This window comes from Hemicordylus capensis, chromosome 14, assembly GCF_027244095.1.
Source record: "Hemicordylus capensis ecotype Gifberg chromosome 14, rHemCap1.1.pri, whole genome shotgun sequence".
NCBI lineage: Eukaryota > Metazoa > Chordata > Lepidosauria > Squamata > Cordylidae > Hemicordylus > Hemicordylus capensis.
In genome coordinates, this window is record NC_069670.1 from 4,639,245 (window position 1) to 4,762,582 (window position 123,338).

A 123,338-nucleotide genomic window follows, 5' to 3' on the forward strand; every position below is an offset into this window, starting at 1 on the left:
GCATGAATGGTCCCCTTAGCTAAGCAGGGTCTGTCCTGGTTGCAGTTGAATGGGAGACGATGTGTGAGCACAGCAAGATATTCCCCTCAGGGGATGGAGCTGCTCTGGGAGGAGAATCTAGGTTCCCAGTTCCCTCCCTGGCAGCATCTCCAAGAGAGGGCTGAGAGAGACTCCTGCCTGCAACCTTGGAGAAGCCGCTGCCAGTCTGTGAAGACAATACTGAGCTAGATGGACCAAGGGTCTGACTCAGTATATGGCAGTTGCCTATGTGAAGCTTCCTGCCCTCCGTGTCAAAAAGTCTAAAGCTCTCTATGGGTCATCCAGGGCCCTGGATTGGGAGGACAAGAACTAATCACAAAATGCAAAGAGAGTCAATTCTGTAGCTGGATGTGATGGCCAAGTCACGAAAAGCTACAAAGCAGGAAGTGTTAGATTGGAGGGGAGGCGGGAGGGTTTTTTTTCCTGTTAAGTTTCACATCTCTAGGAAATTTTTTGACTCTGGCCTCCACCATGAACTCAGCTGGTTCAGCGCAGCAGTGGTAGATGTTGATGGGTCGACATTACAGGGCCTAGGTCCATAAGCTGTAAGCTCGTGCCTATTTACACCTCGTTGAGCATTGTGGAAGAAAAGTCAGCTTAATAGGGGACCTAGGCTTTGCTAAAAGTCCACCTTAATAAAGTGGTGCAGCAGGGAAATGCTGCACCAGTACAGGTGTTTCCCACAATCTGGGAAACATCCCAGCAAGGATTCGAACCAGCAACCTTCTCCTTGTTAGTCAAGCATTTCCCCGCCACGCCACTTAAGGTGACAAGCATGAATTGTCCTCTCTGCTAAGCAGGGTCTGCCCTGATTTACATTTGGATGGGAGACTACATGTGAGCACTTTTAAGATATTCCCCTCGGGGTGGGGTCGCTCTGAGAGCACCTGCCTGCTTGCCTGCAGAAGGTTCCAAGTTCCCTTCTTGGCAGCATCTCCAAGATAGGGCTGAAAAAGACTCCTGCCTGCAGCCTTGAAGAAGCCGCTGCCAGTCTGGGTAGGCAATACAGAGCTAGATAGACCAAGCGTCTGACTCCATAGCCATGGGAGGAGAGGGGCATGCCCTCACCTCTTGCCTGCGGGCTTCCCAGAGGCATCTGGTGGGACACTGTTGGAAATAGGATGCTGGACTAGATAGTCCTTGGGCCTGATCCATCAAGGCTGTCCATTGGTAGCTATATGAGACGAGCTCAAAAGTGATAGGAGTGGGACCAGTTCAAAACCAGCCTGCATACATAGGAAGCTGCCATATACAAGTCATGCTTGTTATCACAAGACCAGCTCTCCTCTCATGGGGTGGGGGGGGCTGATAGTTAGACTCCCACAAGTTGAAGGTTTCCCCCACAGGGTATACCCTGAAAGTCCTGTTCAGGGTATTTGATCCCTGCAATTTGAATGTAGGCTTGCAGATGGAAGCTGCCACATACTGAGTCAGACCACTGGTCCATCTAGCTCAGTTTTGTCTTCACAGACTGGCAGCAGCTTCTCCAAGGTTGCAGGCAGGAGTCTCTCTCTCAGCCCTGTCTTGGAGATGCTGCCAGGGAGGGAACTTGGAACCTAGATGCTCTTCCCAGAGCGGCTCCATCCCCTGAGGGGAATATCTTGCAGTGCTCACACTTCTAGTCTCCCATTCAAATGCAACCAGGGTGGACCCTGCTTAGCTAAGAGGACAAGTCATGCTTGCTACCACGAGACCAGCTCTCCTCACATGTTTCCCCCAGGATCGTCTCAAACCTCCTCTTCCAGGCTGGAGTTCTGGAACATTTCCATGCCGAGAAAAGAAAACTCTACTGGCTGAAGGTTTGTTTTATTGGGAACTGCATATAGGAAGAAAGGCAAGAATAACCCCTTTATATACAACTGGCTTTTTTTGGGGGGGGGGGGGCGTAATAGTAACATTTAACTGGGTAATTTATCTTCACACAGAAACGCGAACATTGCAGCGAAGAGTATAAAACAAGGCACAGGAGAGTGATCAGGAGGGAGAGAGGAACGCACAGATAAGGCACCTTCTGGTCTCGGCCAACCCACTGCCTCCCACCCAAGGCCCGGGAGACCCCACCAGCCTGTGGCATCTTCCTAGAAAAGGCCGACGGGTTTCCACCCCCTTTGTAGCAACGCTCTAGGGCTGCGAGCTGCATCCATTGGGCGATGTGGAGTGTGTTTAGCCAGAACACTTCTCTATCTCATGCTCCCTCCGTATCTTTTTGGGGGTGGTGTGTGTGTGGGGGGGGTGTCAAACCCCCCACCAACCTGCAAAATAAGTTTAACAAAAATTAAAAAACTAGAAGGCACTGATTTGAGTTTTACCGGTTCACACCAATTCGGAAAGCTCCGTCCCTTCTCGGCTGCCCAGATCCAAGTTGTGTGTGTGTGGGGGGGGGGGCAGGAGAAGACGAGACCCCCCTCCCTCCCAAGAAGCCCACCCGCCCGCCCGCCTGCCTCTCCCCCCTTGCTGTACGGCCCTGATCCGAGAGACCAACACCACCCCCCAAGCAGAGAGAGCAAGTAGCAAATCCAGTAGGCGGCTGGGGGGTGGGTGGGTGGGTGGGTGGGGGAAGCCCTCGAAGCCCAGGAGAGGGGCTGGTGGTCCCAAAACCGCCCCCCCCCTTATGAGTTCAGCTGGTTCAGGAGGGAGTTGAAGTCCAGGTCGACCATGGACGTAAAACTGTCCTCGCCCGAGAGGGGCCCCAAAAGGCCGTTGACGAAACTGTGGGCCGAACCGCCGGCCGGCTCGCCGCCGCCGGGCTCGCCTTCGGCCCGCCGCTGGCTCACCAGGCGAGTGATGGATTCTGGGTACGTGAGCAGAGTGCTGTGGCCCTCCGGGAGGGCCGAGGCGCCGCCGGGGCCTTCCGTGAGGAGCTGGCGGAACTCGGCCGTGTTGATCCCCTCCAGGCTGGTGTAGGGGGCGTCGTCGTCCAGGATGCCCCCCAGCTCCATGGCGCCGGCGTCCGCGCCCTCAAAGTGGAGGTGGAGGATGGCGTCGGCGATGCTGGATTCCGCGTCCGGCTCGGAGGGCGGGACCCTCTGGGCCACCCCCAGGCCGGAGAGGTCTTCCAGGTTCACCGTGCTGAAGCCGGGTTGGCCCGCCGCCGCCGCGGTGGCGGCCGGCGGGCCGTGACTGGGCCCAGGGAAAGAGAAGCCCGGAGAGGGCTGGTGCACGGGCTGAGGCTTGGGGGCCGGGAGTTGCCCTGGGGCTCCCAGAAGCCCGGAGACGCCTGCAGAGAAACAGCAGAGAGATTCAGGGCAAGGAGAAGGGATGGCCGTCTACCTCCACAACGAGGAGGAGAGCTGGTCCGGTGGTAGCAAGCATGACTTGTCCCCATAGCTAAGCAGGGTCTGCCCTGGTTGCATCTGAATGGGAGACTAGAAGTGTGAGCCCTGCAAGATATTCCCCTTAGGGGATGGAGCCGCTCTGGAAAGAGCAGAAGCTTCCAAGTTCCCTCCCTGGCAGCATCTCCAAGATAGGACTAGAGATTCCTGCCTGCAAGCTTGGAGAAGCCGCTGCCAGTCTGTGAAGACAATCCTGAGCTCGACAGACCAATGGTCTGACTCAGTATATGGCAGTTTCCTATGTGGGCCCCAAGCCAAAAGTGGGGTGGTGCTACACACACGCACGCACGCACACACACAGACACACACAGACACACAGACACACACACACAGACACAGACACAGACACACACACACTCCAACAGGAACAATCCGTCCATGAGGGGAGATGGTGACCACAGCAAAACTGAAGGTGCCCCCCACCCCGGGACAACAGCTCCAGCTAAGGCGAAACGATGATGTGGTAGTAAGCATGAATCTGTGAAGCAGGAGCCACCCTGGTTTGCATTTGAATGGGAGACTATGTGTAAGATCTTCCCCTCAGGGGATGGGGCCGCTCTGGGAAGAGCATCAGAAGGTTCCAAGTCCCCTCCCTGGCAGCATCTCCAAGAGAGGGCTGAGACATTCCTTCCTGCAGCCTTGGAGAAGCCGCTGCCAGTCTGTACAGACAATACTGAACTAGATGGACCAAACGTCTGACTCCGGTATATGGCAGCTTCCGATGTTCCTAAATCAACACACATGGATTTATGGAGGAGAGCTGGTCTTGTGGGAGCAAGCACAAATTGTCCCCTGTGCTAAGGAGGGTCTGCCCTGGTTTATATTTGAATGGGAGACCACATGGGAGCACTGTAAGGCATTCCCTTCAGGGGATGGGGCCGCTCGGGGAAGAGCACCTGCCTGCTTGTGTGCAGAAAGTCCCTGAGACAGAGAAAGAGCTGAGAGCGACTCTTGCCTGCCACCTTGGAAAAGCTGCTGCCAACCTGTGCAGGTGATACAGAGCTAGATGGGCCAAAGCCCTGACTCAGTAGAAGGCAGCTTCCAACGTTCCTAACTGCTTACCGCTGTTCATGGGCCGGATCGGGCCAAGCTTCGGGACAGCAATACGGCGCGGGGGACGCGATTCTGGAGCCCCGACTGTTGAGGGGGAGAGAGAGAGGGAGGGAGAGGAAAGAGCACATCACAACCTGGAAACGTCCACTGCATCCACACACCCCAAGGCTAGAGTATTTCCCAGCCGCTCTCCCACCCCAGATCGCCCTTGCTCCCCTGGGCCCACCTCCCCTCACGGCACAATCCCTACCTGCAAACGGAGTTTTCTGCACGAAGCTCTTGAAGGTGCCCAGCGTCCGCTTGCGTTTCTCTTCGATGCGGTGGAAGTCACCTGTTAAGACAGCAACGGTCAAAAACCTTGCAGGATGGTCTAAAACAAACAAACAAACAAACAAAAAACCCCGCAAGAAAACCATGTCGTGACAACGGGGTGCCTCTCTACAATCCTCCCTTTGAATACGTGTGTTAGCTTACTGTGATGCTTTGATTTTTATTTATTTACTTTTATTTACCAAACTTCTGTACTGCCCAAACTTTCAACTCTGGGCAGTTAATATAAAACAATTGAGACACATAAAAAGTTAAAACAATCTAACAATTTAAAATCAACCATGAAACTAAAAGAATTTTAAAAAGCTGGGAAAGCTTGGGTGAAAAGATGGGTTTTCAGATTTTTTTTAAAAAATTGCCAGCAATAAAAAAATTGACAGATTTTAACCTTTACTGCACTGTGCTTGCAGCAGCAAAGTCTCCAGTACCAATGGGCTAAGCTAGTGCGAGGTCACAGAATGTTCAAAACATTCCACCTGCTCAGAAGATCAAGGTGCAAGTGCATCTTCTGCGAACGAAAGGGACGTCACCACTTCGGCTAGGACGAAAGCCTCACACAGACCCCTTTATGAGGCTGACTGAGCACTGGCCTCAAGAGATGGGGAAATTCAAGGGTGATGACTGGGCGCATACTCAGTGGGCTGAGACAGGGGTACCAGAGAAGGGCAGATGGAAAAGACGTACGTTTGAATTGCAAAATTCTATCAGTTGTAGCTTCTGATGACATTTCAGCATTGTGCCTGGGCGACAGTGTCCCCTCTAACAGGAATTCCCAGATGTTGTGGACTACAACTCCCAGAATCCCCAAGCAAAAGCCACTGCAGCTCCCTGCGTGAGCACCGGAAGATATTCCCCTTCAGGGGATGGAGCCGCTCTGGGAAGAGCATCTAGGTTCCAAATTCCCTCCCTGGCAGCAACTCCAAGATAGGGCTGAGAGAGATTCCTGCCTGCAACCTCGGAGAAGCCGCTGCCAGTCTGGGAAGACAATACTGAGCTAGATAGACCCAGGGTCTGACTAAGGGTGTGCACGGAACCGCCAAACTGCGGTCTGGCACTGGGGTGGGGGGTTGCCTTACCCCTCCCGCCGCTTTCCCGCCCTGGCGCCCGTAATTTCAGTAGTAATTGGGGCGGCAGGATACCTATGCTCCTGTGTATTTGTTTTGTAAATAACGGATCTGACCCTTCTTCAGCAAGCCTTTAGTGCTCGCCTGGAAGAATCAGTAGTAACACGGTGCCGTTTCCCTGGGGGACCTTGAGAGAGAGAAAATTCTAGAGGTAAAGAAAGGGAAAAAGACGGACAAGGACACCCCTCCTGGGCAGAGAGAATTGCCTAGAGCAGAGAGTCTCAACTTTGGGTCCCCAGATGTTATTGGACTTCAACTCCCATAATCCCCAACCAAAGGCCGCTGGGGCTGCGGGTGATGGGAGTTGAAGTCCAACAACATCTGGGGACCCAACGTCGAGAATCGTTGGCTAGAGTGTCCTTCTCATGGAGGCAGTATCCTCTATCACTCTAAGAAAGGAATATGGGATTGCCATATGGGAGAGCCAGCAGAGAGTAGTGGTTAGAGCAGGCCTGCTCAACTTCGGCCCTCCTGCAGATGTTGGCCTACAATTCCCATAATTCCTGGCTATTGGCTGCTGTGGCTGAGAATTATGGGAGTTGTAGTCCAAAAACAGCTGGGGGGGCCTGAGTTGAGCAGGCCTGGGTTAGTGTGTTGGACTAGGGCCGGGAAGACCCGAGTTCAAATCCCCACTCAACCATGAAACTCACTGGGTGACTCTGGGCCAGTCGTGTCTCTCTCTGCCTAACCTACTTCACAGGGTTGTTGTGAGGAGAAACAGAACCACGTACTCCGTTCTGAGTTCCCCAGAGGGAAAAATGGGATAGAAATGTAAAAATAAAAATAAATAAAAATCAATACATTGGTGCTACTTTTCAGCCTAGGAGGGGAGGGGGCTAGAAAAAAGCACTCCATGAAGCAGTCACGTTATCCTCACAGAACCTGTGAAGGGTGGAGAGGTGAAGTCCTTGAATCCCCTTTGGCCGCAGAACGGCCACCGTCTGAAACAGAAGTCGCAAAGACCCCCATAAAGTGGGGGGCAGATACCTTCATCCGGCAGGTAGCGGAACTCCATGGGCCCACTGACTTCCTTGTCGGACGGGCGACGCAGCTGCATCTGGACCGTCACAGGCTCCCGGAGGGTCTGGTCCAGGTACGGCGGGGTCTTGAAGACGATGGCCACCTGGCGGTGGACGTCCGCCTGGGAGAAGGAGCCCTTGGCCTCCCAGGAGTCCTTGAAGAAGCGGACTTCAATGTCCTCTGGAGACGGGGGGCGGGAGGGGGAGTTAAGATGCACAGTCTCATCATTAAGAAAAAGCAGCAAACAGCAACATCTTCCTTCCCTTCTTCCAAGTTGCGGAGGAATCCTCTCCTCCCCGCAAACTGAGAGAGCGAAGAACGTCGTTCTAAGCTCACATAGAAGCCATTTTCCCAGCAGAGGTTCTCAAAGTGGTTTACACAGCAAAAGGAAACTGAAGGTGGTTCCCAGTCCCCAAAGGGCTCACAATTACACACACACACACACACACACACACACACACGCGCGCCACTGGAGACACACGATGATAGCTTGAAGAGGAATAGTTGCTCTCCCCTGGCAAATGTAAGAGAACCGCCACTTTTATTATTATTTAAAATATTTATACCCCGCCCCTCTAGTACACGACTGCTCGGGGCAGCTCACAACAACAAAATAGATACAATATAGTTACAATCAAATTAACCAAATTAAGCCAACAAGTGAAGTCAGGTTAAAAACCGCAATCAGTATTAAATTGCAAATTTAACAATTTTAAAGGTAAAAACTGAGAATTATAAAAACTAAAGAACCTACCAGATAGGCACCTTTGAACATGGTGATTCTCTTTATTTAGCAGGGGAGAGTAACTGGCCCTCTCCACCCCCAGCACAGCATCCCTCCAGGGACGGTTGCTGGCGTCTATCTTGTGTTTCTTTTTAGATTGCGAGCCCTTTGGGGACAGGGAGCCATCTTATTTATTTATTATTTCTCTGTGTAAACCGCCCTGAGCCATTTTTGGAACAGCGGTATAGAAATCAAACAAAAACAGATAGAACCACAGAAGGGGCATTAAAAGCCTCTTTAAAAAGATGTGGTTTTAGTTTTTAAAAACACTGAGGGAGGGAGCATGGCCAAGTTCTTCAGGGAGGGTGTTCCAGAGACGAGGGGCCACAACCGAAAAGGCCCCATCTCTAGTCCCCACCAACCAGCTCTGTGTTAGTGGTGGGGCCATGAGCAGGGCCTGAGAAGATGAATGAAGGGCCCTGGAAGGTTCGTATGGGTGAATGTGTACCCTGGCCCCAAGGGGTACACATGTCTTTGGTTGTAGTTGTCTTTGGTAGAATACAGGAGGGGTTTACCATTGCCTCCTCCCATGCAGTATGAAATGATGCCTTTCAGCACCTTCCTATACCACTGCTGCCCAATATAGGGGTTTCCCACAGTCTGAGAAACATTCCAACGGGGCTTCGAACCACCAACCTCTGGCTTGCTAATCAAGTCATTTCCCCGCTGTGCCATTATCCAAAGTTAAATCAAAAGAGACTGTGTCTACTCTGGGGGTTTTTTTTGCCAAGAGTAAACCCTTCAAGCCCCTTTGAAGTCTTCACAACTTGGTATCCTTCAACTCTTCAAATACTGATCCTCCACTTTCCTTACACACAAAATTAACAACCAAGAGTTAACCTTTTTAAAAAAACAAAACAAAAAACAGGCCATCCAGAGATTGACCAAACTCACGTATCCATGGGTCGGGGGCGGCCGGAAATGACCATGGAGGTCATTTCCAGACGCCATTTTGTGTTTTGGAGCATCAAAACAGCCCCGTTTTTTGAAAAAGAAGAAAATGGCAATTTTCGGTCAACTTGGGGGCATTTCAGGGCACAATGCTACTCAGGGGAAGCAGCTAAGTATATTTGTTGCTTCCCTGTCCACGGCTGAGCCCCACAAATATCGAGGTCCTCCTGTATAAGTATTCATAGTAGTAAGATCTGTCATTTTGCCAAGTGTCCATTGTCTGGCTCCTAGATCCAAAGGAAACTGGCCAAGGCCGGATTCAGGGCCCAGTTTCCACAATGCAATGGTACCTTTTTGCACTTTGTCACAGAGAAGGAAGATCTCGTCTCCGCCCAGACAGCTCCCGGAATTACGGTTCACCCGGCAAATCTTCAGCTCAGCGGTGTTGGGAGCGCCTGGAGGAGAAGGAAGTTGAAAATACGCAGAACCACACGAATGAGTGGCAGGAAGGGAAAACAGCACTACAGAGTTCCAACTTCCAGTGCCCAAGACCCATCCAGTCCATCATTCTGTTCCCTGCAGTGGCCCAACAGATGCCTCTGGGAAGCCCACAGATAAAAGTAGAGGGCATGTACTTTCTCTCTCTCCTGCAACTGGTATTCAGAGGCATCCTGCCTCTGAGGCTAGAGGGGCCCTGTAGACACTAGGGATATGCAAACCGGTTTGACGTAGAACCGGTTCGACATCGAACTAACCCCCACCCCGATCAGTCTGTTATCAGACCAAATGCCCACGTTTGGTGGGCGGGGTTAAAATTAAAAAATATATATATTTTGCCATTCGGTCCGGGGGCTTAGATTTGGCTGCCGCAGACAGGGGGTCTCCAGAACCCCATCTCCACCCGCCAGCCTCCATTTATGTCCCAAATTGCCCGGTTCAAGCAGTCTTCGGCCCCGTTCCGGACCTCCCCTCCATTGCGGTGGCCATTTCGGAAGCCACATGCCCAATGGGCCTCCGCATGGCCGGTCAGGGGCGACATCCGGAGACCCCCACCCATGGCCAAACCGAACTGGGCAACCCCGTTTTGTTCACACCCCTAACAGACACCAATTACTAGTAGCCACCGAAAGACCCGTCCTCCATGAATTTGCTGAAGCCCCTTTGAAAGACATCCAAGCTGGTGGCCATCGCCACATCCTGTGGCAAGGAATTCCATCGATTAATTCTGCAAGGTGTGAAAAAAGCATTTCGTCTTGCTGGCCCTAAATGTCCTGGCCTTCAATTTCATGGGGTGACCCCTGGTTCTAGTGTTGTGAGAGAGAGAGAGAAAAATTTCTCCCTGTCCACGCTCTCCACTCCATGCATAATTTTATACACCTTGATCATGTCTCCCCTTAGTCGCCTTTTCCCCCAAACTAAAGAGCCCCAGATGCTGTAGCCTTGCCTCACAAGGACGGTGCTCCAGGGTCCTGATCATCTGGGTTGCCCTGGGTCTGTTCCACCCCGCCCTGGGTGTGTCTCTCTCAATGGATCGGCCTTTGAGCCTCGACCTCCCCCCTCCCTGCCCCATTTCCCAAAATCACACTCACGGTTGTCATAGATGGGCTGCGAAATCACCAGGGGCAGCTGGACCAAGTGCCCGCTGCCCGTTTCCCGAATCCACACCTGGAAGCAGAGCCGAACCGCATTCAGGTCGTAGTCTGCTTTGAGCTCTTCCATGGGCACTGGGGAAGGTGGCGGGGGGGGGGAGAGGAAGAGGAGAGAAAGTAAAACAACCGGCCTGGGGTCAGACAGGCCCCGCCCTCCGCTCCACCACGACTCGCAGTCCCCCCGGCCCGCCCCGTAAAGGGGAACTCCCGCCTCACCGTTGAACGGGTTGTTGCTTGTTTCGATCCGCTTCGAAACGGCTTTGTCGAGGTCTCGTTTCCGCACACACTGGATCCCCAGGTTCTGGAAGCTGGAAAGGGTAGACCAGAGGACAGGGTCGGCGGGCGGAAAGAGAGAGAGGGAGGAAGCCATCCAAGAGGGAGAGAATGGGAGGGGAAGGAAACGACGGCGAAAGTCGATATTCCGCTTTTCAACAGAAGTTCCCAAAGCCTTTCGAGCTCAGTTCTGGTCGAGGCCAGAAGTATTATTATTATTATTTCTTCTTGTTTACACAGTCAGACAGATGTTATTGACTGGTTTGTTTCATCCAGACATCGAGTCCTATTATTATTATTATTATTATTATTAGTAGTAGTAGTAGTAGTAGTACATTTATATCCCGCTCTTCCTCCAAGGAGCCCAGAGCGGTGTACTACATACTTGAGTTTCTCCTCACAACAACCCTGTGAAGTAGGTTAGGCTGAGAGAGAAGTGACTGGCCCAGAGTCACCCAGCAAGTGTCATGGCTGAATGGGGATTTGAACTCGGGTCTCCCTGGTCCTAGTCCAGCACTCTAACCACTACACCACGCTGCGAAGCTGTGGTTGTCTTTGGCAGAACACAGGAGAGGTTGACCATGGCCTCCTCCCGCGCAGTATGAGATGACGCCTTTCAGCATCTTCCTAGATCGCTGCTGCCCGATATAGATGTTTCCCATAGTCTGGCGAACATCCCAGCGGGGATTCGAACCGGCAACCTCTAGCTTGCTAAGCCAAGCCATTTCCCCGCCGCGCCATTAGGTGGCTACCAGCATATGTACCACTGTTTTAAGGTCTTTCGTCTCCAGAAATGGCCGTATCTGGCCTACGAGCCGAAGCCGATAAAAAGCACTCCCGGCCACGGCATCAACCTGAGGGGTCAGGGAGAGTTGAAAGATGTAAACAGAGAAATCAATAAGAGTCGCCAAAGGGCTCACAACCTTTAAAAGAAACATAAAGACAGACACCAGCAACAGCCACGGGAGGGATGCGGGGCTGGGGGCGGATAGGGCCAGTTGCTCTCCGCCTGCTAAACGCAAGCAAACTGCCCCCTTTTGAAACATGCCTCTTTGCTCAGTTAGAAGGGGGGGGGAGAGCAAGAGACTCCGCGGACCCCAGCAGGGCAGACCTCCTCCTGTGAACTCACCCTGCCCTCCAGAACCCCCGGAGGGCCAAAGAAACTGGCCCACCCACTCACCTGTGGATGGAGCGCTCTGGGGCCAGCTCGGCCTCATAGTAGCCCTCTCGGCAGTCTTTCCCCACGAGGTCATGAGGGTGGGGCCGGTGAGGGACCTCCTTGGTCACCAACGAGATGCGGACCTTGCCGGGACCCACATAGTTATGGATCTGGGGGGGGGGAAGGCGGGAGAGGGAGAAAGAGAGAGAGTTTCCTGCGGGGCCGAGCTGACAGGCCTCCGGGAGGAGAGGCAGTGTGGCAGAGTGGTTAGATCAGTGCTTCGTTCCCTCCCGATGTTGCTGAACTCCAACTCTTGAAAGCCCTAAGGCTCTTACAACTATTTTAAAAAAATAATCCATCTTATTTATTTGTTACTTCTCTGTGTAAACCGCCCAGAGCTATTTTTGGAAGGGGTGCATAGAAATCGAAGGAATGAATGAAAAAGACAACCAAGACCCATTGGTTCAGCCAGGCTTTTGATGAGTTTATCTTTATTTATTTATTACATTTTATATCCCGCTCTTCTTCCAAGGAGCCCAGAGCAGTGTACTACATACTTGAGTTTCTCTTTCACAACAACCCTGTGATGTAGGCGAGGCTGAGAGAGAAGTGACTGGCCCAGAGTCACCCAGCTAGTCTCAGGGCTGAAGGGGGATTTAAACTCGGGTCTCCCTGGTCCTACTCCAGCAGTCTAACCACTACACCACGCTGGCTGGTGTATTGATTAGATACTGTTGTAATAGTTTAAAAGTTGTTTGACAATTTTAGATTATTGTAATGTTTTAACTTTTTTTATTTGTTGTTTGCATTTTGTTGTCGAGCGCCCAGAGACTTGTGTTTTGGGCGGTATTATGGTAAATAAAAATAAAAAGTTAGTTGTTTATTTACGATCTTAGATCAAACAATAAAAATAAAAACAAACAAATAAATGGCTTGAAACCAGGTCACCTGAAAGAGTGTTAAGATTCTTTTAATGGCATTTAAACAACAAGAACTATTGAGAATAGGCTGATAGTGGTTGAAAGACCTTGGAGATTATGCAGACCAGCAATAATTACCTGGCTTGGTATTGATGTTTAGAGATCATTAAAAGAATCACAAGGATTCATTGGGCGAATGCCACTGTTAAGGCCAAAATGCATCTGGCATTATAAGAAAAGCAAGGGTGGTGCATAGTGTTCTAATTTTTTTTTCATCTGTGTGTGGAATGAATTTTGTTCTGGGTGGCATAGGAACCTGCCATATACTGAGTCAGACCCTTGGTCTATCTAGCTCAGTATGGTCGCTCTGGGAAGAGCAGAAGGTTCCAAGTTCCCTCCCTGGCAGCATCTCCAAGACAGAGTGGAGGGAGATTCCTGCCTGCAACCTTGGAGAAGCCGCTGCCAGTCTGTGAAGACAATACTGAGCTAGGTGGACTAAGGTTCTGACTCAGTATTCCTCTGTTCCCATGACCCTATCCCAGGCTGTTTCACTCCACAAAAAACAGCACCAATGAAAATGATGTTTCTTTTAAGGTTAATCCAGAAAAAAGTGTCCCATACCTTCAAAACTTCCAGAAATCTTGAAGGCTTCTCTCTGCTCCCACCTTCACACGCCTTAGGCACACTCAAGAATCCACCCCCCCCCCCGCCCCGCACATCCTCCCCGGATGGACCCAAAGGCTTCTGGGTAATGCTTCTTTCAGAGAACCCATATCCTCCACAAATGCAGTCATTGGCCGTAATAAACATTCATTCATTCAATCAATCATTCATGCATGTATGCATGCAGCGAGGCTGACCTTGATGGTGGGGTGTGTCTTGGTGGTGTCTGTGCTCCGCTCTCCAGGAATGGATCCAGCCAGGCGTCCCTCGCACTGGTAACGGAATCGCATGCCGCGCTGCTTAGGCTGTTCAATTATCTCCACGAAAGGCGTGTTGCTGGTGGCCGAATCTTGGGGGGGGGGCAGGGAGGAAAGGAAGAAGAAGAAGAAGAAGAAGAAGAAGAAGAAGAAGAAGAAGAAGAAGAAGAAGAAAAAGGGTCAGCCAGAGACTTGAAATAACCCGGCCTTCCCAACTCTCAACGCGAGTAATTCATTTCTTATCCACCCATGCGGGAGCCCACCAGATGTTGTGGACTACAACTCCCAGCATGCCCAGCGGCAATGGCCTTTGGCTGGGGATTCTGGGAGTTGTAGTCAACAACACCTGGGAATCCTCATTAGAGGGAACACTGAAGGGGGCCCTGGAGATCGGGGGTGGGAAGGAGGAGGGGGAAACTACACAGCACCAGCAATCAGAAAGAGAAAAGGGGAGGGAAGAATTCCCAAAGCTGAAGATGAATTTCTCTGGATTTATTCCCCTGCTAGTTGCTCATTTAAAAGGGAGTGTGCGCCATCAGGTAGATTTCGACTCCTGGTGCCCACAGAGCCCTGCGGCTGTCTTTGGTAGAATACAGGAGGGGTTGACCATTGCCTCCTCCCATGCAGTATGAGACGACGCCTTTCAGCATCTTCCTAGATCGCTGCTGCCCGATAGAGGTGTTTCCTATAGTTTGGGAAGCATACCAGCAGGGATTCGAACCGGCAACCTCCTGCTTGCTAGGCAAGCAATTTCCCCACTGTGCCACTTTAGGTGACTAATTGCTCAATTAGGCACCAATTAAAAGTGGTGATTTTTAAAGCGGCGCCTTTTAAAAGTGGCGATTCTCTTGTATTTAGCAGGGGGAGAGCAACTGGCCCTCTCCATCCCCAGCACAGCATCCCTGCAGTGGCATCTATTTTAGGTTTCTTTTTAAGATGGTGAGCCCTTTGGGGACAGGGAGCCATTTTATTTATTTCTATCTATGTAAACTGCTTTGGGAACTTCCCATAATTCCTGAACTTTCGGGGTATGAGAGTGAGAGAGTGTTATTCAGTAGATTTTTCCCAAAACGTTTATCCAGTATTGCCTTTGGATATTTTACCTATTTGGATAGCTCATCATCATACATCATCAAACATCATCATCATCATCATCAAACATATTTTTATACTGCCCAAAACTTACGTCTCTGGTAGGTTTACAACAAAATAAAGAGGGAAAGTAAAACATTAGTTAAAACAAAAACAACAAGTTTAAAACCAACTGTGGTTGGTTTTACTTAGATCGGGCTGAGAGAGATTCCTGCCTGCAACCTTGGAGAAGCCGCTGCCAGTCTGTGAAGATAGTACTGAGCTAGACAGTCCAATGGTCTGACTCAGTATATGGCAGCTTCCTATGCTTATATTCTGACAATTGTAACTTTTATATCATCCTATTACATATACACAAACTCCTTGTAATATTCCGTGTATCGCTTTTTTTAGCATCTTGTCCAAGGAAGAGCATTTCTGGCTCGAAACGCACAAGGCAATACTGAATAAACCCTATTGAAATTGTACTAATAAAAAGACATCCGGAATAAATCCATCGACATTCATCAGCGCCATCTGAGGTCAAACACACAAATATCATAGACCAGGGGTTCTCAACGTTGGGTCCCCAGATGTTTTTGGACTTCAACTCCCATAATCCCCAGCCCCAGTGGCCTTTGGTTGGGGATTAAGGGAGTTGAAGTCCAATAACATCTGGGGACCCAACCTTGAGAATCCCTGCGATAGACAATCAAGAGATGTAAACTGGAGTTTTGTGGATGTGGACATATCCTCCGAGGAGCAAAATATCAAATATCCCAACTTGCGCTAGAAGGAAAAAGACCAAGAGGAAGGGATGGATGGATGGCCTGAAAGAATGGCTAGAAATGGACACAGAATATATAATCCATGATTCTAGGGACTTTTCTAGGGACATGATTCTAGGGCCTTGAATATACAATCCATGGTCTATGGCTTTTGCTGGCTGCCTCAGTGGTCCCCCTAATTTTTTCCATCTCTGTGCGGAACACGTTTTGTTCTGGGCGGCAGCATCAAGGCAGTGTGTACACACCTGCATTCAGAATGGGGCCTTCCCGATTCAACCTGAGCGGGACCTAAAATGAACGGAGTGGACATCCAAAAACTTGTGAGCGCGCGCGCATGTGCGCACACCTTCGAGGGAACAGTGCCGCCAACCTCCCAGTCGGAGAAGGCACATGGAGAGTCGACGGCTACAAAGACATATTGAATTAACCCACTGAGATGCATCAGCCAATGTCTAGAAAGACATACTGAATAAATCCACTGAAATCTGAAAAAGACACATTGAATTAACCCACTGAGGTGCATCAGCACCAGTTGATGTCTAAAAAGACATACTGAATAAATCCACTGAAATCTGAAAAAAGACATATCGAATTAACCCACTGAGATGCATCAGCCGATGTCTAGAAAGACATACTGAATAAATCCACTGAAACCTGAAAAAGACACATTGAATTAACCCACTGAGGTGCATCAGCACCAGTTGATGTCTAAAAAGACATACTGAATAAATCCACTGAAATCTGGAAAAAGACACATTGAATTAACCCACTGAGATGCATCAGCCGATGTCTAGAAAGACATACTGAATAAATCCATTGAAATCCACCAGATTCCTTCCCCCGCCCTGGAGATGCCACAGCGTCCCCTCCTCCTTCGGCAAAGCCGGGGATTTCCCCAATCCAAGCTTTGAAGCAATACTGGAATTTCACCACCCCTGCCGATTAAGTCACCGGCAGAGGCCAGGCAAAGCCCGCCAACAGCAACAGATGCAGCCACTCCGATCCACCTTCTTTGCTTTGCTCGGCCAAAACAGCCGCCTGCCTCAGCCGGACTCCTGAACACGCCAGAGCGGAAGAGAACCCAAGCAGAGGAACTCTCCCATGACGGGGGAATCCCCTCGACAGGGAGGAGCACACCCGTCGGAGGAGCCAGCAGGCACGCCCGCCCGGGACAGGGAACCGGACCCCGCGGAATGCAATAAAGCCTGCGGCCAGAAAGCAAGGGACATCGGGAGCAGCCGTGCGCTGAGTCAGAATTTGGATCTGTCTAGCTTGGTATCGTCTACACTGACTGGCAGCGGCTTCTCCAAGGTTCCAGGCAAGGGGGTCTCTTCCCAGCCCCAGCTGGAAATGCTGCCGGCGATTAAGAACATACAAACAGCCCTGCTGGATCGGGCCCAAGGAAGCCCATCTAGTCCAGCATCCTGTTTTTCACAGTGGCCCACCAGATGCCGCTGGAAGCCACAGGCAGGAGTTGAGGGCAGGCCCTTTCTCCTGCTGTGACTCCCCTGCAACTGGGACTCAGAGGCAGCCTGCCTTTGAGGCTGGAGGTGGCCTATAGCCCTCTGACTAGTAACCATTGATAGACCTCTCCTCCATGAAGTTATCCAAACCCCTCTTCAAGCCATCCAGGTTGTTGGCTGTCGCCACATCCTGAGGCAGAGAATTCCACAAGTGGATGACGCGTGGTGTGAAAAAGTACCTCCGTTTCCTGGTTCTAGTGTGATGGGAGAGGGAGAAGAATCCCTCTCTCTCCACTTTCTCCACACCATGCATGATTTTATAGCTCTCGATCATGTCTCCCCCCAGTCGTCTTTTTCCTAAACTAATAAGCCCCAGATGCTGTTCCACTTCCAACGGAATTTGTATTCACATATTTAGTGAATACGAACAGCATAGTAGATGCGGTTCTGCTATGGCCGTGGAATGCATGGAATTGGCCATTCAGCAATTCCATGCATCCCTGTGGCCACTGGGAAGGAACCAGTGGGCGTTTCAGTGGGCATTTCCGGCCATTCGTTTCAGGACGAGGCGGTAGCTCAGATGCTCTGCCCACTGAAACACCCACTGGTTCCTTCCCGATGGCCACAGGGATGCATGGAGTTGCCAAATGGCCAATTCCATGCCTTCCATGGCCATTTGGGCCACCTAACACCGCACGGTCTACAGGACCAGGAAACGGAGGTACTTTATCACACAACGCGTCATCCACTTGTGGAATTCTCTGCCTCAGGATGTGGCGACCTAATGACGCAGCAGGGAACGACTCGACGAGCAAGCCAGAGGTTGCCGGTTCGAATTCCCATTGGTATGTTCCCCAGACTAGGGGGAACACCTATATCAGGCAGCAGCGATACAGGAAGATGCTGGAAGGCATCATCATCTCATACTACACGGGAGGAGGCAATGGTCAACACCTCCTGTATTCTACCAAAGACAATCACAGGGCTCCGTGGGCGCCGGGAGTCGACATCGACACGACGGCATGCTTTACCATTAAATAAAGGGCACCCACAAAGCATGTGCCAGGATGCACAGGATTCCTCACGAGGAGGAAGGCTTCATGACCCATCTCTTCAGCCGGATTAAAATCTCATTAAAATTAAGGTGAAAACTAGATATTAAAAATCTAGCTTCAACCTTAATTTTAATGAGATTTCAATCCGGTTTAAATGTTGCTCGGTTTTAACGGTTTTACTCGGTGTTATTTTATTTTAACATAAACCACCATACCAGGAAGGGCAGTATATAAATCAAGCGCATAAAACCACAAACTTCAAGGGTCATACACCAGGGTAACGTCTGACTAAACTGTGTCGGATCAATCCGATACAAAAAAATTCTCATCCGTGAACCGAACTGCAGAACCGACTCAAGCTGGGTTCACATGTACAGCAGCACCTGTGGTTGGGCCTAGCTCTTTCCCATTCGACAGCTGAGCAAGATTCATTTGATGAAAAGTGAGAAACAATTTGTATGAATGGGTCCATAATCTAGAGCAACCATTACAGAACATCAGAGCTCTGCAGGGAGAGTTCTATTTGGGGCAGCCTAGAATTGGATTCCTTCTCCGTCGACAACTGCGACTCGCTAGATTTCGGCTTCTAATGGAGGACAGGCATGAGAAAGACAGAGGACCCAGCAACACGAAACGAGCCAACTTTGATTTCATTGGATCCTGTCTTGAGGGGCATTGTTGAGGTTGACAACCCATGCTGAGTGGAAGACAACCTACACCAGGGCTTCCCATCTTAGGTTCCTCCAGATATTGCTGAACTACAACTCCCAGCCACAACGTATCCCACTGACCAGGGATGTGCAAACCGGTTCGGAACCGAATCGGTTCGATTTCGAGCCGGTTCAGTACCGAACCGGTTTGCACATCCCTAGTCAACGTTCGATTCAGTTTGAGGGCTCGATATCAAGCTGCACCCCTTGACCTGTTTGGGGGGGTTCTAATTTTTTTTTTTTTAGTTAACTTACCTACTCTGGAGGACGCTGCTGCAACGGGTCTCTGGAAGCTCCCCCTCCCCCTGCCGGCCTCCATTACAGCCCCAAATCGCCTGGTTCGGGCAGTCTTTGGCCCGTTCCGGGCCTGTCCTCCATCGCGGCAGCCAGTTTGGAGGCCGCTGCACATGCCCAATGGGCCTCTGCGCGGCCGGGTCAATTTAAAAAAATAATAATTTCGTGAACCGGCCCAGTTCGGTGCAAAACCAAACTGGCCCGAACCGGACTCGAACCGAACGGGGCCAACCGGTTTGGTGCACCCCCCCTACCACTGACCGACACGGTGAGAAAACATGAAGACAACAGAGGACCAGGACATGCCACTTACCTTGAAGGCCCCAGTTTTGAGGAAAGATCAACGGCAGGAGATCTGGGGAGGAAGAGAGCGAGAGAGAGGGAGAGAGGCATTAGCATCTGTGCAGGGGAGGAAAAAGGAGCTGCTTCCTGCCCCATAGCAGGCCCCTGCAACGCCCCTCCTCCCTCACGAATATGCCAGGTGCTGAACGGCAGCGGCCTTACATGAAGGGTTCAGGTTCAACTAGAACTCCCTGAGTTCTCCAGAAGGGCTTACGAGTGTACGAAGCAAGCAGTGCACCCTCCAGAACCCGAGCACTCGAGGCACAACTCCTCTGGGCCGAGAGATCCCAAACCTGCGCTCTTGCTTACGTCGGAAGCTGCCTTCTGCCGAGTCCGAGCCTTGGTCCATCTAGCTCAGGACTGTCTACACAGACTGGCAGCGGCTTCTATTGGGCTGCAGGCAGGAGTCTCTCTCCGCTCTCGCTTGGAGATGCTGCCAGCTTGGGACCTTCTGCACGCAAGCATGAGAGCTGAGAGGGGAATAGCTTACGGTGCTCCCCTGTGGTCTCCCATTCAAACGCAAACCAGGGTGGACCCTGCTTAGCAACGGGGACAAGTCATGCTTGCTACTGCAAACATTTTCTCCTGCTCAAAAGGCATCAATGTGGCCTTGTAGGATCAGTGCAAGCTGCTGGTGCCACAGCCCTTGAAAGTCAAGGGAGCCAGCGTGGTGTCGTGGTTAGAGCACTGGACTAGGACCGGGGAGACCCGAATTCAAATCCCCCTTCAGCCATGAGACTTGCTGGGTGACTCTGGGCCAGTCACTTCTCTCTCAGCCTAGCCTACTTCACAGGGTTGTTGTGAGGAGAAACTCAAGAATGTAGTACTCTGGGCTCCTTGGAGGAAGAGCGGGATATAAATGTAGATAAACAAACAAATAAACAAACAGTCAGACAGACAAGGTCATAGCAGCCAACAGGCCCCCAGGGAATCTGCACCCATTCTGGTCGAACACCACAGTGTCCCTGACAAGAGTCAGCATTGCAGATGGCCAAGGACCACCACTGAGGTAGGCGGCATGGAGCTGGTCCAATCCATCCTGTGCAGCAACGGATACGACAAATATATTTATATACTGCTTTTCAACCAAAGCTCCCAAAGCAGTTTACAGAGATATAAACAAACCAAAGGGCTCACAATCTTTAAAAAAACAACACACAACCTAAGACAGACACGGCAGCAGCCGCTGGAGGGATGCTGTGCTGGCAATGTATGGGACCAGTTGCTCCTGCGGCCCCCCCCCACTCAATAAAGAGAATCACCACTTTTACAGGTGCCGCTCACCTTTTAAAAGGTGCTGGGAGTTGTAGTTCAGCAACATCTGGGAAGCACCCAGATTTGGAGCCATTGACTAGGGATATGTGAACCGGTTCAGAATCGAACCGGTTCAGAATCGAACCGATCTGGTTCGATGGCTTGATATTGAGCTGCACCCTGCAACCTGTTTTTTGGGGTGGGTTTCTCCGTGGTTTTTTAAAAATTAACTTAATCCCTCTGGGGTAAGTTAGCAGGAGTCAATTGCTGCAAGTCAAGGAGCGGGTAGTACCAACTGCATCTCAACTATCTTTTGGAGGAGAAAGAATACAGGAAAGGAAGACAGACAGACATGGTAGCCCGATTCAGAAGCCACTTCAAACCATGGCTGGGAGAACTAACCAGAGTTTAGGGTTCAAACTCATGGCTCGAGCATCCACACTATCAAGAAACAACAAGACCCCACCCACCCCAACCAACTAAACACAAACCATGTGATGCAAATCAAGCAACAACTCAATCCAGCAGATCTATAATTGGATCGAGGCAATCCAAGACAAGAACTTGGTGTTTTGAGTGAATATTCCAAGATCATTTGGAGCAGGTGGGTTCGTGTTACTTTCTGAAGAATTTCCACTTGACAAATTGAAATCAAATCTGAAATCAAAAACTGATTCTGGAATCAAAACTGAAATTGCACTTGAAAAAGGCCGACATCGGAATGGAGGTCACCGCCGTGCAGGGTGGATTTGATTTAAATCAAATGTCAGCAAGACTAGATTTAAATCATAGTTTTTTTACATAAAGACTCGTTCTTTCTGGCATAATCCTAATATTTACAATATAATCTTAATATTTACAATACCGCCCCCTTAGCTAAGCAGGTTCCACCCTGGTTGCATATGAATGGGAAACTAGACTAGAAGTGTGAGCACTGCAAGATCTTCCCCCTTAGGGGATAGAGCTGCTCTGGGAAGAGCAGAAGGTTCCAATTTCTCTCCCTGGCAGCATCTCCCAGATAGGGTGCTGAGAGATTCCTGGCTGCAGCCTTGGAGAAGTCACTGCCAGTCTGTGAAGACAATACTGAGCTAGATGGACCAAGGGTCTGACTCAGTATATGGCAGCCTGCTATGTTCTTAATAAAGAGAGTCACAATTAAAAATGGGCCTCTTTGCTCAATTTGCCTGGTTTACGGCCGTCATCAGCCAAGCCACTGGGTATCCAGAGCTGAAATTAAAAAGAAAACTCCACACCAAGGACGGCCAAGCAAAGAGACGTCAGACACATTTGTGTCTTTCCCCCCCTATTTGGCATCATTGATGTGGCTTCCGTTAGTCGAGGGGAGGGCCCGCCTCGCTCGCTTCTGAGACCTTGGCAGGCCCACACATTTTTCCAGTGCAGCCTCACAACAGTGAGGGCGAGAAACCTGCCAAGTGCCAGAATCACTTGGCAGACCGACCACCCTCCAGAGCACCCGTTTAAAGATCTTTAACACCGTGTGCCGTACCGTGCGGCTGCGATGATCAAATCAAGGCTTCACAAATCCCAGTTGCCCGGGCACCGAGAACTTAACTGCGGCACCCAGAATATTCAGAGAGGGAGTTATTTAATAAAATCTGTATTTGGCACAGGCAGCGCTTTTTCTGTTCTAAGTAGGTTACTTGTAAAACGGACAAAGAGGCCTATTTCACCTCCCTTCCTTCACAGTGTGCCTCCCTGGGGAGGAGAGCTGGTCTTGTGGTAGCAAGCACGCACTGTCCCCTTTGCTAAGCAGGGTCCACCCTGGTTTGCATTTGAATGGGAGACCACGGGTGAGCCCCCCAAGATTTCCTCCTTAGGGGATGGGGCCGCAATTCAGTGGGAAAGCATCTGTCTGCTTGCATGCAGATGGTTCCTAGTTCCCTCCCTGGCAGCATCTCCAAGATAGGGCTGCGAGAGACTCCTGCCTGCAACCTTGGCGAAGCCCCTGCCAGCCTGGGTAGACAATACTGAGCTAGACAGACCAATGGTCTGACTCAGTATATGGCGGCTTCCTATGTTGCTGCCAAGGCCGGTGATTCTGTCAAGCATCAAATCATTTGGCTCCTAAATTTCTGGTCTGGCTTCTAGATTCAAATACAACTGGCCATGGTGTGTATTAAGAATATTATTACTTTTCAGTTCTTAAAAAAAGGGGTGGGGGGAGGAAAAAGAGTTCCCAAAGCATTTACACAGAAAAAGGAGTTAGATCATTTCCCGGTTGAAAGAGGCCTCATAATCTAAGCAGCACCATAAATTAGCATAGGCGGAGGCAATACTTCAGACTGCAAGTATCCAAGGAGCTCAGGGGGCTGCCACTTTTAGGAGCCCTCAGCACCCTCAGCGCAGGATGAAAAAACCTGGCAAAAATTTGGGATCAAAGGTATTTGGGGAGAGTTGCTCTTGGGGAATGAATTGGAGAGCCAGGAAGGTGATCGGAAGGTGATCAGGTTCATTCATTGAGAGCCAGCGTGGTGTATTGGTTAGAGTGCTGGACTAGGACCAGGGAGACCCGAGTTCAAATCCCCATTCAGCCACATGAGACTTGCTGGGTGACTCTGGGCCAGTCACTTCTCTCTCAGCCTCACCTGCTTCACAGGGTTGTTGTGAAAGAGAAACTTAAGTATGTAGTACACCACTCTGGGCTCCTGGGAGGAAGAGTGGGATATAAATGTAAAATAAATAATAAATAAATAAATAAATAAATAAATAAATAAATAATAATAGCCAATTACAGAAAGCAGCTTTATTGGGAACAGCCTATATACTGCAACGATATCTATAACAACAGCAACAACATTGACAATAAAATCCAGCCATCCCAGGTCCTTGGGAAGGACTCGATGCCCGGATAAAACAAACCAGTCAATAACACCTGTCTGACCGTGTAAATAACTAATAATAATATTTATTTTATTTACATAAAATAAAATATGTTTATTTGATGTTTATTTACATCAAGTCAAATCAACCATCTGCTGTACATGGACGATCTGAAGTTGTATGGAAAGTCCCAGTCAGAAATCGAATCACTGCTAAACACTGTCCGTATATTCAGTAGCGATATAGCAACGGAGTTTGGACTAGACAAGTGGGCTGCTTTAATAAAGAACAGAGGGAAAATAAGAAAAACAGAAGGAATAGAACTGCCCAATGGAAGTTCAAGAACCTGGAAGAGAAAGAACATTACAAATACAAATGTCTGCCGTGCATTCACAGAGGGCCCCAAAGGCCCCGAACCGGGCCGAACCGGCCTGCAGAAGACTCCCTTGTGGTCGCAGGAGCTCCCCGCAAGGCCGCCAACACCTTCGGCGGCGGTAAGTCCACCTTTTGAAAAAAAACAAATTTTAACATTGACGGCCCCCGCGATCCGAGCCCGAACCGGCCCAGGAGGTTCGGCTCGATCTCGAGCCGATATCAATGTTATCAATCCCCAAGCAGGCCCGATTCAGCTCAGTTCGAGCTTGAGGCAGCTCACACATCCCTACCCCAGAGAGCGGATCGGATCGCCTGTGGGCCCCAAGAGCGGCACCCTCCTCCGTGCTCGTTTATTAACCAGGGGGGCGGTGTTACAGAAGGGACTGGATATTACGTGGGCCTCTGGTGTGTGGGGAGGGAGGGGAAACAGAAGCCGAAACGGCGCATGTGAAATAACGCCACGAACAGGGGGAAAAAGATCAAAAAGCTGGACCGCTTTGCTCAAGGCTGTGGTTACGCTGCGATTCTATGGGAGCGTAGCACACGCTCTGGTGGTGGGAAATCGGAGCTGAATTTGGCTTCCTGAGAGACCCGGCTTTCATTTAATCATTTTGTGGAAAGTGTGCAGCATACTAGCCCTGATGGCTTGCATGCAAGCAGGGGTCTCACTTGCAGAAATCTCAGAAACCAGAGGCGGGAGACTGAGGCAGATTCCCAGTGGGCAAAGGGTCGGCTTCAACAGGTCCTCCCCCCCATCACTAACAAAATCCGAATAACCGATGCAAAGCAGTAAAACTGGGGAGACGATCCACAATAGGAGAAATCACTCATTTTTGCATAGGGTGGTTTTTTATTTCGCCCAGTTACAACCTTTCCTGGTATGAAGCTCGAAGAACCGTGGCACAGTGTCTTCTCTTCTTAAAGCATGCACTGCCCCATAGGAACACTGCAAGCTGCCTTATACTGAGTCAGACCCTCTATCTGTCTAGCTCAGGGTTGTCTGCACGGACTGGCAGCAGCAACCCAAGGTTCCAGGCAGAGGTCTTCCTGAGCCCTGTTCGGAGACGCCAGGGATTGAAACCAGGTAGAGTTGCCCCCCCCCCGGAATTCTGAGTTTCACCTGGATTTCAAGCATCTCACCCCAGATTCTTAGCCCACTCGGATTCGCCCAGATTTCAGCTTTCTTTCTTTCTTTCTCTCTTTCAAAAAAAGCTAAGTTCTAGCCCTTGAAGAAGCAGAGTTATGGAGCAAAATGTGCAGTCACTAATTCTGCTCAACTGCTGGACTTGAGAGGATAGTTGAGAGGATAGTTTGCTTTTGACGGGAATCACTACCTGCCTACCAGGCTGTGTATTGCACTGTTTAAGGACTTCCTGGGCTTTACGTTCCAAGCATGCCTACTTAGAAGTCAGCACTGCTGGGTTCAATCAGATCTTCTCTCAAATAAGTGTGTACAGAATTGCAGCCTTCATTAAGAAGCGGTGCTCTTTCTGTTGTTTTTGTTCGATGGCTGCTTCTCTCCTAAGCCCTCTGCCCGTGTCCCTGGAAAGGATCTGAGCGAAGCAAGGGGATTGGTGGTGGTGGCCAACACAAATAATGCTTGGATTGTGAGCTAGGCCTAAATTTGTGGCTACCTGCCATGGGGGTCAAAGGACTTAACATAAGAACAGCCCTGCGGGATCAGGCCCAAGGCCCATTGGATCCTCCTGTCCTCCATGAATTTAACCAAGCCCCTTTTAAAGCTAACCAGACTGAATGATATCTTTGCATCTGTCTTCATAGCATAGGATACTGACCATATACCCACTCCAGAATGGAGTTTAAGAGCATAAGAACAGCCCTGCTGGATTTGCATCTGTCTTCACAGCATAGGATACCGACCATATACCCACTCCAGAATGGAGTTTAAGAGCATAAGAACAGCCCTGCTGGATTTGCATCTGTCTTCACAGCATAGGATACTGACCATATACCCACTCCAAAACTGAGTTTAAGAGCAGAAGAACAGCCCTGCTGGATCAGGCCCAAGGCCCATCTAGTCCAGCATCCTGTTTCACACAGTGGCTCACCAGATGCCTCTGGGGAACCCACAAGCAAGAGATGAAGGCGTGCCCTCTCTCCTGCTGTTACTCCATCAGAGTTACCCTCTCAGAGTGGGGCTTGTGCTGTTACCCTATCGCCTGGTCTGGTCAACGCTCAACCTGGCCCTAGATCAACCTAGATATTAGGGGTATTCGTATTGCAGCTGGGGATTCTGGGAGTTGTAGTCAACAATAAAGTAAAGTTGTGCCGTGTTGAGTCGGTTTCGACTCGTGGCAACCACAGAGCCCGGTGGTTGTCTTTGGTAGGATACAGGAGGGGTTGACCATTGCCATCTCCCGTGCAGTGTGAGATGATGCCTTTCAGCATCTTCCTATATCGCTGCTGCCTGATACAGGTGTTTCCCAGTCTGGGAAACATACCAGCAAGGATTCGAACCAGCAGCCTCTTGCTCCCTAGGCAAGTTCCTTCCCCGCTGCGCCATTAGAAGGTTTGTGATCAGCAAGAGCATGGCTCAGTTTCTAGGCGCCATGGTTCCTCGAAGCCTGGGAAAGCAATTCACGCAGTTGACAGCATGGATTCCTGCCAGAGCGACTGTGCGCACGAGGAAGGCGTCTGTTTCTGCTGCTATGCACCAACACAGCCTCAATAAGGGACAACAGTGAAACATGCCTCAAAGCTTTCACGCAATGGAGAACCTGAGGCCCCACAGAAGGGAGTTTCAAGCACAGAAGTTCAAATCAGACCCCGAAAGAGGAAGTTCGACCGAGACATACTTCCAACTTTTCAAATGTTGAAAAAGCCATCTCTTCCCCAAAGCTTGCACAGATGGGGGACAGCGCTTGGGTTTTTCCTGCCCATCTCGGGGACCAAGGAGGCAGATGAGAGACCCCATAAGTAATGAATCCTATGAGGATTCATTATACGCCTTCATTTCTTCTGTTCATTTTGACTATCATTGGACAGTGTCAACTGGCATGTGTCAACTACAACCTGACACCAACACCGACACACACACACACACGTACTCAGTTTATCTTTTAGGTATTTTTGAAATGTTTAGATTCTTTGGTGTCTTCATTACACACCTTCATTTCTTCTGTTAATTTTGACCCCACTGCTTTGCAGGTGGGGGTGGGGAATTAGTGGCATCCCATGCCCACAACTACCCCACAAGCCACTTGGTACTCCGTTTATATTTTATGAATTTTTGAGGTGTTTAGACTCTTTGGTGGGTAATGAATCCTCATAGGGATTCATTATGAGGAAAGGTTATTAGACACCAGAGAGCCTAAACACTTGGGGGAAAATCCTAGAACATAAACTGAGTAGTACAAGCAACAACTGGTCTGCTTAACTTCTCCTGACTCAAGAGTGCAATAATACCACTGAGCCACTAATTCTGCATTTTTGCCAACCTTCACCAGCTCAGGTCTCTTGGGGACAATTCCCCCGTGGCAACCCATCTCTCCTCCAGCCGCTGTCTAGCGCTTCCGCGTTTCATCACAAGCACTCACACATACCCCCAAAACAAACAAACCACCTGTATTTTTTTTATTTTTAATAAAAGCTGGGAATCTGGGGGAATTAATAGGAGGGATCCGAATCTTGAATCGAACCAGGGATCCGAATCTCGAATCGAACCGATCCGGAGATTAACGGTTTAATCTTTTATTGGCTGTTTTTATCGTTTGTAAACCGCCCAGAGATCTGGCGTTTCGGGCGGCATAGAAATGTATTAAATAAATATTACAGAACAGGATCAGTTACTACTCTGGACCCTGAAATGCCTGGACGCGCTGTGCCTGACGGAGGACAGCTAAGGTCAATTGCAGGCGGTCTGCTAAGGTTCTGCTCTGTGCTCCATCAGCCCAGGAGGATAGCTTGGTGGGCAGGGACTTTTTCTGTCGCCCCTCGATTGCCGAATGCCCGCGAGAGGCGTGCCCGTACCTAGTTTTCTTCTGAAAAGGGAGGAGGTGTGCCTGTTCCTGTGGGCCTTTGGGTGGCCTGGCTGCGAGATGGTGAACCCCGAAGCAAGGACGAGCCGTTGAGACGGCTGTTGACACCTTGCAGCGTCACTTGGTTCTGCTTAAAATAGACCCCGGCCCCAAGGCGCTTACAATCGCAATGCCAGGTGTATGGGAGACGGCAAAGGAAAGGGAGCAGCTGTGGCAGGCCTCATGGGGCCCAGCTGGGTGGAGAAGCAGGTTGCAAATAAAGGGTTCGAGAGGTTGCCAGACTGGTTGCCCTGTTTCTGCTTTGGGCAGAGCAGATGCCCTTCTGGTCGATCGAGTCTAGTACCATCTACTGCCTCACCTCAAGCTCATCAAACCCAGGACCGCTGAACTCTGGCCCTTCTGCAGATGTTGGCCTACAGTTCCCATAATCCCTGGCTACTGACTGCTCGTGGCTCGGGAATTATGGGCCTTGTCATCCAGAAACAGCTGGGCAGCCCAAGTCAAGAAGGCCTGGTGTAGACGTACGGAGCTAGAGGCTGTGGAACATAGGCAGCTGCTTCCTGCGGAGTCAGACCCCTAGTCCATCGAGCTCAGCATTGTCAACCCAGACTGGCAGTGGCTTCTCCAAGGTTGCAGGCTCTCTCAGCCCTATCTTGGAGATGCTGCCATGGAGGGAAGTCGGAACCTTCTGCAGGCAAATGCTTACTTACATTTACGTTTATATCCCGCTCTTCCTCCGAGGAGCTCAGCGCAATGTACACAGCTATCTCGATCCTCACAACAACCCTGTGAGGTAGGTTAGGCGGAAAGAAACGTGACTGGCCCAGAGTCACCCCATGGGTTTCATGGCTGAACGGGGATTCGAACTCGGGGGAAATGTCTTACAGCACTCATGCATGTCGTCTCCCTTTCAAATGCAAACCAGGGTGGACCCTGCTTAGCCAAGGGGACAATGCATGCTTGTGACCACAAGCAACAGCTGGAGAGCTGTTCTAGGGCCTCCAGCAGAGGGACCTTTTCATCGGAGCATAGGAAGCTGCCATATACCGAGTCAGACCATTGGTCCATCTCGCTCAGGATTGCCTACACTGGCTGGCAGCAGCTTCTCTGAGGTTGCAGGCAGGAATCTCTCCCAGCCCTACCTGGAGATGCTGCCAGGGAGGGAAGCGGGGACCTTCTGCTTGCTAACAAGATGCTCTGCTCCTTCGTTACAGCCCTATCCCCTCGCTGGAACATGGAGCTGTCTCTTCCGTCCCTCCCTTGCCTCCAGCCAGGAAGGCTTGCCAACGAATCCCAGACCAAATGTCTCTGTGTGCGCTCAGAGGCTGTCTGGGTTAGTGACCTGTCAAACAGGGATTCCCAGAAGTTGCTGACTACAACTCCCAGAATCCCCAGCGGCAGTGGCTTTTGCCTGAGGATGCTGGGAGTCGAGATCAACAACATCTGGGAACCCCAGTTAGAGGGAACAGTAGCAGGCAAGCTTGGCTTTCCAGCTGTTGCCTGTGGTAGCAGGCATGAATTGCCCCCTTTGCTAAGCAGGGTCTGCCCTGGTTTGCATTTGAATGGGAGACCACATGGGAACACTAAGATCTTCCCCTTCCGGGAGGGGGCTGCTCTGGGAAGAGCATCTGCCTGCTTGTATGCAGAAGGTTCCAAGTTCCCTCCCTGGCAGCATCTCCAAGAGAGGGCTGAGAGAGACTCCTGCCTGCAACCTTGGAGAAGCCGCTGCCAGTCTGTGAAGACAATACGGAGCTAGTTGGACCAAGGGTCTGACTCAGTATATGGCAGTTTCCGATGTCCTTGTATCGGGGATTAAAAGGGCATGAATGCTTTTTCTCTGCTCCATGCAACGCCCGTCTCCAAGTCTGGTGATTTTGTCTCGTGTCCACTGCCTGGTTCTAAAGTTTTTTACTGGCTCCTAGATCCAAATTTTAAAAAAATTCGAGGCCTGCACCCCCCACTCTACCCCCAAGGCACTCACAGAGGGCATCTTAGGAGAAATAGCAGGCATTCTGCTAAGGTGATGCTGTCTGTTCCGTCAGCCCAAGCAAGCATGAGGTTGCCGGTTCGAATTCCTGCTGGTATGTTTCCCACACTATGGGAAAAACCTCTATCGGGCAGCAGCGATCTAGGAAGATGCTGAAAGGCATCCTCTCATACTGTGCGGGAGGAGGCAATGGCAAACCCCTCCTGTATTCTACCGAAGACAACCACAGGGCTCTGTGGGTGCCAGAAGTCGACACCGACTTGACAGCACACTTTACCATCAAACAAAGTTCACAAAGCGGTTTACAAAGAAAAATACACAAATAAAATGGTCCCCTGTCCCCAAAGGGCTCACAATCTTAAAAGAAACATCAGGCAGAGACCAGCAACAGCCACTGCAGGGATGCTGTGCTGGGGCCGGATAGGGCCAGTTGCTCTCCCCCTGCTAAAGGTAAGAGAATCAGCACTTCAGAAGGTGTCTCTTTGCTCAGTTAGCAGGGGTTAACGCTTCTCCCTGTCTTCCCCAACTCATCAACATCTCAGCTCTGAGCCAAGGTCGATGGGTCCAAATCGTTGGATCCTTTCCTAGCTGAATCAGGTTAGAAATTTATAGGTATGCATTTGTTCTTGTCATCATAGATACAAGCCAGGGAGGGGGCAGAGGAGAACCTCTTGAACAGCCGATTCTGCTACACATTGTATTTTGTGGGCTGGGTGGAGATTTTAATTTCATGATAAAATACATTAACACACTATTTTTAAAATATATTAATATGAAATAATATTGTGTATTATAATGTGAAATATTTAAATTTAATATTATGAGATCATATATTTGCTTTAGATTTCTGGGAGCCGGAGTAAGCAGCACAACTATACTTAAACCAAAACACAAACGTCTTTTTAAAAAAGCCGTACACCGCCCAGAGCCTCTGGATGGGGCGATTTATAAATGTAATAAATAAATAAATAAGCGTTGCTACCAGGGCTGCAGAAATCCACTAGTCTACTAGTCTGACGAGTGAAAAATGATGCCTGACGAGTAAAAAAAAAGTCCTGATGAGGGATGTATCAACATAGCCTTACGAACTATCCGACAAGTAAAATATTTTGTCTTGCTGATAAACTGAGTCAACGTTTCCTCACCCCTGGTTACCAGGAATATCTGAAATGCAGCCACTGTTTACACAAACGTGACTTTCTCTCTCTCTCACACACACACACACACAAAGATCTTACAAACTCGAGCAAATGCTTTTCAGTGTCTTAACACTGAAACATGTTTGCTCGAGTTGGTAAGACCTTTGTGTTTGTTTTATGTACATGTTAAGAGGGGTCTTAAATCTTGTCTGGAGTAAGAGAGTATGTGTATACCCTCACCACTATGTCGTCTTATTTAGAGTTAATACACACACGCCCTGTTCACACATGATTATTTATTTATTCGATTTCTATACCGCCTTTCCAAAAATGCATGCACACTCTGTGTATAAAGCATGCACATACAGATCTTTATACACGTTAAGTTCAACACACATTCTTCCTATCTGGACTTAGCATCCCCAGTTCACTTTTTAAACGAACCGTCATTCACACAAACACATATACCGACACCTGTACAACGTAATGTCTGAATGAGGCTACACACACCCCAGATTCTGGAGACAAGTTTATATCCTCTCCTGCTCAAGTAGTTGCAGGAGTCATTAAGACTGCCAGCATTAAATGCAGCTGGGAAAAGGACACACACTTCTTCCAAATAAATTACATATGAACATAGGAAACTGCCATATACTGAGTCAGACCATTGGTCTGTCGAGCTCAGGATTGTCTTCACAGACTGGCAGCGGCTTCTCCAAGGTTGCAGTCAGGAATCTCGCTCAACCATATCTTGGAGATGATGCCAGGGAGGGAACTTGGAACCTAGATGCTCTTCCCAGAGCGTCTTTCCATCCCCCAAGGGGAAGATCTTACAGTGCTCACACATCAAGTCTCCCATTCATATGCAACCAGGACAGACCTTGCTTAGCTAAGCGGACAAGTCATGCTTGCTGCCACAAGACCAGTTCTCTCTATTACTGCATAGCAGTCTCCTAAAATCCACTTTTTCCATTTGCTTCTGCCAAAATCTATCATCACTCACATCGGTACCATAGCTTTTTATCAAGCTATTCAAAACAACAGCAATCAAATCAGGACTTGAAAAAGCCCAGGCGCCCGGGAGCCATGGTGCTAAGGCTAGAATATTCAGAGGCACTTAATCAAATCTGGATTTGTCCCAGGCAGCTCCGTTTGGGGACAAAGAGAAGCCCATTCTCCCGATCCCACAATGTCTGCCTCCAAGTCTGATAGGGAGGAGAGCTGGTCTTGTAGGAAAGTAAAGTGTGCCGTCAAGTCGATTTCGATTCCCTGCGCTCACAGAGGCCTGTGGTTTTCTTTGGTAGAATACAGGAGGGGTTTACCATTGCCTCCTCCCATGCAGTATGAGATGATACCTTTCAGCAAGCATGAATTGCCCCTTTGCTAAGCAGGGTCTGCCCTGGTTTGCATTTGAATGGGAGACTACATGCGTGAGCACCGTAAAAGATTCCCCTTAGGGGATACGGCCGCTCTGGGGAGAGCACCTGCCTGCTTGCATGCAGAAGGTTCCAAGTTCCTTCCCTGGCAGCATCTTCAAGATAGGGCTGAGAGAGACACCTGCCTGCAACTCTGGAGAAGCCGCTGCCAGTCTGTGAAGACAATACTGAGTGAGATAGACCAATGGTCTGACTCAGGATATGGCAGCTTCCTATGTTCTGAAATTTGTCCTGTCCATGCTCTGGCTTCTAGATTTAAAAAAAAAAAAAAAAGGCCAAGGGCCCTAACAGATACAAGACACAATGCGGGGAGCGGAGGGGGGGAATATTCTTCCCACAATCAGCTACCAGAATTCATTGCCACAGTTACATTACACTTCTTGTTTTTGTTAGAGCCCATAAACTAACAGGTTTGCTTTGCTCATTGTTTACCTTGTAAGATCAAATACGAATGAATACGAATCTAATAAAGTTATAATTGCAACAACAACAAAAGACAGTGGCAAAAAAGCCACTACCAGGCACGACTGCAGAGCAATGAGCCTCCATGTTCAGCAACAGTGTACCAGGCTGCTGAAACTTTTGGGATCCTTCACCCTCCCACTCCTACTCGCCTCCACCATCAGCAACTAGCCATACTTCATGCCTGGAAAGAGAGGCCGGGTCCTCCCACACTCACTCAAGCGGTAGGCTTGTCCAGTGGCCGGGAGGAGCACTTCGCACGTGCTCCAGAACACTCCCTCCTTGATTATTACTTACAGCATACAGCTACAGAGCAAGCCTCGTGCCCACTGTGGGATCAGGCCCACAGTTCAAGCTGGGGGCAAGTGGCAGCAACTCAAAGCCGCCTGGGAGGAAACTTGATGCAAGAACCTGGGAAAGCGTCCAAGCAGCTTCTCAGCTGGGAGGTAGCAAACTTTCCATTGGGTTGATAACAGAAGGGGTCTCCCTATTGCAGGGTTTTCTTAACCCCGGGCCCCCAGATGTTGCTGGACTACAACTCCCACCATCCTCGGCCACAAAGGCCACGCCTGGGGGTGACGGGAGTTGTAATCCCACAACATCTGGGGGCCCAAGATTAAGAATACCCTGCCCTATTGCTCTCCCCTTCTCCCAGCTACCCACATTTCAGCAGGGACACATCTCCTTCTTCTGGCAAGGTCTTGCCCAAGCTGAGTAGCCCAACCAGGAGTCTGGAGTCGTCGTCCCCCCCCCCCCCCGCCAGCCAGGGCTGCTCAACTTTCGCCCTCTCGCAGATGTTGGCCTACAACTCCCATGATCCCTGGCTATGAGCCACTGTGGCTGGGGATTATGGGAAGTGTAGTCCAAAAGGAACAGCTGGAGGGCCCCAAGGGGTGCAGCCCAGCACGGAGTCCTACCCCTCAGCACCACTACTGGCACCGGACTACAACTCCTATCACCCTCTGTGGCTGGGGGATGAGAGGAGTGGTTGAATCTAACTCCGCCAGCTGTTGCGGGACTACAAGGACGCCCCCCCACCGTCCATGGGAGGCGAGCTCCTTCTCCGCCCGCCCCCCAAGCGGGATCACGTCCCTCCCCCCCCCAAGCGGCCCCCTCCTCTCCCCACTCCCACGACGGGACGGGACGGGGCTCCCCCTCTAGAGCACGGCGGGCGAGGCACTCACCGTCCATGGCTGCGGAAGAGAAGGCGGTCGGAAGCGAGGGCAGGGGCTCGCCCATGCTCGCGGAGGGAGCGGGAGGAAGCACCGGCGGCGGCGGCAGGGGGCGCACCCCGGAGGAGGAAGGCGGCAGCGCCGCCCGCTAAGGGCCAGCCGGGGAGCCTGCGATCCGTCCCGGGGCAGTGGGCGGAGGCTGCCCCCTCTACCTCCCGCGGGGGGCGGCGCGCCTCGCCTGCGTCCTCCGCGCCCGCACGTCGAGGCAGCAGCAGCGCCGCCCGTGATGGAACGCTCGCTCGCTCGCTCGCGCGCTCCAGTGTAGCAGCAGGCCCGAGGAAGCACCCCGCCCAGCTCGGCACGTGACCCGCCTGCTGGGAAGGCCCCGCCCCCTATGCAAATCGCAAAGGGGGAAGCGGGGCCGCGGATGACGCGGCGAGCAGCAAGCGGGCCAGATACTGAGTCCGACCCCTGGGCGTTCTATCTCAGGATGGCCTATACCCGGACTGGCAGCGGCTTCTTCGAGGTTGCAGGCAGGCGTCTCCCTCAGCCCTCTCTGGGAGACGCTGCCAGCAGGGAGGGAGCTTGGGGCCTTCTTCTGCATGCTCTTGACGACTACAAACCTTCTGGACTCCAACCCAGATGCTCTTCCCAGAGCGGCGCCGTCCCTGGAGAGGGATATATATGAGTGCAAATGCAAAGCAGGGCAGACCTTGCTAAGCAAAGGGAGCTACTATTCAGGCTTGCAGCCACGAGACCAGCTCTCTTCTCCCTAAATACATGTGTGCTGATTTAAGATCATCGGTAGCTGCCACATACCGAGCCAGACCCTCGGTCCATCTAGCTCAGGATTCCCTGCACAGACTGGCAGTGTTGGCTTCTCTAAGGTTGCAGACCAGATGTCTCCCTCAGCCCTATCTTTGATGGAGGAAGGGGGGGGGGGACTTGGACCCCTCTGCATGCAATGTGTTCTTCCCAGATGTGCCATCTTTATCTTACAGTACTCACTCATGGAGTCTCCCATCCAAACGCAAAGCAGGGCTGACCCTGCTTAGCAAAGGGGAGAAGTCATGCTTTTTATCACAAGACCAGCTCTCCTCTCCTGGGTGACTCTGTAAGGCTACAAATGAAGTGCCTCGCTGCAGCTAGCACCCTCCACTTATGCCCAAGAGAAAAAAGGAGGAGACAGGGCAAATACTGAAATGGCTGGGTTGTGATTTACTTAATTCCACATCTGGGAGGAGAACTGGAGACCCCTCCTCCTATTCTGGAAGCAGCCAGCAAGAAAAAGCCTCACCACCTTCCGCTTCTCCGGCTGGGGTCTTGTGGCAACAAGCATGACTTGTCCACTTTGCTAAGCAGGGCCTGCCCTGCTTTGCATTTGGATGGGAGACTCCATGTGCGTAAAACATTCCCCTTAGGGGATGAGGCTGCTCTGGGAAGAGCATCGGCCTGCTTGCATGCCGAAGATTCTGACTTCCTCGCCTCCCCGCAATTCCTCGAGAGGGCTGAGAGAGACTCCTGCCTGCCACCATGGACATGGAGCGGCTGCTGCCAGTCTGTGCAGGCAATCCACAAGATGAACCGAGGGTCTGACTCAGCATATATGGCAGCTTCCTATATCCCAAAGAAGCTCACTGATATTCTCTGCCCTGGTAAGTTTGACGTATGTAGCCCTATATTTGAATATTAGTTATGCATTTGAATGATGCTATGCATATTAATATATGTATTAGTCATCAAGGACATTACCATAAAAAAACAACATCAAAAAGAGGCCAACATCCGGGTCGCTCGCTTGCCCAGCTGACGTCACTTCTGGGAGCCGCGGCCCTTGGCGTTGTTTATTTCTCCTCGGAAAGCGGAAGCGCCGGGGAACCGGAAGTGGTTCCTCTTCACCCGGAAGCAGTTTCCTGCAGATGCCGGAATCGGACGCCTCGGCGAACGGAGAGCGCCCAAGATGGCGGAGGTGGTGAGTGGGGCTCCGAGGCAGGCGCCGGGGGCATGGCGGGGCTCCGCGGGAGGGTCTCTCCCCGCTAACCTCCCCCTTTTGCAGGTGGAAGTGACCGAGGGCTGCCACCTCCCGGTTCTGCGCCGTAACCAGGAAAACGAGGACGAGTGGCGTGAGTGACGGGCGGCGCGGGAGCCCCCCGAGGGGAGGGGCCGGAGTCCGAGGGGTGGGGGCCTCCCTTGGGAGGGAGTGAGTGAGCTAGGCCTAGGGGTGGCCAGCAGGGGGAGCCCGAGGCACCCCGAATGCCAATCAGACTAGGGGTTAGGTAAGGTTAGGATCAGACCGCAGGGGGTAGGGGTGGAGCCCAACAAGGCGAAGGGGCGTGGCTTGGGGGAGCGCGTGCACTGTCCCCCTTGCTAAGCGGGGTCTGCTCTGGTTTGCATTTGGATGGGAGACAGCATGTGGGAGCATTCGTAAGAGATTCCCCTTAGGGGATGGGGCCGCTCTGGGAAGAGCTGCTTTGCATGCAGAAGGGTCTAAGTTTCCTCCCTGGCAGCGTCTCCAAGATTGGGCAGAGAGAGAGACTCCTGCCTAACCTCGGAGAAGCCGCTGCCAGCCTGGGTAGGCAATGTTAACCTACCGTCTGACTCAGGATATGGCAGTTTCCTATGTTCCTGAATCAGCACAGGTGTATTGGAGAGCTGGTGTCTGGGAGGAGAGCTGGTCTTGTGGCAGCAAGTATGTCTTGTTCCCTTTGCTAAGCAGGGTCTGCCCTGGTTTGCATTTGCATGGGAGACAACATGTGGGCACTTCAAAGAGTTTCCCTTCGGGGATGGGGACGCTCTGGGAAGGGCACCTGTATGCAAGCACAGGAGGAGAGCTGGTCTTGTGGTAGCAAAGCATGGATTGTCCCCAGTTCTAAGCAGGACCCACCCTGGTTTGCATCTGAATGGGAAAGTTCAAGGTGGTGAAGATGGAATAGGGCGAGATGAGGTAGAACTGAGTGATCCTGGGAACTGGGGGTGTCAGGAGAATCCAAAGATTTGGGGTGAGGGTGACACAGTTCAGTGTTCCCTCTAACAGGGATTCCCAGATGTTATTGACTACAACTCCCATAATCCCCAAGCAAAAGCTGTTGCAGCTGGGGATGCTGGGAGTTGTAGTCAACAGCATCTGGGAATCCTTTTTAGAGGGAACACTGCCACAATTGCAGTTCATAGGGAAGGTCAACATTCTGTTGCACTGGGCTGATCACTTACTTCTCAAACCCACATTAGTGGCGTGCACGGAGCCGGTGCCTGCTGGTTTGAAGTGTGTGTGGGGGGGCCCTCTTTAAGAAGGAGGTATGCTGCCGCCCCACCGAACCATTTTAGAAGGCATCGCCATTGGGGGAAATGAGGCAGGAGGGGTAAGCACACCTTCCCCCATCTTTAAAACGATCCCCCCCTCCACCTTCGATCCGGCCGAACCGCCAGTCTTTTGAACCAGATCCGAGGCCCATAAAGGGCTTCCAAACCGGTTCCATGCACATCCCTAACCCACGTCCACTACCCTGAGCTCCTTGGAGGAAGAGTGGGATATAACTGCACAAAATGAATGAATACTAGCCTTTTAGAGTTGGAAGAGATCTTAGAGGTCCAAGCTCCTGCTCCAAGCAGGAAACCGATACCGCATCTCTGATAGATGGCCTTCCAGCTTCTGTTTGAAAACTCTGTGTTGCAGTATCATCTTCTAGGATGTCTATGTTGTATGCATTTTTTTGGAGAGGTATTTGGTGGTGTGGTGGAGATGAGCTCCAGTGTCCGAAATGGCTCTTTCCAAGAGAGTGATGACTAGCAATACATATCAGGGCTGGAGTCTAATCTGATCTAATCATGTTCTTTCTCGTGCTGAGAGACAGTAATGCCCTTGGCCATCTGGTCTTACAACTGGGATTTGAACTTGGGACTCATCTAGGCCTATTTTGGACCTTAACATTTCTACTTTGCATATGGGAGGGAGAGAGGCGTGAGAGAGAAACCTGCCCAATGAGCAGGACTTAGGATCTTACTCTAGAAAGAGTAGGCTTTTCGAGTTGGGCAAATAACAGGATCTCCCAGTATTGTTTGTTTCCCCCCTGGTAATAATGTCCTTTTTCTCCCTTTCTACAGCACTGGCTGAAATCCTCAGTGTCAAAGACATCAGTGGTCGGAAGCTCTTCTACGTACACTACATTGACTGTAAGTAGACGAGTCAAGGATGGCTCCTTCCTCCATTATGGAGGAAGCCATAAACAGAGAATGCTGCAAAGCGGGCTCGTCCCGAATGGAGCTACAGAAGGCCTGGTGGTGGGGATGCTGGTCTCAGACAGGTGACAGGAGCACCTTCGGAGTGAGAAATTGAGGACAGGGTGGTGTTTAATTATTATAATAATTAATATTATTATTATTGGTGTTTACCCCCCTCTGTGGGGAGCTGGTCTTGGGGAAGCAAGCATGACGTCCCCTTAGCTAAGCAGAGTCTGCCCTGGTTGCATATGGATGGGAGACTAGAAGTGTGAGCACTGGAAGATCTTCCCCTCGGGATGGAGCCGCTCTGGGAAGAGCATCTAGGCTCCAAGTTCCCTCCCTGGCAGCATCTCCAAGATAGGGCTGAGAGAGACTCCTGCCTACAACCTTGGAGAAGTCACAGCCAGTCTGGGTAGACAATCCTGAGCTAGGTAGACCAGAGGTCTGACTCAGTATATGGCAGCTTCCTATGTAGCTCACAGTGGCAAGTGTGAGCACCTGTTTTTCTCCTGTTCCTGGAGCTGATTTCATGCTGGGCTCTGGTGTCACTTAGAGCACCTCTGCAGCTCTACCAGATACTGGAGACAAAACCCCTTTTGGAGGCTGGTTAGGGTCCTGGCCAGTGTTCCCTCTAAGGCGTGTGCACATGTGTGCTCTCACAAGTTTTTGGATGTCCGCTCAGTCAATTTTAGATCCCGCTCAGGTTGAATTGGGAAGGCCCCACTCTGATTGCACGTGTGCACCCACTGCTTTGATGTTGCCGCCCAGAACAAAACTCATTCTGCACACAGATGAGAAAATTAGAGGGACCACTGATCCTGGCTACTAAGATCAACTAAAATGTTTAGACTACCTTGCCACAGTGTGTATGTGCACACGCGCATGTTCATAAGGAAATCTGATGACTTAGCGTAGAAATCTGTCTATTGTGAATGACATTGAAATACCCCTGCTAACTTGGCAAAGAGGCACCTTTTAACATGGTGATTCTCTTTTATTTAGCAGGGGGAGAGTAACTGGCCCTCTCCACCCACAGCACAGGACCTCCCGTGACTGTTGCTGGTGTCTATCTTGTGTTTCTTTTTAGATTGTGAGCCCTTTGGGGGCAGGGATCCATCTTGTTTATGTATTATTTCTCGGTGTAAACCACCCTGAGCCATTTTTGGAGCAGTGGTATAGAAATCGAATAAGTAATGAATCGTAATGAATAATAATAATAATAAATACAGCCATCCCAGGTCCTTGGGAAGGACTCGATGTCTAGATAAAACAAACCAGTCAATAACACCTGTCTGTCTGTGTAAACAAGAAATAATAAAATGACATGTAGATGGAGGGGGAGAAAGCTAGGGGCGCCTTCTTCCCCTCTGGTGAGAAAGTCAGAGGGGAGCTAATATAGGCTGCCGTCTGTATAGCAAGGCTTTGGAAGGTCTCCAGTGTGATCACCATGTGCCTCCTTAAGATGGGGGGCGAAAACATTGTGCCTTGCCTTCACCATAGTTAACAAGCGTCTGGATGAATGGGTGACACACGACCGCCTGGACCTGAAGAAGATCCAGTTCCCCAAAAAGGAGGCCAAGACCCCCACCAAGAATGGCTTGCCCGGCTCGCGGCCCAGCTCCCCCGAACGTGAAGTGGTATGGCCCACCGTGGGCTCTGGGGAGGGAGGGGCTGATTGGGAAGCCGGTCATCGGGTGGGCGGCGGCTGGGGAAGAGAGTCGTGGCAGGTCCCCGGGCGATCTCGGACCAAGGGCAAAGGCTTGGGTGTCATGGGGGACGGGTCCTTCCGAAGCGTGGGCAGTTCCGGCCCCTCGGCCATCTTGCCTTGTTGCGGGGCTGGTAGTCCCCCCACACTCCCCCCCCAGATCAGCTGTGCTGCCCCCTTCCCCACGTGTTGGTAACGCCCGTCTTCCTCCCTACTCAGAGGAAGACCTTGGATCTGTCTCTACAGCCAGCCGCAACTCCATCCAGCGGTAAAACCCTGCCCATCCCGGTGCAGATAACCCTCCGTTTTAACCTACCTAAAGAGAGGGAGGCCGTCCCGGGCTCGCCCGACCAACCCCTCTCCTCCAGCTCCTGCGTCCAGCCAAACCATCGCTCAACGGTACGAACCGGCGCCCGGCCGCCCCGGCTCGCTCCTTTTGTGTCTTGTCGACCCGGCCATGTTCTCAACAGGCCGCACCAGCTGGGCGGGGTCGGGCTAGGTCAGGGCCTGCAAGGGAGGCCTCCGGGGAGAGCCCCAGGGTGTCGTGGCCCTTCCCCTTGAGGGCATCCTCTTCCTTTCCACGTCAGCCCGGAGCTGGGCAAGTGCCCCCAATGTCTGCTTTCGGGAAAGGGAGCCCGCCGTTCAGAACAGATAGCTCCGAGTAAGCTCTGTAGCATTTGGGATCCAAGGTCTGCGATGGACTTTGGAACCCGGCTCCAAATACGGCAGTCTGTGCAGCCTTTGTTTACGGCACTCCGCCTTTTCAGCTGGTTTGAAACTGGTTTAATAGCCATGGCTGTTTTATACAGAATTCTGGGGACTGTCTGCAGGGCCTGGGGTGTAAGGGATTCTTTATTAAGTTCCCTTCCCAGGATTGCAGTTTTCAGGGTTCCCCGACTGAGAGCCGTGACCATTAGGCAAGTTCGAAACTGGGTTCCCTTGTCGTGTCGACACGTCCCAAGGCTGACTCTCTCTATTCCCATAAACTGCTACGGAGGCGTCCACTCCCCAGCCCTAGTCGAGAGGGTTTAGTTGAGGTTTTAACTTCCGGCAAACCTCTCGGGGCTCTAGTTTCCAGACATGGCCCTTTCTTTAAGCTCCGTTAAATCTGCCCTGTCTCGAGAACGACCAAGCTGTCGCTGGATAAACAGTCTCTGACGCCGGAGATGAAAGCGGCGTATTGATTGATTGATCGTATTTGTCTTCTTCCCCCATCCCCAAACGTACATCTCCGTATTTGTTCCACGTAGGAACAAGTGCACCCTCCACTGTGGAAGGGTCTGTTTCTGAAGTGTGGGATGGAGACAGAAGTACAGCCCTCATTTGTCCCAGGGTGTCTGATTGCTGGCATCTGTTTCCGAGAGAGGGGGACGAGCAGTCTCTGTGTCGTTCTGTTCTCAAAGTGTCCCTGTAACGGTGGCCCGAAGAGGACCTTCCTTTCCCCCAGCCCCCTTCCTCCTGTGATAGCTGAGAAGGCCCTGCATGGCAAAAAAAAACCCCACCCCACCCCATTCAAGCTGGGTCTTGCCAAGTTTGGAAGTTGCCCTATTTTTTTGCAATGGGGACGCGGCAGTTGGGGACCCAGGGATCAGTGGGGCACAAGGGGAGGAGGAGGCGAGTGGGTCGGCGGCCCAAAATAACCTGCCGGTTTCGTCTCTTCCAGAAGCGGAAGGTGGAGGTGGTTTCGCCGGCAACCCCCATCCCGATGCCAGCGGAGACGACGCAGGCGTCGGTGTTCCCCCAGGTAAGCCGCCGCACAGGCTCCTCGCAATCCTGCATGGGAATGGGGCTCCTCTGCAGTATTCTCTCTAAAAAAAATTTCATCTGTGTGCAGAATGAGTTGTGTTCTGGGCGGGAGTATCAAGGTATTCAGAGTGGGGCCTTCCTGATTCAGCCTGAGCGGGATCTAAAATGAACGGAGCGGGCATCCAAAAAAACTTGTGAGCACAGGCATGTCCGCACGCCTTAGAGGGAACACTGGGGATGAATGGGCTCCTCAGCATCCTGCGTGTGAATGGGGCTGTGCGAGGAATGAATCTCTGGTGGGGGAGGAAGGGAGATCGGAGCCTCGAGATGAGCCTGCCAGGGGTCTCAAAACTCCTAAGAAACGGCAACAGTGTCTGGCGGAAGACAGGCGAAAGGGTAGCTAGTGTTCATAAGAACCTAAGAACAGCCCTGCTGGATCAGGCCCAAGAAGGCTTATCGAGTCCAGCATCCCGTTTCGCACAGTGGCCCACCAGATGCCGCTGGAAGCCACAGACAGGAGTTGGGCACACACAGGAATATGGGAAGCTGCCTTATAGTGAATCAAACCCCTGATCCAACTAGCTCAGTCTTGTCTACACTGACTGGCAACAGCTCTCCACAGCAGCTCAGGGGACTCTCCCAGATCTCCCAGAAGATGCCACCAGGGACTTGAACCTGGGACCTTCTGTGTACAAAGCAGGGTGAACATAGGCAGCTGCCATATACTGAGTCAGACCCTTGGTCCATCTTGCTCAGTATTGTCTACCCAGACTGGCAGCAGCTTCTCCAAGGGCCGGAGTCTCTCTCAGCCCTGTCTTGGAGATGCTGCCAGGGAGGGAACTTGGGACCCTCTGCCCTTCCCAGAGCGGCTCCATCCCCTGAGGGGAATCTCTCACACATCAAGTCTCCCATTCATATGCAACCAGGGCGGACCCTGCTTAGCAAAGTGGACAAGCCATGCTTGCTACCACAAGATCGGCTCTGCCACTGAGCTATCCTGCCCCCATGCAGCAATGAACTCCACTGTGGGGCAGAGAGGGGAATGTAAATGTCAAATATTAGGGGGCAGGAGAGAACCACCCCTCCTGCAACAATCAAACTGGCCAGTGACCTGGAACAAGGGTGTGTCCATGTTGCTGGTCTCTGCGTCATGCAGTTTCATTGCCTTACATCCAGCCTTTTGGAGCTCTATGCTCCATTGGCACCTTCTTGTGGCTCATCTGCCTCTCCAACTGGGCTTGGATTGCCTGGCTGACCTAGAAGGGTGCTCGATAAGGCTGTGCACAAAATTCGACCGAATCGATTCAAATCTATTCATCTCGAAACTGCTGGCACGGAATGGGATTTGCTCGAATTGATTCATATCTGCCTGAACCTGAATCGAATCTGCTCAGAGTTGATTTGGATTCACCCGAATTCGAATCGATTCGAACGAATCCCATTCTGTGCAAGCTGTTTCGAGTTGAATCGATTCGAATCCGTATCGATTTGGTTGGATTTTTTGCACATCCCTCGTGCTAGATGGGCGGTCCAAGCCTTTGCCCCAAGGGAAGGTGGTCTTGGAGGTCCCTTCCAGCGCTGATTCTGTGTGAGCTGCAGGAGGCCTTCCAGTGGAGTGCCCGCAAAGCGTGTGTCTCTCGGTTTCACGTCTGTCTTCCTCCTCTTCTCCAGAATGGTTCTGCCCGACGAGCAGTGGCTGCCCAGCCTGGCAGGAAGAGGAAATCCAACTGCCTCGGTACGGATGAGGTAAGCGCCGGAGCTTCCGGGGGTGCCTCCTTGCACGGACGCAGAAGAAAGAGAGCGATCTCTGCCCACTCACCCGGAATATCCCCCACTTCTTGTGAGCAGGACTCCCAGGACAGCTCCGACGGCATCCCCTCGGCCCCGCGCATGACAGGCAGTCTCGTATCGGACCGCAGCCACGACGACATCATCACCCGCATGAAAAACATTGAGTGCATTGAACTTGGCCGTCACCGCCTGAAGCCCTGGTACTTCTCGCCCTACCCTCAGGAGCTAACCACCCTCCCCGTCCTCTATCTCTGCGAGTTCTGCCTTAAGTATGTCAAGAGCCTGAAATGTCTCCAGAGGCACCTGGTACGTACCACTTCCAGCGATGGAGTCGTATCGAACCGGAACCCCAACCTTAAAAAATGGTTCCGAGGGGTTTTTTCCCCCAGGTACAGGAGGACCTTGTCAATCGCGGGCCCAGCGCTTGCGGTTTTGCGTATCTGCGGTTGGGTAATTGGCACTCGCCCTTGGTATACGCGAGGAAAAACAAGGTGAAATCTACGGATCCACAGATTGGAGGCCGCCGGAAATGGTCATTTCTGGCTGCCGTTTTGTGTTCAGGAGAGATTGGGAGCCATCTTATGGCTCATTTTGACCAAAAAAAGGTCTGAAAATAGCAAATGTTTTGCTTTTAAAAACTGGATTTGGGCGCTTTGCGGGGGCATAGTTGGAACGCAGGGGACCCATGGAGCGAGTAAGGCACTTTATTGTGGTTTTTAGGGCTTGTTTGGCTTTTTTTTTTTTGGAAGCCTCCGGGAACCTAGCTCCTGGATCTCCATTGCCTCGATGCCCTCAATGTCTTCGCAGTTTTGGTATCCGTGGCACTAGCTGAGAATGGAAGCCCCGCGAATACCAAGGTCCTCCTGTCCTGGAATTTAGCCAGAACCTCGCCGCGATCTCTTGGTTGCCCAGAACTCCAAACCCCCAAGGCAGAAACCGGCTCACTGCTGGTTCTTTTGCGGGATAACGAGGACTCCTCTCTGCTCCAGCTCCTTCTGGAGAAACCGGCTGCCCGATAGAGCGAGAGGGCAGCGGAAACAGAACTTCTCCACTAGCCACACGGGTCCCGCGGAGAAGTGGCGGTTTTGGACTCGCCCCACCCCAGAAATAGTCCCAAGGGGCTGTGCAACTTCGGGTGGCCCAGAGAGTTTCCTGGCGAAGGAGAGGGTGTCGGACACGGGGACCTCCCCGCTGCCCTGGCGCGTTGAGTCGGGGAGTTCTGCTGGGCTGCTCTCGCACGGCACCAGTGCATCCCGGCCCGTGGCTGTCAGCCTTGAGATTTCCCAGGCAGCCATCTGGAAAGGATGCGATGAGTAGGCAGGCCTCAGGACTTGTGGGCCTCCTGGGGCTGAGGCCGCCGAGGCCTCGGAGGATTCTTGGACCGACTGGGCGGGTGCAGACCTCGCGCCTGCTGGGGCCGTGCATAAAAACAGAGGAAGCTGCCATATACCAAGGCAGACCATTGGTCCATCTAGCATAGTATCGTCTACTCAGGCCTGCTCAATTTACCCCCCCCCCCCCGCCAGCTGTTTTTGGATTACAGCTCCCATAATCCCCAGCCGCCATGGCCAATAGCCAGGGATGATGATGATGATGATGATGATGATGATGATTTTTACATTTTCTATCCGGCTCTTCCTCCAAGGAGCCCAGAGCGGTGTACTGCATACTTGAGTTTCTCTTTCACAATCACCCTGTGAAGTAGGTGCTGGACTAGGACCGGGGAGACCCGAGTTCAAATCCCCATTCAGCCATGAGACTTGCTGGGTGACTCTGGGCCAGTCACTTCTCTCTCAGCCTAACCTACCTCACAGGGTTGTTGTGAGGAGAAACTTAAGTATGTAGTACACCGCTCTGGGCTCCTTGGAGGAAGAGTGGGATATAAAATGTAATAAATAGGTGAGGCCGAGAGAGAAGCGATTGGCCCAGAGTCACCCAGCTAGTTTCATGGCTGAATGGGGATTGGAACTCGGGTCTCCCCGGTCCTAGTCCAGCACTCGAACCACTACACCACGCTGGCTCTGCAGGCCAGCATCTGCAGGAGGGCCGAAGTTGAGCAGCCCCGGGCTACACAGGCAGGCAGTGGCTTCTCCAATGTAGGCAGGAGTCTCTCCCAGCCCTGTCTTGGAGAGGTTGCTGGGGAGGGAACTTGGGAGCTTTCTGTATATGCCAGCAGGCGGGTGATCTTCCCAGAGCAGCCCCATCCCCTAAGGGGAAGTTCTATAGTGCTCACACCTGTAGTCTCCCATTCAAAAGCAAACCAGGGTGTGCCCTGCTTAGCAAGGGGGACAGTTCATGCCTGCCTCCAGAAGTCCAGCTCTCCTCCCTTGAACCTTTTCCCAGAGGCCTTCCCCTGCTAATTGTGTCCCCCCCCCCCAACCTGGGAAATCAACCTGCGATTCTCTTATTTGCAGACCAAATGTGACCTGCGGCATCCGCCGGGGAACGAAATCTATCGCAAGGGGACCATCTCGTTCTTCGAGATCGACGGGCGGAAGAACAAGGTAAGAGCAGGTGTCGGGCGGGGGTGGGCTTGGGGTCCTTGGGGAAACTTGACTCTGGGGCCCAGGGGAACAGACCGAGCAGGGGGCCCGAGTCGAACCCACGCAGCTGCCTCGGACAGAGTCGGACCGTAGGAGTCCTTGCCAAACCAGACCAAAGGTCTATCCTGTCCAGCATCCTGTGGGCCAGGGCTTCTCCACGTTGGAACCCCAGACGTCATTGGACTTCAACTCCCATCATCCCCAGCCAAAGGCCTCTGGGGCTGGGGATGATGGGGGTTGGAGTCCAATAACATCCGGGAGGGGAGCAGCGTTGAGAATCCCTGCTGTGGGACCACTACGGTGGTTGCCCAGATGGTCTCCGGGAAGCTGGCAAGCAGGGTGTGGAGGGGAGGGGTCTCCACGTGTTGCTCCTGCTCCATCCGGCCGGTGGTGCCGAGCGGTCTGTTGCCTCCGAGCCTGGACGGAGCACCTCGCCCTCGTGACCACTAGTCCCTGATACACTGGCCTAATTACCATCCGAAGCCACCTAAGTCCGTGGACGTTGCCATATCCTGCTCAGACCAAGCCATAGAGTGGTGTGCACAGAACCACGGAGCTGTGGTTCGCCGCCGGGGTGTGTGTGGTTCTTTAAGGGCGGCGGAGGGTACGCACGCACCCCGCACCGCTTACGCTGCCGCCCCACATGCTTTCTAAAAAACAGAGTGCTGGCGGGGGTGGGGGGGCTAAGTGCACCCTCCCCCGCCCTTAAAGGACCCACCCCCCCGGCATCGAACCTTCGAACGGTGCCACATTTGAACCGGTTCTGAGGCCTCTACCACGGCCTCCGGACCGGTTCGTGCACATCCCTAAAACCATATCCTGGTTCCTTGTCCCGGAAGGCCCCACAGAAACCTAAGAGAGACACCGGCAACAGCCACTGGAGGGGTGCTGTGCTGGGGACGGAGAGGGCCAGTTGCTCTCCCCCTGCTCAGGAAGGAGAATCTCCACTTTAGAAAAGGTCCCCCTTGGCTCGGTGAGCAGGGAGGGACTGGGCTTGCTGCTCGGCCTTGCCCCTCCCCAGTTCTTACCAGCAGGGACAGATCCCGCGGCCCCTCTCCCTTCGGGGCCCATGTTCACCGTCTCCCCCCCCCCCCCGCTGTGCTTTCTCCTTTCCTGCAGAGCTACTCGCAGAACCTCTGCCTGCTGGCGAAATGCTTCCTGGACCACAAGACCCTCTACTACGACACAGACCCCTTCCTCTTCTACGTCATGACGGAGTACGACAGCAAAGGCTTCCACATCGTGGGCTACTTCTCCAAGGTGACGTGACCAAAGAACCTAAGAACAGCCTAAGATGGAGACCCATCTAGCCCAGCATCCTGTTTAACACAGTGGCCCACCAGATGCCGCTGGAAGCCACAGGCAGGAGTTGAGGGCAGGCCCTCTCTCCTGCTCTTACTCCCCCCGCAACTGGTACCCAGAGGCATCCTGCCTTTGAGGCTGGAGGTGGCCTGTAGCCCTCCGACTAGTAGCCGTTGATAGACCTCTCCTCCATGAAGTTATCCAAACCCCTCTTCAAGCCATCCAGCTTGTTGGCTGTTACCACATCTTGTAGCAGAGGATTCCACAAGTTGATTACGCATTGTGTGAAAAAAATACTTCTGTTCATTGGTCCTAAATGTCCTGGCCATCATTTTCATGGGATGACCCCTGGTTCTAGTATTATGTGAAAGGGAAAATAATTTCTCTCGATCCACTTTCTCCACACCATGCATGATTGTATAGACCTCTATCCTGTCTCCCCGCAGTTGTCTTTTTCCTGAACTAAAAAGCCCCAGGTGTTGGAGGGCCTTTACTGTAGCCTTGGGAGGGATATCCCTGCATGATCTGGAAACGACTCTTCCGATCAACATCCCCACCCGTGCTCCAGGCAGAGTGGGAATACCCAGCACCAGCACAGCATATTTCTACATTAATCCATGGAAATGCAGAGAGTTGCCTTATACCGGGGTCAGGCCTTTTTGCCTACCTTGCTGCTGCTGCTGCTACTTCTGGCTGCTGTTGGTGTTTCTTTTTTAGATGGTGAGCCCTTTGGGTTCAGCGATCCAACCTTATTTGTTTGTTGTTTCTCTGGGAACTCTGGAAAAGCGGTCGATAAATATTTGTAGTATTCGTATATTTATCGACCGCTTTTCCACCACAGTTCCCAAAGCAATTTACATAGAGAAATAACAAACAAATAAAATGGATCCCTGCCCCTGGTTGAAACTTCGGGGACTTTGGTTGAAAAGCAGTATGTACATATTTGTAGTATTTGTGTGTTTATCAACCACTTTTCCACAAAGGTTTCCAAGTGGTTTACATAGAGAAATAATCAATAAATAAGATGGCTCCTTGTCCACAAAGGGCTAAGCCACCAGCCACAGCCACTGGAGGGGTGCTGTGCTGGGGACGGAGAGGGCCAGTTGCTCTCCCCCTGCTCCATGAAGAGAATTGCCACTTTTGAAAAGGGGGCCTCTTTGCTCAGTTAGCAGGGGGTGCTAACTGTGCAAAGAGCACCTGCTTGTGCAAAGAGCACCCACATTGGCATGCGGCCAATGAACCTCGGGAGGGTCCGTCTCAGAGGGGCTGCTTCAGCTCCATCCGTGAAATTAACCCTCTGCATGTTTTGTCCCTCTCTGTAGGAGAAGGAGTCTACCGAGGACTACAACGTAGCCTGTATCCTGACCCTGCCCCCCTACCAGAGACGAGGCTATGGCAAGTTGCTGATTGAATTCAGTAAGTGGCACCTCTGCCTAGGAAGCTGCTGTATAGAGAGCATTGACCCAGCTAGCTCAGTATTCTAGGCACTGACTGGCAGCAGCTCTCCAGGGCTTTTGGGCCGGAGTCTTTCCCAGCCCTGCCTAGAGATGCTGCCCAGGATTGAACCCGGGTCCTTTTGCCGCTGAGCGACAGCCCGTTCCCTAATACGACGATACCATGAAAGGTCCGGGCGAAATCAACGGAGTTACCTTCTCCGTCCATCTCCTGGCTCATCTCACCCACAGGAGGCAACTACGGCAGTTTGGCCCCAACCTGGCCTCTAAGAGACAGACCACGTCAGCTAGAACCACCTGGAGTTGAGAGGCCCCCCACGTGCTTTTTGGATCCAAACGGCAAACGCGATCCAAGGCCATCGTCGTTCAAATTGCCCAGGTCCAGGCTGGCTCGTGTTACCAGCAGGGAAGCCACTGCCTTTTTTCTCCCCGTGTAGGAGCGTGTCCCTTTAAATGGGTTGTCTTCAAGGCAGTAAGCAGTGGCCAGCTTTTGGCAACCAGATAATGCGGGTCGCTTGCCGGGCATAGGCCCGGCAGCCCGTCCACACCCTCAAGCTGCACAGGCAGAAAGGTCTCCATCACAATCTGACCGGACAGGGCAGCGGCATCTCTGCTGTGCCGGTCGGAATGGACGCAAGCAGTTTGAGCTGCAAAATGTACTGGATAACCCCATTTATTCTCGTGGGTTCCGTTCTGCAGTGGGGAGGGGCACAGAGAGCAAATCCGTGAATAATGGGTCATTGAACAGGATGTAAATGGTGGGGTTAGGTTCCTGCACCGCTCAGAATCGCCCCCGGAATGACAACACTGGAGTCCAGCGACACACATCCCTCCAAGAGTTTAAAAAAATTAGCCCAAAACGGTGGCCTCCGGCCCGTTTCGTGTTTTTTTGTTTTTAAGTGAGTGGCTCCCGATCTCTCCTGAACACAATATGGCGGCCAGAAATGACCTCTGGGGTTATTTCCGGCCACTCCCGCGATGCAGGTGTGACCCTTTCTAGTGTGTGTTTTCCCCCCACGTATACCGAGGTCCGGTGTCCATTACCCGACTGCGGATATGTGAAACAGCAAGCTGGACCACTAATAACATAGGAACATAGGAACCTGCCATATACTGAGTCAGACCATTGGTCTATCTAGCTCAGTATTGTCTTCACAGACTGGCAGTGGCTTCTCCAAGGCTGCAGGCAGGAGTCTCTCTCTCAGCCCTATCTTGAAGATGCTGCCAGGGAGGGAACTGGGAACCTTCTGCTCTTTCCAGAGCGGCTCCATCCCTTAAAGTGAGTATCTTCCAGTGCTCACACATCAAGTCTCCCATTCAGATGCAACCAGGGCAGACCCTGCTTAGCTATGGGGACAAGTCATGCTTGCTACCACCAGACCAGCTCTCCTCTCCTGAGGTTCTCCTGTATTGCAGATTGGTCACCGTGGGCTTCCTAGGGCTCCATCAAGTGCCCCTCTAGACTAGGCCGCAAAAGGCCCCCAAACCACTTGGGAAAGCGCTGCGGGTCAACCTTGTGCCGATGCGGTGGTGAGTGGTGGTGAAGTACACCTTCGTTGCCCCAGTCTCGGCTCCAGATGAAGGCCCATGGTAGCACTTAATGGCGCAGCGGGGAAATGTCTTGATTAGCAAGCCAGAGGTTCCCAGTTCGAATCCCCGCTGGGATGTTTCCCAGACGATGGGGCACACCTCTGTCGGGCAGCAGCGATCTAGGAAGATGCTGAAAGGCATCATCATCTCATACTGTGCGGGAGGAGGCAATGGTCAACCCCTCCTGTATTCTACCCAAGACAACCACAGGGCTCTGTGGGCGCTACGAGTCGACTCCGACTCGGCGGCACTTTGCTTTTATAGCCCATCGTGGTTGTGGAAGCTGTGAAATCCTGAGCTGCACCAGACGAGCTGCCCCTCGGCACCGGAGAACCTCGTTACTCGTGAAACGGCGATGCGCCATTCCGCATATCCGCAGGTGTCTCATTGGCCGTCTTCCGTATCTGTAGATACTTAAAGGGTTCAAGCCCACCTGCCTAAAGAGGACTAAAGTTCCTAAAGAGGACTCACTGCACAATGTTAACCAGCAGCACTTTCCCAAGTGGTGGGGGGGGCCTCGGCGGTCACTCCCACCCATCATTTTGTCTTTGGAAGTCATTTTGTGGCTCGTTCCTTAAAAAAAAAAAAAAAAGACCACCACCACCACCCACCCCCGGCAATTTTTATACTTTGCGGGGGGATTCCTGGGCACATGCGGACTGTGTAGAGCAGGGATTCTCAACGTTGGGTCCCCAGATGTTATTGGACTTCAGCTCCCATAATTCCCAACCAGCGGCCACTGGGGCAGGGGATTATGGGAGTTGAAGTCCCATAACATCTGGAGACCCAACGTTGAGAACCCCGGATGTAGAGCACGCCGCAGTAATTTTGTGCCTTTAAGCTGGGGTGTTTTTTTAGCATTTTCCCTCCACTCTGGAACCTAACCCCCCTTTCCCTGTAGGCACAATGCCTCCTAAATCTCTGTTTCATTACTCAGGGCAGTAGGTAAGGAACGGAACCCGCTGCGGGTAACGAGGCTTGCCTGTATATTGAAATTCTCCCAGATTCGCAGCTTTAGAGCCTTCGAGCACACCTCCGGAACTGTCTCCATCAGGTCGGGCAGAGAGGTGATGTTGTCTCCAGCGTCAAAGGCAGGATGCCTCTGAGTCCCAGTTGCAGGGGAGTCACAGCCGGAGAGAGGGCCTGCCCTCAACTCCTGCCTGTGGGCTTCCAGCAGCATCTGGTGGGCCACCGTTTGATGCCATCCACCCCAATTCAAGATGGCGGACGCATGGATATTTGAGGTGCAAGTGGGCTAACTTGTGAGCCGCTTAACTGATTGGAACCAAATTTGCCACAGCTGTGGGGACACATAGGGGGTGCCCCAATGGTGCAGTTTGTGACATCATCCACCCCGATCTAAGACGGCAGGCGTGTGAATGTTTGAGGTGCAAGAGGTCTGATTTGTGGACCACTTTACCGATTTGGTGCAAATGGGGTCCAGTTGTGTGGATAGTGAAAGGCATGTAGGTAGATCAGTTCTTACTAGAACAATTTGTTTGTTTGTATGTATGGACATTGGCTGGCGCCTGATCTGTTCAAGCCTGGCTCTGGAGGGCTTCAGACCATATCTCTCCCCCGGTGGGTCGGTCTCTCTCTCTCTCTCTCTCTCTCTCTCTCTCTCTCTCTCTCTCTCTCACTCACGGCCCCACTCAGCCTGCCTCCCTCTCCCCACTCCAGGCTACGAGTTGTCCAAGGTGGAAGGGAAGACGGGCACCCCGGAGAAGCCCCTCTCGGATCTGGGCCTCCTGTCTTACCGCAGCTACTGGTCCCAGACCATCCTCGAGATCCTCATGAACCTCAAGTCGGAGACCGGGGAGCGTCCCCAGATCACCATCAAGTGAGTGAGAACTACCACATGTATTGGGAGGGGGACACCCCTAAAATACAGGGATGGGTGGAGGGGGAAACAGCTGCTAAGGCCTAGGCATCTGAGCACCTCCAGCGGATGCCCTCCGCCACCCTGGTGCATGCTGGGATGGCCACGCTGACCTCTTGCTGGCCCCCTCCTCGCCCTGGTTTGCGCTCAAGTCCCTCTTTCCCCCTCCTTCCAGTGAGATCAGTGAGATCACAAGCATCAAGAAAGAGGATGTCATCTCCACGCTGCAATACCTCAACCTTATCAACTACTACAAGGTACCGGGGCTGGATTAACTGTTGTGTGACGCAGGGGTGAAAGAGATGTTGGCGCAGCTTATCAGCCAGACAAAAGATTTTACCCGTCAAGCCATGGTGGGCCATTGCTCGTCGGGATGTTTTCCACTCGCCGGGCATCGTTTTCCACTCGCCACAGACTAGTAGACTAGTGGATTTCTGCAGCCCTGGTGTGATGTACCCCACAGTGCTCTGGTTTCAGGGTCCAGAGCTTTCCCAGGGGAGGTATCTCTTGGTTTAGGGTTTCTTGAAAGTTCTTAGCATGGCAGAACACTGGCCAATTCCCTTAGCCTGTCAGTTTTGCCATCCGTAGCAGTGGCAAAACTAACCAGAACCTCATGAGTGTAGTAAAATGATTCACTTGTGGATAGATGATTCTGTACCCACAGCTTACAGGGGTCAGCACCGGTAGGGGCATACTAATTTGGTGCTAAATACCAGTCAAAACTTTGTACCGAGAAACGTTTTGCAGCCTCTCCACGGTTGGCACAAGTTCATATTTTGCCCTGGGATGGCAATCGCCTTTGGGACCAGGATATTTAAAGGATACCACAAATATTTACTGGCTTTCAACAAAAATTGTTGAAAATTGGGAGCCAGCGTGGTGTAGTGGCTAGAGTGCTGGACTAGGACTGGGGAGACACGAGTTCAAATCCCCATTCAGCCATGAGACTTGCTGGGTGACTCTGGGCCAGTCACTTCTCTCTCAGCCTCGCCTACTTCACAGGGTTGTTGTGAGGAGAAACTTAAGTATGTAGTACACCGCTCTGGGCTCCTTGGAGGAATAGCGGGATATAAATGCAAAATAATAATAATAATAATAATAATAATTCCCAAAGCAGTTTACATAGATATATAGATAAAGACTGCTCCATGTCCCCAAAGGACTCACAATCTAAAATAGAAACCTAAGAGAGACACCAGCAACAGCCACTGGAGGGATGCTGTGCTGGGGATGGATAGGGCCAGTTGCTCTCCCCCTGCTAAACACAGGAGCACCACCACTTTCAAAAGGGGCCTCTTTGCTCAGTTAGCCAAAGTTGTGATGCTGCCTGCTCGAGTTCTCTCAACTTTTTCTGTCTGTGTGCGGAATGGGTTTTCTTCTGGACGCCGGTCATTTGAACTGGTTCGGAGGCTCTGTGCACATCCCCACTATGGAGAAAGCGTCTGACTCTCTTCTCTATCCTCCAAGCTGTTCAGAAGCAATCGTGCAAAAATGGAGAGCTCTTAAAGGGTCACAGTCGAGTCTGGTCAGGCAACTGCCCTGCACAGCCTTCTCCTCTGACCTCAACTCTGTGGTCAAGCTGTCGGCATAGCTTGGATGTGCAACAGCACTTAAGGAAGCTACTTCTTGGCCATAGTGCTCTTTTTTAATTTTAGGAACATAGGAAGCTGCCATATACTGAGTCAGACCACGGGTCCATCTAGCTCAGGATTGTCTGCACAGACTGGCAGCGGCTTCTCCAAGGTTGCAGGCAGGAGTCTCTCTCAGCCCTATCTTGGAGATGCTGCTGGGGAGGGAACTTGGAACCTAGATGCTCTTCCCAGAGCGGCTCCATCCCCTAAAGGGAATATCTTACAGTGCTCACATGTAGTCTCCCATTCAAATGCAAACCAGGGTGGCCCCTGCTTAGCAGGCACGACTTGTCTCCTTTGCTATGTAACATCTGGAGGAACCCAGCGTCGGCACCACTGGTTTTGGAAAAGGGGATTGGGGAAGAATCTGTGTAAACGCATCCCTTTTGCGTGTGTGTCTACACACTCTTTAATCTCTCTCCGCCCCAGGGCCAATACATCCTGACACTCTCCGAGGACATTGTGGACGGCCACGAGCGCGCCATGCTGAAGCGGATCCTGCGCATCGACTCCAAGTGTCTGCACTTCACCCCGAAGGACTGGAGCAAGCGGGGGAAGTGGTGAGGGCAGGGTCTGCCACTGGACTGGAACGTGGCAGGCCCTCCTTGCCGCCGGCCAGGGACAAGCAGGGGGGCCCAGCCGTCCCTCCGGAGCCGTCTTCCGCCCACTCCCCAAAGCAGGCGCCGTTGGCTGGACAGAGACCTTCCGGGGAGCGCAGAGCCACTCCGCCCCGGACCGCCTGTATATAGAACTCCGCGGCTCCGTTTCCGGGCATCCTGTACAAAAGCGGGAACGGCAGCGACCGGCACTGCCGCCCGCCCTCCTGTTGCTTGATGTTTTAGAAGTATTCACTAACACTTGGCACCCAAGGTGTTGGAAGGGGGCCTTCTTCCCGATGGTGCTGGTGAGGGCGGCAGAGAAACCGGACAGCCACCCTCTCTCGATGACATTGCGCTCGCGGCTGCCCTGAAAAAGTACAGCACTTCTCCGGGCCAGAGGGGGCCGCCCGAGTTGCTAGCTGGGGCCCGCGGGGTGGGTGGGGTGGGGAACTTCCAGAACCACATTGGGCCGAGAACGCTGAGGAATGGAAGACATCTGTCGGTGCCCTTAGCCACTGTGTCAAAGTGGCATTCAGTGCTGCTAAGGTGCGGAGAGAGAGAGTCTCGTTCCCCTGCCGCAGGTGACGAGAGTTCGAGGTCAGCACCCAGCGGGGCCGTCTCTCGGCCTCTGGGCCCGCGGAAAGCACCTTTCTGACCCAGAAGACGGACTTCGAAAACCCTCTCCCTTCGGTGATCAGAATAAATTAATGAGACTTTTTAAACTGTGTATACTTCGTTTTTATTGGGTAACCTTTTATTTGGGTTTTGGCCCGGGATGGCAAGAGGGAACAAACGTAGAGGCTGTTTGATCCCAGTGTAAAACACACTTAACCACTGCTTGCTTTGGGTTCATGGTCCACATAAACATCTGTCCTATGCTCTAGGTTCTTTCAGTGCATACTCCCAGGAAAAACTGTGTTTGGTACAGACCTGCGGAGCAGAGGGCCTTCCTCTGGGTAGCAGACGGAAACAGCTTTGAACTAGTTCTATAGTTCAACGCGGTTGTATTAGCTGGTAGGAGCTGGCATCCTAACCCATGGTGCAAAACTTTGAAGCAGATGCTCCACATCGAGGAATTCATTCACACAATCAGAAACTGTGTTCGACCTGGGTTTGGGAGCTGTGTGCGCTCCTAGTTTTCGATTGTGAGGAAGCAAGGTAGGCGGGAAACCTGGTTAGATGAGATTGTGGGGAAGCAAGGTAGGAGGGAATCCTGGATAGCTTTCCCTCCCACCTTGCTTCCACACAACCCAGAACTGGGAGTGTACACAACTTCCAAACCCAGGTCGAACACAGTTTTTAATTGTGTGAATGGCCTCAAGGTCTCTACAACAAGCTATAATTTTGCTTAAAAGGGGGGGAAAGGGTGTGTGTGTGTGTTAAAACCCTGAAGTAGCCAGGTCCTATACAAATCCACACTGCTATGGTATAAACTGTGCTAAAACCCTGCTTTAGAAAGAGCAGGGCAAATCTGCACTTGTGGGTTTAATCTAGACCACTGGGGCCCCAAACGTGGCTTAACATCCAGTCTCTGCAAAGGGAGGTGAAGAGACAGTTCTGCTCCTGTGTCTCCAGAAAACTCCTATTTCAAGCCAGAATGCATCGTATTTTCGGGCATCGACTCCAGGACCCGCTGCACCACACCTCACCCCTCAGCGACAGGGGCGTGGATCTAAAAGGAAAGATGGCAGAATTACTTACTCTGGGAGTGCTCAGATTTCAGCCAGTGTGGCTGGGGATGATGGGAGTTGTAGTCCATCAACACCTAGGGATCCAAGTTTGAGAAACCCTGACTCACACCACATTCTGCAGCCACATTCCTGCCGATAAGATGCCATACCAGAAGTGGAAAGTGTACATGCTTCCGATGAGCCCAGATCAAGGGGAGAAAGAGCTGTGGGGATCAAGCCACTAGCTGATAGGGATCGAGGCAGGAAAAGCGACCAGAATTAAGAGGGCAGGCAACATTTCACATCAGTTTCAAGCTTCTAGTCCTTATTGTTCCGGTTCTTTATGACCCTCAGGAACATATTTATGCCAGAGGAAAAGGCTTTTGGGGGATGTGACAGCCTCCTTGTGGAGTCATAGCCTGTCTTGAGCAGATATAGTGCATTTTTACAAATGGTGTATTTTGGAATGGGGAAGAGAATTAATTCTGAACAGCAGAAACACAGGCAGGGTGACCAGAGCGCTGATCCCCCCTCGGTCATGACCCCCTTTCTCTTAGCAATAGCACTTACATTTATATAACGCTCTATAGCCGAAGCTCTCTAAGCGGTTTACAATGATTTAGCATTTAGGTCAGGTCTATGAATGCAAGAGAACCCCGTTATCTACGGTTCCACATATCCATGGGTTTTTAAAAAAAGACACACAGCCTCTATATCCACGGATACAAAAGGGTTAAAACCCACGTATCCGCAAATCCTCGAGGACCGGAAATGATCACGGAGGTAATTTCTGGCCACCATTTTTGTGGCTCATTTCATTAATAATTGGGCGGGGGGGGAGAAACAGAAAAATTTGTGATTTCCCCACATTTGAGGAGCCACTGTGCGAAACAGGATGCTGGACTAGAGGGGCCGGATCCAGCAGGGCTGTTCTTATGTTCTTATTAATGGGGCTTTCCTGTACGATGAATATTGATATACCTCACAGGCCTGTAAACATAAAATCAAATATTAGCAGCTCTGTTTCCCCAAGTTCCTTGGAGAAAAGGCAAGAAATCCTCACCCCCTTGGCAATCTTTGGCCAGCTGAGGGCCATGATGACCTCGTCGTTGTCGTTGGGCGCCTGCTCCACATTCCACACAGTCAGCGACTCAAAGGTAGACCTTACGCGCACTTTCCGCTCCTGTGAAGAGAAAGGGGGCGGGCAGCGGAGATCAGAGAACTGCCCCACCGGTCCACTCGCCCCACGGTCTAGGACACTCTCCTGCAGATGTTGGCCTACAGCTCCCATAATCCATAATGGCCACTGTGGCTGGGGATTATGGGAGTTGTAGTTAAAAAAACAACCACCACCACCCAGCTGGGGGGGGGGGGGGGCGTCAAAGTTGAGCAGACCTGGTCTAGGAACTCACCTCCAGTGATGACAAGGGCACAGCCTCCTCCTCTAGCACCAGCCCCACGTGGCCCTCCGGGAGATCGACTTGCTTCCCCTTTAAACTCCGGCCGCGGAAAGACACTGCGGATTCTACAGGAGAGACACCAAAGTTACAAGGCTGGGATAGACACTTCCTGAAATGGACACAGAAGATTCCGAAACGGATTCTGACGGCAGAATTCTGAAAGCAGATTCTGAAACCGACACAGCAGATTCTGCGGGGGGGGGGGGGGGTGGAGACACCAAAGTTACATGGCTTGGATAGACACTTCCTGAAATGGACAAAGCAGATTCCAAAACGGATTCTGGCAGCAGAATTCTGACAGCAGATCCTGACAGAATCTTGCAGAATTCTGACAGATTCTGGCAGCAGATTCTGCAACCGACGCAGCAGATTTTGCAGGGGTGGGGGAGACACCAAAGTTACAAGGCTGGGATAGACCAAAGAAAACCACAGCGCCTCTGTGGGCACCAGAAGTCGACACCGACTTGACGGCACACTTTTCCTTTATTGTCTACACAGACTGGCAGTGGCTTTGCCAAGTTTGCCGGCAGGAGCTCTGTCATGGAGATGCCAGGGAGCTTCCTAGGTTCCCAAGAGAGAGGCCCTAAGCAGGCTCCACCCTGGTTTGCATTTGAATGGGAGACCACATGTGAACACTGTAAGAGATTCCCCCCAGGTGGGGTGGAGCCGCTCTGAGAAGAGCATCTAGGTCCCCAGTTCCCTCCCTGGCAGCATCTCCAAGACAGGGCTGGGAGAGATTGCAGCCTGCAACCTTGGAGAAGAAGCCGCTGCCCGTCTGGGTAGGCAATACTGGACTCGATGGACCAAGGGCCTGACTCGGTACATAGCCGCTTCCCATGTAGTCTCCCATTCAAATGCAAAACCAGGGCGGGCGCTGCTTAGCAAAGGGGGCAATTCAGACCTGCTACGCCCACAAGACCAGTGGTGGGCAGCTCATGCCTTGAATCGGGGGTGGGGTGGGGGGCTCGGGATCGGCTCCCTCCCTCCCTCCCGCATCCCGAGCCGCGGCTGCCTGCATCCCACCTGCATCCCCGCCTGGCGCCCCCGGTCCCTGCGGGCGTCGGATGGCCGCGGCGAAGTAACGCTGGACGGCCGCGCCGCCGTCGTGCCGCACCGCGCAGGGCAGCAAATGCAGCCGCTCCGGGGGCGCCTCGGGCCAGGCACCCAGTTCCAGCCGCGCCGGGCCCCCGCTGTCCTCGCCGGCCATGTGAAGCAGCGCCCTCTCGGCCCTCGTCTTCCTGGCTGCCGGCGGGAAGAAGGCAGGATTTCCCCGCCCCGTCCGGGCGCAGCGCCGCCTCCAAGGCCCGCCCGCTTCCTGGGGAGGACGGGAGGAGGCGGCGGCGGCCCGATCGGCCACAGCAGGGGAGGCTTACTCCCGAGGAAGCCGATGCAGGTTTGCGGCTCGAGGCTGGGCCGGCTCCGAGGTGGCCGGCAGGCAGCGTGTTCCGCGCCCTACTTGCTCCCGAGGAAGCGCATCAAAGGCTTGCCATGCGCCTTTACGCAGCAGCTCTGCTTTGTAGATTGAGGACTAAATGGGTGTCTACACTGACCCAGAAGCCCCTTGTTTGCGAGTCAGGGGTCGGGCATGAAGGGGGGCTGCCGGATCCTTCTTCCTGAGAGCCCCACGCGTGGGAGACAGCAGGATCACAGAGGTCGAGGAAGGAGAGTTTTTCGCATACCAGCGGGGATTCGAACTGGGGTCGTTCCATGCCAAGAAATGTAGGAGGACCAGAGAGGGAACTTGGAACGTAGATGTTCTTCCCAGAGCAGTCTCCCATTCAAATGCAACCAGGGCAGACCCTGCTTAGCTAAGGGGACAAGTCCTGCTTGCTGCCACAAGACCTGTTCTCCTCCTAAAATTCATTCATTCATTCGATTTCTATCCCGCCCATCCAAAAATGGCTCAGGGGCTTTACACAGAGAAATAATAAACAAATAAAATGTGTTGGAAAGACATTTTAACGAAAATCCAGAATATTACTGGATACGCTCTTCCAGTCCCAAGGTTGTGCCATTCGGTGGTTGTAAGAATCTGATATTAGCAAGGGCAATAAATATAAAACATAATATATTGTTCTATTGGACAATTTTAAGGGCAGTATAAAGATACCTTAGCTGTAAGGTAGAAGATTTGTGATTCACTTTTTAATTTCTGTGTGCTTTTTGTAAAATATATTCAGTATCTTTTAATTTAAAAAAAAAAACCAAGCCAATTTTTTTAATTAAAACAAAAAAAACCCAAAAAACCATATTAAATTATAAGTGGAAGAAATGACAGATGTATTTAGGGGAGAATGGAGTTTATTTATTAAATACTGGAATATTCGCTTTCAGGACAATATACAACCGTTTTCATTATTTTCTCCTCTACGTGTGTGTGTGTTTCCCTTCTTCTTCTGAAGGTACTGATATTTTATTTATTATTTTTATTTATTGATTACACTTTTATACCGCCCCAACTCGTGTCTCTGGGCGGTATCTCTTTATGGCAACTCGAAAGCTTCGTAGAGCTTGTATTAGCAATCTGAATATTTTGTAATTTATAATTGTATTATTTTAAATGTTAAGCTGGTCTAAGGACCGTAATAAATTTACTACTACTACTTATGGCAACTAGGAACATAGGAAACTGCCATATACTGAGTCAGACCATTGGTCTATCTAGCTCAGTACTGTCTACCCAGACTGGCAGCAGCTTCTCCAAGGTTGCAGGCAGGAGTCTCTCTCAGCCCTGATTTGGAGATCCTGCCAGGGAGGGAACTTGGTACCTAGATGCTCTTCCCAGAGTGGCTCCATCCCCTAAGAGGAATATCTTTGGGTGCTTACACATCAAGTCTCCCATTCATATGCAACCAGGGCAGACCCTGCTTAGCTAAGGGGGACAAGTCATACCTGCTACCACAAGACCAGCTCTCCTCTCTATGTAGGAATATTTTTCTTCTTCTTGTAAGATTTATTGTACTTCTGTGAATATGCAAGTTTTCCCTAATAGAAAATCATCATCATCATCATCATCATCATCATCATCATCATCATCATAAGAGCCTGAAAAGCCCAGACACTCAGAAGCATTTGGCCAGAAGGCCCCCTAAGTTAAAATACCATCTCTGGCACAGTATGGGAGTTGTCATGGGCTCGCATCTAGGGGGCTGCCCCATGGATCGGGCCATTTCTTCCACACTACCGTGCACCTCTGTGCCCTTTGGGAGGAAACCAGCCACAATGTAAAGTGAGCCATCACACACCATGAAAACTTTGTGTAACACTGGGAACCTCAGCCTCTACAACCCCTATGGCTTAAAGGTAAAGTTGTGCCATTGAGTTGGTGTTGACTCCTGGCCACAACAGAGCCCCGTGGTTGTCTTTGGTAGGATACAGGAGGGGCTGACCATTGCCTCCTCCCGCACAGTATGAGACGACACCTTTCAGCATCTTCCTGTATCGCTGCTGCCCAATACAGGACTTTCCCATAGTCCGAGAAACATACCAGCGGGGATTCCAACCGGCAACCTCTTGCCCTCTCGGCTGGTCATTTCCCCCGCTGTGCCATGAGGTGGCTTACCCCACAAAATCTCTTGTCCATCCAACCGGCTGCCAGTGACTTGCCAAAGGTTTTATTTCAGCGTGACCAAGACCTTTCCCAAACGCGTCCCCCCGTGAGTCCGACCCCCGGCAGGCAGACACCCCCTCACCTGGCCCCCACGAGACCCTGCAAGTAGGTGCTGAGCGACGGCAACAATTTCCAGTTGTCCGTGCGGATCGCCACCCGGGCGGTGTCTTCCATGCTCTGCACCGCCAGTAGGATGTGGTACCCGGGTGGCAGGGCCATGCCGATGTTGTAGGAGCCCGGCTGTTCTGCCAGGACGTACCTGGCCAGGTGGCCTTGGACCAGGCCTCCCAGGGCCGGGGGGGCCACCGGCCAGCAGACCAGGCTCTCGGCACACATTCGGTTGCCGCCGGGGTCAAGCCGGTGCCAGAGGGCACGAAAGAGCTGGCCCAGCCGCTCCGAAGGCCAAGCCGGCACAGCCAGGGGCACGAAGAGGTCGGAGAAAGCCACCTCCAGGGGCTCCATCTGGCTGCAACGGGTGAGGCCCTCCCGGGTCGTGTACAGGGCGGAGACGTCGAGCCGGGTGGGATACGGGCAGCGCGGCCGGATCGCCAGGGTCAGCGTGGGCGGGGGGCGGCCGGCGGAGAGGCAAGGCACGCACATCTCCGGCACTGGTTCGTAGTGAGCGTCGGAGCAGACGAAACGAAGCACCACGCAGAGCAGGAGGTCGTAGGGGGGGCCGGGGGGGCCGGTGTGGAGCAGCCGGTAGGTCAGGCAGAGCGGCGAGGGGGGCCGCGGCTCCAACAGCCAGCGGCAGTAGCCCTCCACGCTCGGCTCGGCGGAGGGGGCCGCCGGCACATGGCCGCCGGCCGGGACCCGCTGCAGCCTCAGGGGGCCGCACGCCGCCGGGTGCACACTCAGGGCGGCCACAAAGCTCTCGCTGTCGGCCACGACGGAGGAGGAGAGCGTCCGGGCCTTGACGGGGCCCCCGGGGGCCAGCACGGCCCGGAGCTTCTCCTCGGAGAGGTTGGCCAGCAGGGTGTAGTAGAAGCGTGCCTGGTCCCGGACGTCCATGTCGGCGTGGCCCCGAGAGACGGCCTGCAGCAGGTCCATCAAGGGGGCCGAAGCCGGCAGGGGGCAGAGCCGCATCAGGTTCCGGCAGACGCTCAGAAGGGTCTGCCCCGAGCGCCAGTCCCCGAGCTGGCCCGAGGCCACCAGGCGCCCCAGGAACCTCAAGGTGCTCCCTTGGGAGAGGTCCTTCTCCTTGGCCAAGCGGGCCAAGACCTTCAGGTGCCAGCTCAGCTCCTCCGCTCGGAGCGGGGAGCCCACAATCAGCTCTTGCAAGGCGCGGGCCAGGGCGGCGGCCCAGCTGGGGTCCTCCAGGGCCGCCCAGGCCTCGTCCAACAGGTTGATCACGTGCGGCGCCAAGGCACCGTCCCGGCGGTAGAGGCCCAACAGGCACCGGGTCAGCTCGGCCATGGGCTGCGTCCGTGCCCCGAAGTACCGGGCAAAGAGGAACGCCGCGCGGAAAAAGAGCCGGGTGGCCTCCGGCCCGCCCCGCCCGGCCACCAGCCCCCCGAGGGCCAGCACGTGGTCCAGGAGGTAGCCGGCCCCTCGCTCGGCGGCCGGGCCCTCACTCTCCACGCACACCAGGCACAGGAAGTTGAGCCGGGCCAAGACCGTCCCCTGGTCCTGGAAGAGGCCGGGGAAGAGGCCCGAGGTGGCCCGGGGGGTGAGGAGCACCGGCAGGGCCTCCTCGGCGCCGGCGCCCAGCGGCCGGTTCTCGGGGAAGTGGAGGAGGCAGTCCAGGTGGAAGAGCCTCACCGGGGCGGGCACGGCCGGGTGCTGGGCCAGGCCCACCAGCCGGCGGAGGAGGAAGGCCTCGTCCTCGGCGGTGAAGAGGCTGTCGGTGAAGAGGGCCTTGAGCTGCAGGATGGCGTGCAGGAAGGCCACGTCGGCCAGGCCGAAGAGGCGCACCAGCTGGGCCTTGAAGAGGGCTGGCGACTGGGTGCGGACCACGCTCACGGCCTGGGCCAGGTGGCCCAGGAGGTGGCCCTGGGCCGCCGGGGAGAGGGCGTAGGAGCTCTCCAGCAGGGCCGAGACCACCGACTTCAGCTCCTTGAGCTCGCCCGGCGGGGGCCGCAGCAGCAGCCGCTCGAAGGCGGCGGGCGAGAGCGCCGGGGGCCGCCGCGTGGCCTCCCACACCAGGCCCTCGCTGCCGGCCAGCAGCTCCCCCAAGGAGCCGGGCCCCCGCTGGGCCAGGAGCAAGATGGCGTTGCGCAGGGCCAGGCTGTAGAGGAGGGTGTAGGCCTGGTGGGCCGGGGAGGCCTCCTGCTGCTGGAGGGAGCGCAGGATCTCTAGGCGCCGGGAGAGCAGGCCCGGGTAGCAGAGCTCCAGCTCCCGCAGGCACTCGCAGGCGGCCGCCCGGACGGGCCGCTCCGCCGGGCCCCCGTGCCGGTCGTTGAGGTCCGCAGCCAGGTGGAGCAGGAGGGAGAGGAACTCGCGGGAGGCCGGGCAGCCTTCCCCAAAGGCGTCCAGGGCCACCAGGACCGTCGCCGCGGCAAACAGCAGCTGGCACCGCAGGCCCGCCTGCCGGGGCCCCGCCTGGGCAAAGAGCGAGAGCAGAGACGCCGACGCCGCCCGGCCCGCCTCGGCGTCGGGGCACAGCAGAGCGGGGTATTCCAGGAGGAGCGTCAGCATGGACACCTGCAAGGGAGGAGCGGCGGCTGTCAGGGCATAGGAAGCGGCTACCTACCGAGTCACACCCTCGGTCCGTCGAGCTTAGGATTGTCAGCACGGACTGGCAGCGGCTTCTGCAAGGTTGCAGGCCGGAGTCTCTCTCAGCTCTGTCCTGGAGAGGCTGCCAGGGAGGGAACCTGGGACCTAGATGTTCTTCCCAGCGCGGCCCCATCCCCAAAGGGGAAGCTCTTACATCTCTCCCATTCAAATGCAATCCAGGGAAGACCCTGCTTAGCAAAGGGGACAGTTCAGGCCAGATGTTCCCCCGACCACCTAAAAAGCCCTGCAGGCAGGCTGGCTTCTCTCTTTCCCCCATCCCTGCCCTCTCTCAACTCTCCCCAGAAATCAAGACTCAAGTCCGCTGCAAAGAAAGATGGGCCTTTTTGCAAGAGCTTCTTTTGGAAAGACCTCGTTCCTCAGAAACAGGAGAGATTAATTCATGGAGGACAGGTCTATCGATGGCTACGAGTCCGGTGGCTATAGGCCAGTCTCAGACCCAAGATGCCTCTGAGTCCCAGTTGCAGGGGAGCAACAGCAGGAGAGAGGGCATGCTTTCAACCTCTGCCTGTGGGCTTCTCAGAGGCATCCGGTGGGCCACTGTGCGAAACGGGACGCTGGACTTGGATGCAGTGTTTCTTCTAACAGGGACTCCCAGATGTTGTTGACTACAACTCCCAGAATCCCCAGCTGCAATGGCTGTTGCTGCGGGATTCTGGGAGTTGTAGTCCACAACATCTGGGAAACACTGCCCCACACCCTCAGCCGTGAGCCCCACATACCTTGACCTGCTCCCCCAGCTTCTCATTACGCAGATCTCGCAACAGCTCGGCGAGAAAGGTGTCACCGGCGCCGTGGGTCAAGAGGAAAGTTGTGGGGCTTGAGCGGAAAGAGGCAATGGTGCTGGCCCAGCCTTCTCCAATTCTCGACCCCATGGTGGTGAAGACAGCCTGAGAAAGAGGGGGGAAAGAACACCAGAAGCCCGTTCAGACAGGACGTCGTACGAGTGTACGGATGTCTAGACACTTGGACACATGCTTGTGCGAATTACTGGACCTGTGTTCCTTTTCAAACAGAACCTGGGCACAGGCCATCTCAAACAGAGAGCCAGCGTGGTGTAGTGGTTAGAGTGCTGGACTAGGACCGGGGAGACCCGAGTTCAAATCCCCCTTCAGCCCTGAGACTTGCCGGGAGACTCTGGGCCAGTCGTGAATCTCTCAGCCTAGCCTACTTCACAGGGTTGCTGTGAGGAGAAACTTAAGTATGTAGTAGACCGCTCTGGGCTCCTGGGAGGAAGAGCGGGATATAAAATGTAAATAACAACAACAATAACAATAATAATAATTGGGAAGGACTCGATGTCTGGATAAAACAAACCAGTCAATAACACCTGCCTGACTGTGTAAACAATAAAGAAAGAAAGAAAGGCAGAGACAGGAAGCGTGCCTGTGTTCAAAATAATGTGTGAATAACCGTACCCATGGACAACAACAACAACAAATATTTATATACTGCTTTCCCACAAAAGTCCCCAGAGAAATAACAAATAACACAGAGAAATAACAAATAAATAAATAAGATGGCCCCCTGTCCCCGAAGGGCTCACAATCTAAACAGAAACCTAAGACAGACATGCTGTGCTGGGGACGGATAGGGCCAGTTGCTCTCCCCCTGCTCAATCAGGAGAATCACCATGTTAAAAAGGTGCCTCTTTGCCCAGTGAGCAGAGGTACAGATTCTGTCCTTGTGTTCACTGTGCACCCTGTGCCCGATGTAAGGTCTGGATAGGACCACCCCAATTTTGCAGCCACCCTAATTCCGGTGATGATAGTCATGATCTTGGTTCCATTTTGTTCACCCCAGACGGCCTCCCTATACCCCTTATATGTATCTCAGAGACCCTAAATAATTAGCCATGTATTATCTGGCGGTTCAAGTTGCTGTTGGGAGCTATTGCGTGGGGTTGGTCATTCTGTGGTATGCTGTCTCAGCAAGTATTCCTATTTATTTATTCATTTATTACATTTATATACCAGCCCATCCAAACGGCTCTGGGCAGTGCACGGCAGCAAAAATAAAACCCACAAATCGGACATTTTAAAAACAGTCAAGACAAAATTAAAAAAAAACAGTTAAAAACCATTAGCAATTAAATTTTTAAAAGCCGTTTTAAATGCAGAGATTGCAACTCAGTGAGGGAGCTCCCATTTAGGGTGAGCTGTTCTTGTGGGCGCCAGCATGACTTGTCTCCTTTGCTAAGCAGGGTCCACCCTGGTTTGCATTTGGATGGGAGACTATATGTCTGAGTGCTGTAAGATATTCCCCGTAAGGGATGGGGCCGCTCTGGGAACAGCACCTGCCTGCTTGCACGCAGAAGGTTCCAAGTTCCCCCCTGGCAGCATCTCCAAGATGGGGCACTGAGAGATTCCTGCCTGTAACCTTGGAGAAGCCGCTGCCAGCCTGGGTAGACAATACTGAGCTAGATGGACCAAGGCTCTGACTCAGGATGTGGCAGCTGCCTATGTTCCACCTGCTCTGCATGCATACAGAAGCCCCCTGATTAAATCCCTGTCAGGGCTGGGTGCGTGTGTGCGGGCGTGCAGGCAGTGTTCCTTCTAACAGGGATTCCAAGATTACTACAACTCCCATAACCCCCAAGCAAAAGCCAAGGCAGCTAGGGATTCTGGGAGTTGTAGTCCACAACATCTGGGAATCCCTGTTAGGAGAGAACACTGTGGGGGGAGGCCCCTGTTTGGAACGCTGCTGCCTGCCAGAGTCGGCAGTACTAACCCAAATGGAGCCAGGGTTTGACACAGCCTAAGTTTGCTATGTAATCCCAGTTGCAGGGGGATGTCGGGAGCGTGGGTTTGCTTTGGGGCAAGAGGAAGCGAAGTGCTCCCATGGGGTCCCCAAAAGGGCAGGGACAGGCACAGGCTTGCTCTTTTGGGGGCCGCGTCCTACGGGGAGGAGTTCATATTCCCTCCTGGGCGGTCCCTGGGGAAAGGGGGCGGTGCCGCGCGACTATATGGGGCTCCCTGTCCTTGCTGTGGGGCTGGGGGAATCCGATCTGTCCTGGGGGTGGGGGGAGAGACGACCCCAGGGTGCTGCTGCGGTGCGGCGGGGGGAGGGATGCACCCCCAGAAAGGGAGGGGGGAGAAGCCCCCGGCCAGCCACCTCCCGACTGGGGTCGTTGGAGCGAGGCCTGTGCATGCAAGCAGCGGGGTCTGCGCCCCGCTGCTGCTGCAGGTGGCCAGAGGGTCTCCCCGAGGGCGTGCAGTCGTGCCCGCGGGGCCCAGCCAGCCAGGACATCCGCCAAGGCTGCTTTCCCCGCCACGCACGATCCAGGGAAGCCGAGCTCTCCTCCGCCCCTACCTGCCCGCCGTCTCTCCGCCAGAATTTCCCGGGGCTGCTGCGGCTCAGCTGATCTCCGCTCCTCCCTCCTCCTCGGGCTGAGTTCCTGCTTCCCCTCCCGACGATCCCACCGGCCGCCGCTAGGGGGAAGCCGAGCCGCGGTTGTGGCAATGCAAAGCGAGAGGGGAAAGTGGAAGAGCTAGTCGCCCTCGTTGCATTTGGGGAGGGGAAGAGGGAAGAGGGTGGGGTGGGGGAGCAAAATGGGGCCCTGGCTCAGTGGGGGAGCGTCTCCGTGGCATACAGGAGGCCCAAGGCTCTGAAAGTAGTGAGGAAGCCGCTCTCTGCACCTGCTCAGAGGCTGTCTTGTGGTTGAAAACTCTGCCTATTTAGCGGCAGAGGTGCACCTAGGTAATTGTGGAGCCTGGACCTAAAGGCCTTTGGAGCCCCGCCCCCCAGCTGCAAGTTCAGCATCACCCCCCTACACCGTGCCACATGCAGTATTTTTTCACACGTGGCTTCTGGAGGGCACAAACAGCCACTGAACTCACAAGAACATTAAGAAGAAAAAACAGGCCTATTTATGCCAATATGCATTAACAGAAACACTCCAACACACAACTTAACATTTTCCCCGTCCCACAAATGTCTTTCTCCACTCACCCCTCTGACTCTAAAGCAGTGGGCACACTTGCACAGGCCGGTGCAGTGCGGCCTGCCCAGGACAAACTTAAGAGGATTTGGGGGGCCCAGGGTGTGTGGAGGCCCTGGACTTCGGCCCGGAAGTCCAGAGGTAAGCAGTGGCGTTCTTTGGAGCGGACCTCCGGGCGGAGGTCCCATCCCCTGTAGGCCTGGGGTGGTTGGGTGGCAACTTAAAATGCTGGCCCACTAATTTGGGCTAACTTGACAAAGATGAACCTTTTAATGTGGTGATTCTCTTTATTTAGCAGGGGGAGAGTAACTGGCCCTATCCACTCCCAGCACAGTGACTGTTGCTGGTGTCTGTCTTATGTTTCTTTTTAGATTCTGAGCCCTTTGGTGACAGGGATCCATCTTATTTATTTATTCTTTCTCTGTGTACCACCCTGAGCCATTTTTGGAAGAGTGGTCTAGAAATTGAATGAATGAATGAATGAATGAATGATGATAATAGAAGAAGAAGAAAAAGAAATAGAAAAAATAACATAATACAAAGATCTACAAATTGAAATTGAAAGACTGTAGCAGAAAACCAAAATAATCCAAACAATAACAACAAAATACAAAGATCTACAAATTGAAATTGAAAGGCTGTAGCAGAAAACCAAAATAATCCAAACAATAACAACAAAATACAAAATAAAAAGATCTACAAATTGAAATTGAAAGGCTGTAGCAGAAAACCAAAATAATCCGAACAATAACAACAAAATACAAAGATCTACAAATTGAAATTGAAAGGCTGTGGCAGAAGAAGACCAAAATAATCCCAGTGGTAATTGGCGCCCTGGGTGCAGTCCCAAAAGACCTTGAAGAGCACCTCAACAGCATAGGGGCCACAGAAATCACCATCAGCCAATTACAAAAAGCAACTTGACTGGGAACAGCCTATATTCTGTGACAATATCTATAACAATTGACAATAAAATCCAGCCATCCCAGGTCCTTGGGAAGGACTCGATGTCTGGATCAAACCAACCACTCAATAACACCTGTCTGACGGTGTAAACAAGAAATAATAATAATTTAAGTGACAGGATTGTCCATGCAAAATGTGGTCTCTCTCTGTAAGTCAGCGGGAAGTAACTTATTCAGAATCTCTTCTAAAAACGATTGGTTGATCAATTGATTGATTGATTAAGAGCCGTCAAGTCAGTGTCGACTCTTAGCAACCACATAGATAGATTCTCTCCAGGATGATAATCTGTCTTCCGCTTGGCCTTGAAGGTCTCTCAGGGGTGCCTTCATTGCTGTCGTCACCGAGTCCGTCCACCTGGCTGCTGGCCGTCCTCTTTTTCTCTTTCCTTCCACTTTCCCCAGCATGATGGACTTCTCAAGGGAGCTGGGTCTTCGCAGAATGTGTCCGAAGTAGGATAGTTTGAGCCTGGTCATTCGTGCCTCGAGTGGAAATTCTGGATGGATTCTAAAAATGCAATACAAAAAAAGTCTCTCTAGCTTTCCCTGAGCATGTTCTGGTACAAAAGTAGTGCACTGCAGCTTATCTGGTGGGGGCGTCAGGGACGGGGTGTACGTGTGGTGGTGGGGGGTAGCAGCAGCCAAAAGGCCTTTAGGTCTGGGCTCCAAAACGTACTTACTTACTTACTTACTTACTTATTTATTTTATTTGACATATTTTTATACTGCCCCAAACTCAAGTTCTAGGTTCACCTAGGCGCACCTCTGGGGCTAATAATGCCTCTGTTTAGCCGAGGTTACCGAAAACAGAGTGGTCTCCGCGGTTGGGAGAAGAAACGAAAGGGCTGCTCTCGGAGGCTTCAGCAGGAGTGCCTCTGGGCACGTGCAGAATGCCTCGTCTCCGCCCACAGGCCTCCCAAGGCCTCCGCAACCTGTTCTGCAGAGACCTGTTACCCGGTACCGCTCTCTCACCCCTGGAAAGGGGCAAGGCATGCCGTTTCGTGAACTGTTACTCAGCCTTTACTCAACGAAACTCCGACGTGTCGGCTCTTGCCACGGCCTCGCTTCACACCCCAGCCTAGACATCGCTGCGATCCAGCTCCTCCGTTAGGTGTTCTGGAGATCTTATCTAGGGGCCTACTCTCTCTCCCCAGAATAGCTCTCGGGCTCGATCGGAGACAGGGAAAAGGAGCACCCCTACCTACTTTGAGCTCCTGCCAGCTTCTATTCCCCCCCCCCCCAATGCTATCCTAACACCTTGGCAGCAAGATCTTAGAGGAAAAGGTGCCTGCCAGGGTCTGGCAGTAGCCGCACTCTGTGTCTTCAAAACGAGACCCGAGTTCAAATCCCCATTCAGCCATGAGACTTGCCGAGTGACTCTGGGCCAGTCACTTCTCTCTCAGCCTAACCTACTTCACAGGGTTGTTGTGAAAGAGAAACTCAAATATGTGTAGTACACCGCTCTGGGCTCCTTGGAGGAAGAGCGGGATATCGAATGCAAATAAAATAAAATAAAATACAAACTGCCCTGCTAGGTCAGGCCCAAGAAGGCCCATCTAGTCCATATAAAATGTACAAACAAACAAACAAACAAATAAAATAAAGTTCTCAAAGCAGTTTACATCGAAACAGCAAATAAAACAAGATGGCCCTTTGTCCCCAAAGGGCTCACAATCTGAAAAGAGATATGGGGGACACCAGCAAAAGCCACTGGAGAGATGCTGTGCTGGGGTCGGATAGGGCCAGCTGCTCTCCCCCTGCTCAATACAAGAGAATCGCCACTTTCCTTTTTGCCCAGTTAGCAGGGGGATGAATTTAGATGGGTAAATGTCATTTATGCAACAGCCTTGGCTTAGAAGGCTGCCAGCACGAGGTCTCCAGGAGTCGACAACGACTCGAAGGCACAACTTTACTTTTAGGCGAGAATTATCTCTCCTTCCCACCCCCAAACATGTCCCGTGAGTTTAGCAAGAGACCCCCTGCCCCACTTCCCAGTCTGCGATGCAGACTGGCCAGTTTCACAAGCCCGGTAGTGAGGAAGCAGCCCTCTGCACCTGCTCAGAGGCTGTCTTGTGACTGAAAACATGTCTCAGACTTATCTCAAGTCCATATGCACCTGAGATGAGCAGAGGTGGGCCTTGAAGACATCCTGGCCCTGGGGAAAGGAGAGTTGGTCTTGTGGTAGCAAGTATGACTTGCCCCCTTAGCTAAGCAGGGTCCACCCTGGTTGCATTTGAATGGGAGACTAGAAGTGTGAGCACTAGGAGAGATTCCCCTCAGGGGGATGGAGCCGCTCTGGGAAGAGCATCTAAGTTCCAAGTTCCCTCCCTGGCAGCATCTCCAAGATAGGGCTGAGAGAGACTCCTGCCTGCAACCTTGGAGAAGCCGCTGCCAGTCTGTGTTGACAAGACTGAGTTGGATGGACCAAGGGTCTGACTCAGAATATGGCAGCTTCCTATGTTAGATGTTACAAAGTGAGCAGGCTGCAGAGGCCGATATATAAGGGCTCAGACCAAGCCAAGCTCCAGTGGTTAGCGATCAGAAGAGCTGTCTGAGTACCGGTTCCCCCGACTTTGCTTCCCCATTCTTGCCTAAGCCCAAGCCACACGCCTGGCAATTTGTACCAGGACCTGTTCCCCAAGCGGTGTCTGCCCACTTTGCCTTTGGGATCCAGCCCAGGGCAAGGGCAAGGACAGGAACAGCATTTCCCAGCAAGAGACTCACGAGAGCATCAAAACAAATTCCCTCCCAGCTGGGACAGAGAACGGGAAGTGGGAAGAGAGGAGGGAGATCAGTTCTCTGGGCCAAAACAAAATTTTGCAGTAGATCCCTGGTGAGGGGGCACTCCCCCCCCCCATGACTGAGCCAGTTGGTCCATCTGAGCCAGTTCCCATTGAATTAAATGGGGCATACTCCCAGGGAGAGGGTTATAGGATTGCTGCCAACCGAAGAAGCCCTGTGGACACCCATGCCATGATTTCAACCCCTGCTCAGAGGGGTGGGTTTTAAATCACCAAACTGGATACAGGTGCACACCCACGATCACACAACAAATTATTGGTCGGTGCAGAAATCCGTATTTACTTTCTTTTTTAAAGTTTAAAGTTTCTAGTCCTCAAGGGTGAAAGGATCATGTGTGTGTGTGGCTACGAAGCATCATTCCTGATCCCTAGAAAGCGTGCTTTCCAGGGGCCAGGGATGCCTCCCTTCTCCTCACTACAACTTGCAGAAGACCTGTCCGTAAGTGCTGCCCATACAAAAGTCACCTAATTTGCAATTTTTAAAGTTTCTAGTCCTCAAGGGTGAAAGAATCGTGTGTGGCTACGGAGCACCATTCCAGACCCCCTAGAAAGCGTGCTTTCCAGGGGCCAGGGATGTCTCCCTTCTCCTCACTATAACTTGCAGGAGACCTGTCGATAAGTGCTACACACACAAAATCCAGCTGATTTGCCATTTCACGTGCAGGTTCGGAAATGCAACTTCAAGGGAATCAGACTGAGGCCATCATCTTCACGGGGCAAGGTGTGGCGACAGCCACCGCAGGAGCAAGCGGAGATTGGGATTCCTTCCTCTTGACCTCGTTTTGCAACCCGCAATTCCTTCCTCACTTCCATTTCCTTTCTAATGATACTCCTCTTCGCGATCCCCAAGGAGGGGGCGGCCAGTTTCACTAGTGAACCTGGGTGAGGCCATCCCGGCCCGTGGAGATGAAAGCGGGGGCAGAGTCAGCCAGCAGAAGCGCACGGCGGGCTGTTATTAAATTAATATTAACTGGGACGCAAATAACTGTGGGCCGCCTGCTCCGGTGGAATCCGGCACGTCGCCCCGAGCCGGAGCCTAGAAGCAGCTTCAAAGAGAGCATTCCAAGTTCGCCAATGGGCAGGTTGGCACACAGCCTGCTCCAGATTCACGCCAGGGAAACGGAGGCACCAGGAGCTCCCTCAAGGAGGGACTAGAAAGAGATGGAAAGCGGTGGGTTCTTGTCTTTCGCAGGAGGAGAGCAACTGGCCCTGTCCACCCCCAGCACAGCATCCTTCCAGTGGCTGTTGTTGGGTGTCCCTTTTTAGACTGTGGGGCCTTCTGGGACAAAGAACCAGTTATCCCTGCTCTGTGGGCAAAGAGGCACCTTTTAAAAAGTGGCATTTCTCTTTTATGCAGCAGGGGGAGAACAGCCGGCCCTCTCCATCCCCAGCACAGCATCCCTCCAGTGGCTGTTGCTGGGTGTCCTTTGTGCGCCTTTTCAGACTGTGGGGCCTTCTAGGACAAGGAACCAGTTATCCCGGCTAAATGGGCAAAGAAGCACCTTTTTAAAGTGGCAATTCTCTTTTCTGTAGCAGGGGGAGAGCAGCTGGCCCTCTCTATCCCCAGCACAGCATCCCTCCAGTGGCTGTTGCTGGGTGTCCGTCTTTATGCTTCTTTTTTCAGATTGTGAGTCTTTTGGGGGCAGGGGGCCATCTCATTTATGTATTTATTTTTCTATGTTGGTTGAAGAACGGTATATAAATAGTCATAGTAGTAGTAGTAGTAGTGGTGGTGGTGGTGGTGGTGTCAAAGGCTTGGAATGGGGATGGGGCTGTTGCTTAGTGGTGGAGCATCTGCTTAGAAGGACCCAGGTTCAGTCCCTGGCAGCATCGCCAGGTAAAGCTGGCAAAGACCTCTGCCTGAAACCTTGGAGACGCTGCTGCCAGTCTGAGTTGACGATCCTGAGCGAGATGGGAGACAGACAGCAGCGACTCCTGTCTGTGTTGCCAACCTCCTCTCGCCCCCTGCCAGCATACTCAGCTGAAGTTCACACAAGCACAACGTATTGTTGTGGGTTCGTACTTATTCATCAGAATAATAAGAACTAGCTGGGCCGGGCGCAGAACATCCGCGCCTCGGGTTTCGCCCGCCCACCCACCCCCTCTTCCGATTTCTTTCCCAGCCCGTCCGCCGCTGCTTTCTCCCCCCACCCGCCGCCATTTTGTTTCCCACCTCGCCTCCAGCACCGCCGGTTTCCTCTTCCCTTGCAGCTTGCTTGCGAACTCTCGCAAGAGCTGCCACGCATGGGATTAGCACTGGGTACGCCTTAGAGAAATATATAGATAGATAGATGACCACCCCCTGCCAGACTTCTAACCACAGGCCCGTTCTTCAAAGCTTTGGCTTAAAACAAAACAAGAGCCCTTTCTGCATTGAATCCAACAATTCGGAGTGGGGTGTGTGTGTGTATGGATCTTGGCTTCCACTCCCCCCCACCCACAACCCCGCAGGCGGGAAATAGAACCCAGGAGAAGAGAGCTGTTCTTGTGGTAGCAAGCATGACTTGTCCCCTTAGCTAAGCAGGGTCTGCCCTGGTTGCATATGAAAGGGAGACTAGAAGTGTGAGCACTGCAAGATATTCCCCTCAGGGGATGAAGCCGCTCTGGGAAGAGCAGAAGGTTCCAAGTTCCCTCCCTGGCAGCATCTCCAAGATCGGGCTGAGAGAGACTCCTACCTGCAACCTTGGAGAAGCCGCTGCCAGTCTGTGAAGACAATACTGAGCTAGATAGACCAAGGGTCTGACTCAGTATATGGCAGCTTCCTATGTTCCTATGTGAGTCCTGGCTGCCCACTATGTAACACTCCGCCCAAGTTCGTTCCTGTTAGTTTCTCCCTCCTCCTCCTCCTCCTCCCGGTATTTGGAGAAACCAGTTATACTGCTGCCACAGCTGGTCCCTTTGGGCGTGAGCAGCGTCTCTTGGATGCATTCACAATCATATCCACTCTGGATTTCTTGCTGACGGGGGCGCGGAGTGGATAAGCAAGCTGGGATGATCCCAGCCGTGCTGAGGCCTCAGGGTTACTGCTCACCGTGCCAGGTTTCAGACTGAAGAAGGCCTGGTCACCCCAAGAATTGCACAGTTCTTGCTTGCCTCCAGGCTGCCACGCAGCTGAATTAAGCAGAGAGGAACATAGGAAGCTGCTGTATACGGAGTCAGACCCTTGGTCCATCTAGCTCTGGGTTGTCTACCCAAACTGGCAGCAGCTTCTCCAAGGTCTCGCCCAGCCCTGTCTTGAGAGATGCCAGGGAGAGAACTTAGAACCTTCTACACGCAAGCAAGCAGATGCTCTTCCATCCCCGAAGGGGGATATCTTCCAGTGCTCACACGTCCCCCATTCAAATGCCAACCAGGCTGGACCCTGCTTAGCAAAGGGGACAAGTCATGCTTGCTGCCACAAGACCAGAGAGCAGGCCGCTTGCTAACGTATGGGGGTCCCATTGACAAAGTTCTCCGGAGGTGCTTGTATCATTTGTATCGACAGTTATAAAACTTGGCATTGGTCCTCTTCTGTTACGCCTACAAGTATATATGAATCAGTTTCATTTGTTGTTAAATTTATTTATTATTTATATGCCGCTTTTCATTTAAACAACAACAACCTAAACGCGGTTTACAAAACCATTTAAAAACACACACAATTAAAATACAAAAATGACAGCTATTAATAGAAATATAAAAATAGTCTTAATTAAAAAACCCTATATAATGGTATTGTATTGTATTGTATTGTTCTTTGCTGTAGGGTTTATTTGGTCATTGACCGTAAATAAATGAATTCAGAGAAACCGACATACAAACAATAATGCATAAAGAGCAGCAGCAGTAAAAACTGAACTCATTTAAAAGCCTGGGTGAAGAGCCACATTTTTAAAAACTTTTTTTTAAGTTGTTTTTTTTAAAAATGTTACTTCTAAAGGGGTTAAAAGAAAACCCTAAAAATAAGTAGGAGCATTGGAAGAGATTCCCCTTAGGAGATGGGGCCGCTCTGGGAAAAGCATCAAGCAGATTGTCCCATGTTTCCTCCATTGGGAGCACAGACGGCTCCTACACCCGCGTAGAACACTGTTTTTGATTGTGTGAATGACCTCCGTGTTTCATTGGGTTAGTCTTAGAGATGTTCTCCTCTTTCGGCTTGGCTCTCTCTCTCTCTGCACATCGAATATTACTTGCAGCCCTTACTCTTGCTACTCGATTGTACATGGTGGATCTTAAACTTTGGGTTTTTATTGTGATTTTAATTCCCTCGAGATGATGGGAATGGCAATTAATTCATGCTAAAATAAATAAAGAATGCCATGGGGGGGGGGCGCGGAGTGGGAGGCCAAGAAACTGCTATGTAATAATGACGAAAAGGATGACTCTCGGTTAATCTCAGAACCACTGGAAACTTCAAGGATCTCCTCTATAAAGGAGAGGAAGGAAATCAAGCAGCAGACAGACTTATGAATGGGTCTTATGAAGGACATAGGAAGATAGGAAGCGGCCATATACTGAGTCAGACCCTTGGTCCATCTAGCTCAGTATCGTCTACACAGACTGGCAGCGGCTTCTCTGAGGATGCAGGCAGGAGTCGCTCTCTCAGCCCTATCTTGATGCTGCCAGGGAGGGAACTGGGAACTCTTCCCAGAGCAGCTCCATCCCCTAAGTGGGAGAATCTCTTCCAGTGCTCACACATCCAGTCTCCCATCCAAATGTAAACCAGGGCAAACCCTGCTTAGCTAAGGGGACAGGTCATGCCCGCCGACCACAAGGCCTCGGCAGCGGCACCAGGGCCTGCCGGGGTAGTGCCAGACAGACAGGTGCCTGTGCTGAGCCGGCTGCTCAATTAGGCACCCGCCTGGATGCGGCCCTGGAGGCGCCTGGAGCTCCGCCCCCCCCCCCCCCTCTACACACTCTGGGCTGCCAGCCAAGGACGCGACTGCGACGCAGCGAGTTCCCGAGCGGCAGCAGCAGCAGCAGCAGGAGGTGAATCACGTTGGACCCAGCCGAGGAACCTGAGGCTCCGCAGGGAGGCCGAGAGAGGCTCCTGCGTGCGGCACCGCAATGCCGGGCGCGCTACTCGCCGCTCCCCGCCCCGAGGCCAAAGCAAGCAGCAGGCCGGGTTCCAGCGGAGGAGCGCCACTCGCTGCGGCGGCGGCAGCAAGCTTTCGCGAAGAGTCTTGTGGCCGCCGGAGGCTTAGCACATTGATTGGGGCAGCGAGGAGCGTTTGTAGGGGGAAGGCAAAGAGTCCTGTGGCACCCAGAGGCTTAGCACATTGATTGGGGCAGGGGGTGTTTGTAGGGGGAAGGCAAAGAGTCCTGTGGCACCCAGAGGCTTAGCACATTGATTGGGGCAGGGGGTGTTTGTAGGGGGAAGGCAAAGAGTCCTGTGGCACCCAGAGGCTTAGCACATTGATTGGGGCAGGGGGTGTTTGTAGGGGGAAGGCAAAGAGTCCTGTGGCACCCAGAGGCGTAGCACATTGATTGGGGCAGGGCTTAGCCCGCTCTCCCCACAAAACCAGCAAAAGCGGGTCTCAATGATCAGGAGTCCCACCTCTACGTGTGTGAGCACTGCAAGATATTCCTCTTGGGGATGATGGGGCCACACTTTGGAAGAGCAACTAGGTTCAAAGTTCCCTCCCTGGCAGCATCACCAAAAAAAAAGGGGGGGCTGAGAGAGACTCCTGCCTGCAACGTTGGAGAAGCCGCTGCCAGTCTGGGTTGACAATACTGAGCTAGATAGACCAATGGTCTGACTCAGTATATGGCAGCTTCCTATGTTCCTACCTTCCCTCTCAATTTGCTATTTAGGCTAGAGCGGGGAAAGGGCTGAGACGCTTGCGTTAGCTGGGCTGTTTCCCCTAGCATCCATCAGGCCAAGGAAGTTGAAGTCTCCGCGAATCAGGCTCTGCGTTTCAGCAATTTCTCCTTGCACTGAACATTAAGATGCTTCTGCTTCCTCACTCTTCAAGAGGGCTGATCCACCTTTATTGGAGGCCTTGACCAGTTTCCCTCGGATCCAAGAGTCAACCTCCAAACCAGCCAGCTGGTGTTTCCTCTAACAGGGATTCCTAGATGTTGTTGACTACAACTCCCGTCATGCCCAGCCAGAGGCCGTTGCAGCTGGGGATGCTGGGAGTTGTAGTCAACAACATCTAACACTAGCCCTGTTAGAGGGAAAACTGCAGCCAGCCAGATGACGGATGCTTGACATAACAACAACAATTTGAATACCGCTTTTCAACCAAAGTTTCCAAAGCGGTTTACGTAGAGAAATAAACAAAATAAAACAGTTTCCCTGTCCCCAAAGGGCTCCCAATCTAAGAAGAAACATAAGATAGACACCAGCAACGGTCACTGGAGGGGTGCTGTGCTGGGGACGGAGAGGGCCAGTTGCTCCCCCCTGCTAAATAGAAGAGAATCGACATGTTAAGAAGGTGCCTTTTTAAACCCGGTTAGCAGTTTCTGCACTTGGCGACAGATGTGGTGGGATGGAGAGAAAATTGGCTCTTTTTTTCCTAGTCTACTTTACAAGTGACAGAGAGCAGAAAAAAGGCTGCCTGGGACAAATACAGATTTTATTTATTTTTTAAAAAACCTGGAGATTCTAGACTGGACACCTGGTTAGATTTCTAGGCACCATGGCTCCGATGGCTGAGATTTGTCTGCTTATTTCTTTATAATATATAGACCCTGCCCCAGCACACTACTGCTGAGGGCTTATTACAGCTCAGCCGTCCTGGTTTCAGATCAATCACGACGATTCCTCGGTTTACAAGCCTGCCGATGACCAGCAGGGACTTGCCCAAGGCTTCTGCAGAGAGTCAGTAGCAGAGGTGGGAGATTCGCCAGCTCTCCTTGAAGTGACCAAGATCTCCATAAAACTTTGGGGGAAGACCCCCCAGCTCCCCCAACCCCCCTGCTCCGGTCTCCTTTCCTAGCCGGGATGGGGTCCCTTCCACGCCCAGGTCTTTTCAGGAGGCAGCCAACATTCTTTGGAGAGCACTGGGACTCCCAAACCCACGCAGGACAGGCCTGAATTAACACCTCATGCCACCCGCCCAGCTGACTTACTGCTGGAAAATGCTCCTCCGCCCACCTCCAGAAGGGATGATCCGTCCAAGTGCCACAACCTGGAGAAAACAACAGCACAGCTCGCCCCAGAACCACACCCCGTTCCCCGAGGCATTTCGAGGCAGTTGTTTTAAAAGAAGGGCCCTGTCATTTCTCTCTCTCTCTCTCTCTCTCTCTCTCTCTCTCTCTCTCTCTCACACTCACTCACACACACAGAGCTCCATTCTCTCTCTCTCTCTCTCTCTCTCACACACACACACACACACAGACACACACACACTGCTCCATTCTCTCTCTCTCTCTCTCTCTCGCTCTCTCTCTCACACACACACAGACACACACACACTGCTCCATTCTCTCTCTCACACACACACACACACTGCTCCATTCTCTCTCTCTCTCTCTCACACACACACACAGACACACACACACACTGCTCCATTCTCTCTCTCTCTGTGTGTCACACACACACACACACACACACACACACTGCTCCATTCTCTCTCTCTCTCACACTCACACACACAGAGCTCCATTCTCTCTCTCTCTCTCACACACACACACAGACACAGACACACACACACTGCTCCATTCTCTCTCTCTCTCTCTCTCTCGCTCTCTCTCTCTCTCTCACACACACACACACAGCTCCATTCTCTCTCTCTCTCTCTCTCACACACACACACACACACACACATACACACACACACTGCTCCATTCTCTCTCTCTCTCTCTCTCTCTCGCTCTCTCTCTCTCTCTCACACACACACACACTGCTCCATTCTCTCTCTCTCTCTCACACACACACACACAGACACACACACACTGCTCCATTCTCTCTCTCTCTCTGTGTCACACACACACACACACTGCTCCATTCTCTCTCTCTCTCACACTCACACACACAGAGCTCCATTCTCTCTCTCTCTCTCTCTCTCTCTCACACACACACACACAACAGACACAGACACACACAGACACACACACACTGCTCCATTCTCTCTCTCTCTCTCTCTCTCTCTCTCTCTCTCTCACACACACACACACACACAGCTCCATTCTCTCTCTCTCTCTCTCTCTCTCTCACACACACACACAGATACACACACACACACTGCTCCATTCTCTCTCTGTGTGTGTCTCACACACACACACACACACAGCTCCATATTCTCTCTCTCTCTCTCTGTCACACACACACACACCCACACACACACACACCAGGCCTGTCCTTGCTCAAACGCTGGCCTGAAAGAGTCCAGGCACGCACCTCGGGAGCAGGTGGGGAGAGGCCGTCCAAAAGCACCCCACCCTCCCAGCTAGATCAGCGGGCAGGGTGGCGGAGGCCAGAGACATTACAGCACACCGGACTGGCCGTGTGTTATTTCACAAGCTCGCCGACGGCTGGAATCGGCACAAGGCCACGGGGACATCTGGTCCCGCTCCAGAGCACCCAGCCAGACGCTTCTGGGAAGTGCACAAGCAGCAAACCCCAGGCAGAATCTTGCAGCCGCACAATGCCACCCGCCGGATCACAAAGGAGGCTATTGTTTGCAAGGAGCTGGTGACAGCTCAGGCAAGCGAGCCAAAGTGTACTTGTTGCCAAGGGAGGGGGGACCCAGCTGGCTGTGTGGGCGGGCGAGATGGAGGGAGCTTGGATCAGGCTCACCGTCGAGCGCAGCCTTGGTGTCGCAACAGGGCTCCAATGCAATCCCTGTCCACACACAGATGCTGTCCACACACAACAGGGAAACTGAGGTTCCCCCCACCCCCCAGCCCCAGTTATGGAGGGAGCCAGTGTTCTCTCGAAATTTCCTTCATCTGTGTGCAGAATGAGTTTTGTTCTGGGCAGCGGGACCAAGGCAGTGTGCTCGCACATATCTTCAGAGTGGGGCCTTCCTGATTCAGTCTGAGCAGGATCTAAAATCAACTGAATGTGCACACGTCTATTCAGCCGGGGACCTTCCCGATTCAATCTGAGCGGGATCTAAAATCTGTGTCCATGCGCATGAGCGCATGCACCTTAGAGGGAACAGTGGAGGGAGTGTTGTTCTGGGCGGCAGGATAAAGGCAGTGTGTGCACATGCATATTCAGTGTGGGGGCTTCCTGATTCAATCTGAGCAGGATCTAAAATGAACTGAGTGAACATTTAAAAAACTTGTGTGCATGCGCATGTGCGCACATAGAGGGAACATGGGGGAGTTTTGTTCTGGGTGGCAGGATCAAGGCAGTGTGTGCACATGCATATTCAGTGTGGGGCCTTCCTGATTCAATCTGAGCGGGATCTAAAATGAACTGAGTGGACATTAAAAAAAATTGTGTGCATGCGCATGTGCGCACACCTTAGAGGGAACATGGGGGAGTTTTGTTCTGGGTGGCAGTATCAAGGCAGAGTGTATACACATATATTCAGTATGGGGCCTTCCTGATTCAATCTGAGCAGGATCTAAAATGAACTGAGAGGACATTAAAAAAAAACTTTATGTGCATGTGCATGAGTGCATGCACCTTAGAGGGAACAGTGGAGGGCGTTTTGTTCTGGGCAGCAGTATCAAGGCAGCGTGTGTGCATATATTCAGCCTGCGACCTTCCTGATTCAATCTGAGCGGGGTTGAAAATGGACATTAAAAAAACTTATGCGCATGCACATGCACATGCACGCATGCCTGAGAGGGAATTCTGGAAGGAGCTTGAAGCTGCTGCTGCAGCCAATCACATCTCTTGGAAGGAGTCATGTCCGAGGTACACCTACCTGCCTTGCCACCGGGGAAGGTATCCCAGCCTGCCTTGGACCGGCAAGCCCTCTGTAGGCCACCTTTGCGGCCATTAGGCCCGGTATCAAAGGGGGCGGGCTCACCTGGAATGAAACGGGTTCAAGAAGAGCATGGGTTCCGGAGCAGCAGGCAGCTCAGAGCAAGCAGCACATGGTCGGGCAAGCCAAGCTGTGAAAAAGGCAAATTATATGCTAGAACATCATTAGGGCTGTGCTTAGTTTCTACAGTAGGGTGCTGGATTAAAAATTAAAAAATTCTAACATTATAATGTTAGCATGGTGACATAGCGAGAGCCAGCATGGTGTAGTGGTTAGAGGGCTGGACTAGGACCGGGGAGACCCGAGTTCAAATCCCCGTTCTGCCATGAAACTAGCTGGGTGACTCTGGGCCAGTCACTTCTCTCTCAGCCTAGCCTACTTCACAGGGTTGTTGTGAGGAGAAACTCAAGTATGTCGTACACCGCTCTGGGCTCCTTGGAGGAAGAGCAGGCTATAAATGTAATAATAAAATAATATAATTATAATAATAATTCTGCGACGATACCTATAACAACAGCAACAACATTGACAATAAAATTCTGGCATCCCAGGTCCTTGGGAAGGACTCGATGTCTGGATAAAACAAACCAGTCAATAACACCCGTCTGACTGTGTAAAATAATAATAACAACAACAACAAATAATCCCCCAGTGAGGCACTACCTTGGTGTGGTTGTGGGGCTTGCATGCTCTGAGGAAGGTGAGAGCTATGCCAGAGGTCCAACCATACTGGACAGGTCTCACCAGAGGAGCCAGACAAAGAGTGCCTCTCCCATCAACAATATGGTGAGACGTAACTTTAATAAATCTATACCGGATCGGTCGTCGCCCGGGTCAACAAGGACCACACCAGGTGCTGGAGTCCCTGGACATCTGGTGGCAAGTGGTCAACAGGACTCAGGATCTTCAGTTGAGCAAGCAGGGCTGGAGACTGCAAGGTTACTGGAAGAAACGTCGCTTAACCGGAAAAAATATATGAAAAATGCCAACAAGGAAATAATGATCTGCTATTACAAGTCTAGTCCAACTAGAAGAGGTTATTTTAAAAGAATGTACCAAATTTGGAAAGAGAAGCATCCAGATACAGAAATAACAGGACAAAGGCTAGCAGACCAGAGAAGATTCATAATCAGAAATAAAGTATTCACAGAAGTTGAACTGGAAGAACTGCAAAGAGCAACACAGGCTCAAGATATGGAAGAAGAATTACCACCAACTGAAGAAGTTGCTCAGGCGCAGGTGGAGGAGGTGTTGGAAATAGAGGATGCCACTGTTGCTGAACTGTTTCAAAATCAAAACCAGGCAACCTCCCCTTTGCCTTCACCTCAAAAACCCAAATGCTGTTTAACAGAAAAGCAACAAGAATTAAAGCAAAAAATAACTGAGCACATGAACCAAACAACCACCAGGGTTTGACTTCCAGCTCTAAAAACAGTTGCTAAAAAACCAACTTACTCAGGCATTAAAAGATGTCAATGCTGCACTTGCAGAAATAACAACCAAGAATTTGCAAGAAACAAACCAACTAATGTACAGTGCAGCAACAATAACAACACAAGAGCTCGGATATAAGATCAGTGGACCTGTAAAAAAAGAAAGCAGTACATCACCTAAATGGAAGATTAGATTAGAAAATAAAATCTCCAGACTTAGATCAGATGCTAGTAAATTGAAAGATATGAAAGACAAGAAGCTGAAGAATGAAAACACCAAACAGTATCTGATCCAATAATACCACCTAGATTCAAGGAAAATTAGAGAAGTCCTGGAAATAATAAAGCAGCAAATAACAGCAGTGTCAAAGAAGATTAGCAGATACGAAGCCAGAATCACACAACACAGGCAGAATCTCCAATTCCAGTCCAATCAGAGACGTTTCAACCAAAGCATAGAAGGAGAAACTGCAAGAAACGTAGAAACACCAAATCAAGAAGAAACAGTGCAATTCTGGGGGAAATTATAGGACAATCCAATAGATTATAAAAGAAAAGCAGGCTGGATGAAAGAGGTCAAAAAATGTAACCAACAAATGCAAGATCTAATAATAACACCAGAATTAATAAGTGGAAGAGCAAAGAAAATTAAAAACTGGACTGTGCCAGGCGACGATTAACTGCATGGCTTTTGGCTAAACACCTAACAAGCCTTCATAAACAACTATCAAAACAGTGCAATCACATTTTGCAAGGTGGTGATATTGAACAACGGCTAACAACTGGGAAAACTCATCTCATCATGAAAGACCCAGCAAAAGGTGCAGTTCCAAGTAATTATAGACCCATAACCTGCCTGCCAACCATGTTCAAATTATTAACTGGAATAATAGCAGATGAAATGATGCAACACTTATTAACTAACAAACAACCCAGTTGAACAGAAATGAAATTACCTGAACACCAGAGGCACAAAAGACCAGCTGCTGACTGACAAAATGATTTTAGAAAATTGCAAGAGAAGAAAAACCAATCTAAGTGTTGCATGGATTGACTACAAGAAAGCCTTTGACTCATTGCCTCACACATGGATACTAAAATGTTTAGAAACAACTGGTGTCAGCAAAAACATTCAGCTATTTATTTAAAAAGCAATGAGCATGTACACAGTTAACAATCAATGGCGAGACACTTGGACAGGATGGCATTAGAAGAGGCATTTTCCAAGGCGACTCACTATCCCCTCTGTTGTTTGTAATCGCCATGACCCCACTCTCACAAATACTAAACAAAACAGGCCTCGGATACCAAACATCTAAAACATCAAGTCAAATCAACCATCTGCTGTACATGGACGATCCGAAATTGTATGGAAAGTCCCAGTCAGAAATTGAATCACTGCTAAACACTCTCTGTATATTCAGCAGCGATATAGCAATGGAGTTTGGACTAGACAAGTGTGCTGCATTAATAATGAACAGAGGGAAAATAAGAAAAACAGAAGGAATAGAACTGCCCAATGGAAGCAAGATCAAGAACCTGGAAGAGAAAGAACCTTACAAATACTTGGGCATTCTCCAGGCGGATAACATTGCACACACTGAAGTTAAAAGAAAAATGGGAAGTGAATACATCAGGAGAGTTAGAAAAATCCTCAAGTCCAAACTCAATGGCGGGAACACCATACAAGCCATAAACACCTGGGCTATACCTGTTATCAGATACGCTGCAGGAATAATAGACTGGACCCAGGCAGAGCTAGAGACGCTAGATCATAAGACCAGGAAAATCATGACCATCAATCATGCTCTGCACCCTCGCAGTGATGTCGATAGGCTATACCTCCCTCGCAGCTCAGGTGGAAGAGGAATGCTGTAAGTCCATCAAACAGTAGAGGAGGAGAAAAGAGGCCTTGAAGAATATAACAAGGACAGTGAAGAAGATGCACTTAAGATGGTCAAGAACGAGAAAATATTCAACACCAATGAAACAAAGCAGGCCTACAAGAAAGAACAAGTCAAGAACTGAGCAGAAAAATGGAGAAATAAGCCCCTGCATGGTCAATATTTGCACAATATAAGTGGAAAATCAGACATCACCAAGACCTGGCAATGGCTTAAGAATGGCAACTTGAAGAAAGAAACAGAGGGTTTAATACTGGCTGCGCAAGAACAGGCACTAAGAACAAATGCAATAAGAGCCAAAGTAGAAAAGTCCACAACAAACAGCAAGTGCTGCCTTTGTAAAGAAGCAGATGAAACAGTGGACCACCTAATCAGCTGTTGTAAAAAGATCGCACAGACTGACTACAAACAAAGGCATGACAAGGTAGCAGGGATGATACACTGGAACTTCTGCAAAAAATAAAAGCTACCAGTAGCCAAAAATGGGTGGGACCATAAAATTGAAAACGTTGTAGAAAATGAAGATGCAAAAATATTATGGGACTTCCGACTACAAACAGACAAACATCTGCCACACAATACACCAGATAGAACTGTAGTCGAGAAGAAAGAAAAACAAGTGAAAATAATCGACATAGCAATACCAGGGGATAGCAGAATAGAAGAAAAAGAAATAGAAAAAAATCACAAAATACAAGGATCTACAAATTGAAATGGAAAGGCTGTGGCAGAAAAAGACCAAAATAATCCCCGTGGTAATTGGCGCCCTGGGTGCAATTCCAAAACACCTTGAAGAGCACCTCAACACCTATCGGGGCCACAGAAATCACCAGCAGCCAATTATGAAAAACAACTTTACTGGGAACAGCCTGTATTCTGCGACGATATCTATAACAACTGACAATAAAATTCAGCCATCCCAGGTCCTTGGGAAGGACTCGATGTCTGGATAAAAACAAACCAGTCAATAACACCTGTCTGACTGTAAACAAGAAATAATAAATAATAATAATGATGATGCCCTTATTCATCAAGGACCAGTCTGCCCTGGTCCAAGGCAGGCATCGACACATTTCCTTTGAATCTAGGAGCCAGCCCCCCAAATTTGGAAGCCAGACAAGGGACACTTCACAGAATTACTAGACTTCGTGACAGACAATGAGGTCATTCACATAATCAACAACTGGGGTCTACCTGGGAGCTGTGTGTGCTCCCAATTTTCGGTTGTGGGGAAGCAAGGGAGGAAGGAAACCTGGGTAGAAGGGATTGTGGGGAAGCAAGGTAGGAGGGGAACCTGGATAGATTTTGCTCCTACCTTGCTTCCCCACAACCAAATATTTGGGAGCACACATGCTCCCAAACCCAGATAGAACACAGTTTTTGATCTCACTGTGGAGGAAGAGGGTCAACAGGCTTATTTTTATCCACTTTCAAGTAATATAACACAGAAACTGGACTGCTTGGGTCGAATAAAGCTTTTATTAAATAGCTCGGCTTCCGAACATCCCAGTCTAGGTGACACAAAATTAATTTTCTAGGCACCAGGGCTCCCCGTCACCTGGGATTTGTCAAATCTTGATCTAGTCCAGGGATTCTCAGCGTTGGGTCCTCAGATGTTATTGGACTTCAACTCCCATAATCCCTAGCCCCAGTGGCTTTTGGTTGGGGATTATGGGAGTTGAAGTCCAAAAATATCTGGGGACCCAACGCTGAGAATCCCTGAGCTAGTCCATCTTCACACTGCCAGTGAGAACCACACACGAGGCATCTGGTGGGCCGCTGTGTGAAACAGGATGCTGGACTAGATGGGCCTTGGGCATGATCAGTGTTCCTTCTAACAGGAATTCCCAGATGTTGTTGACTATGACTCCCATAATGCCAAGCCAAAGGCCATTGCCCCTGGGGATGCTGGGAGTTGTAGTCAACAACATCTGGGAAGCCCTGTTAGAGGATACATTGGCCTGATCCAGCTTGGCTGTTCTTATGTTCTTACTCTGTTCAAACAAGTAAGCCCAGCCGGATGTAATAAAACCAACACAGCCATCACTAGCAGCAGGAAGCCACATTCTGGGCTGGCGGCAAGAGGATCAGAAGGTCCCCTGCTAACTGAGCAAAAAGGCACCTTTTTAAAGAGGCGATCATCTTTATTTAGCAGGGGGAGAGCAACTGGCCCTATCCATCCCCAGCACAACATCCCTCCAGTGGCTATTGATTTTGATTTGATTTGATTTGACATATTTTTATACTGCCCAAAACTTACGTCTGTGGGCAGTTTACAAGAAGAGAAAAACAACATTAAAACATTAGTTAAAAACAAAAACAAGAAATTTAAAAGACAATTAAATTTTTTTTAAACAATATTCTAAAAAAAAATCAAAACAGTATCAGTTAAACAAAACAAAACAGTATCAGTATTGCTGGGGTCTATCTCATGCTTCCTTTTAAGACTGTGAGCCCTTTGGGGACAGAGAGCCATTTCATTTATTTATGTGTATTTATGTAGACGGCTTTGGGAACTTTGGCTGAAAAGCGTTATATAAATATTTGTCATATTTGTGTCAGATCACAAGACACAGGGAGATTATATGGGGGGCGTGGGGACGTTTTGCAAGTGGTAGCAAAATCCGCGTCTCTGGGTGGCGTACAACAAAAACAATACAAACCAAACAACGCTTAAAACATTACAATCATTAAAAACCCAACATTAAACATGATTAAAACGATCAATCAAATTAAAAGCCTCGGTGAACAAAATGTGTCTTCAGTGCCTTTCTAAAAGCTGCCAGAGATGGGGAGGCCCTTATTTCAATAGGGAGCATGTTCCAAATTCCAGGGGCAGCAACGGAAAAGGCCCGTTCCCAAGTAGCCACCGGACCAGCCGATGGCAACTGTAGATGAACATCTCCAGATGATCTCAAAGGGTGATGGGACTCATGGCGAAGACGACGTTCTCTTAACGGCGTTGACCGGTGTGCAGTGTTCTCTCTAAATTTTCCCCCACCTGTGTGCGGAATAAATTTTGTTCTGGGCGGCAAAATCAAGATAGTGTGCGCGCATGTGCGTCCAGAGTGGGGCCCTCCCGATTCAACCGGAGTGGGATCTAAAATTAACTGGGCAGATGTCAAAAAATCTGTGAGCACATGCACACGTGCACATCTTCGAGGGAACATGCTGGTGTGTCTCTGTGTGTGTGGATCATGACAACAGAAGCATATGTCATCTTCTGAGTCACACAGGCACTGTGTCCAAGAAAACATTACCAGGAACACATACCCCTGCTAACTTGGCAAAGAGGCACCTTTTAACGTGGTGATTCTCTGTATTTAGCAAGGGGAGAGCAACTGGCCCTATCCACCCCCAGCACAGCACCCTTCCAGTGACTGTTGCTGGTGTCTTTCTGATGTTTCTTTTTAGATTGTGAGCCCTTTGGGGACAGGGAGCCATCTTCTTTATTTACTGATATCTCTGTGTCAACCGCCCTGGGCCATGTTTGAAAGGGCGGTATAGAAACCGAATAAATAATAATAAATAAATAATAATCATCTCCATCACAGTTTTCAGAAAGCACGTCAAATCTTTGCTCCTTACCCAGGCTTTTATATGATTGTCTCCACGGCGGCTTCTTGTATTTTGTACTGTTTTTAGGCTTGGGTTTGAATTTATGATGATGATGATGATTTTGAATCAGATTTGTTTTTATACTTTTTAGCTCGGCATTTTAATGTGTCTTTTTCATAAGCGTGTTTTTAAATTTTATTGTGAGACGCCTTGAGATTTTCTGGATGAAAGGCGGGGTATAAATTAAACAATAAATAAAATAAAATAAAAACAAAACAGGAAAGTGCCTTAAAAAGCCAGAGCGGGGCTCCATTTTGCTCAGGATTTCCTACGTTAGCAGGAGGTCTCTCTCAGCCCTACATGGAGAAGGTGCCACAGACTGAACCAACCACCTTCTGCATTCAAAGCAGATGTTCCTCCACGGAATTGTGGCCTCATCCCATAAGTACGGTTGAAATTAGGAGCAAGCAATCAGCAGGTCAGGCGGGGCAGAGGAGAGAATGCCTGCTCAGCCTTTCCGTCTCTGCTAACCAAAACAGAAGATAAGCTAGTTAACAGTGACTGTTAACTAAACAGCAATCCACTTGCTGTTCAGTTCAGGCACCCAGTCACGATGAGAGCAATGTTCCCTAAGGCACGCTCACACATTTTTAAATGTCCGCTCAGCTAATTTTTAGATCCCGCTCAGGTCGAATCGGGAAGGTCCCACTATGAGCGCCCGTGCACACCCCTGCCAAAAGAGCAAAGAGGCACCTTTAAAAAAATATTCTCTTTATTGAGCAGGAGGAGAGCAACTGGCCCTATCCGTCCCCAGCACAGCATCCCTCCAGTGGCTGTTGCTGGTGTCTATTTTACTTTTTTTTTTAAAAAAAGTTTGTGAGACCCTTGGAGACAGGGAGCCATTTTATTTATTGATTCGTATCTCTTGGTCATGTTTGTATTTAATTTTTAGACCTTGCTCAGGTTGAATTAGGAAGGCCCCGTTCTGAATGCAGACGTGCGCACACAGTGCCTTGATAATGCCACCCAGAACAAAACTCATTCCGCACACAGATTAAAACAAATGAGAGAAAACACTGTCTGAGAGTACCGATTCCTAAACCGCAGTCCTAGGTACACTTTCTTATGGGCGTGCCCCATGGCATCCAACATGACATACACAGGACTGAGGCTAAACCCCCCACTGGGAACATTTGGGGCACCAGATCAAAATGGTCAACACAGCTTATTGCGAAGATCCGCCAAGAGACCTGTCCAAAGCTGGAGAAATCTGCCGAGATCCCCCTAAAATTCAACGAATTTACTGGGATGCAGCACACGCATTTCTGCCATCCTTGCAGTCCGATTCTGCACAGATTCTGCCCATTCGATTCCAGAGAATCGATTTATTTTCAGGTAAATGTGTGTTTTTCTGCAGGATGCGAGAACTCCAGCAGGAACCAAACAAAAAACAACCCTCCCCCAAGGAATATTCAATACACTGTGTTGCTGATCCCAAAAACGTTAATTCACTTCTACCAGGTGCTAATCTAGGGGCACAAATCCTGCAGAGAACACACCCACCCACCAGTTCAATGGGGCTACAGCTGTTGTGTTCTTACCCCTGGACTTTGGGGCTGAAGTCCAGGGCCTCCATAGCCCCTGGGGGCACCCAAATGCTCTTTAGTCTGTCCTGGATGGTGTGGTCGCCCGGCTGAGGATGATGATGCTTAATTTGCAGAGGAGGGCAGCCTCCAAAGGCCTTTAGGTCCACGCTCCAAAATTATATCGGGCAGTAGCGATCTAGGAAGATGCTGAAAGGCAGCATCTCATACTGCGTGGGAGGAGGCAATGGTCAACCCTTCCTGTATTCTACCAAAGACAACCACAGGGCTCTGTGGGTGCCACGAGTCGACACCGACTCGACGGCACTTTTTACCTTTACAGGAAAGTCAGGAAACATTTCTATGTGACCCCAGGACACCCAGAATTAATCCCCACCCCAGACCTGGACGGATGCATTTCACGTCACACTTCTCGCCGAGAAGAAATCTTCTGTCACGCACACAAGGTTGCTCAATTTTGTGCGGTCGCTGTTAAGAGCTGCCAACAATTAAGTTAGACTTTCTAGATCCTGCCATGAAACGTTGACTTTGCCGGTGTACTCTATGGTAGATCTCTTATCTGGATGCTGTATAATTGGTTGTGTCTCTGTCTGATCTATGATCGCAAGAAAGTTATTTGTTCATTCAGTCCCCACCACACCCCCCACACACACCAGTGGTGCTCTTACCCCTGGAATTCAGGGCCAAAATCCAGGGCCTCCACACCCCTTGGGGGCCCCCCAAATCCTCTTTAATCTATCCCAGGTGATATGGTCAGCACTTGCCCACACGATAATGGGCAGCAGAGTGTGATATTTGTGACCTGTGCCAGGTGCTTTAGAGACCGGGGGTGGGGGGGGCAGTGGGGAAAGAAATATGTGGGATGGAAATATGTCAAGTTGTGTGTTGAAATGTTTCTGCTAGAGCGTATTTCCATAAATAGCCCTGTTTTATATCCTTACATTCTTGTGAGTTCCGTGGCCATTTGTGTCAAAAACCCACATGTTAAACATACTGCATGTGTCTCGTGTGTGTGTGTGTGTGTGTGTAGGGCAGGCCTGCTCAACTTTGCCCTCCCCAGCTGTTTTTGGACTACAACGCCCATAATCCCCAGCCACAGTGGCCAATCTTTATTTTTATTTATTTATTTATTTATCGGTCACATTTCTATACAGCAGCCAGGTGGATGGACTCAATGACGACAGCCATGAAGGCACCACTGAGAGACCTTCAAGGCCGAGTGGAAGACCGATAATCCCGGAGAGAATCTCTCAGTGTGCTCGCTCAGAGTCGACACCGATGGCCCTTAATCCGTCCGTCAATCACGCGCAATTGAACGATATGCTCTTGAATAGTGCCAGCCTTTAAATCAATAACAAATAAATAAAAAATAAATAAATAATGGTTATTCTTTAGCACGTATTCAAGTGACGCCACTTTCCAGCCCCAAACTTCGCCAGAGAAGAAGCTGCCACCCCAATGAGGGGGAAAGGCTGTCCCTCGAGGGACCCACATTTCACCCCTGAAAGGAGGGACATCCTGGGTCAGTTGGCAACCCTATGCTCCTCTGCCCCTTGAAATGGGCCCAGGGAGCAGACCGGCTGCTCTGAAGGTGAGGGTTGGCTCTTCCCAGCTCCCCCCCCCCACCAGGGCTTTGCTTGGGGTCAGGGCCTGCCGTGACCCCCCTCCCCTGCTGCCCCTCCCTTTGTTTGCTGCGGCTTTGTTCTCCTGTTTACCAAGCTTCTCTCCCAGGTAGGAAAAGAAAGAGGGGAGGGGGTGGGCTGGAATGCTCCAGGCCTCTTCTCCTCCCTCCGGGCCCCCCAACCCTCAGGCCTTCCTTCCCTAGAGCCCCAGGTGAGATCTGGGGCAGGTTGGCTCAGAGACAAACCCCACTCTGTTGGAGGGAGCGGATTCCCAAACGGAATCCAGGAAAGAATGAGAGCCATCTTCGAAAGCCAGGTGGTCAGCAACGCTCCTCTCCTCCTCCTCCTCCTGACAAACAAACCGGTTTGGCGAGCAGGTAATACCCAGAAAGGTAAGGACACCGTTATTTCCAAACGCATGCGCCATCCTCACCACACCCCCTCTGCCACCTCCTCCCCAAACATCTGATCTAATTAGTAGCCCAGAAGAGGGACAAGTTTGCTTGCCTTCTTCTCATGCAAATCACTCCCTCGTTGGAGAGAGGCACAAGCCTTCCGGAGCCCCGACGGAAAGGGCAGAAGCGAAGCGGCCTGCCTGGGCATTTACCTGCCGGCCTCCTCCACGCCCCCCCCCCCGCCGTACCTGGATCCCCGCTCTAAGCCCCGCGCGGACAAGCCACGGCGGCCTCAGGCTGCGAGTGGGCGCGTGTGAAACGGAGCCGCCTTGGATCGCTCCAAAACCGCGACTCTCTTTAAAGGAGACCGGGTGTGTGGATTTGGCGGCGTCCCGGGCTGGAAGTAAACTTTCGGGACCCCGCCGCCACGCGCGAAGATGCCCCGAGCATTCCTGGTGAAGAAAACCAGCGTCGCCACCGGCAAGAGGAACTGGAGCGAGCTGCCTGATGAGGAACGGGGCGAGATCTACGTGCCGGGTGAGTCCCCCGGGGAGGGCGCCGCGTTTACACGACGGGGCCGCTCCTCCCTCCGGCGCCAATCCGGAGTAGCCGGGTTCGGAGGAGCAGGCTGGGCTGGGCAAGGTCGGCGCCGCGGAGGCGCGAGTGGGAGAGGAGGCGGCGGGGTTTGGTGGGGCACATAACGGCCGTCCGAAGAGGAGGAGGAGAGGGGGGCGATCGGTGGGGCTGGAAGGGGGCAGGGCACACCCGCCCCACACCTGACCGGCTTCTTGCCGCCTGGAAGGCAAACTGGGCAGGGGGCCACGTGTCCAGTTCAGCCAGCCCCTGGAGGCGACCTCGTCCGTCGGGACCTTCCTCCTCCTCCTCTTCCTCCTCACGTGCCCACCTCCAGCTAATCGCACCTGTACGGTGGGACGAGGGCGAGCCCCGGCCCGAGAATGCTGGGAACTAGTAGGGCCATCAGTCGCCCCCACTTCGTCGCCTGCTTGCTAGGTTTCCACTTCGCCGGGACGGCGCTGGTTGATCGCCCGGGAGGGACTTTCAGACGGGCAAAAGATCTGGGGGGGTGGAGGAGAGGGGAGGGCCCCTGGACGGGCTTCAAGCGCCCCCCCCCCCGCAGCCTCCGGCCCCTCCTCTGTAGGAAGCCGCTGGATCACGTGCAAGGACGGCGGCCCTCTGCCGAGTCCGAGATTGGGTCGTCTAGCTGGGGGTCTCCCGCTCTGACTGGCAGCGGCTCTTCAGAATTTCGGGCAGGGATGGTGATGATGATGTGTGGGGTTTTTTGGCCTGAGTCCTACCGGGAGAGGCTGCCAGGGATCGAACTGAGGGCGGGGGGGGGGAGGGATCCGATGTCCTGCCACCGAGGTACACAGCCCCATGGAAGCATGTCCTGGCTCCCGGTTAGGGTTAGGGTCTGGCTCCCGGCTCGTCCCGTGTATTATTTATTTATTTAGCACATTTTTTTTTTAAAAGCACATTTTTATACCGCCCTAACCCAAAGGTCCCAGGGCGGTAGGACGCCTTCGGAAGGATGTAGGACGCCTTCGGAAGCTGCCCGCTGCTGAGTCAGAGATTTTGGTCGTCTAGAGGCGGGCTGTCCACCCGGACTGGCAGCGGCTCATGCTTTGGTCGTTTGCTGGCTCATTAAAACATTTCCATTAAAATAAATAAATAAATAAGTAAATTCGATTCCTACCTGGAGAGGTTGCCAGGGATCGAACCGGGGGCTTAGTTACAGCCGCATCTAAGCATGTTTGTTCGGAAGTCATACCCCCAACACACACACACACACACACACACACACACACACACACAAACACAAACACACCTCTTTCTCATTTGGTATTTTCAAACAGAACACAACATGTATAAAAGTAAAAGAGACCATACAATGTATAGCAGAGACACAGGTTTTTTTTAAAAAAATCATCCCTTGGCAGAAATCGCTTAATACAGAAATCCCAAATTTGAAAACAGATGATAAAAGCCTTAAAGTATGATAATAAACTATTATAATCATGATCGCTGCCTTGTAGCACATGAAAATATTATAAAATAGAAATTACTGTTAATTTTTTAGGAGGAGCTAATAGATCCCCCCGCCCCCCGCTTTACACTTAGGTAACTCAGCAAAGAGGCACCTTTTTAAAAGTGATTCTCTTTATTTAGCAGGAGGAGAGCAACTGGCCCTATCCGACCCCAGCACAGCATCCCTCCAGGGGCGGTTGTTGGTGTCTTTATTTATTTATTTATTGTTAAAAAAAATAAAACCCATCTTCCTTATGTTGCTTGTTTAGACTGGGAGCCCTTTGGGGACAGGCAGCCATTTATTTATTTAATTAATTAATTAATTAATTTCTGTATGTAAACCACTTTGGGAACTTGGGTTGAAAAGCGGTATATAAATACTCTCTGTATTCGTAGTCGTACAGCTTGAAAATGAAACGCCTCTCTGGGTGAATAGAAGTCTCTGATGGAGAGGATAATCCCATATTCCCTTAAACCGGTCCCTCTCTTGCTCAGGAGACTCACTTCTGCCGGATGGGGTTGTGGCCATCAGACAACAGACAATCTGGAAGAACAACATTGAGAAATGCTGGCGTCCTCTAGGGTTGGACAGCTCGTGTTTGCCGTCGGCAAAAGCAGCTACATTGGGTTGCTGTTCCCCAGCTGTTCAGTGCTGCGCGACAGGCAGCCATTCAACAGGGGAGCATGCTTAGGATTGCTCTGTTAATCTGCCTCCTCCCACGAACACAGCCAGAATCCGGGGTAAGGCTGGCCTCGTGGCCCTGCTCCCCACACCCACTTTCTTTTTACAAAGGAGTAAGAAGTTGGGAGTCCTGCCTCAAAGCACCCTCTATCGGGACTTTATTTGTTTTATTTTTTTAACATTCGTATCCCACTCTTCCTCCAGGAGCCCCGAGCGGTGTACCTGGTTATGCTTATCCTCACAACAGCCCTGTGAGGTAGGTTAGGCGGAGACGGCAGTGTTCCCTCTAACCGGGTCTCCCAGAGGTTGTTGACTACAACTCCCAGAATCCCCTGCCAAAGGCCAGTGCAGCTGTGGATGCTGGGAGTTGTAGTCTCTGGGAATCCCTGGTAGAGGGAACACTGTCAGCGGAGAGATACGTGACGGGACCAGAGACACCCAGTGAGTTTCATGGCTGAACGGGGATTTGAACTCGGGCCTCCCTGGTCCTTGTCCAACACTGCCTGGAACGACTACGGATCCTTTCAGGGAGCTGGCAAGAGAATTCTGGCGACGTGGCTGTTCCCAGCCCTGTTGGGAGACCCAGAGGCAGGGAATCGGGTTCCAGCTTTCTCCTCTGCACCCTTTTGCACTTGTAGGGAAGAACCACCTGGCACACTCAGCCCCCAACAAGACCCTCGCCGGGCAGCTTAGCACTGCCTCCTTTGCTCTAGGGACAGACTCCTTTCCTCTCTGTGGGATCAGACCCTCGAGCCCAGGATCCTGTTCCCAACAGTGGCCGGCCATGCCTCTGAGGGAAACCCCAGGTGCCCCCCCTGGAGCAAACGAGATCCACAGGTACACTGCCACTGGCCATGGAAGTTCCATTCCACAACGGTAGCTGCTAATACCTGGCTCCCCAGGATGGCCGGCAAGGAGGCCTCCAGTGGGAAGGGGCACTGGGTTCCCGACTACGGGGAGCCCAGACGGATGCACTCGGCTCCTCCAGCTCCCTGTCTTACTTGGCAAGCATCTCCGGCTCAGCTTGGGAGTCTGTAATTAGCATCTAATTAATCACGCAGGGAGCTGCTGGAGCGTTCTGCCATGGCTCCCAGCCTGTTGACCGGGGGAGAGAAAGCCAGGCGTCCCTCTGCTGCTTGCCAAAATGAGAACAGCGGGCCTTTCCTTGGGGCGGGGGGGGGCTACCTTGGAGAAGCCGCTGCCAGCCTGGGTAGACAATCCTCAGCTAGCTGGACCAAGGGTCTGACTCGGTCGACAGCAGCTGCCTACGTTCCCCCTATCACGGCTCCTCAAACTTGGGCCCCCAGATCTTGCTGGACACACCTCCCATCCTCCTATCCTTGGGCCACTGTGGCGGGGGATGATGGGAGTTGTAGTCCAACAGCATCTGGCACCCCAGCTTGAAAAACCCTGGCCTCCAGGATCCTCTCCCTCCTTCTGTCCTCCTCGCAAGGACAGCATCAGCCTCCCGCTCGTCCCTTTTGAACCCGGCCTCTCGCTTGTCTTCCCGACTGCCGCCCTATTAACGTGTGGATGTGTACATTCCTTGGGGCAGGGAGCTGACTCAGTCCAGAGCCAGGTGCCCTGCTGGCACTGCACAGCCGCTTCCCGACACTTGTCCCAGCTCCCCGCGATGATGTGGCTCTCGCAGCAGGGCCGAGGGGGAGAACTTTGTGGCTCTGCAGATGACAGGAGAGGCTGTGGGGGGGGGGGTAAAGGGGTGTAATTGGGGGATTGTTGCAGTGATGAGGAGGAAAGAGCTCCCTTCCTCCTAGGGTTGCCCAACCTCAGTGGTGCTCTTCCTCCTAGACGTCCGAGTGGAAGATCAGGGCCTCCCCGAATCCTCCTTAGTGTCTCTCTCTTCGGGTTTGCGCCTCTTTCCTCCTGTCCTGCATATTTGGGTGTTAAAAAGTCGTGCATCCCGCAAATTTAAGCGGCCATGCAGACGGTGGGTATCGGCAGGTCAGTGGGTCGAGCCGATCTCTTTCCCTGAGCATATTGTGCTGCGGCGATCCTTGCGCTTCAAAGGGCGGTGTTTAAAATTCTGCAGGTGACACAGAGAGGGCGTTCACACCAGTGAAAGCGGGGTTTGATCCGGGTGTGGGAGCTGTGTGTGCTCTCAATTTTCGGTTGTGTGGAAGCAAGGTGGGAGGGAAACCTGGGTAGAAGTGGTTGTGTGGAAGCAAGGCAGGAGGAAAAGCTACCCATGCTTTCCTCCTCCCTTGCTTCCACACAACCACCTCTGCCCAGGTTCTCCTCCTACCTTGCTTCCACACAACCACCTCTGCCCAGGTTCTCCTCCTCCCTTGCTTCCACACAACCACCTCTGCCCAGGTTCTCCTCCTACCTTGCTTCCACACAATCACCTCTGCTCAGGTTCTCCTCCTCCCTTGCTTCCACACAACCACCTCTGCCCAGGTTCTCCTCCTACCTTGCTTCCACACAATCACCTCTGCTCAGGTTCTCCTCCTACCTTGCTTCCACACAACCACCTCTGCTCAGGTTCTCCTCCTACCTTGCTTCCACACAATCACCTCTGCCCAGGTTCTCCTCCTCCCTTGCTTCCACACAACCACCTCTGCTCAGGTTCTCCTCCTCCCTTGCTTCCACACAACCACCTCTGCTCAGGTTCTCCTCCTACCTTGCTTCCACACAACCACCTCTGCCCAGGTTCTCCTCCTACCTTGCTTCCACACAACTGAAAACTGAGAACACACACGGCTCTCAAACCCAGGGAGAACACAGTTTTTGATTGAGTGTGTGTGTGGTGGTGGTGGTGGTGATGATGATGCTTACCTTCTGGGGAGGGGGCAGCAGAAGGCCTTCAGGTCCAAGCTCCAAAATTACCTGTCCTGGACAGTCCAGAACTCAGATGTCCTGTGTAGGATGTGGGGAAAGGGTTGCTCTGGATATGAAACCGCCAGGAATTTGAGTGGGAAGGTTACCTTGCCAAATTTCACTCATTGGACTGCTGATTCTCTCTCCAGGCATTGAGGCTCTTCTCACGATCGGGCAAAATCAGGATAAGGGAGCCTAACCTGGTTCTGGCAGAACGTCAGAACCACCGGGCTCACGGGCTCCAAAGTGGGTAACCTGCTAACTTGTACCCCTTTATCCCCCCCCCCCGTTGACCATTCCATTTTATGTAGGAGAACATAAAGGGTTTTTTTTAGGGGGGGCTTTATACCTGCTCCCTGCCCCTTTTTGCTCCAGCGGAGTTCCACAGCCTCTCCTGTCATCTGCAGAGCCACAAAGTTCTCCCCCTCGGCCCTGCGGCGAGAGCCACATCATCGCGGGGAGCTGGGCCAAGTGTCGGGAAGCGTCTGTGCAGTGCCATCAGGGCACCTGGCTCTGGACTGAGTCAGCTCCCTGCCCCAAGGAATGTACACATCCACACGTTAATAGGGCGGCAGTCGGGAAGACAAGCGAGAGGCCGGGTTCAAAAGGGACGAGCGGGAGGCTGATGCTGTCCTTGTGAGGAGGACAGAAGGAGGGAAAGAATCCTGGAGGCCAGGGTTTTTCAAGCTGGGGTGCCAGATGCTGTTGGATTACAACTCCCATCATCCCCCGCCACAGTGGCCCAAGGATAGGAGGATGGGAGGTGTGTCCAGCAAGATCTGGGGGCCCAAGTTTGAGGAGCCGTGATAGGGGGAACGTAGGCAGCTGCTGTCGACCGAGTCAGACCCTTGGTCCAGCTAGCTGAGGATTGTCTACCCAGGCTGGCAGAGGCTTCTCCAAGGTAGCCCCCCCGCCCCAAGGAAAGGCCCGCTGTTCTCATTTTGGCAAGCAGCAGAGGGACGCCTGGCTTTCTCTCCCCCGGTCAACAGGCTGGGAGCCATGGCAGAACGCTCCAGCAGCTCCCCGCGTGATTAATTAGATGCTAATTACAGACTCCCAAGCTGAGCCGGAGATGCTTGCCAAGTAAGACAGGGAGCTGGAGGAGCCGAGTGCATCCGTCTGGGCTCCCCGTAGTCGGGAACCCAGTGCCCCTTCCCACTGGAGGCCTCCTTGCCGGCCATCCTGGGGAGCCAGGTATTAGCAGCTACCGTTGTGGAATGGAACTTCCATGGCCAGTGGCAGTGTACCTGTGGATCTCGTTTGCTCCAGGGGGGGCACCTGGGGTTTCCCTCAGAGGCATGGCCGGCCACTGTTGGGAACAGGATCCTGGGCTCGAGGGTCTGATCCCACAGAGAGGAAAGGAGTCTGTCCCTAGAGCAAAGGAGGCAGTGCTAAGCTGCCCGGCGAGGGTCTTGTTGGGGGCCGAGTGTGCCAGGTGGTTCTTCCCTACAAGTGCAAAAGGGTGCAGAGGAGAAAGCTGGAACCCGATTCCCTGCCTCTGGGTCTCCCAACAGGGCTGGGAACAGCCACGTCGCCAGAATTCTCTTGCCAGCTCCCTGAAAGGATCCGTAGTCGTTCCAGGCAGTGTTGGACAAGGACCAGGGAGGCCCGAGTTCAAATCCCCGTTCAGCCATGAAACTCACTGGGTGTCTCTGGTCCCGTCACGTATCTCTCCGCTGACAGTGTTCCCTCTACCAGGGATTCCCAGAGACTACAACTCCCAGCATCCACAGCTGCACTGGCCTTTGGCAGGGGATTCTGGGAGTTGTAGTCAACAACCTCTGGGAGACCCGGTTAGAGGGAACACTGCCGTCTCCGCCTAACCTACCTCACAGGGCTGTTGTGAGGATAAGCATAACCAGGTACACCGCTCGGGGCTCCTGGAGGAAGAGCGGGATACGAATGTTTAAAAAAAAACCAAATAAAGTCCCGATAGAGGGTGCTTTGAGGCAGGACTCCCAACTTCTTACTCCTTTGTAAAAAGAAAGTGGGTGTGGGGAGCAGGGCCACGAGGCCAGCCTTACCCCGGATTCTGGCTGTGTTCGTGGGAGGAGGCAGATTAACAGAGCAATCCTAAGCATGCTCCCCTGTTGAATGGCTGCCTGTTGCGCAGCACTGAACAGCTGGGGAACGGCAACCCAATGTAGCTGCTTTTGCCGATGGCAAACACGAGCTGTCCAACCCTAGAGGACACCATTATTTCTCAATGTTGTTCTTCCAGATTGTTTAACTTGAATGAAACATGCCCATTGTTTAGAAAGCACAATCCCCCCTCCGGCCTTGTGCAGAAGTGAGTCTTCTGAGCAATAACGTCTTGTGTGGAAGCCAGGTTGGAGAGAAACCTGGGTAACTTTCTGCACTGCCTTGCTTTCACACAATCACTTCTACCCCGGTTTCCCTCCTACCTTGCGACCACACCATTGGGAGCAGACGGCTCAGAAACCTGGGTCGAACCCAAGTTTTTGATTTGTGTGAATGACCCCGACGAGAGGCTGTGGCCCCTAATAGAGTGGTGTGGGGCATGCCCTGGAATTTCACTCTGTACTTGCTCAGAGAGAGATTTTCTTCCACGTGTATTCCAGAGCAGGGATTCTCAAGGTTGGGTCCCCAGATGTGATTGGACTTCCACTCCCATAATCCCCAGCCCCATTGGCCTTTGATTGGGGATTATGGGAGTGGAAGTCCAATCACATCTGGGGACCCAACCTTGAGAATCCCTGTTCTAGAGCCCCAGCACTCTCACACCAAGTCCTGACAGCTGATATAAATTCGGAGACTAAACAATCCATGCACGGCTTCCAGAACCCATGTGCTAAGAAGATGCCCCCAAAACCTCTCGGGACGTATCTGAAGCATCCAGTGCTTTGGAGGTGGTAACTTAATTGATGGGCCAGTAACTTAGTTCAATCCCTGGTGACCCCAGATCTGGGGAGACTGAAAGAGAGTGGATCAGACTAGGAGAGAGTCCTGCTTGAAACCATGGAAAACTGCCCCTGGTCAGTGTAAACTGCTAATGGAGCAAAGAGGCACCTTTTTTAAAAAGTGGTGATTCTCTGTTTTTAGCAGGAGGAGAGCAGCTGGCCCTATCCATCCCCAGCACAGTATCCCTCCAGGGGCTGTTGCTGGTGTCTATTTACTGTTTCTTTTTAGATTGTGAGTCCTTTGGGGACACAGGGAGCGCTCTCTCTCTCTCTCTCTCTGTGTAATCCACTTGGGGTACTTGGGTTGAAAAGCAGTGTATAAATCTTGGTTGTAAGCTATCCTAGAATTCCATGCGCCAAACGAGCTTGTTCGCGTGGATCCGCAGAATCAATGGGCCATGTTTTATTGTCCTGTGTTTTTTATAGTAACATTTTAAATGCCTTTTCAAAGAAATTGCCAGGTGATGAATTTTCCATTTCTGTCCTCCCTTTCTGACTAGAACTCTGGTTTATCATATAATGTAGGGTAAGTCGAGTTCAGAGGGAGATGATCTCTAATGTAGGTGGTGAGCTGAGTGGCAAATTAGGGATGAAATGTGTGATCTAGCCACACTACCAAGATTTATAATCTCAATTACCGTCTGTATTGCATATATTGAGGTCATTCACGCAATTCACAAAATTTATTTATTATTTCTTTGTGTAAACTGCCTTGAGGCATTTTTGGGAGGGTGGTATAGAAATCGAATAAATAATAATAATAAAAAACGGTGTTCTACCCGGGTTTGGGAGCTGTGTGTGCTCCCAATTTTTGGTTGTGTGGAAGCAAGGTAGGAGGGAAACCTGGGTAGAAGTGGTTGTGTGGAAGCAAGGTAGGAGGAGATCACTGTTCCCTCTAACAGGGATTCCCAGATGTGGTTGACTACAACTCCCAGGATCCCCAGTTGAAGTGGCTTTTGCTTGGAGATTATGGGAGTTGTAGTCCACAACATCTGGGAATCCCTGTTAGAAGGAACACTGGAGGGGAACTTGGGTAGAAGTGGAAGCTCTCTACACGAGCAATGTGGAGAGCAACACATCCACCCTCCTCCTCTGCAGGGAGGGTGGGCTTAGCCCGCTCTCCCCGCAGATGAGCAGGGAGACGTCCCTGATCGGATCGGATTGGATCGGCCGCCCACACAACGACTGGTTCGTTATGGCTCGTCTGGGGCTGCCTGGCCCACAGAAATCCCAGAATGCCCTGCACGAGTTTGCGGGGCATTGTGGGAAGACCCCTGAGGCCAGGAGGCTGCTTGTAGCCTTCCGGTTGGGGGGTCTACTCATGTGTCGTGGCACACGATCAGTAAAATGGGGTTAGCGGAGTGAGTGCTCTGCTAGCTTTGTTTAACGGTGTGTGTGTGTGTGTGTGTGTGTGTGTGTGTGTGTGTGTGTGTGTGGCTTAAGCAGGCTAACTGCTGGGTGCTGCGTGGCTCCCAGCGGTTCCCACGACCACAGGAAAGCCACTTCCCTGTGCTTGTGAGAATAGCCTCGTGGTTGTGTAGAAGCGAGGTAGGAGGAAATCCTGGGTAGCTTTTCCTCCCGCCTTGCTTCCACACAATCCCGTCTTCCCCGGTTTTCCTCCCGCCTTGCTTCCACACAATCCCGTCTTCCCCAGTTTTCCTCCCGCCTTGCTTCCACACAACCAAAACCAGGGATCAGGTTGTCGTTTGAGGAGTGTCCGTTGCCTGGGAATCCCACCTAGGCCCGGCTTGAATGCTGAGGTGTTATTCCTTCTTGCAACGGAGCCAGGGAGAACGGGAAGTCAGACGGTGTTCCTTGACTTTGAGGGTGATTGCAACACGGACCCTCCCACTCCAGCCCCTGAGGCAGGTGACAGGAGCTGGAATTTGTGGCGCCAGCCCGGAAACGCTTAATTAACTCCCTTGGGCTGGGTCACACTTTCCAATAATATCCAGGTCAACCGGTTTTGAGCTGTTTACTTGCTGTTATAAATGGCGTTGGGTGGTGGTGTTTGTGGTGGCTGTCATGGGCCCGAGATGCACAGCATGGACTCCCAACTCCCATCCTCCCTGATTACTGGTCACTGTGGCGGGGGGTGATGGAAGTTATAGTCCTTCAGCTGGAGGGCTGAAGTTGTGGCGTTAGACACAGAAGCAGAAGGCTGGGGTGTGTTGTGCAGGGGCGGGAAGCCTGTGATGGATCGAAATGAGCTAAAATCATGAGGACTAGTATCTGCTAACTGGGCAAAGAGGCACCTCTCAAAGTGGTGGTTTTCTTCTATTGAGTGAGGGGAGAGCAACTGGCCCTATCCACCCCCAGCACAGCATCCGTCCCGTGGCTGGAGTTTACCTTATTTCTGAGATTGTGATCCCTTTTGGGGACAGGGAACCCTATCTATCTATCTATCTATCTATCTATCTATCTATCTATCTATCTATCTATCTATCTATCTAGTTTTGGAAACTTTGGTGAAAAGTGGTATATCAATAATAGTAGTAGTAGTATATACGAGTCAAAGAGCGATGCCATTTTTAAGGACCGATAGTATCCAGGTTAACCAGTTTTGGTTAAGGGAGGGAAAGGGTTATTTATTTATTTTTTATTTTAAAAAGGGAAATGTCTTATAGAGGGCCAGGGATGGGGAACATGCTGGTATGAGGCCTAGAGACAGAAGGAGCTCTGATGGGTGTGTGTGTGTGTGTGTGCAAAGAAATGTTGTGAAGTGACAACGGATCCACTTCAACCCTCAAAACAATAAGAAAAATCTTTTTGCACTTAGTCTCCAGTAAAAAAAAAAGCAAGAGCTTTAATCAATCAATCAATCAATCAATCAATCTCATCCTTAGATTTCCTGGAGGAGGTAGTTTGGCTGGCTGGCTAGCTAGCAGCCAGCAACAACAACAACAACAACAGCAACAACAACATAATAATAATAATAATCTATAATAATAGCAGAGGTTATTTTGCATTTAATCTGATTTTGGATGAAGCCCTGTTCCGATTTGGAAGGTCTGTACTCTTGGGTTCCAAGATGGCCAGGGAAGAAAAGGGACTTTTAATTTCTTTTCTGGTCAAAGCCCCTACCTTTTCAAGACTGCAGTAACCTATCCCATATTAATCAAGCTGACGCCCCAACCGGTCTTTAAACTTACCTGGTTTAGAATGGTCACTCCAGAGGCTGATCACGCAACTGCTTTTTCTAAGTCCTTTCTTATGTTTATGTAACTTTATGTATACACAGAGATAGACGCCAGCAACAGCCGCTGGACGGTTGCTGTGCTGGGGATGGAGAGGGTCAGTTGCTCTCCCCCTGCTAAATAAAAGGGAATTACCACTTTAAAAAGGTGCCTCTTTGCTCCGTTAGTAAGAGAGGAGCACTTGAGAACCGGGGTGATGTAGTGGTTAGAATATTGGACCAGGGGAGACCCAAGTTCCAATCCCCATTCAGGTGCGAAACTACCTGGGTGACTCTGGGCCAGTCACATTTCTCAGCCTAACCTACCTCACAGGGTTGTTGTGAGGATGAACGTAACCATGTGTACTGATCTGGGCTCCTTGGAGGAAGAGCAGGATATAAATAAATAAAAATCAGCAAATGTGGCTTTGCCCAGGGGAGAGCAACTGGCCCTATCCATCCCCAGCACTGTCTCTCTCCAGTGGCTATGGCTGGTGTCTATCTCATGTTTTGTCTTTTAGATTATGAGCCCTTTGGGGACAGGGAGACGTTTGTTTGTTTGTTTGTTTGTTTGTTTGTTTGTTTGTTTGTTTGTTTATATAAACCACTTTGGGGACTTCGGCTGAAATGCTGTATATAAATATTTGTTTTAGTCTAGAAAGAAGATGACTAAAGATAAAATTATGCTTGGACTGGAGAGAGAGATTTTTCTCCCTCTCTCACAACACTAGAACCAGGGGTCATCCCAAGAAACTGAGAGCTAGGCAAGTGAGGACCAACAAAAGGAAGTACTTTTCCAGACAACGCAAAATTAACCTATGGAATTCTCTGCCACAGGATGTAGTAGTGAGGGCCACCAGCTTGTATGGCTTTGAAAGGGGCTTCGACAGATTCTTGGAGGACATGTCTGTCCATGGCTACTAGACCTGATGGCAATAGGTGGACTCAAGGCTCAGGAGGATGCCTCTGAGTACCAGTTGCAGGGGAGCAACAGCAGGAGCGAGGGCATGCTTTCATCTCCTGTTGATGGGCTTCCTTTCCCAGAGACATCCCGGGGAACCGGATGCTACTCTAGACCTTGAGGTCTTTCACACAATCAAAAACCGTGTTCTATCCGGGTTTGGGAACTGTGTGTGATCCCAATTTTCGGTTGTGTGGAAGCAAGGTGGGAGGGAAACCTGGGTTGAAGTGGTTGTGTAGAAGGAAGGTAGGATGACCAACTACCCAAGTTTTCCTCCTACCTTCCTTCCTTCTACACAATCATTCCTACCCAGGTTTTCCTCCTACCCTGCTTCGACCCAATCACTTCTACCCAGGTTCTCCTCCTACCTAGCTTCCCCACAACTGAAATTTGGGAGCACACAGCTCCCATACCTGGATGGAACACAGTTTTGGGTCGTGACCACCTTGAGCCTGATCCAAAAAGACTACACACGCAGAATGGTTTTTATTGCGAAAAGAGTTGGACACACACACACACACCCCACACACACTTTCCCAGTTCTGGTTTCATAGGCTAATATGTCCTTGTGACCTCTGCCTTCTCTTCTCCCTAGTCTCGCTGGGTGGCTATGCCCTGTGGAAAGATCTGGAACCATCCGTTGCTGAGCCCCCCTCGTACCCGATGCCGCTGGACATGACGATACGAGACTCCAGCTACACCGCCGCCCAGCCTCACTGCACAGCTCAGGTCCCCAGTGGGATACCCCAACATGGGGAACCGGGGTTCCAGCACCCTAAGATGAAGGTAAGATGGCCCGCTATAGAGGGAGGATAGCACATGCCCTGGATACAGAAAGGCCCCAGTTTGATCCTTAGCCAATGCAGTTCAAGGATCTTGGGGGACTGGGGGCAGTGAGGCCCCGGAGAGCTGTTGGTGGTCAGTCCTGGTCTAGACGGACCAAATAACTTGATAATGGCTCAACAAATCCCAGGTGCCAGGGAGCCATGGTGCCGAGAAATTTAACCATGGCACCGAGACTAGGGAGAACTCGCTAATCCAGGCCTGCTCAACTTCGGCCCTCCTGTCCCCAAAGGGCTCACAATCCTAAAAAAAAAAAAAAAGCAGCATAAGGCAGCTGCTGGAGGGATTCGGTGCTGGGGATGGAGAGGGCCGGTTGCTCTCCTCCTGCGCAATAAAATAGAATCGCCACTTTAAGAAGGTGCCTCTTTGCTCATTTAGCAGGATCGCAGGGTGGTAGGGGGATGATAGATGCTGTGGGAGCCGCTGTGTCGGAATCATCCTGTAAAATGATTCCTACTTTTTTTGTAGGAATCATCCTATCGGAATTCCTTCTTTGTGTAGGAATCATCCTGCTTGTTCTTATATAGGGAAGCCACCTAATGGCTCAGCGGGGAAATAGCTTGACTACCAAGCCAGAGGTTGCCGGTTCGAATCTCCGCTGGTGTGTTAGATCTAGGAAGATGCTGAAAGGCATCATCTCATACTGCGTGGGAGGAGGCAATGGTCAGCCCCTCCTGTATCCTACCAAAGACAACCACAGGGCTCTGTGGTCGCCAAGAGTTGACACTGACTTGACGGCACACTTTACTTTTACCCTCATAAAGACTCGATACGTACACACACACAGTCCAGGCCATCTCAGGCTTCTGTTTGGCTACACTCGCAGATCCTCTCTGATGATGGTCCCTGCCTTCCTCTGCAGGTCACGCAAGGCGACGGTCCGGCGGAGCCGTTCTCCTGCCCCTTCTGCCAGAAGGGCTTCTCCTACCAGCGCATGCTGAATCGCCACCTGAAGTGCCACAGCCAGGTGAAGAGACACCTCTGCCCCTACTGCAACAAGGGCTTCAACGACACCTTTGACCTCAAGCGCCACGTCCGGACGCACACAGGTGAGCTGTGGGGGTGGGGCCTGTAGGGGCTGGGGGCAGGTAACAGCCCGCCCGCCCATGGAACATTGGAAGCTGCCACATACTGAGTCAGACCCTTGGTCTATCTCGCTCAGTATTGTCTACACAGACTGGCAGCAAGTTCTCCAAGGCTGCAGGCAGCCCTCTCTTGGAGATGCTGCCAGGGAGGGAACTTGGGACCTTCTACTCTTCCCAGAGTGGCCTCATCCCCTAAGGGGAATATCTTGCAGTGCTCACACATCAAGTCTCCCATTCAAATGCAATCCAGGGTGGAGCCTGCTTAGCCGAGGGGACAATTATTATTATTTATTATTTTACATTTATTTCCCACTCTACCTCCAAGGAGCTCAAAGCGGTGTACTACATACTTGAGTTTCTCCTCACCACAACCCTGTGAAGTCGGTGAGGCTGAGAGAGAAGTGACTGGCCCAGAGTCACCCAGCTAGCATCATGGCTGAATGGGGATTTGAACTCGGGTCTCCCCAGTCCTAGTCCAGCACTCTAACCACTACACCACGCTGGCTCTCAATGAATGCTTGCGAGCACATGACCAGCTCTCCACCCCAGTGGCACCGAAGGAAGTTGGTTTTAGACTAACAAAGGGAAGTATTTGAGGAAGCGCACCGCCATAGTCTATGAGATGGCCACTTCCTTAGATTGCTGTTGAGAAGTGCAAGTGTGGACCCACAACCAAATGTCGCAGTGTATCCCTGGTGTGCATGTGAACCTCAGCCTGTGCCTGAGGATAGCTGGTCTTGTGGTAGCAAGCATGACTTGTCCCCTTAGCTAAGCAGGGTCCACCCTGGTTGCATATGAATGGGAGACTAGATGTGTAAGCACTGTAAGAGATTCTCCCTCTTAGGGGATGGAGCCGCTCTGGGAAGAGCAGAAGGTTCCAAGTTCCTTCCCTGGCAGCATCTCCAAGACAGGGCTGAGAGAGAGAGACTGCCGTGTCTAAGGGTCGTGATGTTTTCCTCCTCCCGTTCCGGGCTGCAGCATTTAGCAGAGTTTATTTCAGCTGGGGATGATGGGAGTTGTAGTCCAAAAACAGCTTGAGCGGGGGGCAAAGTTGAGCAGGCCTGTTTTAGAAGATTAATTGGTGAATAAGGAGATTCCAGATGCTGTGAATTAAACAACTTCCGGGCATTGCTGGTCAATGACCGAATAAACTTATAACTAAAATCTTCCGGGTACAGCTCTAGAGATCCTACTGTATTTGGGACTCGTTTGGTTGTTTTTCGTTTTCGTTTTTTAAGATGTTGAGTCCTTAGGAGACCGGACTACTAACATTTGAAAAAAATCTGAATAATAATAATAATAATAATAATAATAATCTGAATCTCTATTGGGAAACCCACATGTCCTGTCTTGAGCTTTGAATGTGAGATAGAAATGGAATAACATATAACAATCTCTACAAATAACAATAGAAATGGAATAACAAATAGCAATCTCTACAAATCAGCTGATTTGTTATAATTATCATTAACATAATGTTAATATAAAATAATGTAATTATTTTGACAATTAAAATAAAGTAATTGCATATATATTTTTAGTTCGTTGTTGTTCTTACCTGTGAGTCGTCCAGAGCATGATTGTTATGGAGCAGCCAATGAATAAAATAATAATAATAATTTTTATTACGGATATTTACATACTGCTTTTCAACAACAGTTCTCAAGGTGGGTTTGCGTGGGAAAATAAATAATAAACAAGATGGTTCCCTGTCCCAAGAAGGGCTAGCCATTGAGGTCTAGTGGTTAGAGTGTTGGACTAGGACTGAGGAGACCCGAGTTCAAATCCCCGTTCAGCCATGAAACTCACTGGGTGTCTCTGGGCCAGTCACTTCTCGCTCAGCTTAGCCTATCTCCCAGGGTTGTTTTGGAGAGAAACACAACCATGGACACCATTGTGGGCTCCTTGGAGGAAGTCAGAGCAGGATATTTTTATTTCCTGGTCCGTTTCCAGTTTCCGCCGGCACGGCTGTTTGCCACACAGGGACGGGCCTTCTCAGTTGCTGCCCCGAGATTGTGGAATGCGCTCCCTACAGAAATATGACCCCATCTCTGGCAATTTTAAAAAAAGCATTTGAAAGCCTCAACTCTTTACCCAAGCTTTCCCCGCTTTTTCCATTTTTAGGTTATAATCTGTTCTGACCTTTTTAAATTGTTTTGGGTTTTATGTATGTTTTAACTTGTTTTATGTTGTTGTTAACCGCCCAGAGATGAAAGTTTGGGGCAGTGTACAAATTTGGCTGATAAATAAATAAATAAAATAAAACCTGTAAAAACTATAAAACACCCAACAAAAAAACCACAACCCACCACCAACCACCACAAAAAAAGGACAGACAGGAGCAGGAGAGCTGAGAGACCTGACAAGCCCCTAAGGGGTAAAAGCCTGAACAAATAAAAGTTTGTTTTTAGTTTTTTTTAAAAGCAGTCACAGATGTCAAGGAGTGGCCAGCCACTGGGAGAATATTTCAGAGCCCGGGGGCAACCACAGAGAAGGCCCTGTCTCATGCGCAAGGCAGTTTGGCCGCTCTCATTGTCGGCACACGGAGCAAAGGCCTCTCTGATGATCTTGTTATGTGGGGGGAGAAATGCAAAATAATAAATAAACATATATATATATATATATATATATATATATATATAAACCCAAACCACGGCATAGACACCGCAACAGTTGGTGGGAGTCTGCTGTATCTATTGATGCTTGTATAAATATCGAGCTCTTTCTTTTAAGCCCCCCCTGCTTAATTATAACGAGAACCACCCCTTTGAAAGGTGGTTCTTTGCGGAGGCAGCAGACCCGAAGCTCACCCATCTCCCCCCAACCCACCCCGTCCCCCTTGATCTCCGCAGGTGTGCGCCCCTACAAGTGCGACCTCTGCGACAAGGCCTTCACCCAGCGCTGCTCCCTCGAGTCGCACCTGAAGAAGATCCACGGCGTGCAGCAGAGTTACGCCTACAAGGAGCGCCGTGCCAAGCTCTACGTCTGTGAGGATTGCGGCTCCACCGCCGACAGCCAGGAGGCGCACCTCCGCCATCTGCAGGAGCGCCACCCAGACAGCCCCCTCCTGCGCAAGGCCTCGCGCAAGGCCTCCCCTGCCCTCCACGGCGCCCCCGTCACTTCTCCGCTGCCGGGCAGCCTCTGAAAGAGGGCGGGGGGTGGAGGGGGTGTGGGAAGAGCCTGTGAGGGCCCACTGGGCCCCCCAGGCAAAGCCAGCCCCGCTCCCAGTTCAAGGAAACTCCGTGCTGGTGCGTTTCCTAGCAACGGACCGTCCTCCTTTTAAGCGGGTGCGTCTCCTAGCAACGGACCGTCCTCCTTTTAAGCGGGTGCGTCTCCTAGCAACGGACCGTCCTCCTTTTAAGCGGGTGCGTCTCCTAGCAACGGACCGTCCTCCTCTATGCGGGTGCGTCTCCTAGCAACGGACCGTCCTCCTTTTAAGCGGGTGTGTCTCCTAGCAACGGACCGTCCTCCTCTATGCGGGTGAGTCTCCTAGCAACGGACCGTCCTCCTCTATGCGGGTGCGTCTCCTAGCAACGGACCGTCCTCCTTTTAAGCGGGTGCGTCTCCTAGCAACGGACCGTCCTCCTCTAAGCGGGTGTGTCTCCTAGCAACGGACCGTCCTCCTCTATGCGGGTGCGTCTCCTAGCAACGGACCGTCCTCCTTTTAAGCGGGTGCGGCTCCTAGCAACGGACCATCCTCCTTTAAGCGGGTGCGTCTCCTAGCAACGGACCGTCCTCCGCCATGACAAGATGGCGTCAAAAGCCGGAGATTTAGGCTTTATCCAGGAAAGGGCTACTGGTGGACATTTTAAGCCAAGCTGCAGGAAACCAAGCAGAGGGGATCTTGATCTGGTGCAAAGAACAGGAGTATCACCTTAGTTCGAGGCAATGTCTCTCTGTTATTTTTGCAGAAGAGGGGAGACGAAGATTGGTAGTGGGGCATGGTGGTTGCTACTCCCCTGACCTAGAGAGAGAGAGAGAGAGAGAGAGAGAGTGTGTGTGTATGTGTGTGTTTTTAATAAGTGATACTAAGGATTCTCTTTCTGTGTATTTATATATATTTTTAAAGCCACCTTGTGGATATGATTAATGCAGCAAGTAACTCAGGAAATTTCTTTCAAATTTGAAGAACGTTGCTTAGAGATGTAGCTTATTCGAGGACCGGTTCAGAGGGTAGCCGCAGCGGCTACACACAATGATAGGGCCACGGTGAGAATGTTGATGCTTTCTTGGCATCTCCTTTAATTGTGGGCAAAGATAGTTCATTGGAATCGCCCCTCTGCACACACTCCAGGAATTCTGATGAACGCTCCTCACATGGGATTAAAGGGCGTGCCGAGATCACATTGGCACCACCTTTAGTGACGTTGGGGTGGGTGCGTTCTTGCTGCGCACCCCACATTATTGCATGTAGCAACTGCTGTTTGTTTGAACCCGGTCCAATTAAGCCCCATTCGGACCTTGAGGTCATCCACACAATCAAGACCCTTGTTCTACCCAGGTTTGGGAGCTGTGTGTGCTCTCAGTTTTCGGTTGTGTGGAATCAAGGTAGGAGGAAAACCTGGGTAGAAGTGACTGTGGGGAAGGAAAGTAAGGGGGAAACCTTCATAGCTTTTCATCCTGCCTTATGAGAATTATTATAATTCTTAATTTCTAGCTTTGTAAATAACTTTTAATTTGAAACTTATAAAAAAGCCACGGTAATTCTGAATGTGGGTTTAGCCTGGGCTTCGAACTTGTTTAACTTATTTTAAGAGAGCCAGTGTGGTGTAGTGGTTAGAGTGCTGGCCTAGGACCGGGGAGACCCGAGTTCAAATCCCCATTCAGCCATGAGACTTGCTGGGTGACTCTGGGCCAGTCACTTCTCTCTCAGCCTCACCTACTTCACAGAGTTGTTGTGAAAGAGAAACTTAAGTCTGTAGGCTCCTTGGAGGAGAAGCGGGATATAAAATGTAAAATAATATAATAATAAAAAATATTTCTTAATTAATTTTCTTAGTTTTATTTTACATTGCATCTATTTTATTGTTGTGAGCTGTCGTGTACTGGAGGGGTGGGGTATAAATATTTTAAATAAATAAATACCTTGCCTTCCACACAATCACTTCTACCCAGGTTTCCCCCTAACCTTGCTTCCACCCAACCCAAAACTGGGAGCACACACAGCTCCCAAACCCGGGTGGAACCCAGTTTTTGATTGTGTGAATGACCTTGGTATGTTGTAGAAGTGTACAGATATCTTTATACTTGTGTCTTTGTGTGAATGACTGTACCTTCGAAGTGGACCTGCATCCAAGCCTTTTGAGTGCATGGTACAGCTAGGAAGTGGATGATGTACCTGCGTTCAACATAACATGTGAATGACTTTACCTGTGTACATTATAGACTCGTCGTACGAGTGTTGAACATAATGTGTGAATGGGCCTCTGAGCAGCTGGGCGCACATTTTCATGGCATTCTTTGAAGATGAAAATGTCTCGGAGGTGGCCATTCTCGAACTGTGTGCCACGAGAACGAACTGGAGCACCTCCATGTTTAAAGTGCCAGCCGGGAGAAAGTGACCCGTCCTGGCTCTTACAGATTCCGGGCTTGCTTCTTTGCAGTCAGCTTTTGCTCAAGACAAGCTCTTCCGGCGAATTTTCTTCCTTGCGTGGGATTGGGACCACCGCTGATCCAAGGACCCGGCAGCATCAGGATCTTTGCATACGAGTCCTTGATCCCGGCTTTTCCTGTCCCAATCAGCTTTTGCCCGGGATGACTGGTTGTGTTGGAACTTTGCATGGACTGGAATTGGATTGTTCCCAGGTCACGTGGCAGCAGAATAACCTGTTCATAAATCACTGCTCTTGGCTAAGCTCATTCTAATCAGAGAGGTAACTGTGTAGTGTGTGTGTGTGTACATTTTTGTATTTATTTACATTTATCTCGCCCTTCCTCTAAGGAGCCTGGAGCAGTTATGCTTCTCCTCACAACAACCCTGTGAGGTAGGTTACGCTAAGAGAGGAGTAATTGGCCCAGAGTCACCCAAGGGTTTCATTTGTTCATTTTTCTCCACACACTGAAGATAAAGCTGCTCTGGTTTGTAGGAGTGCGCTCTGTCCAGACTGAGGCAAAAATGTGCCTCTTGGCTATCAGGAGAAGTTTGGAATCTGTGGTGCTCAAACGGGTCAAGAGGAGAGCTTGTAGCCACCATGCTTGGGGATGTGCACAAAACCGGTGTGCCCGGTTCGGTTTGAATTCGAACCGGGTTCGAACTGGGAAGGGGAGGTTCGGTTTTGGTTTTGCTCGAATCCCCTGGTTCGGTTCGAATTTGAAATGGCAGCTCGAACCTAATGGCAGGTTCCATTTGCATTTGAACCATCGGACAGAAATGGTTCGAATTCGAACCGGTTTGCACATCCCTATCCGTGGGATGTGGTTGGGCCAGAGGGCGTGGAACACAGGATTGTGTGCGTGCGTATGGCATGCTGTCACTGTGCAGGCCTAGTGACACACGGAAACCCACTTCAGCACAACTTGCGACCCATGAAAACAAGAGGTGTCGATCTTGCTTCCCTCCCCCCTTTTTCTGGTCTCTGGTACTCCTGGAGAACGAGCCTGGCCGGTGGATTTTTATTTTATGAACTGTTATTCTTTGCCAATTATCTTTCCCCTGTTATTTAAAATAAAGAAAACTAACGATAGGTGTGTCTGTGTTTTGTTTTGTTTCGTTGGTGGCTGATGAGGACCGGATTCCTAGCAGAGACGTTCTGGTGGCATCTATCATGATTACTACTACGTATATGTATATAGCGCTCTTCAAACAAAGTTCTCAAAGTGGTTTACATAGACATAAATGAATAGCATGGCCCCTGTCCCCCAAAGGCTCACAATTGAGAAAGAAACAGAAGATACCAGCCACAGCCACTGTAGGCATGCTGTGCTGGGGACGGATAGGGCCAGTTGCTCTCCCTGTGCTAAAGAGAATATCCACTTTAAAAGGTCTCTCTTTGCTCAGTTAGCAGGGGTTTATTGGCTCAAACGGCAGTCCCTCTGGGGGACGCAAGGAGGGCTGCAGATCCACAAGGAACTTTCTGTATCCTTGCAGGGAGGGGGAGCAATTTCCACATCTCCCCTCCCCAATCCTTTTCTACTTGCAGGAATATTCGTGTGTGAGTCTTGGGAATAGATTTATTTGGGGTGGGGGAAGCTTAGGAAGAGAGGGGAGAGGTGCAAAGATGACTCCCCTCCCCACCCCTCAGCACCCACAAGAAGGAAGCCTTCAGCACAGGGCCACCAAATGCTCCGTGTGGACCCAGAGCCTGCCTTCCATCACTAGAGGGTAGAGGATCACCATCACAGATGTAATGGGAGGTTTGGCCAGCTGCTCTTGCAGGGGCCGAATTTGGCATCTGACGTCCTAACCCCTCCTGGCCCAGGCATCTTACTCAATGAGCAAAATGACACGTCCTCTCTTATGTCAGGGGCTTCAAACGGTGGCCCGTCAGTTGTTGGCTCGGGGACGGAGCCACAATTGAGCGGATGGGTTCAAAGAACCCAGGCCACCGCCTTTCTGGAGCCGCGCCTCGTGCCCCAGACACACCCCCTGCACCTGACTTCAGGTGCAAGGACGTGTGTGTTTTAGCTCCCAAACAGGGCCGCGCGGCCCCCTTTTAAAAATCTAAATAGCAATAGCACTTACATTTCTATACCGCTCTATAGCCGGAGCTCTCTAGGCGGTTTACAATGATTTAGCATATTGCCCCCAACATTCTGGGTACTCATTTTACCAACCCCGGAAGGATGGAAGGCTGAGTCAACCTTGAGCCCCTGGTCAGGATCAAACTTGCAACCTTCTGGTTACAGGGCAGCAGTTTTACCACTGCGCCACCAGGGGCTCTTAAATTGGCTGGAACAACTCTCCCTGGAGACCCCTCCCAAACGGGGTCTGACATCGGATGTGGGGGGGCGTGGCTAAACACTCTCTGTTTCCTGTCCTTCAACCAATCACCAATCTGCACATGAACCTGTCCCTTTATCCCATTATATCCCATTTAGACTGCTAAGTTTACTCAAGAGTCTTTAATGGGGAACTTTGTCAAAAGCTTTTTGGAAGTCCCAAGTATACGATGTCAACTGGATCACCTTTATCCATGTGCCTGTTGACACTCTCCAAGACCTCCAAGAGGTTAGTGAGGCAAGACTTGCCCTTGCAGAAGCCGTGCTGGTTCTCCTTGAGCAAGACACATCCCCCCCCCCTGTGATTTCTATACTGCCCTTCCAAAAATGGCTCAGGGTGGTTTACATCATCATAAAAATAATTAAAATCAATTAACAATTAAAAACAAAACAAAAACAATTAGAATCATTTAAACATTAAAATCATTGAGAACCAACATTAAACATATATGTTTAACTTTGTCCTTAAGAATGCTTTCCATCAATTTACCCAAGGAGAGGAGAGCTGGTCTTGTGGTAGCAAGCATGACTTGTCCCCTTAGCTAAGCAGGGTCTGCCCTGGTTGCATCTGAATGGGAGACTTGATGTGTGGGCACTGGAAGATATTCCCTTTAAGGGATGGAGCTGCTCTGGGAAGAGCAGAAGGTTTCAAGTTTCCTCCCTGGCTTCTTCAAGATAGGGCTGAGAGAGATTCCTGCCTGCAACTTTGGAGAAGCCACTGCCAGTCTATGAAGACAATACTGAGCTAGATAGACCAATGGTCTGACTCAGTATATGGCAGTTTCCTATGTTCCGTATGTACCCAGTACTGAAGTTAAGCTGACCGGCCTGTAATTTCCCGGATCCCCTCTGGATCCCTTTTTGAAAATTGGAGTTACATTGGCTACTTTCCAGTCCTCCGTTACAGAGTTGGTGGTAACTGGAGACAGCCCTCCTCAGATGACCTTAGTGGCTGGTGGGGCTCGTAGTGAAGAAGACGCTCTCTTAAATACCCTTAAATACCCTGCTCTCTTAAGTACCATATCTGTATGCATTGAAACTGTGAATTCCCTTAATAACATGCACTTTGTTACAGAGTGTGATCATCCCACGAGAGCCAGCGTGGTGTAGTGGTTAGAGTGCTGGACTAGGACCGGGAAGACCCGAGTTCAAATCCTCATCCAGCCGTGATACTAGCTGGGTGACTCTGGGCCAGTCACTTCTCTCTTAGCCTCACCTACTTCACAGGGTTGTTGTGAAAGAGAAACTTAAGTATGTAGTCCACCGCTCTGGGCTCCTTGGAGGAAGAGCAGGCTATAAATGTAATAATAATAATAATCCTGAAAGTTTCCCGCAATAAACTGAAAGGAAATAAGAGATAATTGTTGTGACCACCAGGGGGTGCTGAGAGATTACAAATGATTCCTGGATTTACTTTTTCACCCTCATCCGGATTTGGGGGTGGATTTCCACCCCCAGCTGCGTAAAGGTGTGTAAACAAGCAAACCACTGCATTCCCTCCTATGCTTTCATTGTCAAATTCTTACCTGCACTAGGAAGCTGCCATATACTGAGTCAGGCCATTGGTCCATCTAGCTCAGTATTGTCTACCCAGACTGGCAGTGGCTTCTCCAAGGTTGCAGGCAGGAATCTCTCTCAGCCCTATCTGGAGATGCCAGGAATGGAATTTGGAGCCTTCTGCATGCAGGTGCTCTTCCCGGAATGACCCCATCCCTTAAGGGGGATATCTTACAGTGCTCACGCATGTCTCCTGTTCACATGCAAACTAGGGTGGACCCTGCTTAGCAAAGGGGACAAGCCAAGCTTGCTACCACAAGACCCTCTCCTCTGGTACAAGATGTCTTCACAGGTATGGCCCCTCACCAGTTATGATATTTATATGAATAAAAATATGACACTGGATAGAAAACTACCCTCAAATGAATGGGCTTGCTGTTGTTGGGTGGTATCCCATGTTCATGTCCAGCACTTTGAGATGGGGGAGAACACCCTGTTTCTCTTTGGCAACATCAGTTTTGTTTCCCTTGATGATGGCGCAGTGAGGAATCAGCTTGCCTAGGGAGCAAGAGGCTGCCAGTTCGAATCCCCACCGGCGTAGTTCCCAGACTGTGCCTAGTAGAATATATATTTGTAGTCACCTATATTGGGCAGTAGTGATATAGGAAGGTGCTGGAGGCATATGCTCACTTCAGTGACAATGGCAAAGGTAGCATTTCATATTGTGCAGGAGGAAGGCAATGGTGAACCCCTCCTGTATTCTACCAATAAACCACAGGGCCCTGTGGTTGCCACGAGTCGACACCGATTCGACGGCACAATCTTTTCTTTTGATGATGATAGATAGTGTCTCAAAAGCAATCTGAGGCTCTGCATAGACCCCTGCTAACTGGGCAAAGAGGCATTTTTTTAAAGTGGCGATTCTCATGTATTTAGCAGGGGGAGAGCAGCTGGCCCTATCCACCCCCAGCACAGTGCTTCCAGTGACTGTTGCTGGTGTCTGTCTTATGTTTCTTTTAGATTGTGATTAGATTGTTTTGTTTTGTTTTGTTTTTGTTTTGTTTTTATTTTTGTTTCATTTTTATTTTTGTTTTATTTTTATTTTATTTTATTTTATTTTTATTTATTATTATTATTATTATTTTTATTTTATTATTTCTCTATGTAAACTGCTTTGGAAACTTTTGTTGAAAAGCAGTATATAAATATTTGTTGTTGTTGCATAGTTCTGTGCTCTCGAGTTAGGGCAGATGAAACCAATCCCTCCCCAAATGTCAGATCTAGCGCCGTCTTGGAGATGCTGCCAGGGAGGGAACCTGAAACCTTCTGCATGCAAGCAGGTGGGTGCTCTTCCCAGAGCGGCCCCATCATCTAAGGGGAATCTCTTACAGTCCTCACACATGCAATCTCCCATCCAAATACAAACCAGGGCAGACCCTGGTTAGCAAAGGAGACAATTCATGCTTGCTACTGCAAGACCAGCACGCTTCTTGTAAGAACATAGGAAGCTGCTGTCTACTGAGTCAGACCCTTGGTCCATCTAGCTCAGTAATGTCTACACAGATTGGCAGCGGCTTCCCCAAGGTTGCAGGCAGGAGTCTCTCTCAGCCTACTCTGGAGATGCCTGGAAATTGCTGTTGCTTGGTTTTTAGCCCTAATTGGATTCTGTCCCTTTACCCGGTACTAAAGTTCTTCTATTGAAGGAACAGAGCAGAGTCCAACCCTTGTTCACTGAGGCAGCAGAGAGAACCCAACCTTGTAATGGGACCATCCAGAAGGAACGACCTGGATGTCATCGTCAACGATTACATTTCATTAACAAGGCGCTTTCAACAGAGCCAGTCTGTTGACACACTCACTGCTGACGTGAGGATATGAGGCCGAATTCCTTGCTTTCAACATGTCTCTCCCCTTAACCTGGGATCTGGTGCCTAGAGCGCCCGGCCGTCTCCTGGGGGAATCCCCCAGTGCATCGTGCATGTTGTGTGGTGCATTGTGGGGGATCTGGAGGCTGGGATACGGCGTATCGGACTCCAGAGTTTCGCATCGTGCCACAAGCGCGGATCGTCTGGGGGCACAGTCCGCAGTCAAGCACTCATCAGGAGAGCAGGAAGGAGGGAAGGTTGCCCACTTCTTTCTTGGAGCTCCTTGCAAAGCCTGCAAGGCTCAGGTCGGTCCCAAAGACCTGCCCCTGAAAACCAACTTTTGGCAGCCTGGATAAGGGCCATGACAGCTAACCCCTGCTAATGGAGCACACACACACCCCCGCTAACTGAGTAAAGAGACACCTTTTAAAGTGGTGGTTCTCTTCTCTTTAGCACGGGGAGAGCAACCGGCCCTCTCCATCCCCAGCACAGCATCCCTCCAGTGGCTGTTGCTGGTGTCTCTTCTTATGTTTCGTTCCCTTTTTAAGATTGTGAACCCTTTGGGGAACAGGGAGGCCTCTTTATTTATTTATATCTAAGTGGCGCAGCGGGGGGAATGCTGGACTAACACACAGGAGGCTGCCGGTTCGAAACCCTGCTGGTACTAGATCGGGCAGCAGCTATAAAGGAAGAGGCTGAAAGGCATCATCTCACACTGCGTGGGAGGTCTGAAAAGCGGTCTATACATATTGGTCGTATTGGCAGCTTCCGTGGGACCTTTCTGCGGCAGACCGACGCCGTCTTATTTACGCGTCGTCTATTTTTCTACGTAAGCCGCTACGAGAACGTTGGTTGAAGAGCAGTCTATAAATATTCGTAATAGTCGGGGCAGAGCCACCATTGCCCAAACGGGTTCACAGAGCCTGGGCCGCCCCGCTCAGGGGCTGTGCCTTGCACCCCGGCCATGCCCCCTGCGTCTGTTGTCACACAGGGGGTGGGGTTTTGCTCACCAATGGGGCCCCGGGCCCCATTTCGAATGCGTCTCCCTGCCATTAAAGCAGGTCCCGTCCATGCTGCGAATGTGGCGCTGGCCAGAATCTGCTCGCGAACGATATTCAGATGCCTCTGAATACCAGTTGCAGGGGATTCGTAGCAGGAGAGAGGGCCTCTTGCCTGTGGACCTCTTGGAGGCATCTGGTGGGCCACTGTGGGTCCAGGATGTGGGACTCGATAGGCCTTGGGCCTGATCCAGCAGGGCTGTTCTGATGTTCTAAAGCAAGTAGGAAGGGGGCGGCCTGTTCATGAGGCAAGGTGAGGCATTTGCCTCGGGCTCCAGGTCACTGGGGCGCCAACAAGGCAGCGAGATCCCTCTCTGACCCCTGCATTTAGAAAAGGGGGAGGAAGACGGGAGGAGAGTGTGCCCGAGAGAGGAGAGGCCTCGAGCGGCCCCTTGGCCTGAGTCCCCGAGCACCACGGAGAAGCAGGATCTGCCTTTGCCAGCTTCCACATGACTGCCCTGCTGCCGCCTCTCAATAAACTCATGTGCACCCCAAGCCTTCCCTCCACACTGTGGCTCATGCCAGGTTGGAGCAAGGCCAGGGGATGACATTGCATTTTCGAGCTTGACCTCTCATGCCACAGGACCAGATCCTTCATGGGGCAAAGCATCCTACGGGGTGGGTGGGGGGGAGCCCTGCTTGGGAAAACCTTGCAGTGGGTGTTGGAACGGGTGTCGGTGAAAAGCTAGCTTTCTTTGGGGAGAACAACAACAATTTATATGCTGCTTTTCAACGGAAGTTTCCAAAAGCGGTTTTCAGAGAGAAATAATTAATCGATAAATAGATGACTCGATAAATAGATGAATCGATAAATAAATAGATAAGATGGCTTAGAAATAAATAAGAGAAGGGTGGTGGGTGCATGAGCGAGACCTTTCCAAGGTGGGCAATTCCCTCTCCCTTTCTTCCTGGACTCTTGCTGCCCTTTTCTCTACATCTCGGTCCTCTCCTCTCGTTTCTTTCTTTCGTTCCTTCTTTTTGAAATGGCGAGTTAATCCCTTAAAACAAGAGTTAAACTTTAACCAGACGCGCTGCTCGCTGCTTTGCATAAATAATCCACCCCATGCCCCAATAAAGCCCGGGAGATGCTGCCGGTACGAAACAGGGGAGCGAGCCCGTAACTTGTCTTGTAGCTGCTTCGGAAGTTCCCCGGAGTCCCTGTCGAATGGATTCCGCTCGCAGAATTCTGGAGTAAATGCCGACAGTTCCCCTCCCCGCCCGTTCCAAAAGAAGGTTTGCATCGCCCACAGTGTGTGAGGAGGGAGGGAGAGAAGAACCCTTCAGACTTCGGGCAATCGTATGGCGCAGCCCCTGGACGGCTGGCACACAATTGGTTACTTCCCGAGGAGACCATCGGAGCCATTTTTTTGACCCCCAATGCTCCTGCTGTTCTGTGGAAAATAGTTTCTTAGGTAAATTAAGACACTCCCTTTAGCAGAGTGATTTTTTCAATCCCCCTCCAGGAACCCCACCAGCGAGTGACTTGCTCGCTGTATGGTGCTATCTGGCACCACAAGGCAGTGTGTGTTTAGAAGCGACCGCGATCTTGTAAAGCTAACCCCTCTTTGTTTTTCTCCACATTACCTGTGCGTGGAGAGAATTTGTGTCCTTGGACAAGAAAGAGTGAAGAGGTTGTTCTTCCCCCCGCCCCGACCCTGTGCGACACCCTTGTAGGGAATTTCTCCGGACACCATGGCTTTTGCCGAATTACTTGAGCAGGTGGGTGGGATGGGACGCTTCCAGATCATCCACACAGTACTGCTCACCATCCCCATCCTCCTGATGGCCAGCCACAACCTTCTCCAAAATTTCACAGCGGCCATCCCAGATCATCACTGCCGGATCCATATCAACACCAATGGAAGCGGGTACCCAAATGCGACGCATCAACTCGGAGCCAGCGATCTTCTCAGGCTTGGAATCCCCCTGGATGGCAAACAGCGGCTAGAAAAGTGTCGGCGTTTTGTAGACACCCAATGGCATCTCCTTGGCCGCAACACGACGGCAGCAAACATGACCCAGATGGACACGGAGCTTTGCACTGATGGATGGGTGTACGACCACTCGGTGTATACTGCTACCATCATCACAGAGGTAAGATGCTATAGGCGACGTCTGGGAAAGTTCGCCGGCAGAATCAAAGTGTGGCCATGTAGGAACGTGGGCATTTTAGGCCAGTGAAAACACTGATGTCGAGTTTAATTTATGCAGGTGTTTAGCCCTGGAAGTGGTTTCCAGGGCTGTTGTGCACTGGACCACGGAAAGTAGCAATAAGCAAGAGAGTAGCTTTGAACATATCAAGAATGAGGTCATCCACCCAATCAGAAAGGGTGTTCTACCCGGGTTCGGGAGCTGCGTGTGCTCCCAAATTCTGGTGGCATGGAAGCAAGGTAAGAGGAAACCTGGGTGGGAGTGCTAGGGTGGAAGCAAGGTAGGAGGGAAAGCTGGGTAGAAGTGATGGTGTGGAAGCAAGGTAGGAGGGAAAGCTGGGTAGAAGTGATGGTGTGGAAGCAAGGTAGGAGGGAAAGCTGGGTAGAAGTGATGGTGTGGAAGCAAGGTAGGAGGGGAACCAGGGTAGAAGTGATGGTGTGGAAGCAAGGTAGGAGGGGAACCAGGGTAGAAGTGATGGTGTGGAAGCAAGGTAGGAGGGGAACCAGGGTAGAAGTGATTGTGTGGAAGCATGGTAGGAGGGGAACCAGGGTAGAAGTGATGGTGTGGAAGCAAGGTAGGAGGGAAAGCTGGGTAGAAGTGATGGTGTGGAAGCATGGTAGGAGGGAAAGCTGGGTAGAAGTGATGGTGTGGAAGCAAGGTAGGAGGGAAAGCTGGGTAGAAGTGATGGTGTGGAAGCAAGGTAGGAGGGGAACCAGGGTAGAAGTGATGGTGTGGAAGCAAGGTAGGAGGGGAACCAGGGTAGAAGTGATGGTGTGGAAGCAAGGTAGGAGGGAAAGCTGGGTAGAAGTGATGGTGTGGAAGCATGGTAGGAGGGAAAGCTGGGTAGAAGTGATGGTGTGGAAGCAAGGTAGGAGGGGAACCAGGGTAGAAGTGATGGTGTGGAAGCAAGGTAGGAGGGAAAGCTGGGTAGAAGTGATGGTGTGGAAGCAAGGTAGGAGGGGAACCAGGGTAGAAGTGATGGTGTGGAAGCAAGGTAGGAGGGGAACCAGGGTAGAAGTGATGGTGTGGAAGCAAGGTAGGAGGGAAAGCTGGGTAGAAGTGATGGTGTGGAAGCATGGTAGGAGGGAAAGCTGGGTAGAAGTGATGGTGTGGAAGCATGGTAGGAGGGGAACCAGGGTAGAAGTGATGGTGTGGAAGCAAGGTAGGAGGGGAACCAGGGTAGAAGTGATGGTGTGGAAGCAAGGTAGGAGGGGAACCAGGGTAGAAGTGATGGTGTGGAAGCATGGTAGGAGGGGAACCAGGGTAGAAGTGATGGTGTGGAAGCAAGGTAGGAGGGGAACCAGGGTAGAAGTGATGGTGTGGAAGCATGGTAGGAGGGGAACCAGGGTAGAAGTGATGGTGTGGAAGCACCAAGTTCCCTCCCTGGCAGCACCTCCAAGATATGGTTGAGAGAGACTCCTGCCTGCAACCTTGGAGTAGCCGCTGCCAGTCTGTGAAGACAATACTGAGCTAGATGGACCAATGGTCTGACTCAGTATATGGCAGCTTCCTATGTTCCTATGTCTGTGGGGAAGGGAAGGTAAACCCTCCTTCCCTGCAGTTAGCTCTTGCAGCTCCCCGCACTGATCGTGCGGAGAGCTTCAGAGAAGCCTGCAGCCCTCAGGGCTTTCCAGCAAACAAAGGGGTTAAGCCACAGAATCTGCATGGGGTGTTTTGTTTCTGATGGGTAAACAGGCAGCAATTAACGGCCCTGCCCCCTTGCGCACAAACGCCCTGCTGGGGACAGAAAGAATTCCAAAGGGTGGGAGATGCTGCTGGCAAAGAACACAGAGGAAAGTGCGGCTGGGCTGTGGCTGGGCAGCAATAAAAAGCTCTCTCATTTGTCGTCACCCTGGTTGTGGTGCGTGGCTGGCCACTAAAGCCGCCTTTCGGACCCTGGAGGCGAATCTGATCCATTCGGGCTTCATGAGGTCATCCACACCGTCAAAAACTGTGTTCGACCCGAGTTGGGGAGCTGTGCGTGCTCCCAATTTCTGGTTGTGTGGAAGCAAGGGAGGAGGAAAAGCTACCCAGGTTTCCCTCCTACCTTACTTCCACACGTTCAACTTCTACCCAGGTTTCCCTCCTCCCTTGCTTCCACACAACCAAAAATTGGGAGCACACACAGCTCCCGAACCGGAGCCAAACACATTTTTTGACGGTTGGAATGACCTCATAGTCTCCCATTCAAATGCAAACCAGGGCAGACCCTGCTTAGCAAAGGGGGCAATTCATATCTGAGGTTGTCTGGAGAGATCCAGTTGCCGCCAGCTCGGCTGGTGGCCGCACAGGGACAGGCTTTCTTGGTTGCTGTCCTGAGACCGTGGAATGCCCTCCCTACTGAGATGCAACCCTCCCCGTCTCTGACCATTTTGAGA

The 123,338-nt window shown here is 51.4% G+C and overlaps 6 protein-coding genes across 9 annotated transcripts in view; 3 read left to right on the top strand and 3 right to left on the bottom strand.

The window, feature by feature from the left end:
- Positions 1–1,920: 1,920 nt before the first annotated feature.
- On the bottom strand, positions 1,921–35,704 carry RELA (RELA proto-oncogene, NF-kB subunit). Of its 2 annotated transcripts, none has more exons than XM_053277887.1 (11): positions 35,634–35,704; positions 19,189–19,230; positions 13,435–13,586; positions 11,676–11,824; positions 10,439–10,530; positions 10,163–10,297; positions 8,924–9,028; positions 6,866–7,078; positions 4,675–4,755; positions 4,434–4,508; positions 1,921–3,256 (listed from the first exon to the last, which is right to left on the bottom strand). In XM_053277887.1, exons 1-11 carry the CDS (start codon positions 35,647–35,649, stop codon positions 2,649–2,651), a joined length of 1,668 nt encoding a protein of 555 aa, XP_053133862.1. In that variant the 5' UTR covers positions 35,650–35,704; the 3' UTR covers positions 1,921–2,648. The 2 variants fall into 2 exon arrangements, with proteins under 2 accessions (XP_053133862.1, XP_053133861.1); XM_053277886.1 differs by lacking the exon at positions 35,634–35,704 and adding an exon at positions 33,894–34,260.
- KAT5 (lysine acetyltransferase 5) lies at positions 35,704–55,061 on the top strand. 2 transcript variants are annotated; one of them, XM_053277888.1, is made up of 14 exons: positions 35,705–35,853; positions 35,938–36,004; positions 37,983–38,051; positions 39,600–39,736; positions 40,024–40,203; positions 41,468–41,548; positions 43,222–43,296; positions 43,399–43,647; positions 45,756–45,845; positions 47,004–47,144; positions 48,509–48,602; positions 51,911–52,070; positions 52,285–52,366; positions 54,170–55,061. In XM_053277888.1, the coding sequence occupies exons 1-14, from the start codon at positions 35,842–35,844 to the stop codon at positions 54,302–54,304; spliced, it is 1,572 nt and encodes a 523-aa protein (XP_053133863.1). In that variant the 5' UTR covers positions 35,705–35,841; the 3' UTR covers positions 54,305–55,061. The 2 variants fall into 2 exon arrangements, with proteins under 2 accessions (XP_053133864.1, XP_053133863.1); XM_053277889.1 differs by lacking the exon at positions 40,024–40,203 and having other exon boundaries at positions 35,704–35,853.
- On the bottom strand, positions 55,054–59,178 carry RNASEH2C (ribonuclease H2 subunit C). The gene is made up of 5 exons (XM_053278038.1): positions 59,020–59,178; positions 58,493–58,784; positions 57,422–57,534; positions 57,073–57,192; positions 55,054–56,011 (listed from the first exon to the last, which is right to left on the bottom strand). The coding sequence occupies exons 1-5, from the start codon at positions 59,176–59,178 to the stop codon at positions 55,985–55,987; spliced, it is 711 nt and encodes a 236-aa protein (XP_053134013.1). The 3' UTR covers positions 55,054–55,984.
- A 574-nt stretch (positions 59,179–59,752) lies between these two features.
- AP5B1 (adaptor related protein complex 5 subunit beta 1) lies at positions 59,753–67,241 on the bottom strand. Its single transcript, XM_053277885.1, has 3 exons — positions 67,125–67,241; positions 64,535–64,702; positions 59,753–63,722 (listed from the first exon to the last, which is right to left on the bottom strand). The coding sequence occupies exons 2-3, from the start codon at positions 64,685–64,687 to the stop codon at positions 61,158–61,160; spliced, it is 2,718 nt and encodes a 905-aa protein (XP_053133860.1). The 5' UTR covers positions 64,688–64,702; positions 67,125–67,241; the 3' UTR covers positions 59,753–61,157.
- A 25,082-nt stretch (positions 67,242–92,323) lies between these two features.
- On the top strand, positions 92,324–109,758 carry OVOL1 (ovo like transcriptional repressor 1). The gene is made up of 4 exons (XM_053278680.1): positions 92,324–92,437; positions 105,119–105,309; positions 106,229–106,415; positions 109,304–109,758. Exons 1-4 carry the CDS (start codon positions 92,338–92,340, stop codon positions 109,594–109,596), a joined length of 771 nt encoding a protein of 256 aa, XP_053134655.1. The 5' UTR covers positions 92,324–92,337; the 3' UTR covers positions 109,597–109,758.
- Positions 109,759–120,501: 10,743 nt separating this feature from the next.
- Positions 120,502–123,338, top strand: part of LOC128337356 (solute carrier family 22 member 6-A-like) — a 22,177-nt gene continuing 19,340 nt past the window's right edge. Inside the window, exon 1 of one of the 2 annotated variants that reach the window (XM_053278268.1) lies at positions 120,502–120,903. In XM_053278268.1, the coding sequence (XP_053134243.1) occupies positions 120,502–120,903 (402 nt within the window). Of the gene's footprint in view, positions 120,904–123,304 lie in introns of those variants that run through there. The other variant, XM_053278269.1, reaches the window with a different exon arrangement.

What these genes read in the sequence shown, in the direction of transcription:
- RELA (XM_053277886.1), bottom strand. Translation starts at nt 33,948, where the DNA reads ATGGGCGAGCCCCTGCCCTCGCTTCCGACCGCCTTCTCTTCCGCAGCC. An exon ending in AAGCAACAACCCGTTCAACG is followed by an intron (nt 10,298 to 10,438) that starts GTGAGGCGGGAG and finishes CACCTTCCCCAG; the next exon opens with TGCCCATGGAAGAGCTCAAA. An exon ending in CTGTGACAAAGTGCAAAAAG is followed by an intron (nt 7,079 to 8,923) that starts GTACCATTGCAT and finishes CCCCGTCTCCAG; the next exon opens with AGGACATTGAAGTCCGCTTC.
- KAT5 (XM_053277888.1), top strand. An exon ending in GGAAAACGAGGACGAGTGGC is followed by an intron (nt 36,005 to 37,982) that starts GTGAGTGACGGG and finishes CCCTTTCTACAG; the next exon opens with CACTGGCTGAAATCCTCAGT. An exon ending in GCTCCCCCGAACGTGAAGTG is followed by an intron (nt 39,737 to 40,023) that starts GTATGGCCCACC and finishes CTCCCTACTCAG; the next exon opens with AGGAAGACCTTGGATCTGTC.
- RNASEH2C (XM_053278038.1), bottom strand. Translation starts at nt 59,178, where the DNA reads ATGGAACGACCCCAGTTCGAATCCCCGCTGGTATGCGAAAAACTCTCC. An exon ending in GGCGCCAGGCGGGGATGCAG is followed by an intron (nt 57,535 to 58,492) that starts GTGGGATGCAGG and finishes TCTCTCCTGTAG; the next exon opens with AATCCGCAGTGTCTTTCCGC. An exon ending in TGCCCTTGTCATCACTGGAG is followed by an intron (nt 57,193 to 57,421) that starts GTGAGTTCCTAG and finishes TTCTCTTCACAG; the next exon opens with GAGCGGAAAGTGCGCGTAAG.
- AP5B1 (XM_053277885.1), bottom strand. Translation starts at nt 64,687, where the DNA reads ATGGGGTCGAGAATTGGAGAAGGCTGGGCCAGCACCATTGCCTCTTTC. An exon ending in AGCTGGGGGAGCAGGTCAAG is followed by an intron (nt 63,723 to 64,534) that starts GTATGTGGGGCT and finishes CCTCCCTTGCAG; the next exon opens with GTGTCCATGCTGACGCTCCT.
- OVOL1 (XM_053278680.1), top strand. Translation starts at nt 92,338, where the DNA reads ATGCCCCGAGCATTCCTGGTGAAGAAAACCAGCGTCGCCACCGGCAAG. An exon ending in GGGCGAGATCTACGTGCCGG is followed by an intron (nt 92,438 to 105,118) that starts GTGAGTCCCCCG and finishes TCTTCTCCCTAG; the next exon opens with TCTCGCTGGGTGGCTATGCC. An exon ending in CCACGTCCGGACGCACACAG is followed by an intron (nt 106,416 to 109,303) that starts GTGAGCTGTGGG and finishes TGATCTCCGCAG; the next exon opens with GTGTGCGCCCCTACAAGTGC.